General features: G+C 38.4%; 2 protein-coding genes and 1 pseudogene across 6 annotated transcripts; 1 reads left to right on the top strand and 2 right to left on the bottom strand.

Annotated features, from left to right (window-relative positions):
- Window positions 1-36,548: 36,548 nt before the first annotated feature.
- On the bottom strand, window positions 36,549-43,720 carry C9H9orf40 (chromosome 9 C9orf40 homolog). Of its 2 annotated transcripts, none has more exons than XM_003407362.4 (2): window positions 42,991-43,720; window positions 36,549-39,276 (listed from the first exon to the last, which is right to left on the bottom strand). In XM_003407362.4, exons 1-2 carry the CDS (start codon window positions 43,405-43,407, stop codon window positions 39,118-39,120), a joined length of 576 nt encoding a protein of 191 aa, XP_003407410.1. In that variant the 5' UTR covers window positions 43,408-43,720; the 3' UTR covers window positions 36,549-39,117. The 2 variants fall into 2 exon arrangements, 1 of the variants encoding a protein (XP_003407410.1); XR_010322967.1 differs by lacking the exon at window positions 42,991-43,720 and adding an exon at window positions 42,623-42,977 and having other exon boundaries at window positions 39,163-39,276.
- A 26,072-nt stretch (window positions 43,721-69,792) lies between these two features.
- Window positions 69,793-116,866, bottom strand: CARNMT1 (carnosine N-methyltransferase 1). Of its 4 annotated transcripts, none has more exons than XM_010587506.3 (8): window positions 116,766-116,866; window positions 106,891-107,086; window positions 105,901-106,064; window positions 81,880-82,020; window positions 80,932-81,110; window positions 78,564-78,677; window positions 73,169-73,272; window positions 69,793-72,425 (listed from the first exon to the last, which is right to left on the bottom strand). In XM_010587506.3, exons 2-8 carry the CDS (start codon window positions 107,077-107,079, stop codon window positions 72,324-72,326), a joined length of 993 nt encoding a protein of 330 aa, XP_010585808.1. In that variant the 5' UTR covers window positions 107,080-107,086; window positions 116,766-116,866; the 3' UTR covers window positions 69,793-72,323. The 4 variants fall into 4 exon arrangements, with proteins under 4 accessions (XP_010585808.1, XP_064147290.1, XP_003407407.2 ...); XM_064291220.1 differs by lacking the exon at window positions 116,766-116,866 and adding an exon at window positions 115,067-115,173; XM_003407359.4 differs by lacking the exon at window positions 116,766-116,866 and adding an exon at window positions 114,731-115,022.
- Window positions 101,738-104,915, top strand: LOC111749815 (BET1 homolog; annotated as a pseudogene).
- Window positions 116,867-120,867: the final 4,001 nt, after the last annotated feature.

Genomic DNA, 120,867 nt, shown 5'->3' with positions numbered 1-120,867 from the left:
GGCAGCTGTTTGAACAGAACAAGGGGATACTGCATGATTTAAAGTCAGGAAATGTGTGCGTCAGGGTTGTATCCTTTCACCATACCTATTCAGTCTGTATGCTGAGCCAATAATCCAAGAAGCCAGACTATATGAAGAAGAATGGGGTGTCAGGATTGGATGAACACCCATTAACAATCTAGATATGCAAGTGACACAACCTTGCTTGCTGAAAGTGAAGAGGACTTGAAGCACTTACTGATGAAGATCAACGACCACAGCCTTCAGTATGGGTTACACCTCAACATAAAGAAAACAAAAAGCCTCACAAATGGACCAATAAGCAACATCACGATAAATGGAGAAAAGATCGAGGTTGTCAAGAATTTCATTTTATTTGGATCCACAATCAACACTCATGGAAGCAGCAGTCAAGAAATCAAAAGACACATTGCATTGGGCAAATCGGCAGCAAGAGATCTCTTTAAACCGTTAAAAAGCAAAGAAGTCACCCTGAGGACTAAGGTGCGCCTGACCCAAGCCCTGGTGTTTTCCATCACCTCATGTGTGTGTGAAAGCTGGACAATGAAGAAGGAAGACCGAAAAAGAATTGAGGCCTTTGAATTGTGGTGTTGGTGAAGGATATTGAATATACCATGGACTGTCAAAAAAACGAACAAATCTGTCTTGGAAGTACAACCAGAATGCTCCTTGGAAGCAATGATGGCGAGACTTTGTCTCACATACTTTGGACGTGTTGTCAGGTGGGATGAGTCCCTGGAGAAGGACATCATGCCTGATAAAATAGAGGGTCAGCGAAAAAGATGAAGACCCTCAATGAGATGAACTGACACAGTGGCTACAACAATGAGCTCAAGCATAGCAACAACTGTGAGGATGGTGCAGGACTGGGCAGTGTTTCATTCATATGGTCGCTATGAGTCGGAACCAACTCAACAGCACCTAACAACAACAACAACACGATCAGCATCTCATAAAAGCTTCTAGAAAAAATAGCTACCGGAAGAGCTGACTCATTAGGGGGAGAGTAAGTGGGAGCAAGGAGTAAGGTGTATATAAGCTTATATGTGACAGACAGACTTGATTTGTAAACGTTCACTTAGAGCTCAATAAAAATTATTAAAAAAAAGAAAAGAAAAGAAAAAATAGCTAAATCTTACCCAGACATGAAATAGAAATTACAGCGATTTATTTAAAGTTTTGTGCAGTATCTTTCACGAACAGGAGCCTGAGACAATATTGCAAACACATGGTTTCTCTCAGGTCATACTACGGAGCTCCACTCCACCAACAGGGTGAAATGAGATTGTGCATTTTGTGTCAAGTAGCCCACGAGAGTCAAAACTAGGTCTCAAATACAGTTCTGTATGAAGAGCTTAAGAGCTAGTCGTCAGCTGTGTTTATTGTGCTATAAACTTCACTTTCCCGATATCATTTAAATTGCTTGATTTAGAAATAGATTGATGAGTTAGAGTTCTTGTCGTCCTTCTGGAAGTTTTTTTTCTAGAATTGCCAAGTTATTTTTAGGAACACAACTGGGGAAATTTGAAAATGGAATGGATATTAGATGATATGGAATTATTTTTTTCTTAGGTATGTAGGCCAATTCAAAGGGATGAAGCTTCATGAATTATTTTTTTCTTAGGTGTGTAGGTCAATTCAAAGGGATGAAGCTTCATAATAAAAAAAAAATTTTTTTTTTTTCATGATAGCTACTTTTAAATGGCTCAGCAAGGTAAGTAACGCAGGGGGAAAAAAAGACAGCAAAATAATGTTAACATTTATTGAATTTACGTGAAGTCTATATACATTATCCACTGTACTATCCAACTTTTCTCTGAAAACTTTTATAATAAAAGTGAATAAGTGTGTTTTGTGACTATGTGACTTTCCAAAGTTTTGTATCTGAGCATACACTATGGTTGAAATCAGAAAAACAATAAAAAAAAAAAAAGACTATTAAAAGGCATCCTTCACTTCTCCACAAGAAAGCAAGTTTGATCTGTTTCATTGCTATCAAACTATTTTAAAGACATTCAACTAATTTCTCTCTCTGCTCCAATATAATGCTTTTGTAGCTAACGTACACCAAGTGCTCTGAGTGAGTTTCAAATGTTCTAGGTCTTGGAGGAAGTACAGCCAGAATGCTTTTTAGAAGTGAGGTTGGTAAGATTTCATCTCGCTTATTTTGGACACGTCATCAGGAAGGACCAATGACTGGAGAAGGACATCATGGTTGGTAAAGCAGAAGGTCAGCAAAAAAGAGGAAAACACTCAGTGGGATGGACTGACACAGTGGCTACAGCAATGGGTTCAAAAATAGCAATGATTATGAGGATGGCACAGGACTGGGCAATGTTTTGTTCTGTTACACATAAGGTAGCTATGAGTTGGGGCCTACTCCATGGCACCTAACAACAACAAATGCATTGCGTAAAGGACAGGGCACTTTGCATTCTTAACTTTCACCTCCTCTTTTGCTTTTGTTGGGCCACAACAAATAGCTAGGTAGTGGGGGGTAAATACCACACACACTCACATGCATGTATGCTTACACGCACACGCACACTTTAAATCACCCTCTTTTTATTTTTATAACAGCATACTAAAAAAGCAAAAAAAATAAAATCTTCCAGAACTAGGGTTCTTAACCTAGATTTTAAGGGGACCAGGTTTTTTTGTGAACACCCTAAAATTAAAGATTGTGTGCACTTTTCTGGGGAAAACACGGTTAGCATTCACCAGATTCTTTACTGAATGGGTCATGGACAGACAAAAATGCCAAGAACCACTGCTCCAGAGAAATATTAAGAATATATACACTCCTGTGGTAGGCTTGGAAGATAGACACTAGTGTTGGACTAAAACTTCAGTGAAAAGTTATATTATCTGCGTAATATGGCAAAGTTCAATGTTAACATTTTGAGCGGTACTCAACGTTACTATCTCTATTTTTTTCATTACAAATACTATGAGGTCATGTTACATGAACAGACAATCACGGAGCATGTTCACCTTAATCAGGGCCAATTAGTGATAGTCATATTCATGGTGTTCCAAGGTAATTAGACATAAATGATAAGAAAATATAAATGCCTGATGTAAGGGTCACTTTACATGGACAAATCAAATATCTCCCTTTATGCTTTAATTTTCTAATAACTGCAATAGCTGTAACACCAACAGCCTTACCGAAGACGATTTCATCCTCACCCAAACAAGGGATTTGGTGCAGGGGAGCAGAGAAGCCTCAAAGAAATGAACTCTGGGCTTGGGGAGAGAAAAGGAATTCCATCTGGGTTCAAACTGAGGCAGGGAGGACTGAAGACCAAGATGGGAGTGAAGGCGTCGAGCTGGCAGATTGAAATCAAGTAGGGAATGTCTCAGACTGGAAGAACATTACTGCTTCTTCTATTCCCATAGCATCTGGGTAACCCACACATGATTGTGGTAACTGGCTGTCTGGAGGAGCATGAGAAAGGTTCTCCTAAATCCTCTCTCCTTTCCTAGAAAGACTCCCTTTGGTTTATCTTCAGAACCTCGGGGGAAGTCCAAGCAGCCCACAGAACAACTCCCACCTTACCTGCAAATACCCAGAATTCCTTCAACAGTTGAGAACAAATGTATGTTCCCAAGCATACACTTTAAAGGGATGGCATGTGTGGGGAGCCTTATCACCATCATTTACTGAGAACCTATTAAGTACTGAGCACTTGTTTTACATTTAGTGTCCTACTCAATCCTCACAACAACATAAGGTAGGAATTATAATTATTCCCGTTTAACAGACCAAGTCTTCTCAGGCTCAAAGTAGCAGAGCTTGTAAGAAGTAAGCAGAACCACTGCTCCAGGGAAATATTAAGAAAATACAACCTTCTGTGGTAGGCTTTGCAAACCCTGGTGGCATAGTGGCTAGGTTCTACAGCTGCTAACCAAGAGGTTGGCAGTTCGAATCCACCAGGCTCTCCTTGGAAACTCTATGAAGCAGTTCTACTCTGTCCTGTAGGGTCACTATAAGTCAGAATTGACTCGGCAGCAATGGATTTGGTTTGGTTTTTGTAGTAGGCCTGGAAGATAGACACTAGTGTTGGACTAAAACTTCAGTGAAAGGTTATATTAGCTCCATAATTTGATTGCCAAGTCTTATCTATACTTTCCCTTTATTCTCACTCAGTGTAAGTATTTCTTGATTTCTGAACCACTTGGCTTGCTGCCTGCCTGACTTCCCATTCTCCCAAGTCTACTTCCAATTCAATCTTCACAATGCCATGTTTAAAAGGCACACAGACACACTAAAAGGGGCTGGAAAAAACTACAATAAACGCTTTCCTGGCTTAATAGGAAAAAGTGTAATTGTCGAGTCATTTCCAACTCATAGTGACCCCTATGTAAAACAGAATGAAACACTGCAAGGTCCTGCACCATCCTGACAACTGTTATACTTGAGCCCTCTGCTGCAGCCAGAGTCAATCCATTTCTTTAAGGGTCTTCCTTTGTTTCACTGACCCCCTACGTTACCAAGGACAATGTCCTTCTACAGAGACTGATCCCTTCTGATAACATGTCCAAAGTATGTGAGACGAAGTCTCACCATCTTGTCTTGTAAGGACCATTCTGACTATATTTCTTCCAAGACAGGTTTGTTCATCCTTCTGACAGTCCATGGTATATTCAATATTTTTCACCAACACCATAATTCAAAGGCATCAATTCTTTCATCTTTCTTATTCATCAACATCCAGCTTTCACATGTACATGAGACGACTGAAAATGCCATGGCTTGGGTCAGGCTCACCTTAGCTCTCAAAGTGACATTTTTGTTTTTTAACACTAGAAAGATTTTTTGCATCAGATTTGCCCAGCGCAATGCATTGCTGGATTTCTTGACTGCTGCTTCCATGGGCATTGATTGTGGACCCAAGTAAACGAAATCTTTTATAATTTCAATACTTTCTGTTTATCATGAGCTTGCTTATTGGTCCAGTTGTGAGGATTTTTGTTTTCTTTATGTTGAGGTATAATCCATACTGAAGGTTGTAGTCTCTGATCTTCATTAGTAAGCGCTTCAAGTCCTCTTCACTTTCAGCAAGGAAGGTTGTGTCACCTGCATATCATAGGTTGTTAATGTGTCTTCCTCCAATCCCGATGTCCCGTTCCTCTTCAAATAATCCAGCTTCTTCGGTTATTTGCTCAGCATGCAGATTGAATACGTATGGTGAAAGGCACAACCCTGGTGCATTTTAAACCACGTAGTATCCCCTTGTTCTGTTCAAACAATTGCCTCTTGATCTGTGTACAGGCTTAACATGAGCACGATTATGTGCTCTGGAATTCCCATTCTTTACAACGTTATCCATAATTTGCTATGATCCACACAGTCAAATGCCTTTGCATAGTCAATAAAACACAAGTACAATCAATAAGAATAAGTTCAGACTACTCAGCAGAAACCATGCAAGCAAGAAGGGAGTGGGACGACGTATACAGAGCACTGAAGGAGAAAAACTGCCAACCAAGGATCATATATCCAGCAAAACTCTCTCTGAAATATGAAGGAGAAATTAAGATATTTACAGATAAACACAAGTTTAGAGAATTTGCAAAAACTAAACCAAGACTGCAAGAAATGCTAAAGGAGATTGTTTGGCCTGATGACCAATAATATCAGGTACCAGCACAATACAAGGTCACAAAACAGAACGTCCTGATATCAACGCAACTCAAATAGGGAAAGCACAAAAACAAACAAATTAAGATTAACTCTAAAAAATTAATAAATAAACAAAATAATACACATAACAGGGAATCATGGAAATCAATAGATAAAAGATCACAATAATCAAAAAGAGGGACTAAATATAGGAGGCATTGAACTGCCAGATGGAGAGTGATACAAGGCGATATAGAACGATACAAGTTAGGTTTTTACTTAGAAAAATAGGGGTAAATAAAAAGGTAACCACAAAAAGGAATATCAATTCCATAACTCAAGAAAAAAGCCAAGAAAAACGTAATGACTCAACTAACATAAAGTTAAACATTATGAAAATGAGGATCTCACAATCTACTAAGAAAAACGTCTCAGCACAAAAAAGTATGTGGAAAAATGAAATTGCCAACAACTCACATGAAAAGGCATTAAAATGACAGCACTAAAAACTTATTTATCTATAATTACGCTGAATGTAAATGGACTAAATGCACCAATAAAGAGACAGAGAGTCACGGACTGGATAAAGAAACACGATCCATCTATATGCTGCCTACAAGAGACACACCTTAGACTTAGAGACACAAACAAACTAAAACTCAAAGGATGGAAAAAAATATATCAAGCAAATAATAAGCAAAAAAGAAGAGGAGTAGCAATATTAATTTCTGACAAAATAGACTTTAGACTTAAATTCGCCACAAAGGATAAAGAAGGACACTATATAATGATAAAAGGGACAATTGATCAGGAAGACATAACCATATTAAATATTTATGCACCCAATGACAGGGCTGCCAGATACATAAATCAAATTTTAACAGAATTGAAAAGTGAGATAGACACCTCCACATTTATAGTAGGAGACTTCAACACACCACTTTCGGAGAAGGACAGGACATCCAGTAAGAAGCTCAATAGAGACGCGAAGACCTACTTACAACAATCAACCAACTTAACCTCATTGACTTATACAGAACTCTCCACCCAACTGCTACAAAGTATACTTTTTTTTCTAGCACGCATGGAACATTCTCTAGAATAGACCACATATTAGGTCATAAAACAAATCTTTGCAGAATCCAAAACATCCAAATATTACAAAGCATCTTCTCAGACCACAAGGCAATGAAGCTAGAAATCAATAACAGAAAAACCAGGGAAAAGAAATCAAATACTTGGAAAATGAACAATACCCTCCTGAAAAAAGACTGGGTTATAGAAGACATCAAGGAGGGAATAAGGAAATTCTTAGAAAGCAACGAGAATGAAAATACTTCCTATCAAAACCTCTGGGACACAGCAAAAGCAGTGCTCAGAGGCCAATTTATATCAATAAATGCACACATACAAAAAGAAGAAAGAGCCAAAATCAGAGAACTGTCCCTACAACTTGAACAAATAGAAAGTGAGCAACAAAAGAATCCATCAGGCACCAGAAGAAAACAAATAATAAAAATCAGAGCTGAACTAAATGAATTAGAGAACAGAAAAACAATTGAAAGAATTAACAAAGCCAAAAGCTGGTTCTTTGAAAAAATTAACAAAATTGATAAACCATTGGCTAGACTGACTAAAGAAAAACAGGAAAGGAAACAAATAACCCGAATAAGAAACGAGAAGGACCACATCACAACAGAGCCAAATGAAATTAAAAGAATCATTTCAGATTACTATGAAAAATAGTACTCTAACAAATTTGAAAACCTAGAAGAAATGGATAAATTCTTGGAAAAATACTACCTACCTAAACTAACACATTCAGAAGTAGAACAACTAAATAGACCCATAACAAAAAAAGAGATTGAAATGGTAATCAAAAAACTTCCAACAAAAAAAAGTCCTGGCCAGACGGCTTCACTGCAGAGTTCTACCAAACCTTCCGAGAAGACTTAACACCACTACTACTGAAGGTATTTCAAAGCATAGAAAAAGACGGAATACTACCCAACTCATTCTATGAAGCTACCATCTCCCTGATACCAAAACCAGGTAGACATTACAAAAAAAGAAAATTTTAGACCAATATCCCTCATGAACATAGATGCAAAAATCCTCAACAAAATTCTAGCCGATAGAATCCAGCAACACATCAAAAAAATAATTCACCCTGATCAAGTGGGATTTATACCAGGTATGCAAGGCTGGTTTCATATCAGAAAAACCATTAATGTAATCCATCACATAAATAAAACAAAAGATAAAAACCACATGATCTTATCAATAGATGCAGAAAAGGCATTTGACAAAGTTCAACACAAATTTATGATAAAAACTCTTACCAAAATAGGAATTGAAGGAAAATTCCTCAACATAATAAAGGGCATCTATGCAAAGCCAACAGCCAATATCACTCTAAATGGAGAGAACCTGAAAACATTTCCCTTGAGAACGGGAACCAGACAAGGATGCCCTTTATCACCGCTCTTATTCAACATCGTACTTGAAGTCCTGGCCAGGGCAATTAGGCTAGACAAAGAAATAAAGGGTATCCAGATTGGCAAGGAGGAAGTAAAGCTATCACTATTTGCAGATGACATGATCGTATACATGGAAAACCCTAAGGAATCCTCCAGAAAACTACTGAAACTAATAGAAGAGTTTGGAAGAGTCTCTGGTTATAAAATAAACATACAAAAATCACTTGGATTCCTCTACATCAACAAAAAGAACACCGAAGAGGAAATAACCAAATCAATACCATTCACAGTAGCCCCCAAGAAGATAAAATACTTAGGAATAAATCTTACCAAGGATGTAAAAGACCTATACAAAGAAAACTATAAAACTCTGCTACAAGAAATTCAAAAGGACATACTTAAGTGGAAAAACATACCCTGCTCATGGATAGGAAGACTTAACATAGTAAAAATGTCTATTCTACCAAAAGCCATCTATACATATAACGCACTTCCAATCCAAATACCAATGTCATATTTTAAGGGGATAGAGAAACAAATCATTAATTTCATATGGAAGGGAAAGAACCCCCGGATAAGTAAAGCATTTCTGAAAAAGAAGAAGAAAGTGGGAGGCCTCAGTCTACCTGATTTCAGAACCTATTATACAGCTACAGTAGTCAAAACAGCCTGGTACTGGTACAACAACAGGCACATAGACCAATGGAACAGAATTGAGAACCCAGATATAAATCCATCCATGTATGAGCAGCTGATATTTGACAAAGGACCAGTGTCAGTCAATTGGGGAAATGATAGCCTTTTTAACAAATGATGCTGGCATAACTGGATATCCATTTGCAAAAGAATGAAACAGGACCCATACCTCACACCATGCACAAAAACTAACTCCAAGTGGATCAAAGACCTAAACATAAAGACTAAAACGATAAAGATCATGGAAGAAAAAATAGGGACAACCCTAGGAGCCCTAATACAGGGCATAAACAGAATACAAAACATTACCAAAAATGATGAAGAGAAACCCGATAACTGGGAGCTCCTAAAAATCAAACACCTATGCTCATCTAAAGACTTCACCAAAAGAGTAAAAAGACCACCTACAGACTGGGAAAGAATATTCAGCTATGACATCTCAGACCAGCGCCTGATCTCTAAAATCTACATGATTCTGTCAAAACTCAACCACAAAAAGACAAACAACCCAATCAAGAAGTAGGCAAAGGATATGAACACACATTTCACTAAAGAAGATATTCAGGCAGTCAATAGACACATGAGAAAATGCTCCCGATCGTTAGCCATTAGAGAAACGCAAATTAAAACTACGATGAGATTCCATCTCACACCAACTAGACTGGCATTAATCCAAAAAACACAAAATAATAAATGTTGGAGAGGCTGAGGAGAGATTGGAACTCTCATACACTACTGGTGGGATTGTAAAATGGTACAACCACTTTGGAAATCCATCTGGCGTTATCTTAAACAGTTAGAAATAGAATTACCATACAACCCAGAAATCCCACTCCTCGGAATATACCCTAGAGAAATAAGAGCCTTCACACAAACAGATATATGCACACCCATGTTTACTGCAGCTCTGTTTACAATAGCAAAAAGCTGGAAGCAACCAAGGTGTCCATCAACGGATGAATGGGTAAATAAATTATGGTATATTCACACAATGGAATACTACGCATCGATAAAGAACAGTGACGAATCTCTGAAACATTTCATCACATGGAGGAATCTGGAAGGCATTATGCTGAGCGAAATGAGTCAGTTGCAAAAGGACAAATATTGTATAAGATCTCTATTATAAGATCTTGAGAAATAGAAAAAACGGAGAACACATACTTTTGTGGTTACAAAGGGGGGAGGGAGGGAGGGAGGGAGGGAGAGGGTTTTTAATTGATTAATCAGTAGATAAGAACTGCTTTGGGTGAAGGGAAAGACAACACTCAATACAAGGAAGGTCAGTCTAATTGGACTGGACTAAAAGCAAAGAGGTTTCCGGGATAAAATGAAAGCTTCAAAGGTCAGCGGAGCAGGGGCTGGGGTCAGGGGAACATGGTTTGAGGGGACTTCTAAGTCAATGGGCAAAACAATTCTATTATGAAAACATTCTGCATCCCACTTTGAAATGTGGCGTCTGGGGTCCTAAATGCCAACAAGCGGCCATCTAAGATGCATCAATTGGTCTCAACCCACCTGGAGCAAAGGCAAAGGAAGAACACCAAGGCCACACGACAACTAAGAACCCAAGAGATAGAAAGGGCCACATGAACCAGAGACCTACATTATCCTGAGACCAGAAGAACTAGTTGGTGCCCGGCTACAATCGATGTCTGTCCTGTCAGGGAGCACAACAGACAACTCCTGAGGGAGCAGGAGACCAATGGGATACAGACCCCAAATTCTCATTAAAAGACCACACCTAATGGTATGATTGCGACTAGAGGAATCCCAGAGACAATGCTCCCCAGAACTTCTGATGGCACAGGACAGGAACCATCCCCGAAGACAAGTCATCAGGCATGAAAAGGACTGGTCAGTGGGGGCGAGAGAGATGCTGATGAAGAGTGAGCTAATTAAATCAGGTGGACACTGGAGAGTGTGTTGGCAACTCTTGACTGGAGAGGGGATGGGAAGATAGAGAAAGAGGGAAGACGGCAAAATTGGCACGAAACGAGAGACTGAAAGGGCTGACTCAATAGGGGGAGAGCAAGTGGGAGAAGGGAGTAAGATGTATGTAAACTTACATGTGACAGACTGATTGGAATGATAAATGTTCACTTGAAGCTTAATAAAAATTAATTAAAAAAAAAAAAAACACAAGTACATGTCTTTCTGCTATTCTCTGCTTTCAGCCAAGATCCATCTGACATCAACAATGATATCCCTCGCTCCATGTTCTCTTCTGAATCCAGCCTGAATTTCTGGCAGTTCCCTGTTGTACTGCTTCAACCGCTTTTGAATGATCTTCAGCAAAATTGTACTTGTGTGTGATATTAATGATATTGTTTGATAATTTTTTCATTCTGTTGGATCTCCTTTCTTTGGTATGGGTACAAATACAGATCTGTTCCAGTCAGTTGGCCAGGTAGCTGTCTTCCAAATTTCTTGGCATAGATGAGTGAGCGCTTGCAGCATTGCATCCATTTGTTGAAACATCTCAATAGATATTCCATCAATTCCTGGAGCCTTTGTTTTTGCCAATGCCTTCAGCGAAACTTGGACTTTTTCCTTCAGTACCATCAATTCTTGATCATATGCTACCTCCTGAAATTGTTGAAGGTTGGCCAATTCTTTCTGGTACAGCGACTCTGTATAAAAAAAAAATTTTTTTTTTTTTTAGACTCTGTATATTCCATCTTTTTTTGATGCTTCCTTCATCATTCAATGTTTTGCACATAGAATCCTTCAATACTGCAACTCGAGGCTTCAATTTTTTTCTTCAGTTTTCTTCAGCTTGAGAAATTCCAAGCGTGTCCTTTGCAAATTTCATTTAATAGTTTCACTTAATAAATTAATAAAAACATTTGATAAATATGGTTTAAAGTTTGTAGTAAAAAAGATGATTGTGGTAGATATCTGACTACCCCATTACCTATCTATATTGTAGATTTTTTTTACCACCCACTCTCTCTATAAGCCTCTAGTTTCCTCCCTGAAAAATCAGTGTTGAAACACACCAATAGCTTGATCTGCCTTGTGCTAAGGACCATCTTCTTTGACTTCTTCTAACCTTTATGTTGCTGTGATTGTGTGTCATCAAGTCAAATTCAACTCACAGTGACCCTATAGGATACAGTAGAACCGCCTCCTAGGGCTTCCAAGGCTACAATATTTTATGGAACCCGAGAGCCACATCTTTCGCCCTCTGAGCACCTGGTGGGTTCAAACTGCTGACCTTTTGTTAGTACCCATTGCACCATCAGGGCTCCTAATCTCTATGATACTTGGCTAATTAGAAATTCTCTCCCTTTTTGGTTAGAGATGTTTCATTCTCTTTCTTCCTCTCTGATTGCCCTCTCCTGGTTCTTACCCTTTCTATAGCTTTATTAAGAGCAGAGTCTTAGGCATGTGGGCATAGTCTTCTTCTTGTCTTCTCCCTCATTTCTTAACCACTTCCATTGCTTCTGTGGGTAACTCCAGGCAAATGACTCTAAAACCGCAGGTGACTTTTTCAGCCTCAGGGCTTTTCCAGCCTGAGATTCCTGACTGCTTGCTGAACATTTCCAACCACCTCCAAGAACAATCCAACAATTCTAAACTTGCCTTATTTATCCTCATTCTCACCAAATTACCTTTCCATTGGACATCTTTATTTCTAGCAATGGTCCAAATTATTCTCTCTGTAAATAAAGTTTGAAACTTTAACATCATATTTTATTCAACTCTCTCTATGTCTCATGGTCTCTTCTTACTGTTAAATATTAAATAAAAATTAATGGCCGTTTGTGCCAGGAGCAAAGCCTTTCCAAGAATAAATAAATCAAACTAGCCAATTGTGCCAGATACGAATCTTGACAGAACAATAGGGAATTTCAAAATGTCCTAACCAAAGAGGCTTTTTTGAAAAGAACAACTTGACAGTTAAAAAATGTTTCTGACTCACCATGCCAGGCTCCACAATTTCCCAACAAATATATCTAGAAAGTCAATGACAGGAAGATCCATGCTCTGTAAACCCTCCCTTCGATTAAAGATATAACTAAAATCCAATCACTGTAACTTCCCTGTTGGAAATCCCCTAACTGCTTTTAAAAACTCATACTCACATTGCTTGAATGAGCCCTTTGGCTCTTTTGGTTTGGACACTTCCTGTTTGCAAACAGCTTCTCGCTCAATAAAGCATGCTAAGGTTAAATGATTTGTTTATCAAAGTCTTCCTTTCCAACACCACTCACTACTGTATTTAATGACTGCCTTTTTTTCTGTGGATTTTTTTGTTGTTGTTGTTCATTTAAAAAAAAAAAAAAAAAACCCCTGCTCACCATTCCTTCTTTTGGTAAAATTATTTTTTTTATTCTTAATATCATTCCTTCATTGAATGTCAGTTCAGCCTTTCTGGCACAAATTCCTAGGTTACTATAATTTCCTCCCAATTGGTTCTCCTTTGTTTTGTTTGCTACTAAATAAAAACTGCCTTAGAACGTCACTTTGATGGTATCCTTCCCTGATTAATAAGCATCAACAACAATATATCATCGTTTTTAGTCCAAGGCTTCTCAAATTTTAATGTGCACAGGGATCACCTGGGGCTTGTCCTAAAATGCAGCTTCTGATTCAGCTGGTCTCTGGGGAAGCTTTGGATTCTGCATTTCTAGCTCCCTGTAATGTCGCTGCTGGTGGTGTGGGACCCCCTGTTGTGGGTTTGTGGTATTGGTAATGGCCAAGTCTCATTTATTTCCTCTATCAAGAAGGGCTGATAATTACTAATGACAGGTCTCCTTGCCTTGGTCCTTGCCCTCATCAGTCTATTCTCAACACAGCAGACAGAGGGATTTTCTTAATATATAAGTCAGATCATGTCCCTCCTCTGATCAGACTTGCAATGGCTTCCTTCTCATTCAGAGTAAAAATGAAGTCCTACAGTATCCTGCAGGGCCTACACGGTCTGCGCCCTTTTTATCTCCCTGGCTGCATCTCCTAGCACCCTCTTCTTGCTTACTCCAGCCATGCTGTTTTCCTCATTCTTTTTAGAACACCAGCAAGCTTCTTCCTCTAGGTTGTTGCACTTGCCTTTTCTTCCACCTGGATTGCTCTTTCTCCAGATAACAGCAAGGCTTTCTCCCTCATTCCTTTAAGCTTTGATTCAAAGGTCATTTTCTCACTAAGGTCTTCCTTAGCTATGCTATGTAAAATTGCAAAACTCCCCCTCCTTCATCACCAACTCCTCATATCCCTTTTTTGCTTTATTTTTCTCTGTAACATTTATCCAAAAGAAAAAAAAAAAGACCCCAAACCAAATCCATTGCCTTAGAGTTGATTTGGACTCAAAGCGACCCTATAGGACAGAGTAGAACTCCCCTCATAGGGTTTCCAAGGCTGTAATCTTTAGAGAGAGGAGCCCTCGTGGTGCAGTGGTTAAGCAACTGACTGCTAACTGAAAGGTTGGCAATTCGAACCCTCCAGTGGATCTGCAGGAGAAAGATGTAGCGGCCTGCTTCCGTAAAGATTTCAGCCTTGGAAATCTTATGGGACAGTTCTACTCTGTCCTATAGGGCCACTATGAGTCAGTGACAGCAATGGGTTTGGGTTTTATTTTGTTTTTTTTTAATTTTTACCAAAGCAGACTGCCACATCTTTTTCCAGCATAGCTGCTGGTGGATTGAACTGCTGATCTTTTGGTTAGCAGCTAAGCACTTAACCACTGCGCCACCAGGTCTCCTTTATCCATTTGTAATACACCAAATATTTTCCTTATAGAATGTAAGCTCCATGAGGGCTATGGGGTAAAGAAGTTAAAGGTATCCAAAGAATTTGGCCTTTGTTCTTGGTTCCCGAGAGATAACCTCTAAAACCTCAGAATATCCCCAGTGATTGAAGTGTCTTTGATGAGGCTTCCAGGCCACATCTGTGGATTTATGCTAATCAGGTGCCTCTTGGGTGGGGACTGCTAGGCCAAAAAGACCACTGCATGATATCAGCTGGGGTGGAGTTGTGGGGGACATGATTCAATCATTCATGCCTTTGTAATGAGGCCCCAAAAAAGGCTCTGAGCCTCGAAGCTCTGGGTTTCCTAGTTAGTGAAAGACATCAATGCAAGTGATAAGGTAGCACATCACATCTCTTTTGGGATATGGAAGCTCCATGTTGGGAATCGTTCCAGACCTTGTCCTGTGTGTCTCTTCATTGGTATCTTTTTTGCTATAATAAAACTGGTAATTGTAACAACAGCGCTTTCCAGGAGTCCTGTGAGCCATTCTAGCTAATTTTCAAAACCAAGGGAGTTGTGGGAGCCGGCATGTCAGAAGTAGAGGTGTCCTGGGGACCCCTGAGCTTATGGCTAGTATCCCGATGTAGTAGAGGGAATCCCAGAATTTGTAGCCAGAAGGTCAAATGTAGAAAAGACCTAAAAGTACTGACGCTAGGAGTTCTCCAACACAAGACCTAGCCAGGTCACTCAACAATGAAGGCTCCAGTTGACAAGCCTCACACATGCATAGAACGTCCTACAAGCTTTACTATGCAAGTCTAAAATATGAACAAATAGCCAAGGACTACCAGATATTTCCGAGTACTGATAGTGCAGTGGTTAAGGGCTACGGCTGCTAACCAAAAGGTCACCAATTCGAATCCACTGGCTGCTCCTTGGAAACCCTATGGGCCATTTCTACTCTGTCCCATAGGATTGCTATGAGTCATAATTGTCTCAACAGCAATGAGTTTGGGGCCTTTTTTTTTTTTTTTTTGGTTTACCAGGTATTTCAGAAAACATTTCGTATGCAATAAACAAAGACAAAGCAAGGAGAGAAAATTTGCCAAAAAAAAAACAAATTATTCTTATTCTTAGGGAGATAAGAAGACATCATTGCATCCATGGAACAAAAATAGAATTGTTATTTTAAATGGAATATTCTGAGAACAAAACTCTTGAAAATTAAAAGTGTGATAGCACGAATTTAAAAACTCAATAGATAGATTAGAAGATAAAGTTAAAAAATTATTCTAGAAAGTAAAATAAAAAGACAATTATATGAAAAGATAAGACCAGCACAAGACTTCTGAGGTAGAAGAGAAAAAAAGAGTGGAGGATATTATCAAAGAACCATTTCAAGAAAATTTCCCAGAATACAAGAGCTTAAATTCCCAGACTGAACGTGTGTACTGAGTGCCCAACACAACAGATAAAAATAGATTCAAAATATTGTGAAATTTTAGAACATTCCCAACAAATAAAAGATTCTACCAGCTTCTAAAAGAAGAATGTAACACAAAAACTGAAGAATCAGAACAATGTTGGATTTCTCAACAGCAATATTGGAAGCTAAAAGACCATGGTTCAATGGTTTGAATTTTTTTTTTTTTTTTGAGGGAAAGTTACTTCCAACCTAAAATAATAAATCCAGTTAGACTATATATTGTGAGGTGAAATAAAAATATTTTCATGTGTTTATCATCTTAAAAAATTTTTCACGTTTCCTTCCTTAAGGAGGGGCTATAAAATTGGTTCCACAAAAATGAAGGAATAAACCAAGGATAGAAAAGTATAGTATTCAGGAAACAGAGAATTCAGTACAAGGAAGAGTGAAGAGAACCCACAGGTAATGGTAAAGAGAGGGTGCAAGATGAGCATTGGACTGAAGGCCTCAGGAACAACTAGATGAGATTATGCGAACCCAAAGAATGTGGGGGAAATTTCTTCAGTAAATTATAAATAATAAAATACTTAGAATATCCTGAGAAAAATTTACAAGGCAGAGGAGAGTTTTGGCTTGAAACAAACATTAGTGAATATGCAAAAAACTAAGCAGGCGATAAAAAAAAATTATTTATTCCGGGAAAGGAATAATCATGATATACTACATGGCTCACCTGTAAATATTATTTATATAGTCATAAAAAATGTAAATCCTGAATATGGAACTAACCAAAGCTATAATCTATCTATATCTGGAAATGGGGGTGTGTGTACATGTGTGATGGGGGTGGGAAAGAGATAAATTCTCAGCTCCTGTTAAAGCTAACTGAGAAACAATATTAAAAACATGTTATTTAGGGATGTTGTTGTTGTTGATTGTTGCGTGATTCTGACTCATATTGACCCCACAAAACAGAGTAGAACTTCTCCATAGGGTTTCCTAGGCTGTAATCTTTATGAAATTAGATAGTCAAGACTCCTCCCCCACCAGGAGCAGTACTTAAACTACTGCACCACCAGGGATAAAAACTCGTTGCCATTGAGTAGATTTTGACTCATAGTGGCACTGCAGTGCAGAGTAGAACTGCCCTATAGCGTTTCCAAGGTTTTAATCTTCACCGAAGCAGACTGCCACATCTTTCTCCTGCCCACCAGGGATACGGAGGTATAAAACAATGAGCTAAAAGAGTTGAACATGGCTGCCTCTGGGGACAGCCAAATGGCTGAGGCGTGTTGTAACGAGTCTTGTAAAAGTATTTCACTTTTGAAAAACATGGATATTTTGCTAAAAATCAAAATTTACTTAAAAAAATTTTTGTGTTAACTCAAATTCTAGTAAAAAAGACCAGACTTAATGGCCTGACTGAGATTGGAGGGACCCCAGAAGACATAGCCCCGGGACTCTCTGTTAGCTCAAAACTAAAACCATTCCCAAAGACAATTCTACAGACAAAGATTAGACAGGACTATAAGACATAAAATGATACTAGTGAGGAGTGTGCTTCTTAGCTCAAGTAGATACATGAGACTAAACGGGCAGCTCCTGTCCGGGGTGCTAGATGAGGAGGCAGAACAGGACAGGAGTTGGTTGAATGGGCACGGGAAATCCAGGGTGGGTGGAGGAGTGTGCTGTCACATTATAGGGAGAGCAACTAGGGTCACATAACAATGTGTGTATAAATTTTTGTATGAGAAACTAACTTGAACTGTAAACTTTCACTTAAAGCACAATAAAAAAAGGAAAAAAATTATGTTAACTATATATGTAGAAAATATTTGCCATTTCAACATTCTTCACATTTATGGTTCAGTGACATTAATGTATGTTCAACACATAAAATTAACTTCTAAAATGCATTCAGCAGGTGAAATGGGGGGAGTCTGGTAGCTATTGAGAATCAAATTTGTAGAATATGAAAGATTAATTTTAAAGAATATCTCACAACATAAAGAAAAAGTAATGGAAATTACAGAGGAAACAATCAGTGATTTTTGAAAGACAGATCTGAGGCCCCACATGCAATTAAGTTTTTCTGGGAGATGAAAAAGGAACAGACGAAGATATAAAAATTAAACAAATATATATTTTTTAAAATACACACATTTCCTTGAGCTGATGAAAACCTTGAGCCTGAGATTGAAAAGTTTCATTGCACCCCAGGCAAGGTGAATGCAAAAAAAAATCCATTCATTTATTTAGAGTATACTTGTCAACTGCTTATTATATGTCAGGTTTTAGAGATCAGGTTAACAGAATAGAAAAAGGTCTGTATCTAATGGGATTGCTTTTAACTATAAATAATGAAAGATTCAACAACACATAAGTAAGGAGTTTATTTGATCCATGTAAGAAGTGTGGCAGTTGGGCTCTAGGGCTTTGCAATTGTTCAAGGATGTCGTCAAAGAACCATGCCATCTTTAGCGTGTGATTTTTGTCTTCATGTGATGGCCGCTGCACAAGCACACAAGACGCACAGGATTATATTCATAGATTCTCAAAGGATAAAAATTTTTTTTTCAGTGATTCCATTGCCTTTTTTTTTCCCCAATTTTAAAGCTTTATTGAGATATAATTCACATACAATACAATTCATACATTTAAAGTGCACAGCTCAATGGTTTTTAGTAGATTCACAGGTATGTGTAACCACCACCAAAGTCATTTTTGCAACACTTTCGTCACCTCAGAAAGGAACGCTGCTGGTGGAATAATTTGGAAAAGGAAAGCGGTAATAGTTGTACGACATGATAAGCATAAGCAAGGTCACTGAATTGTCCATTTAAAAATTGTTTAATTGGCAAATGTTTTCTAATATATATTTTTACCACAATAGAAAATGAAAGAAAAGGAAAGAAGCCCTGTACCCTTTAGGATTAAACTCCTATACCTCTGTTTCGTCCCCCATTCCTCAGCCCTAAGCAATCACTAAACTACTTTGTCTCTATTTTTTTCCCTATTCTGGACTTTTATATGAATGGAATCATGAATTATATGGACTTCTGTGACTAGCTTCTTTCATTTGGCATAACATATTCAAGGTTTATCGATGTTGTGGCATGTATCAATACTTCATTCCTTTTCATTGCTGAATAATTCAGCATTGTACGTATACGCCACATTTATTTATATATTCATCTGTTGATGGACATTGAGTTGTTTCCACCTTTTGGCTATTATGAATAATGCTGCTATAAATGCCCATGGTAGCAGCAGTCAAGAAATCAAAAGGCATTTTGCATTGGCCAGATCTGCTCCAAAACACCTCTTCAAACTGTTAAAAAACAAAAATGTCACTTTGAGAACTAAGGTGCGCTTGACCCAAGCCATGGTATTTTCAATTGCCTCATATGCGTGCAAAAGCTGGACACTGAATAAGGAAGACTGATGAAGAACTGATGCCTTTGAATTATGGTGTTGATGAATAATATCGAATATACCATGGACTACCAGAAGAATGAATAAAGCCAGAATGCTCCTTAGAGGCAAGGATGTTGAGACTTCGTCTTACTTACTTTAGACATGTTGTCAGGAGGAACCAGTTCCTGGAAAAGCACCTCTTGCTTTGTAAAGCAGAGGGTCAGCAAAAAACAGGAAGACCTTCAATGAGATGGATTGACACAGTGGCCGCAAAGATGGAATCAAACACAGCAACAATTGTGAGGATGGCACAGGATTAGGCAGTGTTTCATTGTGTTGTACATAGTGTCGCTAAGAGTTGGAACCAATACGACAGCACTAATAACAACGACAACAAGAAAGATTCATGTATAAGTTTCCATGTGAACATATGTTTTCGTTTCTCTTGGGTATAAGCCTAAGAGTGGAATTGCTGGGTTATGATGGTAACTCTATGTTCAAACTTTTGAGCAACGGCAGGATGTTTTCCAAAGTGATTGCACCTTTTACATTCCCACCAGCAACATATAAGGGTTTGGATTTCTTCATCCAGCTCCAATACTAGTTATCTGACTTTTTGATTCTGGCCATCCTAGAGGGTGTGCCAAAGGATAAAATTTAAGAAAAATTCCTAGTAAGATATCTATTTGAATTTTCTGAGTATTAAATTTTAAAAATATGCACAGAGAAATAATTTTGTTTTTTTCTTTGTAGTACTTAACTGGTTATTTAAGTTTCTTAACAATTAGCTGGAATCCCAGACATTTTTTTTTAAATAAAATAGTGATAACGCGCATCTCTGTCTTGTTCTTAAGTTTGCTAGAAATTGATTCAGTAATTTACTATTCATTATTTTATTTTCTTACTGTATTTGTAGAAATGCTAAAATAATGGTGAATAGTAATGATGATACTCTACCTTTTTTGTGTTGTTCTTGATTTTTACTGGACAGTGCTTCAGCATTTTAGTATTTGGTTAGATATTTATCATTTTAAAACAATTTTCTTTGATCTATGTTTTACTTAGAATAATGCCTAAAAGGTTTTGAGAAGAAAAAAGCGAGGCCTAAGAATATTACACCCACCCAAACTTTGTTCAAATGTAAAGGCAATATGCAAATAGTATCTACCACACGAGAACTGAAGAACTTAGGTATTCTCAGAAAAAAAACTATCCAACGATGAATTCTAGCTAATCAAAAATGAAAGAAGTTGCTGGTAAAGCCCCAGGGCAACAATAAATGTCATAGTAGAGCAATATCTACAAAGTTCTGAGGGAAAGATAATATAACTCAGGAATTTTATACCAGCTAAGATATCATACAAGTATAAAGTGAGAACACAGACTTTTTCAAGCAAGTAAAGCAACACATATAAAAATGAACTTTCGAAAAGTGCTTGGAAAAGAAATCACTAACCAAGAGATGAATTAAAAACAAAATAAAACTCTAGAATGGACTGAATGTGATAAAAAAATATATATATGTTGAAAAAAAATTTTTTTTTTTTGGTGACAGGCATTCAATTCATTTAAATATAGAATTAAGACTAAGTCAATATAGTAACTATGGTAACAAAGAGAATTTAAGTATTTTAAATGCTGACAAAGTAAAAATAGTATAAAACCAAAAAAAAAAAAAAAACAAAAAAACACCATTGCCTTCGAGTTGATTCTGACTCATAGCAGCCGTATAGGACACAGTAGAACTGCCCCATACGGTTTCCAAGGAGTGGCTGGTGGATTCGAACTGCCGACCTTTTGGTTAGCAACCATAGCTCCCTGTAGCTCTTAACCACTGAGGCATCAGGGCTCCAAAAACAGTATTAGTAACAAAAAACATTAGAAGGAGGAAGTGGGGAAAAAAAAAAAAAAAGAGAGAGAGAGAGAATGTTAATTTCCTTGCCTTTTACTAAAGGAAATCAATCAATGTGGTCTAATATTGAAATGTCTAGGTCATATAGTGTTCCACCTGAAATTTTTTTCTGAACCTTCAAATAATCATTTCCTAACTAAAATATCTAGTGGTGAGGAAACATTTATCTTAATTTAGCAATTTCTTTCCATATTACTTCAATTTCTTTTCTTCTATTGAATTTATGCAAATATACATGTAATGCCTTTTTTTTTAAATAAATGGCAAAATAGCACATAGAATGATTCCATTTTATAAAATTGCTTCTATCTACCTTTTCTCTATCCATCTATATATTTCTATCCATTCATTCAGCTATCCATTAAGAGGTGCTTGATATGATGTTCACCTAATGTTAGCAAACAGTGCTTCTAAGGGATCCAAAAATAGCAGTGTCATTTTTTTTTTATTATTTTACATTCTTCTTTGTAATTATTTGTATTGCTTAAATTTTTATGATAAGTATGCTTCTTTTTAACAAAGTCAAAATCATTGTGCTTTAAACTATTTGAGAATTTCAAACTCACAAAAAGCTCACAAGAGTGTGTTTAAAAAATTCAAGAGTTGTGAATTTGGAAAAAAAATTATACATTTAAAAAAAAAAACATTTAGCCAAGATTAAATAAAGAAATAATGATGATTTCAAATATATAGCTATAGTTAAGAAAAACCAAGCCAAAATATTAACTGTGGTTGTCTCTGGGAAATGGGCTTTTAACTTTTTCTATATATTTTTGGGTCCTCATAAAAAGGGCACATAACACTTCCATAATCAGAAAGAGTACACATCATTTTTTAAATGAACAGATAGATGTAGAGGTGTGTACAAATAGAGAGTTATATACTAGGTTATTGACTTTGCCTACTAGACTTTCCAGCTGCTTATTTAACAATGGAACACAGTCATCAGGTGATGCCTATAAACCTTAGGATTGGATTGCTATTAGGCAGTGTTGAGTACACCCACACTTTGCACCTGCAGTTTTACAAGCTTATTTTAGAAAAGCTATCATATTAATAAAAAATGATAAATATGGCCTATAAATTTTAATAAGCATCAAAGAATTATGTAATAATGGCCTCTGTAATTCTGATGATTACAACCTTTGGTCTGAAAAGAAAGTCAACCTAATTTAAAGAAAAAAAAAAGAGCTGATCCAAAATACTGAGCTATTTATATGAAGAACAATGGTATTTAAAAAATGGGTATTCAAAAGACTCATAGCCTTAGAAGTATTCAAATAAAATATTTAGGGGTGTCATGGATTGAACTGTGTCCCCCCAGAATATGTGTCAACGTGGTTAGGCCATGATTCCCAGTATTGGGTGGCTGTCCTCCATTTTGTGATCATCCTATGTGTTATAAATCATAATCTCTGCCTGTGGTTAAAAAGGATTAGGGTGGGATATAACACTGTTGCTCAGGTCACATCCCTGATCCAATTAAATGGAGTTTCTCTGGGGTGTGGCTGCACCACCTTTTATTTTAAACCAAAAAAAAAAAAAAACCACTGCCGTCGAGTTACTTCCGACTCATAGAGACCCTATACGACAGAGTAGAACTGCCCCATAGTTTCCAAGGAGCGCCTGGCAGATTCGAACTGCCGACCTTTTGGTTAGCAGCCATAGCACTTAACCACCCTTTTTTTTTTTTTTAAATAATTTTTATTGTGCTTTAAGTGATAGTTTACAAATCAAGTCAGTCTCTCACATTTAAACTTAAATACACCTTACTACATACTCCTACTTACTCTCCCCCTAATGAGTCAGCCCACTCCCTCCTTCCAGTCTCTCCTTTCATGACCGTTTTTGCCAGTTTCTAACCCCCTCTACCCTCCCATCTCCCCTCCAGACAGGAGATGACAACATAGTCTCAAGTGTCCACCTGATGCAAGAAGCTCACTCCTCATCAGCATCTCTCTCCAACCCATTGACCAGTCCGATCCAAGCCTGCTGAGTTGGTTTCGGAAATGGTTCCTGTTCTGGGCCAACAGGTTTGGGAACCATGACCGCCGGGATTCTTCTAGTCTTAGTCAGACCATTAAGTCTGGTCTTTTTTATGAGAATTTGGGGTCTGCATCCCATTGTTCTTCTGCTCCCTCAGGGGTTCTCTGTCGTGCTCCCTGTCAGGGCAGTCATCAGTTGTAGCCAGGCACCATCTAGTTCTTCGGGTCTCAGGATGTTGTAGTCTCTAGTTCACGTGGCCCTTTCTGTCTCTTGGGCTCGTAATTACCTTGTGACCTTGGTGTTCTTCATTCTCCTTTGAGCCAGGTGGGTTGAGACCAATTGATGCATCTTATATGGCTGCTTGTTAGCGTTTAAGACCCCAGATGCCACACTTCAAAGTGGGATGCAGAATGTTTTCTTAATAGAATTTATTTTGCCAATTGACTTAGATGTCCCCTGAAGCCATAGTCCCCAAACCTCCGCCCTTGCTCTGCTGACCTTTGAAGTATTCAGTTTATTCAGGAAACTTCTTTGTTTTTGGTCCAGCCCAGTTATGCTGACCTCCCTTGTATTGAGTGTTATCCTTCCCTTCACCTAAAGTAGTTCTTATCTACTATCTAATCAGTAAATAGCCCTCTCCCACCCTCCCTCCCTTCCCCCTCTCATAACCACAAAAGAATGTGTTCTTCTCAGTTTAAACTATTTCTCAAGATCTTATAATAGTGGTCTTATACAATATTTGTCCTTTTGCCTCTGACTAATTTCACTCAGCATAATGCCTTCTAGGTTCCTCCATGTTATGAAATGTTTCACAGATTCATCACTGTTCTTTTTCAATGAGTAGTATTCCATTGTGTGAATATACCATAATTTATTTATCCATTCATCCATTGATGGACACCTGGTTGCTTCCAGCTTTTTGCTATTGTAAACAGAGCTGCAATAAACATGGGTGTGCATATATCTGTTCGTGTAAAGGCTCTTATTTCTCTAGGATATATTCCAAGGAGTGGGATTTCTGAGTTGTATGGTAGTTCTATTTCTAGCTTTTTAAGGAAATGCCAGATCTATTTCCAAAGTGGTTGTACCTTTTACATTCCTACCAGCAGTGTATAAGTGTTCCAATCTCTCCACAGCCTCTCCAACATTTATTATTTTGTGTTTTTTGGATTAATGCCAGCCTTGTTGGAGTATGGAATCTCATCGTAGTTTAATTTGCATTTCTCTAATGGCTAATGATCGAGAGCATTTCCTCATGTATCTGTTAGCCACCTGAATATCTTCTTTAGTGAAGTGTATGTTCATATCCTTTGCCCAATTTTTAATTAGGTTGTTTGTCTTTTTGTGATTGAGTTTTAACAGAATCATATAGATTTTAGAGATGAGGTGCTGGTCAGAGATGACATAGCTGAAAATTTTTTCCCAGTCTGTAGGTGGTCTTTTTACTCTTTAGATGAGAATAGGTATTTGATTTTTAGGAGCTCCCAGTTATCTGGTTTCTCTTCTGCATTTTTAGTAATGTTTTGTGTTCTGTTTATGCCTTGTATTAGGGCTCCTAACATTGTCCCTATTTTTTCTTCCATGATCTTTATCGTTTTAGTCTTTATGTTTAGGTCTTTGATCCATTTGGAATTAGTTTTTGTGCATGGTGTGAGGTATGGGTCCTGTTTCATTTTTTTGCAGATGGAAATCCAGTTATGCCAGAACCATTTGTTAAAAAGACTATCTTTTTCCCAATTAACTGACACTGGGCCTTTGTCAAATATCAGTTGCTCATATGTGGATGGATTTATATCTGGGTTCTCAATTCTGTTCCATTGGTCTATGTGCCTGTTGTTGTACCAGTACCAGGCTGTTTTGACTACTGTGGCTGTATAATATGTTCTAAAATCAGGTAGGGTGAGGCTTCCCACTTTGTTCTTCTTTTTCAGTAATGCTTTACTTATCCGGGGCTTCTTTCCCTTCCATATGAGGTTGGTGATTTGTTTCTCCATCTCATTAAAAAATGTCATTGGAATTTGGATTGGAAGTGCATTGTATGTATAGATGGCTTTTGGTAGAATAGACATTTTTACTATGTTAAGTCTTCCTATCCATGAACAAGGTACGTTTTACCACTTATGTAGGTCCCTTTTAGTTTCTTGCAGAGTACTTTGTAGTTTTCTTTGTATAGGTCTTTTACATCTTTGGTAAGATTTATTCCTAAGTATTTTATCTTCTTGGGGGCTACTGTGAATGGTATTGATTTGCTTAACCCACCCTTTTATCTTACAAGAGATAAAAGGGAAGGGAAGCAAGCAGAGAGTTGGGTACTTCATACCACCAAGAAAGAAGCACCAGGAGTAGAGTGCATCCTTTGGAACCAGGGTTGCTGCTTGGAGAAGCTCCTAGCCCAGGGGAAGATTGACAAGAAGGACTTTCCTCCAGAGCCAACAGAGAGAGGAAGACTTCCCTGGAGCTGATGTCCTGAAATTGGACTTCTAGTCTACTAGACTGTGAGAAAATAAATTTCTTTTTGTTAAAGACATTCACTTATGGTATTTCTGTTACAACAGCACTAGATGACTAAGAACAAGGGTTGTCTTAGTTATAGTGCTGTTGTAACAGAAACACTACAAATAGAAGGCTTTAACAAACAGAAATTTATTCTCTCACAATTTAGGAGGCTGTCTGAATTCAGGGTGCAAGTTCCAGGGGAACTTTTTCTCTTTCTGTCGGTTCTGGGGGAAGTCCTTGTCATCAGCCTTCCCCTTGTCTAGGAGCTTCTCAGCACAGGGACCTCGGGTTCAAAGAACACGCTCCCCTCCTGGTTCTTCATTCTTGGTGTCATGAGGTCCCACTGTCTCTCTGCTCACTTCTCTCTCTTATATCTCAAATGAGATTAATTTAAAACAAAAACCTAACCTTGTAGACTGAATCCTACCTCATTAATGTTACTGCCGATAATCCCACATCATTAACATCATAGAGGTAGGATATACAACACATAGGAAAATCACATCAGATGACAAAATGGTGGACAATCACACAATACTGGGAATCATGGACTAGTCCAGTTGACACACAGTTTTGGGAGACACAATTCAATCCATAATAAGGGGTAACAATGGCTATAGCAAAAAAAAAAAAAAAAAAACCATCGCTGTCAAGTTGACTCCTATAGTATTACTCTATCTTGGACTAAAGAAAAGGGAAAACAAATAAAAATAACCATAGCTTGTTATATGAACAAGTAAATAACATATCTACTCAACTTATTCTAATAGGTCAGAACAAAATATATATTGTTATACTTTTTACATGCTGTTATATTTTATCTGTCAATATTTTATAAAGGATTTTTGTACCTATTTTCAGGAGAAGTATTGATCTGTAGTTTTATTTATTTACTTTTTATAATACATTTATCTAGTTTTGGTATGAGAGCAATACTGGCTTCATAAAATGAATTGGAAAGTTTTTTCTCTTGTGTTTCTAAAAGAGATTGTATTATTTCTTACTAAATGTTTGGTAGTATTCTCCAGTGAAACCATCTAAGTCAGGAGTTTCATTGTTGTCAGTTTTTAAGCTATGAATTTAATTTATCTAATAGATGTAGGATTATTCAGGTTATTTATTTCTTCTTGAATCAGCTTTGGTAGTTTATTCCTTTAAAGCAATTTGACCTTTTCATCTAAATTGTCAAATGTAGGAGAATAAAGTTGTTCAAATATTTGAAATTCCAGTAACACAAATATTACACATTTTGATATTGTTCCACAGATCGCTGAGGCTCTGTTAATTCTTCAAATCTTTCTTCCAACCTCTTTTTCAGATTGGATAATTTCTATTGACCTATCTTCAAGTTCATTAATGCTTTATTCTGTCATCTCTATTCTGCTACTTAGCACATCTACTCTTTCATTTTAGATAATGTATTTTTCTTTGTATAATTTTAATTTGTTTCTTTTTTATACTTTCTTTTTCTCTTCTGAGAAATCCATTTTAAAATCTTTGATAATTCTAACATTTGCGTCATCTTGGGGTTGGCATCTACTGACTGTCTTTTCCTTTGAAAACTTGTCACATTTTCTTGGTTCTTTGTAAGTCAGGTATTTTTTTATTGTCCTGGACACAATTGTGACCCATCTAGTTGCTTTGTGATGACCTACTTGAAGTGCATTGAAGAGAAGAATTACATTCTTAGTTCAGGGGTCTGAATCATAAATTTCTTCTACATTACTGCTAATAACTGGCTTCCTGTGATAGGCTATTTCAGCTAGCCCTGCCATATAGTAGAATTCTGTTATGGATTGAATTGTGTCCCATAAAAATGTGTGTCAATTTGGCTAAGCCATGATTCTCAGTACTGTGTGGTTCTCCAACATTTTGTGATCTGATGTGATTATCCTATTTGTCTTAAATCCTAACCTTTAACCTCTATGACCCCCATGTGTCTGTCAGATTGTCATACTGTGGGGGCTTGCATGCTGCTGTGATGCTACAAGATATGCCACCAGTATACAAGACCCAGCAGGGTCACCTGTGGCCGACAGGTTTCAGTTGAGCTTCCAGACTAAGACAGACTGGGAAGAAGGACCCAGCAGTTTACTTCTGAAAAGCACTAGCCAGTGAAAACCTTATGAACAGCAGCAAAACATTGTTTGATATAGTGCCAGAAGACGAGCCCCTCAGGTTAGAAGGCACTCAGAAGATGACTGGGAAAGAGCTACCTCTTCAAAGTAGAGTGAACCTTAATGATGTGGATGGAGTCAAGTTTTCAGGACCTTCATTTGCTGATGTGGCACGACTCATAAATGGGAAGAAACAGCTGCAAACATCCGTTAATAATCCAAACATGCAATGTACAAAGTATGAATCTAGGAAAATTGGAAGTCATCAAAAATGAAATGGAACGCATAAACATTGATATTCTAATGCTTAGGAAAGGTATTGGCCATTTTGAACGGAACAATCATATGGTCTACTATGCCCAGAACGACAACTTGAAGAGGAATGGCGCTGCATTCGTGGTCAAAAAGAACATTTCAAGATCTCTCCCGAAGTACAACGCTGTCAGTGAAGGATAAAACCTATAAGCCTACGGAAGATCAGTTAACACGGCTATTATTCAAATTTATGCACCAACCACTAAGGCCAAAGATGAAGAAATTGAAGATTTTTACTAACTTCTGCAGTCTTAAATTTATCGAACGTGCAATCAGAAAGCATTGATAATTACTGGAGATTGGAATTCAAAAGTTGGAAACAAATAAGAAGGATCGGTAGTTGAAAAACACGGCCTTGGTGACAGAAATGATGCCGGAGATCTCATGATAAAATTTTGCAAGACCAATGACTTCTTCATTGCCAATACCTTTTTTCACCAACATAAACAACAACTATACATGTGGACCTCTCCAGATGGAATACAGAGGAATCAAGTCGACTATATCTGTGGGGAGAGACGATGGAAAAGCTCAATACCATCAGTCAGAACAAGGCCAGGGGCCAGCTGAGGAATAGATTCTCCGTTGCTCATATGCAAGTTCAAGTTGAAACTGAATAAAATTAGAACAAGTCCATGAAAGCCAAAGTAGGACTTCGATATCTGAATTGAGAGACCATCTCAAGAACAGATTTGACACGTTTAACATTAACAACTGAAGACCAGGTGAGTTTTGGAATAACATCAAGGACATCATACATGAAGAAAGAAAGAGGTCAGTAAAAAGACAGGAAAGAAAGAAAAGACCAAAATGGATGTCAGAAGAGACTCTGAAACTTGCTCTTGAACATCGAGTAGTTAATTCAGAAAGAAGAAATGATGAAGTAAAAGAATTGAACAGATTTCAAAGGGTGGCTTGAGAAGACAAAGTAAAGTATTATAATGACATGTGCAAGGACCTGGAGTTAGGAAACCAAAAGGGAAGAACATGCTCAGAATTTCTCAAGCTGAAAGAACTGAAGAAAAAATTCAAGCCTTGGGTTTTAATACTGAAGGATTCTATGGGGAAAATATTAAACAATGCAGGAAGCATCAAAAGAAGATGGAAGGAATACACAGAATCACTATACCAAAAAGAATTAGGCAACATTCAACCATTTCAGGAGATACCATGTGAGCAGGAACCAATGGTACTGAAGGAAGAAGTCCAAGCTGCACTGAAGGCATTGGCAAAAAACAAGGCTCCAGGAATTGACGAAATATCAACTGAGATGTTTCAACAAACGGATGCAGCACTGGATATATGCACTTGTCTATGCCAAGATGTTTGGAAGACAGCTACCTGACCAACTGACAGAAACAGATTTATATTTATTCCTATCCCCAAAAAATGTGATCCCACCAAACGTGGAAATTACCAAGCAATATCATTAATATCACATGCAAGTAGAATTTTGCTGAAGATCATTCAAAAGTGGCTGCAGCAGTATATCAACAGGAAACTGCCAGAAATTCAGGCTGGATTCAGAAGAGGACATAGAACCAGGGATATCATTGCTGATGTCATATGGATCTTGGCTGAAAGCAGAGAATACCAGAAGAATGTTTACCTGTGTTTTATTGACTATGCAAAGGTATTCAACCGTGTGGATCATAACCAACCATGGATAACTCTGAGAAGAATGGGAATTCCAGAATAGTTAACTGTGCTCATGAGGAACCTGTACATAGAGGCGCCATTGGAGCAGAACAAGGGGATACTACATGGTTTAAAGTCAGGAAAGGTATGCATTAAGGCTGTATGGGGTCCCATACCTACTCAATCTGTATGCTGGGCAAATAATCCAAGAAGCTGGAGTATATGAAGAGCAGGGCATCAGGACTGGAGGAAGACTCATTAACAACCTGTGTTATACAGATGACACAACTTTGCTTGCTGAAAGTGAAGAGGACTTGAAACACTGATGAATATTGAAGACCACAGCCTTCAGTAAGGGTTACACCTCAACATAAAGAAAACAAAAATCCTCACAACTGGACCAACAAGCAACATCATGATAAACGGGGAAAAGTTTGAAGTTGTCAAGGATTTCATTTTACTTGGATCCAGAATTAACACCCATGGAAGCAGCAGCCAGGAAATCAAAAGATATGTTGCATTGGGCAAATCTGCTGCAAAAGACCTCTTTAAGGTGTTGAAAAGCAAAGATGTCACCTTGAAGACTAAGGTGAGCCTGACCCTAGCCATGATATTTTCAATCGCCTCCTATGCATGTGAAAGTTGGAAGAATTGACGCCTTTGAATTGTGGTGTTGGCAAAGAATATTGAATATACCGTGGGCTGCCAAAAGAACAAACATATCTGTCTTGGAAGAAGTACAACCGGAATGCTCCTTAAAAGCAAGGATGGTGAGACTATGTCTCACAGACTTTGGACATGTTGTCAGGAGGGATTAGTCCCTAGAGATGGACATCAGGCTCAGTGAAAAAGAGGAAGACCCTCAATGAGATGGACTGACACAGTGGCTTAACAATGGGCTTAGGTATAACAACGATTGTGAAGATGGTGCAGGATTGGGCAGTGTTCCGTTCTGTTGTACATAAGGTTGCTATGAGTCAGAACCGACTGGATGGCACCTAACAACAACCTCCATGATGTTAATGAGGCAAGAAAGGCAGTTATGTTAATAAGGCAGGACTCAATCTACAGGATTAGGCCATATCTTGAGTAAATTTCTTTTGAGATATGAAAGAGAGGATTGGGAAGACAGAAGGGACCTCATACTGCCAAGAAAGAAGAGCCAGGAGCAGAGCATATTCTTTGGACCCAGGGTGCCTTCACTGAGAAGTTACTAGACCAGGGGAAGATTGATGACAAGGACCTTCCCGAACAACCAACAGGGAGAGCAAGTCTTCCCCTGGGGCTGGCACCCTGAATTCAGACTCCTAGACTCCTAAACAGGGAGAGATTAAGTTTCTGTTAAAGCCATCCACTTGTGGTATTTCTGTTATAGCAGCTGTAAAAATGACATGGGGACACTGTCTGACCTCCTCTAACTTCACGAGGGGGAAAGGATCAAGATCAACAGCCCAAGGCAGATTCTTATGAAGCAGAGGTCAGACATGCCACTTCTCTTCATAATCTTTGCCAATTTTGACAACAATCATCCCTCCCACTGTATTCTCTACTTCTCTGCTGGGTTGGACTCTGATTTGGAATCGACTTGACAGCAACCAGTTTTTTTTTTTTTTGGTTGGGTGATAATTGGACAAATCTCTAAATGCAATTCTGCATGTGTTGAAAGCTTTTAAGAAATGTATTTTAGATGATAAAAGCAATTTTAGAGTAATAGCTTGAATTTGTTAAGTAAAACTAACTTATGTATACTTGTACACAAATATATAAATGCATAACTGAAGGACCAAAAGAAGCATGAAGCTATCAATAGTGGTTACCTCTGGAAAAAGAAGTTGACAATTCTTTCACATATTTCTCTCATTCATGTGAGCCATCTTTTTACAATATGAATGTGAAATTAAACATATAAAGGTGCTTGTGCAAAGTTTCGTGCAAAGTTTTTTTAAGGCATAATACTATTTATTGTACAGTTAATAGACTGCAGTATAGTGCAAACATAACTTGTATATGCACCGGGAAATCAAAATATTTGTGACTCGCTTTTTTGCAGTGGTCTGGAACGAAAGCAGCAATATTTCCGTGGTATGCCTGTATTCCTTCTTTTGATGCTTCGTCTGTCATTCAGTGTTTTCTCCATAGAATCCTCAATATTCCAACTCAAGGCCTGGATTTTTTCAGTTTTCAGCTTGAGAAATACCAAGTGTGTTCCTTCCATTTTCCAGCTCCAGGTTTTTACACATTTCATTATAATACTTTGTCTTCTCGAGCTGCCTTTACAGTTAACAGCATGGCTCAAATTGAACTAGCCATTTGTCAAGTGGTCAATACCACATGTGTTTACTGGCTACTGTATTGGACTGACAGTTTCTTTTTCCCACTTAATTTTATGTGCTGAGTAGATTATCTTTATTGTCCTTTTCTCATACTCATTGTTGTTGGTTTCGCTTCTGCTGAGTCTCTATTTTTTTCTTGTATTTTATTTTGATGAGTAGGATAGTTTGTCCCCTTTGTGGTTACCTTATTATTTACCCCCATTTTTCTAAACTTAAACCTAACTTTTATTTCTTTGTATCGCTGTATCTTCCTCTCCATATGGAAGATCTATGATTACATTTCTTAGTCCTTCTTTATTGTTTTAATGTTGTCTCCTTTTATATAATAACATCGCTGTTACCCTGTTTTGAGCTTTTTTTTTTTTTTAATCTTGCTTTGTTTTTTTGATTTCGCTGTCTGGGTTGACTTCTGATTCCTCCGCCCAATGTTCTAGTCTTGGGCTGATACCTGATATTATTGATTTTCTAACCAAAGAACTCCCTTTAGTATTTCTTGGAGTTTTGGTTTGGTTTATATGAATTCCCTAAACTTCTGCTTATAGGGAAATGTCCTAATTTCACCTTCATATTGAAGAGACAATTTTGCTGGATATATGATTCTTGGCAGCCAATTTTTTTCCTTTGATTGTTTATATAAGTCATTCCAATGCCTTCTTGCCAGCATGGTTTCTGCCAAGTAGTCTGAGCTTATTCTTATTGGCTCTCCTTTGTAAGGGACTTTTCGTTTATCCCTTGCTGCTCTTAAAATTCTCTATCTTTGGTTTTGGCAAGTTTGATTATAATATATCTTGGTGACTTTCTTTTGACATCTACCTTATGTGGAGTTCGATGAGCATCTTGGATAGATATCTTCTCATCTTTCACAATATCAGGGAAGCTTTCTGCCAACAAATCTTCAACAATTCTCTCTCTATTTTCTGTTATCCCTCCCTGTTTTGGTATTCCAGTCACTCGTAGGTTATTTCTTTTGATAGAGTCCCACATGATTCTTAAGGTTTCTTCATTTTTTTAAATTCTTTTATCTGATTTTTCTTCAAATATATTAGTGCCAAGTGATTTGTCTTCAAGTTCAGAAATTCTGGCTTCTACTTGCTCCATTCTGCTCCTCCGACTTTCTATTGCGTTGACTACTTCCATAATTTTAGTTAATCTTCTGAATATCTGATTGCTGTCTATGGATTTTTCCAGCTTATTAAATTTTTCATTATGTTCCTGAATAATCTAATTTCTTCATTTGCTTTATCTGTGTGTTCCTTGGCTTGTTCTGGATATTGCCTCATTTCCTTCCTGATGTCTGGAAGGGTTCTGTATATTAATTTTTTGTATGCTGCATCTGGTAATTCCAGGAATGCCCTTTCATCTAGAAGATCCCTGGATTCTTTGTTTTGAGAGCTTGTTGAGGTGATCATGGTCTGTTTCTTTATGTGACTTGATATTGACTACTGTCTCCGAGCCATCTATAAGTTATTGTATTAGTTTACGCACGCTTACTGTGTCATAGCTTCTTGTTTTGTTTTGATATGCCCAAATGGGTTGCTTGAGTGAGCTAGCTTGATTATTTTTGCCTTTAGAGCTCTTACGTCCTGTCCCCAGATGGCTAGAGCTGTTATCAGGTATATCAGTCTAGGAGTCCATTCACTTTTTGTTATGAATTCAGCTCAGGTGTTCAAATAGCTGATTATCAACTGTGTGGTACAGGCTGTCCTAGTCTTAGAGGGGCAGGGGTGATTGGTGTATGTACTGGTATCTGATTGCAGCAGGGGGTCACGCTCTGAACAAGGCAGGGGGCTAAGAACCGACTCCCAGGTGTCTCTGAGAAAAGCACGTCCCTGTTCCCTAGAACGTGCTGGTGGGTGGGTTCCGCAGACAGACCATGGCACCCAATGTTTTTGATTGTAAAGACTGGGAGGTACCAGTTATCCTTGGACCCATCGCAGGTGGCTGGGTGACCTGAGTGGAGCCTCCAGTCCTCAGGCCCCTGATGTGGGTAGGTGAGGACCCTGTTTAACAGGCAAAGCAATGTCAAATATCAAACACCCACCTCTCCACCACATAGCTGAAAAGGTTGGAGTCTACCAACAAGGGCCTATTCTCCTGAAATAGGCCCACACAGGTCCATGCAGAAGGGAAAGGTGCTCAAAATCCAAAGACCATTTATGCCTGGACAGGAGCTGCTTCTGTCCTGAGCTCCCCTGGTTAGTGGAGCTGGCAAATTATGTTTTCCCTCAAATGCAAATTTTACCTTCTCCAAGGCCGGGAGGATGGCTCTAGGCACTCAACAGTGCCTGTCTCAGGCCCGGGGAATTCAGCCACTGAAGCCAGCTTGAGGATGGGGACACGGTAAAATATACGCAAGTACTTATCTTTTGCCAAGAGCACCGTTCTTCTCTGGTTCTGGAGGTGTCAGTAGGCTGTGTGGCTGGCTGCTTCTCCCTGATGAAACTGTGGCCGAATGCTAGTACCAGCCCACCGCCACCACTCCAGGAATGGTGTCTGAGGGTTCCCCACACTTCAGGTCTGGTAACTCCTCTTCGCTTCTATACCATCTCTTTCTCCCCCATCCCTCTGTTCGTTTTCTAAGCTTGCCTTTGATGCTCAGGGGTCCTAGCCTGTCATACTCGTTTCACTTTTTTTTTTCAGGTCTTTGTTGTAAAGGTGGCAGGCCGAAGTGCCTGTCTATTCTGGCATCTTGGCTCCACCTCTGTATTGAACTGCTCTGTATTCTACTTCTTGCGTGTCTCAATTTTTGTTCTTGTCTCTCCATCCACATTCCTAGATTAAACAACTTCCTAATTCAACTCTTATTCTTTCTCTGCCCTGAATCCATTCTCCATTCTGCAGCCTAGTATAGGAATGTAAATCTAATCGCGTTCACTTCTCTGCTTAGATATCTTATGCTGGCTTCCCAACTGCCTCCAGATGAAGACTAAACTCTTTATTATGTATAATCTATACATATCCTTCATGATCTGGTCCTGTTTGTAGATCCAGCCACATTCCTTCACATTCTATGTTCCAGCCATACCTTCAGTTCCTCAAATAAGTCTTATTCAGGGCTTTTTCACATACTGTTTCTTCTGCCTGGAACAGCCCTCCTACTATTCTTCAAACACATTTACTGATGTCTTATCATGTACCAGGCACAGGATAAAGGAAGCAAAACAACAAAAAAACAGGTCTGATGTCTACTTTCAGAAAGCTCAAAGTCTGGCTAGGATTTCCTTGTATTTCAGGTCTCACCACCTCCTTGACAATATATTTTTTTAATTACCTGTTTACTTATATAATCTTCACAGTACATTTTAAGTATCTGTTTAGTTCTTTCTCAAATGTATGTCCACATGTTCTTTAAAAATTGTACCTTTAACAGAAAACATAAATCTTTAATAGTAGGTATCTCTATGGGAAGGAGCCCTGGTAGGGTAGTGGTTAAGCTCCTGGCTACTAACTGAAAGTTGGCGTTTCTAACTCACAAGGTGCTCTGCAGGAAAGATGTGGCAGTCTGCTTCTGTAAAAATTACTGCCTAGGAAACCCTATGGGGCAGTTCTACCTAGTCCAACAGGGCCGTGATGAGTCAGAGCCAACTCTGGTTTTTATCTCTAAAGGCTGAATTTACAAACAGTCTTCACTTACCACCATATATATTTCTGTAATATCTGAACTTTGCACAAGCGCCTTTATATGTTTAATTTCACGTATTGTAAAAAGAATTAGAAAAATTGTAAAATGAATTAGAAAAATACGTGAAAGAACTGTCAACTTCTTTTTCTGGAGGTAACCACTATCAATAGCTTCATCTTTTAGTCCTTCAATTATGCATTTATATATTTGTGTATACATAAATTAGTTTTAGTTAGCAAATTCACACTATTACTCGTTTCTTTTATCATCTAAAAATATTTCTTAAAAGCTTTCAATACATGCAGATGCTGCACAGAATTCCATTGTAGAAATTTGTCCAATTATCACACAACCAAAAAAAAAACCAATTGCCGTCAATTCCAACTCATAGCAACCCTGTACGACAGAGTAGAACTGCTCCACAGAGACTCCCAGGAGTGCCTAGTGGATTTGAACTGCTCACCTCTTTGTTGGCAGCCATAGGTTTTAACCACTACGCCACCAGGGTTTCTGACATCTAGGTTATTTCTAATGTTCCGCTATTTGATTGGCACTGCAACAAGCCTTTTGTTTATGCGTCTTTGGGTAAATGGCCTAGCTTTTAAAGATATGTTCCTAGAAGTAAAATTGCTAATATTAACTTCCCATCAACAGATTTAAGAATGTCCATTTTTTTGTTCATTGTTTACTGACTCCCTAATATGCACCAGGCACTAGGAACAGAATAGTGAACAAAAACACATACTTCTGAGGCAGAAAAGGAGGAAAGCAGGTTTACCATTTTATTTTTTCCACAGTCCTTTAACTGCTTTCCCATTTGCTTGGTATCCTTGTTATTTCAATTCCAATTCTTATCCTGAAACTCCTAACTGCAGCCCAATATAAAGTGAAATGAAGTACAACCATAGGCAGCACTTCTATTCTGATTTTCCTGAATCTACCTTGCAGATGCTGTTGTGAGAATTACACGAGATGATCCATGTAAAGTGCTTAGTACATTGCCTGACACTTATTAACAGTCTCTATGGGTGTTGTTAGGTGCTGTCAAGTTGCTTCCAACTAATACCGGCTCAATGTATGACAGAACGGAATGTTGCCTCATCTTGTGCCATCCTCACAATTGATGTTTGAGTCCACTGATGTTGCAGCCACTGTGTCAGTTCAACTTGTTGAGGGTCTTCCTCTTTTTTGTTGACCCTCTACCAAGCATGATGTCCTTCACTAGGGCCTGGTCCCTCCTGATCACATGTCCAAAGTTAGAGAGAAATGCAGCCTCACCGTTCTCACTTCTATGCAGCATTCTGGCTGTACTTCTTCCAAGACAGACTTATTCTTTTGGAAGTCCACAGTATATTCAATATTCCTCACCAACACCATAATTCAAAGGCATCAATTCTTCATTCTTCCTTATTCATTGTTCAACTTTCACATGCATGAGGTGACTGAAAACACCCTGGCTTGAGTCTGGCTCAAAGTGAAATTTTAGCTTTTTAACACTTCAAAGAGTTCTTTTGCAGATTTGCCCAATGCAGTACGTCATCTGATTTCTTGACTGACGCTTCCTGGGCATTGATTAAGTGGATCCAAGCAAAATAAAATCCTTGATAACTTCAGTATTTTCTCCATTTATCCTGATGTTGCTTATTGGTCCAGATGCTATTATTATTCTCATTTTACAGATTAGGAATCTGAGGTTGGGAGACAAACACTAACTTGTTTAATGCTAGATAGACAGGAAACGGCTGCGCAAAACTTCGAAGCATGTCTGACTCCAAAGCCTGAACTCTTAACCAGGGTACTACACAGTTTATCATTTATTAATGTCAATCCATACTGAAATCCTGCAAAACACAGAAAACATCAAGTTGTTTCCTCTCTCTCACTATAATTTACCATTCTTGTTGAATTTTGGATCTAATGTCATCAAAAACAACAAATGTACAAGTAGGGATGAGTTAACTCAATTACAAAGCCAAGTCAGGATGCAGCATTAAAGTTAATTAACATAATCACTGATGTTCACATAACTCAAATACATATTGCTTACTTTATTTCTTTAACAATGAAACAGTAATAACAACACAATAATTCAGTTGTAAAAAAGCCATCACCAGGGCAAAATAAAAACAAACCTAGTTAAGATGCATTGCTTCAGCTCAAAATTAGTTATCTCCTTTAAACAGGAAAAATTACCATTAGCCTAGTGGTTCTCAACCCTGTCTGCATGTTAAAGGAATAGGGGGTAGGAAATGATTGACACTTTAAAAAATAGCTATACTCAACACCCACTCAGAACTAAATCAGAATCTCTCAAGAGTGGTACCCAGGCAAAGATTTTTGAAGAGCTGTCAGTGCTGAGAACTACAAGTCTAAAGTAATAAGCAATAAAAGCTATGCTCTCAAAGCAATTCAAAACCAAGAGTGACCATCTAATAAATTTCTTTATCCTGGGAAAAGAGAGCAAAATGGAACCAGTCATTTCTCCTTAGGGAGTCCCCGGGTGGTGCAAATGGTTAAGTTCTCGACAACTAGCTGAAAGGCTGGTGGTTCAAACCCAACCACAGGCACCTCAGAAGATGGGCTTGATGATCTACTTATGAAAGGTCACAGCCTTTAAAACTCTATACAGCAGTTCTACTCTGACACACCTAAGGTCATCATGAGTCAGAATCAACTCAACTGCAACTAATATTTCCATTTGTTCTTTATGCATTTCTGATTGCCCATTAACAGTTCAACAAATATCAAATATTAGAAGCTATGCAAACATGCTACCCAAATTGAAATTCATACCTCTTTACATTTAGGAAGCTCTTTATAAACAATATCAACTTTCAGAAAGAATTCCCCACATTTTAAGTTTGCATAGTTGTTAAGTCAACTATTTAAGAAGAGTTCAACTAAGAGTCAATAAAACGTATTAAGAAAGTATTTTATTAATAACACTTATTATAAAACAATCTTCACTTCATGTCCACAAATAAACCTTTTGGTGCAGATAGGAGGGAATATTATTTGAGTGTTTCCCATCTATTTCTAAAACTGTCAGAATTCCTTTTTATAGGATTCATTTCTTCAAATTTACAATCTAAACAAAAAAATTTAAGAATCCATACCTAAAACACTTCCCCTATAACTGTACTACATCTTTGACAAATCTGAATTAGGCAGTTTAGTAGTGACTGCAGGCATTTATCTTTAAAGCCACCTTTCCTTGTTTTTCAGGTTCAGGGATAACACATCAAGTATGGAAAACTACTTTTTTCCCTAAAAGTGTATGAATTCACTTAGAGAGTCTCCTCAAATTCAGCAGGGACTATTTCTCCAAGTCCTCATGTCAGGACTCCATCTCAATCTCAGCCACTTCATTACTGCTCTGAAGTGTTGCTGCTGTCAGCTTATCTTCATTAACATCTTCAATGTCTGCCAGATCAACAGGCGGTAAAGGATTCCTCCAGTACTGAAAGGTATTATACTGCCAAAAGTCTTCATTATGCTTGATGGGGAAAAAAGGAGAGATGAACATACATTAATGATTCAGGAAAAGTAAATTTCCTCCGGAAACAATTCCCACAATTTTCTCCCATTTTACAGCTGAAGAAAATGTCTGAAAACAGTCTTAAAAGGTTTCACCTTTCAAAGAAGAAATAATAATCTATTAAAAAAAAATACCATTTGGTATAAGACATGACTAACTTTTAAATTAATAAACTAAAATTTATAAATCCAAGTGTGTGCTGGCCCCTTAAAACTTCAGCAGCAATGATACCAACCTAAGACTGTTGTAACAATTAAGGTTTAGCATAGTTAAGAATTCAATATTTCTAAGTATTACATCCCAATAAGCCTAGGAATCATAATTTTCTCTCTAGTAGAAGAAAACATTTCTGTTTACTATTAAAAAAAAAAAAATCTAACAGTAAGGGTCAGCGCGAGCAATAAAATCTGCATAAAGTAACACTACAGTAAAAAAGGCAAATACTTGAAGAAGGGAAGGGTGGGGCGGGAAAACCACTAGATAGTTGGTAAGTGGTGAAGGGTAAGGCAGTACATAATACTGGAGAAGTCTGCACAGCTTGACAAGGGCAAAGTTACAGAAGCTTCACAGACACATCCAAAAGCCCTGAGAGATCGAGCTACTCGTCTGAGGGCTGGGGACCATGGTCTCGGGGGACATCTAGCTCAGTTGGCATAACGCAGTTTATAATGTTCTACATCCAACTGTTATGAGTAGCGTCTGGGGTCTTAAAAAGCCTGCAAGCAGCCATCTAAGATACATCTACTGGTCCCATCCTGGCTGGAACAAAGGAGAATGAAGAAGATCAAAGACACAAGGGAAAGAGCAGTCCAAAGGGCTAATGGGCCACAACTACCACAACCTCCACCATACTGAGCCCAGGACAACCACATGGTGCCTGGTTACCACCAACTGCTCTGGAAGAGATCACAATAGAGGACCCCGGACAGAGCAGGAGAAAAAGGTTGAACAAAATTCAAATTAAAAAAAAAGAAAAATAGTCCAGGCTTGCTGTTCTGACAGACTGGAGAAACCCTGAGACTATGGCCCCCGGAAACCCTTTTAACTCAGTACTGAAGTCACTCCTGAGGTTCACCCTTCAGCCAAAGATTAGACAGGTCTGTAGCACTAACGATAACTAACACATGAGGGATGTGCTTCGTAGTTCAATCATGTATAGGAGTTAATAGGCACACCAGCCTAAAAGCAAAGATGAGAAGGCAGGAAGGGACAGGAAAACTGGACAAATGGAAACAGGGAACCTGAGGTGAAGAGAGTGTTGACATATCAAGGGGTTGGCAACCAATGTCACAAACAATCTGTGTATTAGCCATTTAATGAGAAACTTATTTGCTATGTACATTTTCACCTACATCACAATTTTAAAAAATGACAAATATTTAATGAAACAGTATCTGGTTTTAGTTTAGTTGTCTGGTAAAAAACAGAAAACATCTGAAACTCAGGAAATATTCCAAGGCTCTAGGACTAAGGAGGTTTCCTTTATTCTGCCTAGATTGCATCCTCAATGTAGAAAGAAGTGACACATTTAAGGAAATTTTTTCTAAATGAGACTCCAAGGGTGATGACATAAGGAACCAGACATTTACTGCATGAACTGAAAAAGCTTTTTAACTTTTCCATGTTTTGTTTAGTTATATCCCGTTTGCCCTTGGCAATTAGCTATAAAACCCTTAGAACAAAACTGTCTGTCTTTGGGGGCAGGAAGAAAAGAGGAAAGCTGGAGAGAGCATGTTCCTCTTTCCAGGTTTGCAGAAGAGTAGCAGCACAAGGAACCTAACAAAAATTGGGAACATGATAGATTCTTGGGCTTTTGCCAAAAGAAAATCAGAACAGAGGACAAGTCTTGGTGAAGAAGAAAGAAAATCCTAGAGACAAGCTTGTTCCCTGGCATTCATTTTGTAGACTGTAGGAAGAGGTCCAGTCACTGCTATAGGTGAGGTAACACGTGTGTCTAGAACCTAAGGAGACATCTTTATGTTAGTCTACAAAGTAATTATTTTTCTTTGCCTAGCTCCCATTTCTATACTACTTATCAGTTTTGTGGCATACTGCAGTGAGTATATTCTGGAAGGAGAGACAGGCCTTTGTATGATTGGAGTACCTGATTCGTGATAGTCAAAACATGGTCTGAAGAGGAAGTTTTCAAGCTACACAACTTATCTCCATATCCAATAGACTATCATTCTAACTTTTTTAAGCTGATTTTGAACACATAAGAACAGTCTGAGGAAAAAACTCTACGTAAGGCTCATGCTTTCTATACTGAAGGGAGAAATATTTACACTTTGTAAATTTCATCCAGAGATGCCCATCATATAGACTAAGTTTAAAAGATCATTTTTCATGACCATGGATAAAACATCTTTCCTAATTATAAAACTGTCATTATTGTACTGGGGTTCCCCCAAGAACAAGTCATGCCAAATGAACCTCGATTCCTTTTGTTTTAGAAGGTATCTGACAAACTCTTCTATAAGATACTTAAGAACACAATGGAGAAATGTGGGGTAGATGCTATGATGTAGTGGCTTAAGAGTGTTTGGCAAATCTGGAACCCTGTACTTGGTCCCTGCATTCCCAAAGGCCCCTGGTGGGTCAGCCCACAGATGCCAAAAATCAGCTTGAATTCCTAAGTCTAGATCAATGATGTCCAATAAAAATATGCTAGCCACAAATACAATCTCAAATTTTCTAGTAACCATATTGAAAACATAAAAAGGAACATCTAAACTTAATTTTAATATACACCCAAAATGTTATTTCAACATGTAATCAACACATTGACGTTTAAAATTTTTCCTTTTTTCATACTGAATCTTTGAAATCTGGTGTGCATTTTACACTTACGACGCATCTCAGTTTGGACTAGCCACATTTCAAGTGTTCAATAGTGTCATACGGTTAGTGGCTGCCATTTTGAACAGGGCAAATCTAGACAGACCAGATCTTTTTAGGTGCAGTGGTGATGCAGGTTCAATTCCCGAGGAGGGAGAATCCCCAAATCATCCTCAGGTACACTTTATCTTTGGGCCTCAAATTATTTTTCAAGCACGACTCCTTTTCATACGAGCAGTTTTAACACTGTGAGTTAAAAGGGCTTCTACCAAGGCAAGTTCTTCCTGTCAAATGAGTTCTGTCCTGCCTAAAATATGTCCCACTGGGGGCTACAGCATTGGTCGCCCTCTTTAGAAGGGAATCACGAATTCTAGAATAATTATTGTTAAACCAAGGAAGGCGCCACACCTTCTCTGACGTTTGCTGCTGAGCTAGACCTATCTGTGGACTCGGTCAATGCCTTTACCATACTCTACCGTCTGTTGTAACTCACGCTCCCGCTTTCTTCTTACACGTTACAGGCGCTGAAGCTGCAAGGCCCCTTCTACGTCACGTCACTCGACGTTGTCTTTGCCACTAGTTTAGCAAAGTGCTTTCGCTCAGTCAGACTCTCCCCCAAAACGCTGCCAGGTGCCCTCGTGTGTGGCCTGAGGATCGGCATCCACGTTCGGGCCAGTGGCCCCAACTTTTTCGCCTCTTGCGGCGTCTTGACGAACGAGTCTAAAGCGGTACAATCTGTTCCTTCCCGGGGCGCGTAGTGTGTCTGGGGAAGGAGCGGCCCCTTCCTCCCTCACCCTACCCGCCCTCAGAAGCACCCAGCCCACTCGACCCTACCTGGCACGGCGCTGCCCCCCAGTCTCCCCTCGGGGGCCCTGCGCGCCCCGCCCCTTCGTCGCCACCGCCCCTCTGGGGCCGGGCGCCCGGGAGCTCCTCCCCCGGCCCGCGGGGCCGCTGGGGCGGCTCGCTGGTCGCTAGGCTGTGGCCTTCACACTCCTCGTCGCCCGGGCCGCCGGGAGCGCTGCCGTCCCCGCCGTCGCGGCGCTTGCTGGGCGAAGCCGAGGGCTCGGCCATGGCCCCCGCGCCGATTTTGCGCTTTCGGGGCAGTTCAGGGACACCGAGGGGCTGCCCTGGGTGCGAGGCCCCCTGCGGCGGGATCCAGAGCGGCGGCGGCTCTTCAGTGAAGTCGCAGAGCAGGAGCCGCTTCCAAGGCACGTGGAACGTCAGCGGCTCGGCCGCACGCCGCTTGGCCATGGGCCCCAGAGGCTCCGGCGGAGCCGGCCGGGCGCGGGCAGCCGAGCGCCGATAGCTGCGGGGGCGGAGGTCGAGGGCGGAGCGCGCGACGGAGGGCGAGAACGAAGTCAGGGCGAGATGGCGGCAGTAAAGTGGAAAGGATGGAGGGGGAGGGGCGGCCGGCTCGCGCTGGTCCCGTCGCCGCAGAGTTGCGACCCGGACGTTGGGGCGCACAGCGAAGCGGAGGAGATTCGAACCTGCGCACAAATGTGCGCGCGCGCACTCGCGCCAGCCCGGCGGAGCAGCTGGTTGGTGGAGGTTCGCGAGGCGCGCTCCCTAGCGTCCCCGCGGCCGGAAGTGCGCGCCCCAGAGGGAGGCGGGAAGACCGCGGCGGGTTTCTTAAAGGCGGGGTGATGGCCGCTGAGGGGTGTAACCGTGTTTCCGTAGAGGCGGGTAACGAGTTGTGCTTTAAGATGCGAGAATCCTGGGCGTCGTTAAGCGCAAAACGTTCTAGACACTTGTGTAGGAAATTTAAGACCTTTAAAATGTCTATGGCAGTCTTCGCAGCCTCGAGTCAGCGGCCACCGAGACGTCTGCACCATGTTAAGACGCAAGATTCTGCACACTGTTCTAATTAAGCTAGTGTTTAGAAGCTCTAGGACTACATTGATAGAGATTATTCAAAACACACAGCTGGAGGAGGATATGTGCTGGGGGAACTGACAAGAAACAGCAAAAACATGCAAAACATGAAGTTTGCTGTAGAAAGTGAAGTAGCCACCCCACACTCTTCGAAAATCTCTTGATTTAAAATTCGCTAGAAGTTTTTTAGAAGTTGCAGATGTGTGGAGCTCATTGAAAATAGCTGGGTCGATGGCAGGAGCAAAGACTGAAGCACAGCTCTTGTCTTTTCCAGCCGAAACCTAAACTTGTTTGCCTCTTAAATTATGTGGGAAGCGCACCGAATTCCTAGTTTACTGTGGTCATAACTAAGATTCCAAGACCTCCATTATATATTAAGAGCAAAAATGTGTGTATTATATGGCAAAGTGAGGTGGAGACAACAGTATATTTACTGTTTTATTTTGTAGCTTATATTTTGGACAAAAACAATAACCAAGTGAACAAAAATGTAAGGAAGAAAAGACTTACAAGTACGTTAGAGAGAGAAAGCACAATAATTGTCTAGATTGAACGTGTGCAAGGAAGTTGATTCTACTCCAGCTGGTCACCAAAAACCAAGCCCATTGCCATTGAGTGGATTCCTATGCACCTGCTTTATGGGGTTTCCAAAGCTGTAATCTTTACAGAAGCAGATTGCCACATCTTTCTCCTTAGGAGTGGTTCTAGCTGATAGGTACTACCTAAATATTAATTACCCAGGGCCTTACATTTCGAGGTTGTTGTGAGACAATAGGGCAATTATTTACTTTTGTATATTAGTAGTACGGAAACAAGTCAGTGTAGTAACCGAAGCTTTTTTGTTTCATTTTTCTGTTCCCTCTTGTTTGAAATTGATAACACAGCTGTCTCAAACGGATGACTCATTTTTAAGGGTCTTTTATAGATTCTGGAAAGTAATCCTCTCATGGTAATATGTGTTGTAAATACTGTACATATCTTCTCCCAGTTTGCGATGTCTTTTCGTTTTCCATGGCGATGTAATTTTTAATGTTATATTTTCATCATCTTTCAGTTTGAAATATTTGCTAACCTCCTCAGTGATTTTTTTTTTTTGTTACCTGGTTTTTTTTTTTCGTACGTTAGAAGAAGGTTTACAGAACAAACTAGTTTCTCATTAAACAGTGCACATATTGTTTTATAAGACTGGTTAACAACCCATGACATGTCTACACTCTCCCTTCTCAACCTTGGGTTCCGTATTACCAACTTTCCTGTTCCCTCCTGCTTTCTAGTCCTTGCTCCTGGGCTGGTGTGTGCCCCTTTAGTCTCGTTTTGTTTTATGGGCCTGTCCAGTCTTTGGCTGCAGGGTGAACCTCAGGAGTGACTTCATTACTGAGCTGAAAGGGTGCCTGGGGGCCATACTCTCAGGGTTTTTCCAGTCTCTGTCAGGCCGGCAAGTCTGGTCTTTCTTTTTGAGTTAGAATTTTGTTCTACATTTTTCTCCAGCTCTGCCTGGGACCCTCTATTGTGATCCCTGTCAGAGCAGTCAGTGGTGGTAGCCAGGCACCATCTGGTTGTACTGGACTCAGTCTGGTGGAGGCCGTGGTAGATGTGGTCATTAGTGCTTTGGACTAACCTTTCCCTTGTTTCTTTAGTTTTCTTCATTCTTCCTTGCTCCCGAAGGGGTGAGACCAGTGGAGTATCCTATATGGCCGCTCACAGGCTTTTAAGACCCCAGATGCTACTCACCAAAGTAGAATGTAGAACATTTTCTTTATAAGATATGTTATGCCAATTGAGCTAGATGTTCCCCGAGACCATGGTCCCCACAGCCTTAGCCTTGCAATTCAGTCCCTCAGGAATTTGGATGTGTCCATGGAGTTTCTATGACCTTGCCTTGTGCAAGTTGTGCTGGCTTCCCCAGTATTGTGTATTGTCTTACCCTTCACCAAAGTTACCACTTAACTATTGCCTATTTAATGTGTTTCATCCCCATCCCTCCCCTCGCTCATAACCATCAAAGATTGTTTTTGTGTGTGTGATTTCTTTTTTGACCTATGAATTATTTAAAAGTGTTAAATTAGCAAACATCTGAGGTTTCCGATGTATATTTTTCTGTTATTGATTTTTAATTTAATTTCATCCTGATTTAATTTGTATTTTCTATAATTTTAATCCTTTTTTAAAATTTATTGAGGCTTATTTTATGACCTAGCACATGAATTACTGTGGTGCATATACCATGCGCAGTTGAAAAGGATATCTATTCTGCGATTGTGGGCACATGAATTACTGTGGTGCATATACCATGCGCAGTTGAAAAGGATATCTATTCTGCGATTGTGGGCATAGTGCTCTATAAATGTCAATTACATCGAGGTGACTGATAGTATTGTTCAGATCTTGTATGTCTTTGCTGATTTTCTTGTCTAATTATTCTATTAATCATTGAGAAAGAGGTGTTAAAATCTCCAACTATGATAGTGGATTTGTCTGTTTCTCCCTTTAAATCTGCCAACTTTTTTCTTCTAAAATTTATTTTGTTGTTCAGAATATATGCAGCAGAACATACACCAACAGTTTCTACATGTACAATTTAGTGACATTGATTATATTCTTTGATTTGTGCAGCCATCCTCACCATCCTTTTATGGGTTGTTCCTCTCTTATTAAATAAACTTACTGTCCTCTAAGGTTCCTGTCTGATCTTTCAAGTTGCTTTTGTCAATTTGATCCTATATAAGTAGTTCTTAAAATAACATAATGCTCAAGGCAGACCTTTTTTACTAATTAAGCTAAACTATTGTTCTGTTTTAAGATGATGTCAGGGGATATTTTTGGTTTAAGGCTTAAAGATTATCTCAGGGCAGTGGTTTCAGGGGTTCATCCATCTTCCATGGCTCCAGAAAGCCTAGAGTCCATGGAGAATTTGAAATTCTGTTCTGCATTTTCCTCCTTTTGATCAGGATTCATCTATAGAATCTTTGATCAAAATGTTCTGTAATGGTAGCCAGGCACCATCCAGTTCTTCTGGTATCATGGTAAAGGAGGCAGTTATTTATGGGGGTAATGAGGCATGTATTCCATAGCCTCCTCCTATTCCTGACTCTCCTTCCTTTGTTGTGCCTTTGATATTTTTTAAGTGTGCTATACTAATTTTTTTACAGAAATATGTAAAGAGTAATTGGCATAAATTGGCATAGTGGCACTTATGAAAACACCTCATGGGTAGAGGGCATGGATGGCAAACAAACAGAAGGTCCACGTTATTTGGTTAAAATAAAGTAGTTGGGTCTTGTTTTTTCTAACATTCTGATCATCTCTGTTTTAACTGAAATGCTTAGTATTTTTTTAATTGAAATGTTATAGTAACATTAACATAATTATTGATATGGCTAGATTTAGGTCTACTATTTTATTATTTATATTCTGTTTGTTCTCTTCGTTTTTCTCTTACTCTGATCCCCTTTCCTGACTTCTGGATTAACTGAATACTGTTTTGAATTTCATTCTAATTTAGCCTGTTGGCATTTTAGCTATGCTTCTTGGCATTAATTTCTCAGTGTTTGCTCTAAAGTTTACAATATACAACTTTAACTTTTTACAGTCTACTTAAGGTTAAGGTTAACATTGTACCACTTCATGTAAAACATGTTGACCTTGCAACCATTCCTCTATCCCCACTTTTGTATTGACCCTGGATATTCTACCTGTTCTACCTATCCCATAATTTATCCCAAGAAGCACTCTGATCACTTCTTTTCCCAACACTTCTTATAGATAATGGCCCAGAAGTCGTCATTAGTAACAATAAAGCAACAAAGAGGGGAAACTGTTTTGTGCTCAGTGTTTTCTGGTAAAGAACAGATTACATTTGAAAAGGGATGAATTTATTTTGCTCATCTTTAACCTTGCCTGTTTCAGATTGATTGAAATCTCACAGAAGTTTGGGGTGGGAAAGTGGTTTAAAACTTTTTAACAACTACTTATCTTCCAGGCCTTTTACATTTCTCATTTAATCCTAAAAAACTCTGAGACAGATATTAATGCCTGCTTAACACATAAACCTTTCCTGTGAGCAGCAGACCCAGGTCAACTTCTCCATGAGCTCAAGGCTCACTGCCATATTTAAAATTGAAACTCACTCCACATTCCCCAGCACTCCTGATTCCCCTCACCCAGTATTAAATTTTTTCCATAGCACTTATCACCTTCCAGTCTATTATATAATCCACTTACTCATTGTAATGCTTATTGTCTTCCCCTCTGGAGGATACTTTCCAGGTAGGTGTCTTTATCTGTTTTGTTCACTAATACACCCAAACACTTAGAACGGTTCCTGGCATGTATTATGTGCTGAGTAAATATATGTTGAACGAATGACTATTACTTATTTCCAGTTGGGTGTTTCACCCACAGGCATCTTGTACTCTGCCCTAGAGTGTCTCCTATGTACCACCATCCAGGTACTCATACCAGAAGAATAATTGCACCTCTTATTACCTTATGTCATTCATCAAATAAATAAAAGGTAAGAACCTTTTATTTCTGGAGGAAAAGGAGAAAGAAAAATATCTACATTTTGGAAAGAGGAACAGAAAATAATTTGGCACCTAGAATCCTCCACTGCAGCTATTACTAAGGGAGGGATAGGAAACTTCTGGTTGATACCAACCACAAATACATGTGTAGAGGGATGAGAATGCTGAGAATGACCCACTTATGTGCTCAGGCACAAGAGCCTGCCTAACACAATCTGGACTAGGACAAATAGAACCCTCACTGTCCCTTCTATGAGCCTAGCACAGAGTAACACGAAATAGCTGTCTACTCCTGAGGAAGAAGAGAATAGAGAATCCTGTGGCACAGGCATGGGGAGACAGCTGATAGGTAAAGAAGGTGCAGGAATACTGAGAAAAAAAACCTTGTGGCACACTAACCTCTAAATGGTAACAACAGCCCACTGTTAGAGGAATTTGAAGCATCTGTGATGCACTGAAGATAAAAACAAAATGCAAACCCAGTTCAATTTCTTGCAAGATTGACTCCACTTCCCCTCCCAGTCTAACAGAAGAGACATGCCTATTTCCAGGTATAAATACTGTTTATTTCAGTATTTATGGTACATAGGAGACACACTAGGGCAGAGTACAAAAAGTGGAATGCAAATAAAATACAAGACACAGAAGACAGCAAAAAAACAAAAACAACCCCTTGTCAAGAGATAAGGTAATCAATAGAACTAGGCTCAGAGGTGATCTGGATATTGGAGCTATCAGACGGGGACTTAAAAATAACTGTGATTAATATATTAAAGGATCTGTTGGAAAAGGTGATGGACTACACTGACACACAGGGAATTTCAGCAGAGAGATGAAACCTATAAGAAGAGAAATGGAAATGCTAGAAATAAAAAGCATGATATTAGAGATGAAAATTTTCTTCTGTAGGTTTATTAGTAGAATGGACACAGCTGAAGAATTCAGGGAATTTGAATATAGGCCAAAAGAACAGCCAGTCTAATACACAAAGCTAAAAAATAATAGAATATCCAAGAGCTGTGAGACAACAACAAAAGATCTAGCACACATGAAATTGAAGTCTCAAAAGAAGAAAGAGAACTGGGCAGAAGAGATACTTGAAGAGATAATAGCCAAGAATCTTTCAAAAATAATAAAACATCCAACCACAGATCAAGCAAGCTCAGTGAACCCAAACAGGATAAGTTAAAACACACACACACACACACACACGTACACATAGATACATCACACACACACACACACGTACACATAGATACATCACACACACACACACACACGTACACATAGATACATCATAGTCAAACTACTGAAAATTAAAGATAAAAAATACTGAAGGCAGACAGAGAAAAATGAAACATTACATTCAAAGGGACAAAGATAGGAATTACAGCAGGCTATACTTATCACTTTTTTTTTTTTTTTTTATACTTATCACTTTAGAGCTTTTAAACGGTTGGCAAGTCCAGTCCACCAGCTGCTCCTTGGAAACCATCCGGAGCAGTTTTACTCTGTCCTACAAGGTCACTATGAGTCAGAATCAACTTGATGACAACAGGTTTTGGTTTGATATACTCACCAGAAACAATGGCATGACATTAAAAAAAAAACTCAACCCAGAATTTTATACTTATTGAATAAGTCTTTCAAAAGTTAAGGGGAAATAAAGACTTTTACAGGCAAACGAAAGCTGAGAGAATTGTCAGCAGACCTATAAGAACATTAAAGGAAATTCTTTAAGCAGGAATGATACCAGATGAAAACTTGGACCTACACAAACAAATGAAGGGTTTTGTGTTTCATCTATTACTGTGTAACAACTTACCCCAAAATTTAGTAGCTTAAAACAACAAGCATTTTCTCAGAGTAAGTGGGCCAGGTATTCAAGTGAACTGGGTGGTTCTGGGTCAGGGTTGTTGATTGTGTTTGCCATCACATCTGGTTGAGGAGACAGTCGTCTGAAGGCTTGACTAGGGCTGGAGGATCCACTTCCAAGTGCATGTATGTGGCTGTTTGCTGGGGGCTTCACATCTTCACCATGTGGGCTATTTGGGTGACCTCCCCCCAGTGCAAGTGATCTGAGAGAAAGATAGAAGCAGCAATGTCTTTTATGACTTATCCTTGGAAACCACACATTTCCACCACATTCAGTTCACTAGAAGTGAGTTGCTAAATACGGCCCACACTCAAGGAGAGAATTAGTCTGCATAGCTCAAAGGGAGGAGTATCAAAGAATTTGTAGACATACTTTAAAAGCACCACAGCAGAAATTATTTAAAAAAAAAAAAAAGATAAATATAGGAAAATTTTTATTTTGATTGCTTTAAAATAATTCACTGTTTAAGAACTATTTTGGGTGAAGGGAAAGACAGACAATACAGGAGAGGTCAGCATAACTAGACTAAACCAGAAGCAAAGAAGTTTCCCAAATAAATTGAGTGCTTTGAAGGCCAGAGTAGCAGGGGTGGGGTTCTGGGGACCATGGTTTCAGGGGACATCTAGGTCAATTGGCATAATAAGATCTTTTAAGAAAACATTCTGCATCCCACTTTGGTGAGTGGCATCTGGGGTCTTAAATGCTAGCAGGAGGCTGTCTAAGATGCATCAATGGGTCTCAACCCACCTGGAGCAAAGGAGAATGAAGAACAAAGACATGAGGTAATTATGAGCCCAAGAGAGAAAAAGGAAAGGGCCACATAAATCAGAGACTACATCAGCCTAAGACCAGAAGAACTAGACAGTGCCTGGCTACAACTGATGACTGCCCTGGCAGGGAACACAACAGAGAATCCCTGATGGAGCGGGGGAGCAGTGGGGTGCAGACCTCAAATTCTCATAGAAAGACCAGACTTAATGGTCTTACTGAGACTAGAAGGACTCTGGAGGTCATGGTCCCCAGACCTATCAGCCCAAGGCTGGAACCATTCCCAAAGCCAACTCTTTGGACAGGGATTGGACTGGACTATAGGATAGAAAATGATTCTGGTGAGGAATGAGCTTCTTGACTCAAGGAGACATATGAGTCTATGTGGGCAGCTCCTGTCTGGAGGGGAAATGAGAGGGCAGAGGGGGACAAAGGCAGACTGAATGGACATGGGGAATTATGGGGTGGAGAGAAGGAGTGTGCTCTCTCATTGCAGGGAGAGTGACTAGGAGTACATAGCAAGGTGTGTATACATTTCTATATGAGAGACTGACTTGATTTGTAAACTTAAAGCACAATAAAAAAATTCACTGTCTAAAGAAATGTTAGTAACGATGTATGCTGGGGTTTATTACATAAAATAAAATGTATGACAACAATGTAGTGGGAGGAATTGGAAGTATAAAGTTCTCACAACTATACATGAAGCGGTGTAATACTATTTAAGGTAGACTGTAATAAAGATGTATATTTAAACACTAGGGAAACCAAAAAATTTTTTAAGAGCTATAACTAAGCCAGTGGGGGGTGGGGGGCGGGGAGGGGGGGACTGTTGCCGTCAAGTCAGTTCCAACACATAGCGACCCTATAGGACAAAGTAGAACTTGCCCCCATAGAGTTTTGAACAGCCAACCTTTTGGTTAGCAGCTGTAGCACTTAACTACTATGCCACCAGGGTTTCCAACTAAGCCAGTGGTGCTGATAAAATCAAGCAAATACACAATCCAAAAGAAAGTAAGAGGAATAAAGAAGAAATGGGGCAAGTTAAAAACTAGCAGAATGGTTTGTTTAAACTCAACCCTATCGATAATAGTGTTACATATAAATGGTTTAAACACCCAATTGAAATGCAGACATTAGATTGAATAAAAAAGAAGACATAACTAAATACTGTCAAAGAAACACATTTTAAATACAAATAGAGTTTAAAGTGAAAGGATGAAGAAAAAAAAAAAAAGCAATGCCTATAGTTTAGTTAATAGTATGGCACCAGGGTCAATTTCCTGGTTTGATGATTGTATTACGGTTATATAAAATGTGATCCTCGGTTGGAGGTGGGTGAAGGTACACAGAACTGATTGTACTATTTGTACAACTTCTTATGTCTTCTGCCAGCATCCAGGAAACAGTAACAAGCTAACTTACTAGCTTGTAAATAGGGTAAAGGTAAATCCTAGACGCCACAGTTTTGTTGGCAAGGATGGTATGCTGACTGACACGGCTTTATGGATTAGGAAGGATAAGGCCCTGCAGGCCACTTCAGGAATATTGCAAGACTCCTTAGAATCCAGTAGCAAGTGCTCTTGCCCAAACTGTGAGTGACGTAGGGAAGTTTAAGGGTCCCCTACTTCCTGTTGCTGAGCATTGAGAGTAGGATTAAAACAACTCACCCTAATGGTGCCTTGATTACAGCTAGCTCCTCCAGGCAGGAGAAGGGATGTTACCATGACAAACACAGCAGCAAACCCCACAGCCCCAGGCCCTAGCCAAAAGGCAACGGCTGTGGCTGCTGAGGCAAGGAGCCCCCAAAGCTGAAATTAATCTCAGCAATGAAGACCCTGCTATTCAATAGAGAGTCTTGGTATCCTGAAAACAGGTTCGTTTGGTTGAGCTGAGAGCAGGTGGCCGCTCAAAAGCAAAAGTGAATGAAAAGCCTTGTCTAAGAGTGCAATGCCAACTATGCTTCCTGTACCTAACCCCTGCCACAGTTCAACTTGGATGGTAATGAGGACAGGGCTCTGGTTGCCAGGTTAGTCAAAGCCGGAGGACTGCAGAGAAGAGCACAGTGGTGTGCACAGGCAGAAAGTAGAGTCCTGGAGGCTGGTTGCTCCTCAGATGCTGGAAGTCAATAGGGTGGAGGAGGGAGCGGAGAGGAAAGAAGTAAACCCATGGCTCAAGCATTGACCCTGGAGCAGGATGTGACAGGGAGGAAAAGGCCAACAATTAAATATCTTCCTCAGCACCATCGCTCCTTCTCTTTCCCGTGACTAGCCTCCTCCACCCCCCTGCACTCCCAGATGGGGAATAACTTGGTCTCTGGTGGCTGTGCTGTTGCTCTGATGCACGTGTTAGGCTTATTGGTCTGTGTTTCTGTAGGGGAGAAAAGTACCCAAATTCCACTGATGGGGTTTGGGTAGGGCTTGCAGTGGGGAGTGGAAGTAAAATAACCTTGTTGCTTGACCCCTTTGAACTAATTCAATACATTATTGTGGCTAGCACATTTGAATGGATAATGGATTTGATGTATTCTATGCCTGCACTGCCACTTCCTATTAGTGTCACTTTTAATTACTGCTCTGTGGATTGTCCCCTCTTGAGTGGCCCAGCAGAAATATAGAACCCCAGAAGGAGAAAGAGAAATCATAGCTTCAAAGACTAATAGCTGACAGAGTATTCAGAGAGGCCATGGCCTGGTGCAACAACACCAACTGCCTGATGCAGCCACAAAGTACACTCTTTGTTTTTAAAAAAGATGGTGGCTAGTAACCTGCTACTAAGCTTATGTTTAACCATTTTAGGAGACAGCATATGATGAAGAACTGATGGTACTGAGGGAAGAAGTAAGTCTAAGCTGTACTGAAAAAAAAAAAAAAAAGAAGGCACTGGTAAAAAACAAGGATCCAGAAATTGACAGAACACCTATTGAGATGTTTCAACGAACTGATGCAACGCTAGAACCACTCACTCATCTATACCAAGAAATTTGGAAGACTGCTACCTGGCCAACCACATGGAAGAGATCCACATATGTGCCCATTACAAAGAAAGGTGATCCAAAAGAATATGGAAATTAATCATGCAAGCAAAATTTTGCTGAAGAGAACTGAAAAGCAGTTGCAGCAGTACATCAACAGGAACCTGCCAGAAATTGAGGCGAGATTCAGAAGAGGGCGTAGAACAAGAGATATCATTGCTGATATCAGATGGACCTTGACTGAAAGCAGAGAATGCCAGAAAGATGTTTACCTGTCTTTTATTGACTACACAAAGGCATTTGACAGTGTGGCTCATAACAAATTATGGATAACACTACGAAGAACAGGAATTCCAGAACATTTAATGTGCTCATGCGGGACGTGTACATAGACCAAGAGGCAGTTATTTGAACAGAACAAGGAGATACTGCATGGTTTAAAATTAGAAATGGTGTATATCAGGGTTGTATCATTTCACCATACTTATTCAGTCTGTATCCTGAGCAAATAATCCAAGAAGCTGGAGTATATGAAGAACACTGCATCAGGATTAGAGGAAGACTCATTAACAAACTGAAATATGCAGATGACACAACCTTGCTTGCTGAAAGTGAAGAGGACTTGCAGCAGTTATTGACAAAGATCAAAGACTACAGCCATCAGTATGGATTACACCTCAACATAAAACAAAAATCCTCGAAACTGGACCAATAAGCAGCATTATGATAAACAGATGTCAAGGATTTCATTTTTCTTGGATCCACAATCAATGCCCATGGAAGCAGCAGTCAAAAATCAAATTTGCATTGGGCAAATTTGCTGTAAAAGACCTCTTTCAGGTGTTAAAAAGCAAAGATTTCACTTTCAGGACTAAGATGCGCCTCACCCAAGCCATGGTATTTTCAGTCGTCTCATATACATGTGATAGCTGGACAATGAATAAGGAAGACCGAAGAAGAATGGATGCATTTAAATTATGGTGTTGGTGGAGAATATTGAATATACCATGGACTGCCAGAAGAACAAACAAATATCTTGGAAGAAGTACAGCCAGGATGCTTCTTAGAAGCGAGGATGGCAAAACTTCATCTCATGCACTTTGGACATGTTACAGGGTCGCTATGAGTCGGAATCGACTCGACAGCACTGCATTTGGTTTGGTTGGTTTTTATCAGGAGGGACCAGTCCCTGGAGAAGGACATCATGCCTGGTAGAGGGTCAGTGAAAAAAAAGGAAGATCCTTAACGAGATGGATTGACACAGTAGCTGCAACTATGGGCTCAAGCTTAACAACGATTGTGAGGATGGGGCAGGACCGGGCAGTGTTCCCTTCTGTTGTACAAAGGATTGCTATGAGTGGGAATTGACTTAACGGCACCTGACAACAACGTCCTGTTACAATCTTCGTCTTTTTCTACCACTACACCGTAGTCAACACATTGAATATACCATGTGCTTTCACATATATTTTAGCTCATATGACCTCATGAAAACCCTTTGAAATAAGTGGTATTAATCCTATCCTACAGATGAGGACAAATGTTTATTTGTTACAGATGAGGACACAAACTCAGAGAGGTTTGCCTGAGATCACAAACAATAGTTCAGGAAAATAAACCCAGAGTGTTTGCGTGTCAAGTGTAGGGTTCTTTCTACTAATGACTGGTCCTAAACCTCTCTTCTATTAGTTTTTATTGTGGTTCTTAAAAAAATTTTTTTTTACTGAGGTGAAATTCACATAACATACAATTAACCATCATATATTCACAATGTTGTACAAACACCACCTCTCTAGTTTCAAAATGTTTTCATCGCTCCAGAAAAACAATCTGTGCCGCTTAAGTAATCACTACCCATTCCCCACTCCCTGATAACTGTTAAACTGTTTTCTCTATGGATTTGCCTCTTCTAGACATATCATATGAAAGAAATCATACAATAAGTGACCTTTGGTGACTGACTTCCTTCTCTTAAATAATGCTTCAAGGTTTATCCAAGTTGTAGCACATATCAATACTTTGTTCTTTTATGGTTCAATAATATTCCATTGTATTTACCATAATTTAGTCTTTCATCCATTGATGGCCATTGGGTTGTTTCCACCTTTTGACTATTATAATGTTGCTATATATGTTCGTGTACAGGTTTCGGTGTGGATATACGTTTTCAATTCTCTAAGTATGTACCTAGGAGTGGAATTGCTGGGTTATAACAGCAACTCTGTGTTTAAACTTTTCATGAGCTGCCATACTCTTTGCACTATTTCTCACTTGCTCTATTTTACATTCCCACCAGACATATACAAGTGTTATTTCTCTACATCCTTGTCAACACTTGTGATTTTCCTTTTTTTTTTTTTTTAATTAAAGCCATCCTAGTGGGTGTGACTTCTCATTGTAGTTTTTATTTGCATTTCCTTAATGACTAATAATGTTGAACATCTTTTCATGTGCTTGTAGGCTGTTGATATAGCTTATCACTTGCCCAATTTTTTGTCTTTTTGTTGTTGAGTTGTAAGAGTTCTTTATTCTAGATATTAAACCCTCGTAAGATACAAGATGGGCAAATGCAAACATTTTCTTCCATTCTATAGGTCGTCTTTCCACATTCTTGATAACGCCCTTTGATGTGTAAGTTTTTATTGCTGATGAAGTCCAGTTTACTTTTTTTGTTGTTGCTCATGCTATTGCTGTTGAACCTAAGAATCAATTGCCAAATCTGAAGTCATGATTTACCCATTTCTTCTAATAGTTTTAGCTCTTATAGATTGTTGATTCATATTGAGTTAACTTTTGTATGTGGTGTTAGGTAGAGTCCAACTTCATTTTTTTTGCACGGAGAAATCAAGGTATCCCAGTACCATATGTTGAAGAGACTGTTCTTTCCTTGTTGAATGGTCTTTATATCTTTGTTGGAAATCAGTTGTGCATAAATGTATGGGTTTATTCCTAGACTATCAGTTCTATTCCATTGGTCTGTATGTCTGTTCTTATTCCAGTACCACACTGTTTTGATTATTGTTACTTTGTAGTAAGTTTTGGAATCAGGAAGCATGAATCCTACACTTTTGTTTTTCTTTTTTCAGCGTTGTTTTGGCTAGTTGGGGCTCCTTGCAGTTCCACATGAATTTGAAGATTGCCATTTCCATTTATGCAATGCTACTGGAATTTTGATAGGTATTACATTAAATCTTTAGAGTGCTTTGGAGAGTAATATCATCTTAACAATATTAAATCTTCCAGTCCATGAAATGGTTATGGCTTTTATTTTAGGTCTTTCTTTCAGCAATGTTTCGCAGTTTTCAATGAACTCCTATGCTAAATTTATCCCTACACATTTTATTCTTATGAGTTGTACTGTAAATGGAATTGTTTTCTTAATTTCCTTTTTTCATTATTCATTGCTGGTGTATAGAAACCCAACTAAATTTTTGTGTTGACCTGGTACTCTACAGCTTTACTAAATTAGCTTATTAACTCATAGTTTTTTAATGGTGTCTATGTGATTTTGTGTATACAGTCATATCTGCAAGTAGAGATAGTTTACTTTTTCCTTGTCAATTTGCATGCCTTTTCGTTCTTTTTTTTCCTTGCCTAATTGGTCTGGCAATTATAAAGAAAATACTTTTCTTTGAATACCAGTGGTCAAAGTGGACATCCTTGTATTGGTCCTGATCTTAGGGGAAAAGCTTTCTATTTTTTTTGTTTTTTAGTAATTTATTTTTGTTCTTGTTGATATTATACACAGCAGAACATACATCAGTTCAACAATTTTTATGTGCACAATTCAGTGACACTGGTTACGTTCTTTGAGCTGTGCAACCATTCTCACCCTCCTTTTATGAATTGTTCCTCCCCCATTAAAATAAACTTGCTGCACCATAAGGTTCCTATCTAATCTTTTGAGTTGCTGTTGTCAATTTGATTCCATATTGATAGGTCTTAAAAAACACAATACTCAAGGCAGACATTCTTTACTACTTAAGCTAAACTATTGTTTGGTTTTAAGAAAACTTCAGGACCTATTTTTGGTATAAAGTATAAAGACTATGTCAGGGCAGTAGTTTCAGAGCTCATCCAGCCACCCTGGGAATTTAAAGTTTTGTTCTCCATTTTTCCCATTTTGATCAGGATTCTTCTATAGAATGATCAAAATCTTCAGTAAAGAGGAGGCGGGGCAAGGTGGCAGAATAGCCAGATGCTTCCTGTGATTCCCTCTTACAACAAGGACCCGAAAAAACAAGTGAAACGATTGTATTTATGACAATCTAGGAGCCCTGAACATCAAAGGCAAAGTTAGAAAACAGACTGAGCAGCAGCAGGAGGAAGAGATGGTTCAGAACCAGAGAGAAGTTACCAGACCTGAATGGCTGGGATCCCTCAGGCATCATTCCCAGGAGTGGCTGCGACGGGCTGGTAGTAGCATTTGGCTGCAGTGTCCTCAAGGAAAAGCAGCCAGCTGCACAGCCTACTCACACCTTTGGAACCAGAGAAGAACGGCGCTCTTGGCAAAAGCTAAGTACTTGCATATATTTTACTGCACCCGCTGCCTCCAAGCCAGATTCAGTGGCTGTTGATTTCTCTGGGTCCGTGTTAGGCCCTGCTGAGCACCTGGAGCCATCCTCCCAGCCTTGAAGAAGGAATAAATTTACAACTGGGGGAAAAGATAATTTGCCAGCTCCACTAACCTGGGGACCTCAGGGCAGAGGCGGCTCCTGTCCAGGCATAAATGGTCCATGGACTTTGAATAACTTTCCCCACTGCATGGACCTGTGTGGGCCTATTTCAGGAGAGTAGGCCCTTATTGGCAGATTACAACTGTTTCAGATGTGCTGCGGAGAGGTGGGTGTTTGATGTTTGACACCGCTATCCCTATTAAACAGGGCCCTCACCTACTTACATCAGGGGCCTAAGGACTGGTGGCTCCACTCAAGTCACCCAGCCACCGATGACAGGGGTCCAAGGATAACTGGTACCTGCCAGTCATTACAACCCAAAACATTGGGTGTCCACAGTCCGTCTGCAGAACCCACCCACCTGTACACTCTAGGGAAGAGGAACGTGATTTCCTCAGAGACACGTGGGTGACAATTCCCAGCCCCCGCCTTGTTCAGAGTGTGACCCCCTGCTTCAACCAGATACTGGTCCCTACACCAATCACCCTTGCCCCTCTTAAGATTGTAGGACAGAGCCTCTACCACAAACTTGATGATCACCTACCTGGACACTGAGCTAAATTCATACAAGAAAAGTAAATGGACTCCTAGACTAATACACCTGATAACAACTCTAACCATCAGGTGACAGGATGTCAGAGCTCCAAAGGCAAAATTAATCAAGCTAGCTCACTCAAGCAAACTATTCGGGCATATCAAAATGAAACAAAGCAAGAAGCTAGGATACAGTAAGCAAACATAAAATAAACTAATACATTAACTTATAGATGGCTTGGAGACAACAGTCAATACAAAGTCACATAAAGAAACAGACCATGATCACCTCAACAAGCTCTCAAAACAAAGAATCAATGAATCATCTGGATGAAGGTGCCTTCCTGGAATTACTGGATTCAGAATTCAAAAGATTACTATACAGAACTCTCCAAGACATCAGGAATGAAATTAGGAAGATCAGACAATACGCAGAACAAGACAAGGAACACACAGATAAAGTAGCTGAAGAAATTAAAGAGGTTATTCAGAACATAATGAAAAAAAATTTTTTAAATAATTTTTAATTGTGCTTTAAGTGAAAGTTTACAAATCAAGTCAGTCTCTCACATATAAACTTATAAACACCTTACTACATACTCCCATTTACTCTCCCCCAATCAGTCAGCCTGCACCCTCCTTCCAGTCTCTCATTTCGTGACTGTTTTGCCAGTTTCTAACCCTCTCTACCTTCCCATCTCCCCTCCAGACAGGAGATGCCAACACAGTCTCAAGTGTCCATCTGATACGAGTAGCTCACTTCTCATCAGCATCTCTCTCCAACCCATTGTCCAGTCCCTTCCATGTCTGATGAGTTGTCTTCGGGAATGGTTCCTGTCCTGGGCCAACAAAAGGCTTGGGGACCATGACCACCGGGATTCTTCTAGTCTCAGTCAGACCATTAAGTCTGGTTTTTTTATCAGAATTTGGGGGAAAATTTTAATAAGCTGAAAGAATTCATAGAGACAGCAATCAGAAATTCAGATTAACAATAAAATTACAGAATTAGACAACAGAAAGTCAGAGGAGCAGAACTGAGCAACTGGAAAGCAGAACTGGTGAACGTGAAGATAAAGCACTTGGCACCAACATATTTGAAGAAAAATCAGATAAAAGAATTTTTAAAAAATGAAGAAAACTTAAGAATCATATGGGACTCTATCAAGAGAAATAACCTAAGAGTGACTGGAATACCAGAACAGGGAGGGATAACAGAAAACAGAGAATTGTTGAAGATCTGTTGGCAGAAAACTTCCCTGATATCGTGAAAGATGAGAAGGTATCTGTCCAAGATGCTCATCGAACCCCACAAAAGGTAGATGTTAAAAGAAAGTCACCAAGATATTTTATAATCAAACTTGCCAAAACCAAAGACAGAGAATTTTAAGAGCAGCTAGGAATAAATGAAAAGCCACCTACAAAGGAGAGTCAATAAGAATAAACTCAGACTACTTGGCAGAAATCATGCAGGCAAGAAGGCAATGGGATGACTTATATAAAAAACTGAAGGAAAAAAATTGCCTGGCAAGAATCACATATCCAGCAAAACTGTCTCTCAAATATGGAGATGAAATTAGGACATTTCCAGATAAACAGAAGATTAGGGAATTTGTAAAAACTAAACAAAAACTACAATACTAAAGGGAGTTCTTTGGTTAGAAGATCAATAATATCAGGTATCAACCCAAGACTAGAGAACACTGGACAGAGCAATCAGATGTCAACCCAGACAGGAAAATCACAAAAATAAATCAAGATAAAATGCTCAAAACAGGGAAACAGCGATGTTATTATGTAAAAGATGACAACATTAAAACAATAAAGAGGGACTAAGAAATGTAGTCATAAATCTTTCATATGGAGAGGAAGACAAGGCGATACAAAGGAATAAAAGTTAGTTTTAAATTTAGAAAAATAGGGGAGAATACAAAGGTAGCCACAAAGGAGACAAACTATCCTACACATCAAAATAAAATACAAGAAAAAAATAGAGAATCAGCAGAAACAAAATCAACAACAGTGAATATGAGAAAAAGACAATATATAAACTACTCAGTACAAAAATTTAAGTGGGAAAAAAACTGTCAACAACATAAAAAAAGACATCAAAATGACAGCACTAAATTCATACCTATGCATATTTACGCTGAATATAAATGGACTAAATGCACCAATAAAGCAACAGAGAGTTGCAGAATGGATTAAAAAACACGATCCATCTACAGGCTGCCTACAACAGACACACCTAACACAGACACAAACTAAAACTCAAAGGATGGGAAAAAATATATCACGCAAACAACAATCAAAAAAGAGCAGGAGTGGCAATATTAATTTCTGACAAAATAGACTTTAAAGTTAAATCTACCACAAAGGATAAGGAAGGACACTATATGATGATTAAAGGGACAATATACCAGGAGGATATAACCATATTTAATATTTACGCACCCAGTGACAGGGCTGCAAGATACATAAAACAAACTCTAACAGCATTGAAAAGTGAGATAAACAGCTCCACAATAATAGTAGGAGACTTCAACACACCACTTTCGATGAAAGACAGGACATCCACAAAGAAGCTCAATAAAGACAAAGAAGGTCTAAATGCCACAATCAACCAACTTGATCTTATAGACATATACGGAATACTCTACCCAACAGCAGTCAAGTATACTTTCTTTTCTAGGGCACATGGAACATTCTCTAGAATAGACCACATATTAGATCATAAAACAAGCCTTAGCAGAATCCAAAACACTGAAACATCACAAAGCATCTTCTCTGACCATAAGGCCATAAAAGTAGAAATCAATAACAGAAAAAGCAGGGAAAAGAAATCAAACACTTGGAAACTGAACAATACCCTGCTCAAAAAAGACTGGGTTATAGAAGACATTAAGGATAGAATAAAGAAATTCATAGAATCCAACGAGAATGAAAACACTTCCTATCAGAACCTTTGGGACACAGTGAAAGCAGTGCTCAGAGGTCAATTTATATCTATAAATGCACACATACAAAAAGAAGAAAGGGCCAAAATCAAAGAATTATCCCTATGACTTGAACAAATAGAGAGCAACAAAAGAACCCCTCAGGCACCAGAAGAAACCAAAAAAAAAAAAAAAAAAAAACCCAGTGCCATCAAGTCGATTCCAACTCCATATGAGAACTATTATAAGAAAGCAAATAATAAAAATTAGAGCAGATATAAGAAATATTATAATAAGAAAGCAAATAATAAAAATTAGAGCAGAATTAAATGAAACAGAACACAGAAAAACTATTGAAAGGATTAACAAGACCAAAAGCTGGTTCTTTGAAAAAATTAACAAAATTGATAAACCATTGGCCAAACTGACAAAAGAAAAACAGGAAAGGAAGCAAATAACTCAAATAAGAAATGAGATGGGCGATAATACAACAGACCCAATTGAAATGAAAAGAATCATCAGATTACTATGAGAAATTATGCTCTTAACAAATTTGAAACCTAGAAGAAAGGGATGAATTCCTAGAAACACACTACCTACCTAAAATAACACAAACAGAGGTAGAACAACTAAATAGACCCATAACAAAAGAGGAGACTGAAAAGGTAATTAAAAACTCCCAACAACAAAAAAAAAGCCCTGGCCCAAATAGCTTCACTGCAGAGTTCTAGCAAACTTTCAGAGAAGAGTTAACACCACTACTAAAGGTATTTCAGAGCATAGGATGGAATACTCCCAAACTCATTCTATGAAGCCAGAATATCCCTGATACCAAAACCAGGTAAAGACACCACAAAAAAAGAAAATTACAGACCTATCTATATCCCTCATGAACTTAGATGCAAAAATCCTCAACAAAATTCTAGCCAATAGAATTCAACAACATATCAAAAAAAATAATTCACCATGACCAAGTGGGATTCATACCAGGTATGCACGGACGGCTCAACATCAGAAAAACAATTAATGTAATCCACCACATAAACAGAACAAAAGACGAGAATCACATGATCTTATCAATTGATGCAGAAAAGGCATTTGACAAAGTTCAACACCCATTCATGATAAAAGCTCTCAGCAAAATAGGAATAGAAGGAAAATTCCTCAACATAATAAAGGGCATTTATACAAAGCCAATAGCCAACATCATCCTAAATGGAGACAGTCTGAAAGCATTCCCCTTGAGATCGGGAACCAGACAAGGATGCCCTTTATCACCACTCTTATTCAACATTGTACTCGAGGTCCTAGCCAGAGCAGTTAGGCTAGATAAGAAATAAAGGGCATCCAGATTGGCAAGGGAGAAGTAAAAGTATCTCTATTTGCAGATGACATGATTTCATACACAGAAAACCCTAAGGAATGCTCAAGAAAACTACTGAAACTAATAGTAGAGTTCAGCAGAGTATCAGGATACAAGATAAACACATAAAAAATCAGCTGGATTCCTCTACTCCAACAAAAAGAACATCAAAGAGGAAATCACCAAATCAATACCATTTACATTAGCCCCCAAGAAGATAAAATACTTAGGAATAAATCTTACCAGAGATGTAAAAGGCTTGTACAAAGAAAACTACAAAACACTACTGCAAGAAACCAAAAGAGACCTACATTAAGTAGAAAAACATACCTTGCTCATGGATAGGAAGAGTTAACATTGTAAAAAATGTCTATTCTACCAAAAGCGATCTGTAAATACAATGCAATTCCGATCCAAATTCCAATGACATTTTTTATTGAGATGGAGAAACAAATCACCAACTTCATATGGAAGGGAAAGAGGCCCCAGATAAGTAAAAAACAAAAGAGAAGTAAAGCATTACTGAAAAAGAAGAAAAAAGTGGGAGACCTCACTCTACCTGATTTTAGGACCTATTATATGCCACAGTAGTCAAAACAGCCTGGTACTGGTACGACACCAGATACATAGACCAATGGAACAGAATTGAGAATCCAGACATAAATCCATCCACATATGAGCAGTTGATATTTGACAAAGGGCCAAAGTCAGTTACATGGGGGAAAAGACAGCCTTTTTAACAAATGCTGCTGGCATAACTGGATATCCATCTGCAAAAAAATGAAACAAGACCCATACCTCACACAATGCACAAAAGCTAACTCAAAATTAATCAAAGACCTAAATATAAAATCTAAAACGATAAAGGTCATGGAAGAAAAAAATAGAGATGTTAGGAGCCCTGATACATACCATAAACAGTATACAAAACATTACTAACAATGCAGAAGAGAAACTAGGTAACTGGGAGCTCCTAAAAATCAAACACCTATGCTCATCCAAAACCAAAAAACAAAACCAAACCCACTGCCATCAAGTCGATTCCGACTCATAACAGCCCTACAGAACAGAGTAGAACTGCCCGGTAGAGTTTCCAAGGAGCGCCTGGTGGATTTGAACTGCCGACCTCTTGGTTAGCAGCTGTAGCACTTAACCACTACGCCACCAGGGTTTCCAAAGACTTCACCAAAAGAGTAAAAAGATTACCTACAGACTGGGAAAAAGATTTTAGCTATGACATTTCTGATCAGCACCTGATCTCTAAAATGTACATGATACTGCAAAATCTCAACTACAAAAAGACAAATAACTCAATTAAAAAATGGGCAAAAGGTATGAACAGACACTTCACTAAAGAAGACATTCAGGTAGCTAACAGATACATTACGAAACGCTCATGATCATTAGCCATTAAGAAATGCAAATCAAAACTACAGTGAGATTCCATCTCACTCCAACAAGGTTGGCATTAATCCAAAAAACACAAAACAATAAATGTTGGAGAGTCTGTGGAGAGATTGGAACACTTATACACTGCTGATGGGAATGTAAAATGGTACAACCACTTTGGAAATCAATTTGGCACTTCCTTAAAAAGCTAGAAATAGAACTACCATACGATCTAGCAATCCCACTCCTTGGAATATATCCTAGAGAAATAAGAGCCTTTACACGAACAGATATATGCACACCCATGTTTATTGCAGCACTGTTTACAATAGCAAAGATGGAAGCAACCAAGGTGCCCATCAACAGATGAATGGATAAATTATGGTATATTCACACAATGGAATACTACTCATCGATAAAGAACAGTGATGAATCTGTGAAACATGTCATAACACGGAGGTATCTGGAAGGCATTATGCTGAGTGAAATTAGTTGCAAAAGGACAAATATTGTATAAGACCACTATTATAAGAACTTGAGAAATAGTTTAAACGGGGAAGAAAATATTCTTTTAAAGGTTACAAGAGCAGGGAGGGAGGGAGGAAGGGAGAGGGTACTCACTAATTAGATAGTAGATAAGAACTATTTTAGGTGATGGGAAAGACAACACACAATGCAGGAGAGGTCAGTACAACTGGATTAAACCAAAAGCAGTTTCCTGAATAAACTGAATGCTTCGAAGGCCAGCATAGCAGGGGCGAGGGCTTGGGGACCATGGTTTCAGGGGTCAGCTAAGTCAATTGGCATGTAAAATCTATTAAGAAAACATTCTGCATTCCACTTTGGAGTGTGGCGTCTGGGGTCTTAGACACCAGGGAGTGGCCATCTAAGATGCATCAATTGGTCTCAACCCACCTGGAGCAAAGAATGGAGAACACCAAAGACACAAGGTCAATATAAGCCAAAGAGACAGAAAGGGCCACAAAAACCACGGACTACATCAGTCTGAGACCAGAAGAACTAGATGTTGCACAGCTACAACCGATGACTGCCCTGACAGGAAACACAACAGAGAACCCCCTAAGGGAGCAGGAGAGCAGTGGGATGTAGACCCCAAATTCTCATAAAAAGACCAGACTTGATGGTCTGACTGAGACTAGAAGGACCCCGGTGGTCATGGTCCCCAGACCTTCTGTTAGCCCAAGACAGGAACCATTCCCAAAGAAAAATCTTCAGATAGGGACTGGAAAAACTATGGGATAGAAAATGATAATGGTGAAGAATGAGCTTCTTGGATTAAGTTGACACATGAGACTATGTTGGCATCTTCTATCTGGAGGGAAGATGAGAGGCCAAAGGGGGTCGGAAGCTGGCGGAATGGACACCAAACCTGAGAGTGGAAGGAAGCAGTGTACTGTCTCATTAGGGGGAGAGCAATTAGGAGCACATAGTAAGGTGTATATAAATTTTTGTATGAGAGACTGACTTGATTTGTAAACTTTCACTTAAACCACATACACACAGCAAAACAAAACAAAAAATTGTTCAGTAAAGGTAGTTGGGCACCATCCAGTTCTTCTGGTCTCATGGCAAAGGAAGCAGTTGTTCATGAAGGCAATTAGCCATACATTCCATTTCCTCCTCCAATTCCTGACTCTCTTATTCTGTTACTCCAGGCCAAAAGACCAACTGTTCTTTGGATGGCTGCTTGCAACCTTTTAAGACCCCAGGCACTACACAACAAATTAGGAAGTAAAACAGAAGCACTAAACACATTAGTCACCAATTAACTGGGATGTCCCATGAAACCATGACCCTAAATCTCCAAACCAAGAAACCAAATCCCATGAGTTATTTGGTTGTACATAAACAGCTTCAGCAGCTACTCCATCAGTGTAAATAACACCACACAACTTTGGGCAATTCACCTTTTTATTGACACCAATTACATTAATCGGCTGTGCAACACGACCCTGAATCAGTGGAATTTTTCCATCACCATAAACTGAAAGTCAGTACTGCATAAGTAATGATCCCCTCCCCCTCCCCCCCGCCCGGCAACCACTAATAAACTGGTTTCATTTGCCTTTTCTTGTTTTTTTTTTTATATGTGAGGTCATACAGTGTCTGTCCTTTCATGATTGACCTATTTCACTCGGCATGATGTCTTCCAGCTCTGTTCATACGGTAGCATGCATCAAGACTTCACGTTTTCCTGGCTGAGTAGTATTCCATTGTATGTATACACATTTTTGTTTATCCATTCATCTGTTGTTGAACATTTGTTTCCACCTCTTGGCTACCGTGAATACAGCTGCAATGAACACTGGTGTATGAAAGTATCTGTCTCTCTGCTTTCAGGTCTTTTGGGTATATACCCAGGAGTGGAATTGCTGGATCAGATAATAATTCTATCTTTAGTTTTTTGAGGAACCGCAACACTGTTTTCTGCAAGGCCGTACCATTTTGCCTTCCCACCAGCAATGGATGTTTCAAACTCTCCACATCCTTGCCAACATTCGTTATTTTTTTATCTTAGCCATCCTGCTGGGAATGAAATATCTCATTGTGTTTTTGATTTGCATCTCTCTAATGGCTAATGATGTTGAGCATCTTTTCATGTGTTTGGTAGCCACTTGAATGTCCTCTTTTGTGAAATGTCTATTCCAGAACTTTGCCCCTTTTTTGACTGGGTTGTTTGCCTTTTTGTTAAGCTTTATATGTATTTTGGTTATTAGATTATCAGATAGATGGTTTCTGACAATATTCTCCCAGCTGGTAGCTTGTGTTTGAAAAGCTTTCGTTTTCCATGATTGACTATGTTAGCTGTGGGTTTTTAATAAATGCCATTTTTCACGTTAAGGAAGTTCCCTTCTATTCCTAGTTTGCTGAGTGTCTGTATCACCAAGTGTGTTGAATTTGTCAAATGTGTTTTCTGCATTTATTGAGATGATTATGTATTGTTTTTTCCTCATTCTATTAATATATCACATTGAACAACCTGATGCGGAACCTCCCTCGCATTCCTAGGATAAGTGCCTCTGGGTCATAGTGCGTAATCCTTTTAATGTTCTGTTGGATTTAGTTTGCTAGTACTTTGTGGATTCATAAATCACATTCTGTAATTTTCTTGTGCTATCTTTGGCTTTGGTACCAGGTTTATACTGGTCTCATAGGATATGTTAGGAAGTGTTTCTTTCCATTTATGGAAGAGCTGGAGTAGGATTGGTATTAATTCATCTTTAAATGTTGTCTGGAATTCACCAATCTATTTGGCCCTGCACTTTTGTTTAGAGGTTTTTGATTACTGATTTAATCTCTTGTTACCAGTCTGTTTAGATTTTCTATTTCCTCTTGGATCAGTTTCGGTAATTTGTGTTTCTAGGGATTTGTCCATTTCATCTGGATTATCTAATTTGTTAGCACACAATTAATTGGTCAGAGTATTGTCTTATAAGCCCTTTGAATTTTGGTATGGTCAGGAGTAACGTCTCTGCTTTCCTTCCTAATTTTAGTTGCATCGTCTCTTTTTTTCTTAGTCTGCCCAAGGCTTGTCAATTAGGTTGGTCTTTTCAAATAATTCACTTTTGGCTTTTTTGATTCTTTTGGTTTTCTCTTCTCTATTTCATTTCTCTCTGTTCTAATCTTTACTATTGCTGACCTCTGCTGGCTTTGGGTTTAGTTTCCTCATCTTTTCTAGGTATTTAATACATAAAGTTAGGTAACTGATTTGAGATCGTTCTTTTAATGTAGGCATTTACAATGATAAATTTTACTTTAAGCTCTGCTTTTGCTGCAGCCCCTAAATTTTGGTATGTTGTGCTTTCATTTTGTCTCAAGTATTTTCTAGTTTCCCTAGTGATTTTTTCTTTTAGTCACTGGTTGGTTAAGCATGTGTTGTTTAATTCCCACATATTTGCAAATTTTCTAGTTTTCCTTCTGTTATTGATTTCTAGTTTCATTCCGCTGTGGTAGAAGATACTGTGTATAATTTCCATCTTTTTAAATTTATTGAGAATTGTATTGTGACCTAACATATTGTCTATCCTAGACAATGTTCCATGTGCGCTTGAGAAAAAATGTTATTTCTGTCATAGTTGGATACTGTGTCCTGTATATGTCCATAATGCCTAGTTGATTTATGTTGTTGGGTGCCATCGAGTCGATTCTGACTCATAGCGATCCCATGTGACAGAGGAGAACTGCCCCATAGGATTTTATTGGCTGTAATCTTTACTAAAGCAGCTCACCAAGTCTTTCTCCTGCAGCACCCCTGGGTGGGTTCAAACCACCAACCTTTTGGTTACTAGCCAAGTGTTTAACTGTTGTGCCACCAGAGCTCCTTCAGTTGATTTATAGTGTGTTGTTCAGTGATAATGATCAGCTATTTCCTTACTGATCTTCTGTCTAGATGCTCTATTTATTATTGAAAGTGGGAAAGAGTAGAATTGTTTCTCTCACATAATTTTCTATTATTAAACAAAACTAAAGATCGAGATTAATCTTTTTTCTTGGGAGATTCCAACTTTATTACAGTTAACTTGAAGAAAAAGTGAAAAGAGTATAAGGCCTGGTACGCTCAAATGCCAGCTAATCATATTATTGACTTGCTAGAAGCAGACACGAGTAGGCTAATTCCACAGTTCAAAAGTAGATGTGGTCACTTAGTTAAAATTCCCATGTCTATGGTTATCACTAACTTAGATGGAAACAACCAAGCAAATATGATTTCGTAGCAATTGGCAGACTTTAATATTCAAGAAAAATTAAGTCCATCATACACATTAAAAATATAGGAAATTTCATGCAGACATGAAGCTTCCAATTCAGCCTTTGTGGCAACTTCTAGAATAACATATACAGTACATTTTACAGTTCCCAAACTTCATAATTTTATACTGTGATTTATACAGCTTCTCTTCATGTTTCATATTCCACCTTGCTCACCTGATTAACATATCCTAACCTACACTGCTTCAGCTTATGGTAATTAAAAAAAAAAGGTAAAAAGCAAGCACAATGACTTATTTTCTCCACCTTATGAAAATAAATGAAAACATCTGTGATAGAGCAAATTTGGGGAAAAATTTTTTTTTTTTTTTAAGACTTACATACTTAAGAAGCTAGGATTAAACGTAAGAAATGCAAAATTAAATAAACCCTCCAATGACACTTCTATTATTGATTGATACCACATTCAAGTTTAGAATATATTAACTGCAAAAGTTATAAGAAAAAAGTGATGCAAATTTGTGTAGAACATATTTAAAATTTATGATATAAAGGAGAAATTAAAAACAAATTAAATAACTGATTTCAGATTTAACAAAAATATAAGCTATAATTTAGAAATATAAGTAACGTTATTAAAGAATAAATCCTGATAGCAAAAAGAATTTTAAGAAATAAAGCCTAACCACTGGTCTTGATCTGTTTTTGTCTTGATTAGAAAAACAAGGATCATTTGCTTTGATAGAAGTTGTAAAAAAGTAAATACTAGTCAGTGAATAAAACATTTTAAATTACTCAAAAACAGCATCCGTTCTTTCTTTTCAATGGATTTCTCTGAATACTTATTATTGGGGCTCCTTTACGTTTCTTTTCTCTCTAAAAACCAAGTATTATTTTGTTTTCTTTTCCCTTGCAATTAATTTCAAGTTCATTCATGTAGGTAATGAGAATTCCTACCAAATGAACACCTGCCAAATACTGAAAGAACACACAAAAAAGAAATTATTTAAAAAAAACCCCGCAGGTTACAGACTTCCATAATTTGACAAGTCAAATTAACTCCAGAGAATTGTTTACTGCAAAATGGGAGTAAAGCCCACAAGATCTCCCTGCCTATATGCAGAAAAGGTCCTACTAGTAAGATACCAAATCATGTAGTGACTCCCTCAACCCAAATGACAGCAAAGGTCTACAGATTTACAAGTGTTTCTATTTTTAAAATGTCATTTATCCTACCAGCACATTATTGTGATTAAGTCCATCTGGATTACACCAAATCTCCACAGAGGTCATTTAATTCAATCACAATCATCTGCGAAAATATTCAACATGAATACTTCCTTTTCTCCAAGAAAAAATTAAAATGTTAAATTAGTCATCTCTACTTTCCAAGCTATCGGAAACAGAGTAATAAACATATAAAAATACAAAGGGCAACTCTCCAATACAGATCTTCTAGAGGTAGAAATTTAAAGCAGCATGCACTGTTCAAGCTCCAGCTCTCAGGGAATAAAACTGGTGTTACTCTGAAATTACATGAATGGCTGCTGCTTATACAATATTAAAGACAGACCACGGGCAGTAATTTATCCCTGAATTTCATATTCAAAATTTCCTCACATTGATACCATTATGACAGTTTTTACTAGTATATTAATTGTTTTAATGAAAAAAAGTGCTTGCTTTTATAATCCAGATAATCTAAGAAAAGACATCATTGTAAACATCACACTGACAAACTGTATTCATTTATAATTTGAGTCATACATTTTGAGTGGGCAAATTTTATTCTTATTTTCCCAGTTTATTAGCACTACCTTTACCAAAGGCTTGTGCCTCACTTAGGATGTTGAGATCTCAAATATTTCAAAGTGACTCAATAATAAGAATGTTTTCAAAAAATGTTTAATTGAGTGTGGCCAAGAGACATTAATTTCTCAGGTTACTGGCCTGTGATGCTATTAAATTCAGCATTTTATAAGAATGAAATGTTTGATGCTTCTCTTAAGTTCAGCTGAGCTAGAAAAAAATAATTTGAATGATAAAAGAATAGACACACACGTATAGACTGCTTAGGTCCAGACTGAACAAAAGTCCCAATTCTAGATGCTGACTGTGAAAGAGGATCTGCAGACACTTCTAAAACATAACATGTTCAAAAAAGGAGATTATTATGGGCTTCAATACTATTAGTCATTAATATGACAGGCTTACAACAGCACAGCTTAATGAGGACACTGGAAATAAGGTTTTTTCCAACTGATACAACTCTGCACTTCAAAGAAAAAGCGTACTTAAAGACATTTCCTCCATTTCACTTGTTTAACACAAATTTGCATGGCATAGCATATTTCTGAAAAAGCAATGGACACATACTAAGAAAATAGATGCTATTTCTAAATTGTTTTAGGAATAAGAAGGCACCACTGATTTGAGGTCTTGTCCTGTCATTACTGAGAGTTGATTTTGAGTTGTTTATTTCAGCATTTACTCTTATTAAATTTCTTGCCTGGTGATATCACTTGAGACTATTGTGGTTTACGAACCACAAACAAGACACATTCGTAGTAGTATTTCATCATGGAGAGATCATTCACAGTATATGTTGACAAGACAGATTCTTTTTCCACCTACAATACAAATAATAGTTAAGATGATGATAACACCACTGTTATAATACTGTGCACATGTAAGTGGCAGTCACTATTTTCAGCATTTTCTGTCTATTCATTTATTACCCCTGTAAGGCTGGTACTACTAATAATCTCATTTTACAAAGAAGAATTTGAAGCACAGACAGGTTATAAACCCAAGGTCACACTGCTAATAGAAAGTGGCAGAACTGGGATTCAAACTCAGACAGTCTAATTCCACAGCTTGAATTCTAAAACATTGTAATATATTGCTTCTCTTTATTTTAAAGAAATCTGATGTTTTTTTTACAAAGGAATAGAATGCTTCTAAATAAATGTACAACTAGAACACAATACTCAAAGTACCATAAAACCCTATAATAATGCACATGATAAAAGAAAAGATCAAACACTACAAAAGGACGTATAGTGGAAAGTACTCCTGGCTCCCTGTCTGCTTCCCCAGAGTCTAATCTACTTGGTATCCTTGAGTCGAAGTCTACAGAGGCAAATATAAAAGTGATCAGCTATCATTTACTGATGTACTGTAACACCAAGGATTGTAGTTTGCCCTTTACATACATGTTATCCCAAACCCTTATAATTCTGAAGGCTAAGTATTATCTTCACCTTACATATGACAAAAGAGAGAAGAGATAAAGCCAAAAGTACGGTAACATCACCATCTTGTTTAAGTACTTTGAAAATTAAACTTTGCCTATACTTCATTTTATCCTTACCTCTACCTGGAATCCATACTGCAGAACAACATTTTTTATATCCTCGTAGCTCAATTCTATAGAAAGTTCATTTGCCAAATTTTCAAAATGGTACAGCAGAGGACCTATGGTTTAAAGAGACTATAAATTAATTACTTGAATTTACATTCAGTTTACACTAGTAACTATGTCAGCCTGAATTCCAAGTTGGTCTCTATACTGAAGGAAGTCTCAGAGTGGTACAAACGCTTATCGGGCTCAGCTACTACCAGAAAGGTTGCAATTTCGAGCTCTCCTCAAAGTCTTGGCAATCTACTTCTGAAAAATCAGCCACTGAAAACCCTGTGGAGCACAGTTCTCCTCTGACACACGTGGAGTCACCTTAGTTAGAGCTGACTCGATGGGAATTGTTTTTTTCATATACTAAAGAAGTTGAGACTAGTGAATGAGACAGACATAAAAAACAGATGTAAAGAACCTTTACATTCCTCAGGGATACTTATCAGGACCTTTCAAACTCTGGTCCAGTAACTGACATTCCCGTGCTGCACTTACCCTCATGAGGAGCGAGTCCCTCTGATATACCAGCCTTGCATGTGATTCTTCACATGTCACTTATACCTGTAGCTCCTGAGCTTCTGAAGAGATAGCTGAATCAGAAATGCTAAGTCCCCAAATTCCTAAGGCATACTATAATTAAAACTCCATTAAATGAATGCAAAACTGCAGATATAAACTAGATATCATGGGAAAACAGAGACGGGTCCTCTGCGTAGAAAAGTGTGTGAAGGAGGGGTAAGTTATAGAGAAGGCTTCCTGGAAGGAGGAGGTGATGGTAGAGATGTCTTTTTAAGTACACAGTTCATAGCCCAGCTCTAACACCTACTAACCATGTGCCATGGGAAATCACTGACTCTGCCGTAGCACTTTATACCCCACTGGCAGGTATGAACATACCTAGCTCACTGTACCTTATCAAAGTTTTAAGTAACATTTTAAAACATGTAGCCAATATGATCAGTAAAAGTTGGGTCTCATTAATATTTATTTGACAAGCAGGAAGGGTGAACATTTTTTTCATGTACATTGGTCATTTATGTTTGTTCTTTTATAACTTGTAAATTTATGTTTTCTGCGTAGTTCACTTCTGGCTTAAGTTTTCTCTTATGGACTTTGGCTTTTCTTCTCTGTTACATATATATATATTCCTACAGAATTAAAAAATAAAACTCATTGTAAAAGAGATCAAAATACAGAAATACATAAAGGAATTTTGTTTCCTATAAAGGCAGGTTAGATCATTCAGACCAACTCTCCTATTGAAAACAACTGAAACTGGCTTATGAAAAAATTTTTTTTTAAATCTTAAAAGAACAGGATGTTGCCAAGCTAGTTAGAAACTACTAAAAACTCATAGAATTAACCACAGGTAAATCTAGATGGCTACTGTTACCCCGAGGGTATCTGATTACCTAGATGAAAGCTACTGGCAATCTGACAAACTCTTCCAGTCAGGCGACAGAAGACAAAGCCCTGAGCCCACCAAAGGTGTGAGGAGTCTGGCAGATCATCCAACAGTATGGTAGGAATCTTAAGGGCTATCTTTAAGGTAAGAGTAAATAAAAGCAAACTTTACGGCCATCCTTCAGGATGCCAGGAAAAGCTGACCTAGTGCTTACGAAGACAGGGGCTCAAAAGAGGGAAAAAAAAATCCACACACGCTGTAAATCATGGTTTAGCCATATGGTAGATTTGCAGCCTGATTTTATTGAGATACCTGGAGAAATCTGAACACAGTCTGTTAAATTTCCTGATTTTGATATTTATACTATGACTATGTAACTGAATGTCATATACACGTAACTACTCTGTAATAAAAGGTCATGGTGTCTATATACGTATATGAGAAAAAGAGAGAATGATTAAGCAAACGTAGCAAAATGCCAAAAATTGGTAAAGCTGGGTGAAGGGTATATGGGAGTTCTTTATACTATTCTTTCAACTTTTCTGTAAGTTTGAATTATTTCACAATGAAGTTTTTTAAATATATATATTTATATAAAAAATAAGAACAACATAATTTCAAACAAAAACCAAGCAACTTAGTCACCAGAAAAACTTTCACTGAAGGATATTCTAAAGGAAGTGCTTCTAGAAGAAGGAAAATGATCTTAGATATGAGGTCAGAAATACAAGAAGGAATAAAAGTAAAAAAAAAAAAGTAGTCAATAAATATGTAGGCAAATCTAAATAAATACTAAATAAAACATTAATTTAAAATGTAAATGTAATACTTTAAGAGGGATAAAAGAAGACTCTTGTATATCTGAATGGAAGGTAAGGAACTGACTAACCTTACGCTTGTTATATATGTACGTTATCATTTCTAAGATAACCGCTAAAAGACTAGAAACTAAGTGTATAACTTTCAGAATAGCGGAGGGGAGACAGGATGAGCAATTTAAAAGAAAATCTAATCTAAAAGTAGAAAATAAAGAGAAAAGGGAATGCAAGACAATATCTCAAGTCTTTGTATAGAATCTGGAAGGGTTTAGGTTATCATAAAAACCAGAAATTTATGCCGGGAGTTTGAAAAGGACAGATTTGCATGTTGGGAAGATTACTCTGGTGGCAACTTGGGAGCTGACTGGGGGGTAGAGGTTGAAGACAACTTGTAGCAGGGATATCCTTAAGGGAACTACTGCAGTAATCCAGGCAAGCAATGATGAGGGCTTAAACTAAGATAGTGACATGAGGTTAGAGCAAAGGTTCACAGCTGGAGGCAATTTTGCCCCCCCAGGGGACCTTTGCCAAAGTCTAAAGACATTCTTGATTGTTATAACTGGGGAGGTAGGTAGAAGCCAGGGCTATTTCTAAATATCCTAAAATGCATAGAACAGGACCCCCTCCCCGCCCCACCCAAGAATTATCCAGTCAAAATGTCTATAGAGCTGAGGCTGAGAAACCCTGGGGTAGAAAGATTCAAGAGCAATTAAGGAGCTTTAAGAGATCCAGCCTCTAGACTAGCTAGATGCAGATGGTGAGGAAGAAGAGGGGTAAAAGACTCCAGGTTTCTGGTTGGGGAAATCCAAGTAGATAATGGAAAAGAAGAGGTATTGGAGGCATGGGCAAGATTTTCTTGAGAGAGACAGACCTGAAGTATCTGTGGTGCATCCAAGTTGGATATACTGGCTTAGAACATAGAAGAAATATTTGCACCAGAAATAACGGACTGAGAATTGAATAAATAGGAGAAACCATGGAATTGAGTAGGAGTAACATGGAGTAAAGAATAAGTACATGGCATAAAAAGTAAAAAGCACTAAAAAGATAAACAGATACTTGAAGCACACCATTATTTAAGGGAACACTAATATGAGATAATTATTTTTTTTACATTCTTGAACTTACATATGCAAAGGAGTATTAACTTTCCAAACAACTATTTTAAGGGCTGTGTCACTCCATTATTCCAACTCTCAAGATTGTTTTGAAACTCTATGGTGAGAAAAGTGGAAGCACTCCTAACTGACCTCCTATTAACCAACGTGCACCACTGCCTGTGATGCCCATGATTGATCACAGGCCGTGCTCAAGGACGTCTGCTATTATCCGTGTGCTTACCAAGAGCCAAGTTTATTTCTTCCAGGCAGTTAAAATTATCATTACATAACCTAATAGAACATTAGTAAGCCAATGAAATAAAATTTCAAAAAGAAAGTTGTTTCTATGAAAGTTAAGTTGAATGATTTGGAAATACACAAAACCTTACCATAACTCAGTAAAACTGAAGCTAAAATTTTTAAACACATAAATATGGGGTCACATTAATGTGTAGTTATAAACTGATACAGGGTGAACCTGTAGAGCTAACTGGTTAGGCATTCAGAGAGTTAAATCTGGTTTGGGAGCCTATCTCTGCCACACAAAAAGTATGGAAACTTTCTGCAAGTTATTTAATTCCAAGCCTCAGTTTCTTCAACTATAAAAGAGCAATAATACCAGTTCAACATAGGGTTGTTTGGAGATTAAATGAGTTATTTATAAAACTCACTGCCGTCGAGTCGATTTCAACTCATAATGACCCTACAGGACAAAGTAGAACTGCCCTACAGAGTTTCCAAAGAGCGCCTGGTGGGGGCTAACATAGTGCCAAACTCACAGTGAACAAATACGTGGCAGATAGTATCTTTCAGTCATTACTTAGGAAGAGTTCCCCTAGGTGACTTTTAAATCAAACCATTACAAAGACAGCGACAGAACCCAGCAACTACACCAGTGGTGAAGGCATGAACTCAAAACAATGTATAGCTGTCCCTTTATGCACAGTAACACAAAACTTTTATCTTGAAAAGCTTTATATTCTAGCCTTGATGTCTTTTATGACATAAACTACGTATCTCACTAAAAAAGACAAGTATATTGATGATATTAGCATTATTCTCCCTTTAAAGAGGAAAAACTGGCAATTTCCCTTAGCCTCTGGATGGGAGGGACCATGTCATATACGTCTTGCGCCTAGCAGTAGGATGCAGTAAAGAACTTTTTTACATAAATAACATCTCTATTCTTTCATAAACTAAAAGCAAATCAAACCAAACCCGTTGCTGTCAAGTTGATTCTGCCTCATAGCGACCCTACGGAACAGAGCAGAACTGCCCCACAGGGTTTCCAAGGAGCGGCCAATGGGTTCGAACTGCTGACCTTTTGGGTTAGCAGCCAAGCTCTTAACCACTGCACCATTGAAGGTAATCACAAATTATGGCACTTATGTTTTCCACAGTATGTGGATGTACTAGGGAGATGGGGTCCATGGGATAGGTAAGATCTTTACCCTAAATGTTTCATTACACAAAAAAACAAAACACCCTCTTCTTAAACAGCAGCGACTACTACTTTCAGTGGTGTGGAGGAGGGAAAGATATAGGAATGATTACCTACAGATTAATTATTAGTACACCTTGAAATTAAGACTTCTATGAGACTAATCTAATAATACAACTAATATAATACAAGGGTCTCTGGGTGGCACTACTAACACAAAAGCTGGTGTTTCAAACCCACCCAGAGGTGCCTTGCAAGAAAGGCCTGGCGATCTGCTTCCAAAAAGTCACAGCCATGAAAACCTTACGGAGCACAGTTCTACTAGAAGACACATGGGGTTGCCATGCGTCACAACTGCCCCAACAGCAACTGGTTGGAGGTTTTTTTTTTTTTTTTACCATAATACAGCATTTTGGGTTTACAATGCTTTTGGGTGTATCACCACTGGGATGCACAGTTTTTAAAAGATGCGCAGCATAATTACACCTTTCATGAACATTTGGTACAATGAAGTTACCAAATGTGGAAGAGCTATACACTCAGATTAATGTATAATATTCTTTAAAACATCTATGAGTATTGAAGAACTTACCTAGATTTATCCAAATTCCACCTGGCTTGAGTATTTTCCATATTGTATCAATATAATCAATTACATTGTGAGCTGTATCTATGAAGAAACAGGTAGCAATACAGTCCCAGGTATCTATTCAAGAAAAATTAAATAACTGGTGTTATTTTTCTTTTTCTTTAGTTAATTCTACAATTTTACCAATTACCTCTTGCAGAGCATTAATATTTCATTCAACTGCAGGGATACAGAAACTAAAACCTTCCTATCAACACTATAATCAAGATAACAAAATAACCATATATGGGAGATACTTTAATTCATAAGGGTTTCAATAATAATCCAATAAAGTAATCAATCTGGAAATCATTTTGATAGCATATATTACTAGATTTCTTACCAAATGATACACTTAAGACTTTTGTTTCTAACCTACTCAGCTTCTAGTCTTCATTTAAAATCAGTTAAGATGAAACAGTCACTTGAATTTTCAGATTATGATTTAAAACACAGCAACCAACTCTGGTAGATTTCTGAAAGAACTCACGCACGTGTTGCTCACTGAGAAATGAGTGCGCTATTTCGGATGATCACAGGTGAAAAAGGAGGATGGGGCAGCTGGAAACAGTGGGTTGGCACCCTGCAGCAAATGCTATATTTACCTCTTGGAGGCTGTGGCCTGGCAGTTACAGGAAACTGAATTTAAAGTATGGTATCTGTACAGGCTAGTACAATAAAGGCATGTAATCTAATTGAGGATCACCTTCAATGCCTAGAAATGGCAATACCTCTCAAACCGTGCTCCAGAAGAAAATCATTTATACTTGCTTTTTTAAATGACGTTTTCCATTATTTCTCTATTTTTGAGACCTTGTTTCCTAACAATCCCCACTACCTCACATTTTTCATCTTTCCCATTCTACCTGAAGAGTACAAGTTTTCCCAATCTGAGTTTAGAGAAAAAATAAACAAAAACTTCACGATCTTGTTCCTTCCCTGTTCCAATCCTTCCAATGGCTTCCCACCTCTCAGAATAAAATTCCAAGTCCTTGCTGTGGCCTGAAAGTCTGCCTCACCAGACCTTCAACCTGATCTCCCACCACTACTCTGGTCACTTACTACACTCCAGCCAAAGTGACCCTCTTGCCCTTCCTAGAGCAGAAAAAGCACATTCTCCACAACAAAGCCTCTTCCCTTGCCATTTTCTCTGTCTGGAATGTTTTGTCCAAAATATCTGAATGATCTCTTTACTGTCTTGAGGTCATCTGGTTAACTTTTTTTTTTTTTTTTTTTAATTTCTGCTCTTAGGAAGGACTTCCCTGACAACTCTATGACAGCAGTCCCTCCTCAGTCACTCTATATCCTCTTTAACCTGCTTTATTTTTCTTTGTCACAATATGATATTTGTTACTGCTCTTCTCCCTCTACTAGAACGTAAGTTCCCTATAGACAGGGTATGTGTTTTTGCTTGCTACTCTCTTTCCAATGTCTAGGACACACCTGGTACTGTGGAGGTACTCAACTAATATTTACTGAATAAATGATCTTGCTAACCCTGCAGCATGCTACTTTTTCTTTTATTGCCAATCCCTCTCTTCCCTTTCCGCATTACCACCTGTCTTTCCCTACTGCCTAACAAAAATTTCAACAATTTGCTACCTTAAAGTTCAAACTTCATAGCCTGATTGTAAATGTCCTCCATAACCTGGCATCAACTTACTTTTCCAGCCACAACCTATTGCTGTCGAGTTGATTTCAACTCATGATGACCCTCTGTGTGTCAGAGTAGAGCTACACTCCATAGGGTTTTCAATGCTTGCAATCGTATCGAAGGAGATCACTAGGGCTTTCTTCCATGGTGCTGCTCAATGGATTTGAACTACCGACCTTTCAGTTAGTAGCCCAGCGCAAACCATTTGTGCCACCCAGGGGTTCCTTTTCCAGCTGTATCTCCCATTAAATTCCCAAACAAAGGTCACTTTTCCTTCTAGGCAGGCTGTTCTGCCTCCCCAGTTACCTTTGTAGCTTTGCCTGGTTGGAACGCCATTTCTCCCTTCCCTTCGCCTCATGGTCTGTCTGCAAAGGGCTCCCTTCTCACACTAACCTACTTTCAACTTTGTAACATTCCTTACTCACCTGAACTTTGTTTTGCTGTCTTATAGTAACAGATCCAACAGATTAAATTTCTTGATTGCAGGTATCCTGTACTTCTTTTTATTACCTATCCATGCCTTGTATAGGGCCTTGAAGATATTCTAAAGTGTCACTAAAATATACACCTTATATTCTGATATCAAAATGAGTGAACAACACGTTGGTTTAACTTAAAATTAGCTCATTAAGTTCAGAATAAAGGAAAAGATCTTTAAAATGCTTGCTTACGACTTACTGCATTCTGAGTATATCTCCTGAAAATCTCCTGCTGTCATAGAAAAGTTAGAACCAGGAGGAAGACTGTGCGGGTCAACATCAGGAAAAAAGACTGGTCGAATCTGATCAGCTGATCTCCGGTTATTGCTAAACTGATGGATCCAGGGATAAAGCTTGTATTTATTAATTTCAGAACATCTGTAAAATATAAACATGGAATTTGGTGTTAACAATTTTCCAAGAGAAAATCTACTTTAAACACTAAAATCTTATCTCTTTGACTGAAGGTTTACTTTATATAATTCATTACTACTTAAAGTGTTATCCCTGCCCCTAGCCAATTATTTCAAAATGTGCCTACACATGTAGATGAGCAACCAATCATGGATTAAAAGACAAAAAAATATGTACTGTTTAACTTTTTAAAAGGCAGCCATTGATTTTTTTCTCTAACACACCTCTTCTGGCTTTAAAAATGACACCTTTCCCGCTACCTTCCCAAAAAGGCCTTAAAAATTATTAGGGATCGTTCCACCTCAAGTCATTGAGCAAACGTGGCCATTTAATAAGAACGTGATTAAGGGAAAAAAGTTATGATTGCTACACTGAACTCTTCTTCCACTAAAGAAACAATTAAAGGGGTGAGGAAATGTAAGGAACAACGAGAAAGTTCTCCTTCCTGCATCATCATCAGTCCTGATAATTCTGCACAGAATCGTGTCGGTTTCATAGAATGCCCAATCGCTTTCTAAAACATCACTTACCCATCCCGTTTTAGGTTTCTGTTAACTAGGCAATTGATGAAAGTGGCCATTTTTATAAGCAATTTGATTTTAACAAAAGAAATACGATATACATCATAATCAAGCACTATGTTCTCATCTTCAAATTCAGAACTGCTCAAAAAATAGGTATGTCAATCTGATTCTGAGAAATTACTATTTCCAGCAAAAAGTAAATTAAATACCTGTTGAGTACAAAGTTGGAAGAAAAGAGCATAAAAAAACTCCATTCATTTCCTTGACAAGCATAACCTAGCATAGCTATTTCCCAGGCCAGTCTTCCTAGTCCAGCACCAGGTACCAGAATATTTACTTTAGAAGGATCCCTGAAATGAAATAAGGCAATTATGTCCAACCCCTCAAAGGAAAAGAAAAAAACAAAAAAACACAAAATCCACATTAATAACTAAGAACTTAGATAATATCTGAGAATAAGCTCTCTCAAGACTCTGATCTCTTAAAATTGTGAAATACTTCTAAATATCGGTAAGAAATAAGAGATATAAGGAACTGTCATATGTCCAGATATCAGGTAAAGATTTTATTCCCCCAAAATTACTTTTCAGAAAAAAAGGAGCTGCCTTACATTTGAAGACTTACAAAGTCACTCATATTCCTAATAGCTGTCACTTGAACAACTGTCTTGGGAACACATTAACCCAAAAAACAAAAACCCAAAGGGATTCTAATTACATATGATGAGTTTCAACAGATTATTTCATCATATGAAAAAATAAAACATATAACTTTATTTCTAAATTCTATATTTAATGCAACTGTTTATGTAACAAAATTAAATGTATGTAGATTTTAATGTGTCAAGGATCTCTAGAAGCTTATATATTCCAGTTGGCCAAAGAATTTTACGGGGGGTTGGTGTTTTCATGGGAAAAATACAGAACTGCCTTCTAACTGCGCACATATGACGGCAATTACACCAAACCAAAGGTTTCCAACCAAATTCATGGCCGCCATTTATTAAGAGTCCCACTGCCATCACACATTTCCTCTGCAGTAAAATCTGCCTTCTACCTGCCAAAAGCCTCAGCAAAGCTACATCCTTCCTCAAGAATTCTGGCAAATCAGTACAGCCCTGAAGAAACTAAGATGGTATTCTTAATAAGCAACCAGTGAAAAATGTGCATAATCACCTGGCATCATGTCAATTAAAAAGGAATTTCACTATTGTCTGTAGTCTCTAATTTGGTTCATAAATCAAACCCATTTTCCAAATCTACTGCCAGGTATAACTCTTATTTACCTTTAAACTATGTGGTCTTTAAGACTGAATGCTCCAAAGAGCAACAAAGCATTTTATTAGCAGCCCATTTGATAGCCTTTGAAATTCCCACTTTGCAGTGAAAAAGAATAAAGAGAACTGTGGGACTTTGAAAAACCCCATTTACAAACATAATAACACGGGAATTTGCCCAGTCTGTTTCATTCACCTTATATACCTATATCTTATAAATCTATATATATAACCTGTGTTTGTATGAAAACCTTAAGAAAATCTAGTTTCACTGTTGAATTTTACATATACCAAAAAAAAACATAAAACTAAATTTGTTAAAAATTTAAAAACTAATCTAAATTTGACAAAAAGACCTGTTATGATTAGTAACACACCTGTTAATATTTGGTATGGGCAAACTGATGCCAAGGTGCTGAACAGCAGCTTTCACTAAAATAGAATATTTTCTCCCCATTCCATATTATACACAATATATATGCGTGTGTGTACTTTAACTTTTTAGTGAAAAGAACAGCTACATTCTCTCACTTTGTTCAGGCATTAGGATTTGAAATTTTCTTCCTAGCTCTAGGACTCCACTGATACTCCCTTCTATAAAGGAGTCACGGAGTGGCTATGAGTTGGAATCAACTTGACGGCAATGGGTTTGGTTTTGTGTAAAGGACCTGCCACTGTGTCAACTCATCCAGGTCTCACTCTTTCTCTTATTTTCTAACCCCTACCAGACCCACCACAAGCCCCACTCTCAGGATTACCTCTTCCTTTCCTCAATAGTCAGCAGTTCAAATCCACCAGCTGTTCCTACGAAACCCCGTGGGGCAGTTCTACTCTGTCCTATTTGGTCGTTAGGAATCAGAATCAACTTGACGGCAATGGGTTTCGTTATTATTATTATTTTTTTTAATCAGACATACCAAAAGCCCCACTCTCAGGGTTACCTCTTCCTTTCCTCAACTTTCATTTGCCCAATCAAAACATGGATTCCCCCACCCCGCCATGGCTGTTCTCAGTTTAGAATTAAAAATTAAAAAAATATGATTATCTGATCAAAAGAATTCAATACAGAAAAAGGGATTTGGAGGTAAATGCATAACCCAGAACTCAGTATTTAAATCTTAAATTAAAAAAAATCACTAATAATTTCTAAATGGCTGATGACCCCTCACAGCAGAGTTAACTATGTGGAAATCGGAAATCGTGCAAATCTTAAGGGAAAGTTGTTTTAAAAATGGTGCCAACATTTACTTTGGCAACTTACGGAAAGTTAATTTTATGGCTATTAGCAAATTCTCCCTAACTAATGAGAATTTTAAGAAGCACTGCTGGCATGGTGCTAACGTGCCTTGGAAACTCTATGGGGGAAGTTCTACTCTGTCCCATAGGGTTGCTATGCATCAGAATCAACTAGACAGCAACTGGTTTGGGAATCAGAATCTCTACCCCCACGTCATGGCAGAAAAATTACAAGGCTTAAAGCCCTTGATTTTAAAACACCACTTCACAATGCTCCTGTAAAGGTAGTTTACTCCTAGCTTCTGATTTTAATAAAACTACACTTCTGTATGTATATAACTATCACACAGAAAAAAATAAAGCGCCAAAACATCACTCCTAAAAACCACACAAAAACAATCCTGGCTTTTTTTGGTTACAGAAAATAATTTATCAGGCGAAGCTTTTTACTTTGGTTAATTCAGTTATTAGAAATATATTTCAGTTTAAAATAAAGTCTATAAAGATTTCAGTAAATAAACAAGCTTAAACAATGAGTTTGCATAATATAACCCAGTGATTCCACTCCTAGGGATATATCCAAAAGAAATGAAAACATATGTCCACCCGAAAACCTGTACACAAACGTTCAGAGCAGCATTACTCATAACAGCTTAAGTAGAAACAACCCAAATGTCCATCAATTAAGAAATAAAATATAGTATATCCACACAATGCAATATTATTTAACCATAAAAAGAAATAAAGTTCTGATACATGCTACAATATGAATGAACCTGGAAAACATTATGCTAAGTAAAATAAACTATACACAAAAGGTCACATATTATAGGATTCCATATATATGAAATGCCCAGAACAGGCAAATCTATACAGACAGAAAGTAATCAGTGATTGCCAAGGCCTGGGGGTGGGAAGACATTGGGGGAAAATACGGAGTGACTACTAAACAATACTTTTCTTAGTAGTCACTCCGTATTTTCCCCCAATGTCTTCCCACCCCCAGGCCTTGGCATTCTTCTGGTAATGATCAAAATATTCTAAACTGAACAGTGGTGATACTTGTACAGCTCTTTGGATATATTAAAAACCACTGAATTGCACAGTTTAGGTGAGTTGTATGGTATGTGAATTATAGCTCAGTAAAGCTGTTATAGGAAAAAAAAATAAACAAGTCTTAATTTTTAGATACATATTTAAATACTGAAGATATCTTTATGATCTATTAAAGCTTATCCTTGAGCTATAATGAGTATCAGGGTGATTTAGAAGCCCTTTTCTAAAATAAGTATTCAAAATATATTAACAGTACCTTGTATAAAACTGCTATTAAAAGGCTATCAACAAGCCATGGAATGCAGAATATATCAAGGGCATATACTGAGTTAGCACAGACTACTACACCAAAACCAAACCCACTGCCATTGAGTTCATTCTAACTCATGGCGACCCTACAGGACAGAGTAGAACTGCCCCGTAAGGTTTCCAAAAAGCGGCTGGTGGATTTAAACTGCCAACCTTATGGTTAGCACCCGAACACTTAACCACTATGCAACCAGGGCTCCAAATCTACAAATTATTTGTATTATGACAAAAAGGATTTCAACTGGCATATAAGAGGACAGGAGCCCCGCTGGTGAAGTGGTTAAGTGCTTGGCTGCTAAGTGAAAGGTCGGCAGTTTGAATTCACCAGCCACTCTGTAGGAAAAAGATGTGGCAGCCTTGGAAACCCTATGGGGCAGTTCTAGTCTGTCCTACAGGGTCACAATGATTCAGAATCAACTTGACACCAATGGGTTTAGTTTTTTTGGTTTGGCAAGAGAGGTACAAACCTCTTAGAATTAGAAAAATGATCAAGAATCATGCAACAAATGTACGAGATGGAGAGAACTTTTTCCTAAACTTTTATTCTCAGCGAGATTTTTTCCAATGGGTCTTTATAGAAGAGATCTTAAAAAACAAGCCTCTAATGTGTATGAAACACTCTAAATGGCAATTTCTATTATGAATTCTTATAAAGTCAGGGCATTCCTATGGAAAATAACAGAAATATAAACTTAAGTATAGACCTTTACGATGATCTGATTTTAAATCAGACTGAAAATTAGAAAACCAGGAATAGAGGCACATGATATATGTGGCTCAGTAAACAAATGCTGCCCACTTGAGATTTTTAACAAAAATAAGCAAACAAAATTTACCTAGTTAATAAAGTCTAAATACTGAGAAGCAGAGTGTATTTACTACAAATGAGATATCTTGGGTAACTGGGGGAGAAGTTTCAATAGTTACTCAAGACAAGCAAAAATGAAGAAGGTACATCTATAAGGACAGAGCTGAGGGGTGCTGCGTGTCTGAAGAGGCCATGGATGACATCTGCATTCACCTTTTCTGCTTCAACTACTTTAAGAGCAGTTAAGTGTTTTCTTGATAAAGGTTTACTGTATTGTACACAGATTTTTGCATTGCAGTTGATAGTTCAGCAAACTCCAACACACAAAATGCTTTCTCTTGTGTCAACTTGGTGACACCGGGCTGACCCCTGGTGTTGAGAGTATGCACAACTTTCAAGCACCCAAAGTGCTGGGTTTTCTTTGAATCACAGAATTCAATGTGTTTCTCTACTAATGCTGTCCAGTACAACATGTAACTAACCATACGTGGCTCTGGAACACTTAAAATGTGGCCAGTCCTAATTGAAATGTGTTGCAAATATAAAACAAAAACCAGGTTTCAAAGACTTAGTATGAAAAATGAATGTAAAATACCTCTAATGATTTTATTGATATTACAAATTGAAATAATTTGGATTTACCGGGTTAATTAAAACATTATTAAAATTAATTTGTTTCTTTTTTACCTTTTTAAGTGGCTACTAGAAGACTGAAAAGTATATACATAGTTAGCATTATATTTCCATTGGACAGCACTAGTCTATACAGATAAATAAAAAAAAAACACATACTACTGTGCAAAAATAATTATGAAGTGACATTACAAATCATATATAAACTTTAGAAACACATACAACGTGTTATTTGAAACCCACTGCCGTAGAGTTGATTCTGACTCATAGCAACCCTACAGGACAGAGTAGAACTGCCTCATAGGGTTCCCAAAGAGTGCCTGGTGGATTCGAACTGCTGACCTGTTGATTAGCAGCTGTAGCTCTTAACCACTGCGCCACCAGGATTTCCATGTGTTATTCCCCCAAAAAAACCAAACAAACCAACCCACTGCCATCAAGTCAATTTCGACTCATTGCGACACTATAGGACAGAGTACAACTGCCCCATAGAGTTTCCAAGGAGTACCTGGTCGATCTGAACAGCTGACCTGTTAGCAGGTTAGCAGACATAGCTCTTAACTACTACACCACCAGGGTTTCCATGCATTATTTAAACCAAAAAAACCAAACCCACTGCCGTCGAGTCGATTCCGGCTCATAGCGACTCTATAGGACAGAGTAGAGCTGCCCCACAGTTTCCAAGAACACCTAGCGGATTCAAACTGCTGGCCTTTTGGTTAGCAGCCATAGGTAGCACTTAATCACTGTGCCACCAGGGTAGGTAAATATGCAGTTAATACAGGAATACAAGAATAAAATAACAAAACAAATTCATGTTACTGGTTATGTCTAAAAAGGAATGTGATCTGGGTGGTCTGAAGGGCAGTTAACTTTACCTGTAATGTTTCATTTTTTTAAAAAAATGCAAAAAAACAAAGATTTGAAACATGTGGAAAAATGTCAAGGTTTAATAAAGCTGGGTATTGAAATAGTTTTTTTTATTCAAAGGAGAAAACGATGGATTAGAAATTAGGATTCAAGTGTCTAGCCACTTCAAAATGTGGTTCCAATATACCTACCTCTTTATCCATCCCCAGCAGAGAACTCTGTATTTCAACCAGACTTCTCACCAAACCCAGAAAAGGCTCTCTCATCTTCCATATCCATAGAAATTCAGTTTAAGTACCATCTTATCTATGAAGTCTTTCCCAACTCTTCCCAACGTCTTTCCCAAATATCCCCAAATTTGAACCCACTGCTCTAAGCTTTCGGTATTTCATTCATACTTAATATATATATTTTTTTCTGTTACAGTTTATACACCTAGTTTTTCATTTTGCTTCCTTCATTTAATATAGGGGTCAGCGACTGTGGCCCACAGACTAGCCACATGTTTTTGTAAATAAAATTTTACTGGAGCATAGGTATGCCCACTCGTTTATGTATTGTCTGGCTGAATGTCCACAACATGAGTTGAGTACAGGTAGTTGCCAACTTACAACGCATTTCAGTTACAGCAAACCATACTTACGACCATACTTTTTTTTTGGGGGGGGGGGTGCATCCTATCATTAGTAACATGTACTACATACAATGTTGCAGCATAAAATTTCCTGATGTTATCATTCTCAGATGTTCACTTGTAACGTTTCCAACCCCCAAAGATTGGATTTATAAAGATGCTGATAATAAAAGGCAATAATAATGAAAACTAAAAACAAAAAAAAGAAGTATTCGACTTACGCCAGAACCAACTTTGATGGAATGAAACCCTGGAAGTTGGAGACTACTTGTAGTTGTGACAGATGTAATTGCTGCAAAACCTAAAATATTTACCATCTGGCCCTTTAAGAAAGTTTGCTGACCTACTCTTGTTCTTGAAGAGCATCTTGAAGCTCTTTCCCCATCAGCACAGAGCTTGCTTATTCTATTTAATGAATAAACAATTCCACTGTAAGACTATACCATAAATTATCAAAATCCTCTAACTAAGGACATCTAAGTTGTTTCTAAAAGAAGCGCTGGTGGTGCAGTGGTTAAGCACATGGCTGCTAACTGAAAGGTCAGTGGTTCAAACCTACCAGCCGCCCTTCAGGAAAAAAGATGTGACAGTTTGCTTCCATAAAGATTACAGCCTTGGAAACCCTATCGGGCAGTTCTGCTCTGTCCTACAGGGTCGATTAAATTGGAATCAACTTGACAGCAACGGGTTTGCTTTGGGCTAGAAGTTGTTTCCAATTTTCTGTTATTACAATGTTACAATTAAGACTTTAGGCATAAATAATTTTCCACATGAAGAAGTCGATCTATAGAAGAGCTGCCCAGAAGTCAAACTGCAGTCAAAAGATATGCATTTGAATTTTGGAATACAGTAGTCCCTCTTATCTGTGGGGATATATTCCAAGACTCGCAGTGGATGCCTGAAACTGGAGATAACTACTGAATGCTACGTACACTATGTTTTTTTCCTATAGGTACACACCTATGATAAAGTTTAATTTATGAATTAGGCACTGTAAGAGATTAACAATAACTAATAATAAAATAGAACAATTCTAATAATATACTGTAAATAGAAGTTACGTGAATGTGGTCTCTTTCTTTTCCCAAAATATTTTATTGTATTTTTGGTTCGTGGTTGACCATGGGTAACTGAAACCTAAGAAAGCAAAACCGCAGATAAGGGGATACTACTGTATATTGCCAAACTGTCGTCCATAAGATTTTACAAATTTATTCTTCCAATGTGTATGTTTCCTCATACCCTCACAGTTATGTAACTTTTAAATCTTTACAATGTTATAGATGGAAAATGACATCTTGTGGTTTCTACATTTGCATTTTCCTTATGAGGTTAATCATTTTGTATTTCCTTTTCTGTGAACTGTCTATTTACATTTTTTCTATTGGGTTATTAGTCCTGAATTGTTTTTCCACTGGGTTATTACTCTAGATTTGTAGGAGCTTGAAATATTGATTTGAAAGACATCTGACATATACACTTATCTTCGGTCTAGGAAGATTTTCAGAATGAAAGAAATCTACTTTCAGTCTCTAAAGTACTAAACTTAATACTGTGTTATTTGGCAGTCTACACTTCCTCTGTTGTCTCTTTTAAAATGGTTTCTTTTAGCACAAAGGATCCTTTAATAAAGTATAATTTATATTTATACACTTTATTTTAATCTAAGTGGATGTTTCTTTAAAGCTCAGTATATTTTTTCCTAATGCCCAACTACATAAAAGAAAACATACATTTATTTGACTAGTCAGCAGTACATCAGTCTTCTTTGAGGCTTAGACATATACTGAAATACAAAGACATAACAGATCTTCTCTCCTACAAACAAAATATCATTTCAAATTCTTCTAAAATAAAATAGATTGATGAAATTAAGATCTAAAACATACAGTCCAAAAGCTTTTGGGATTTGTAAGAGAGTGTGATTCTACATGGTGGTGATCTCTCCTTTCAGATACAACTAAAACTTAAGAACCTGTCTTTCCTTAGCAACTCTTCATAACACTGAATTTTTAAATGGTCAGTGATTAAATCAGTCAACAGTCACTTGGAAAAATAACAAAAATCTCAATACATACTCTTTAGGTCATCAATTAGGAAGAATTAAAATAGACCTGTGTTCATATTTGAGAAAACCCCAGGACCATAGTGTAATTTAAAATATACACATATATTAATTTTAATTTCAGTGAGCAACGGCTCACCACAGCAGACTGCAAAATTTAAAAACAACCCAAAAGGTAATAACTACTGAGGTATCTGATGTTCAGAACAATTAAAATGGCATATTCTTAATTAACAAATACACCCTGTTATAGAATTAAATCAATCTGTGGATTCAAAGCTGTTTGTGCTTCCCCAAAAAACCCAGTGCCATCGAGTTGATTCCGACTCATAGCGACCCTATATGACAGGGTAGAGCTGCCCCATGAGTCTCCAAGGAGCACCTGGTGGATTCGAACTGCCAACCCTTTGGTTAGCAGCTATAGCACTTATCCACTACGCCACCAGGGTTTCCAGCTCTTGCTTCCAAGATCAGGCATATCAGGGTTCTAAGTCAGGACAAATTGGACAAACTGATAAGACAAATGTGTTTTCACATGAAAATTATTTCAGTGATTACAAATATAGTTAATTCTTCACATTTCAGTAAGTATATCATTTACAGACAGTTCAGTTAGAAAAGGCCTTTACTGAAATTTTGAAAAGAAAAGAACACAGACCGTCAAAAGACTAGCGGACATAAGTTTGAGTCAAAACCAGCCTCAAGGTAAAGACGTAAAATCCCCATGTGCTTATTTATTATGGCACAACCAAAACACTGGAAATTCACATAAGACCCAAAGCTGACCTGAACTTACTGAGAACCAACTTGGATTATGAAGGGCAACAATTAACATCCCTTTTCCCAAGGGAACTTCAAGGTCCTGGGTTTTCTTTATTTTTAAAAGGCAAAGCTGTAACTTTTAATACAGATATGGCCTTTGCTATATTTTACTAGCTTTTATTTTTTTGATAGTCCATCTTATCTACTATAAGGAAACCAATCTAAATTAAACAAGTAAAACAACTGATATACGAAGAAATACATAATTTTTCCAGAGTCTAAAAATGGCAAAAAGAATTAGATAAGTGTTACAGTGCACTTCAGTTAGGGTTTATATATATCTTGCCCACCATTATACCTATATTTAAAACTAATGAATACTAAAACTGAATGGAAAAAGTTAACTAGATAATCATATCTGAGCAAGGCATTCCCCAAAGAAGACTGAAAAGTAAACTATGAAATCTCAGAAGTAGTCCAAGCAGGATAACTATTCCAATAATAAAAATCTCCAAAGAACAATAATCCATAAACATATCAAGTCAAGTCTCTGTGTCACTGTACAGACAGGGCCGAGTTCCTAAACTGACAGCGTACATCCAGCACTGCAAAAAACATCCCCCCAGAAAACGTTCCCTATGAGTATTCCAGTCTATCAGAACAATGTAGTTATAAAAAAAGTATGAAGCTTTTTTTGTCCTGATATAAAACAATTTGCCAAATATGTTATAAAGTATGTGAGTATAATATGTTCTCATTTGTATAAAAAATACACACATACACTTTACTTATATCTGCATAAAATATCCTTGGAAGGATATACAAGAAACAACATTCACTGCTTTGAGTAAGAGAATAGGGTGACTGGGAAAAAGAAATGGGAAAAAGACAATATAATCCTTGAAACCTTTTAAATTTGAACCCTGTAAGATGTTTTACCTATTCCAAAAGTTTTTTAAATTATCCTTTTATTTTTAAAACAACCTTATAAAAACCATTAAGAGTTAATTCATCCTTTTTTCATAAGCCTACATTCTACTATTACTATTCTAAGTAAAAGTAATAGTAATAGCAGCAGTTAAATAACAGGTTTGTTTAGGAAACCCTGCTGGCGTAGTGGTTAAGAGGTACAGCTGCTCACTAAAAGGTCGGCAATTCGAATCCACCGGGTCCTCCTTGGAAACTCTATGGGGCAGTTCTACTCTGTCCTATAGGGTTGCTATGAGTTGGAATCGACTCCTATAGCAGTGGGTCTTGGGAGTCATTAAATACCCGTAACAGTGATGTGCACTTTTAGGATTACGGATATTATTATGTTAATTAGATACATGGTGAACAGCATGATTCTATCATTATTGAGTATGAACAAAAACATGTTTAAGGTGCTAGAAATGATGCTAACATAAGCATCTGGCAACTGGTCTTCCGAATTCACCTGAGCTTTGGTATGTTCCTGTTATTAAGAATCTTACCTCACAGCCTATTTTTTTCAGAAACACAGATACACTGAATTTTGAGGGCTACCTGAACTTTTTGTTTATTGAAGCAATTAACTAAGCTAACTATTCACTGCTGTATAGAGTAGAGCAATGAATATACGCACTGAGAGAAAGCACCACTTAGAAACTTCAAAAGGATATCAGAAACCGTGATGGTGCAGTGGTTAAGAGCTATGGTGAGCTACAGCTGCTAACAACAAAAAGTCAGCAGTTCAAATCCACCAGCTGCTCCAATGAGGCAGTTCTGCTCTGTCCTGTAGAGTCACTATGAGTTGAAATTGACTCATTGGCCATGGGTTTGAGTTTTTACTGGTTTTCTGAAGAAAGTGTTTATAAAAATTCATTTAAAACTTAAAATACTTATAAAAACTATGAAAAAATAAAAGACTAAATTATATCATAAATCTAATATTTGTAGGATATTTGGTGTACTGCCATTCATAGAAATTATCAAAATAACCCGTACTAGCATTTATAGAAGTAAATAAAACAGTATTTAAGAACTACGTAATTTTTAGTTATTCTAAATTAAGTCACAAGTCTTCAAAAAAAAAAAAAAGACTGAGAAATTATTCATATAAAGAAAAACTAAGAGCATACTGTCAGTGTTGCCACTTCAATATTTCGTAGTAAAAAGAAAAGTTCACACATCTCATCTGTGACAATCTTCAATCCAGACATGGTAAAGAATATAAAGAGCATGAGGAACAGAGTGTTATATAAAAAATTAGCAACTCCAAACATAAACTGTGTTCTCATTAATAAAACTGAATAAAAATGAATTAATAAGTTTATACATGCTAAAAATGTAAGAAGAAGATTGGTAAAATGAGTACAATAAATGGGCAAGCATTTTCAGTACCCGAAGTTTGCCTAGCTATGAAACCTATGAATAAACTTCTCTCTAGAAGATGTTACTAAAAAACTTCTTCCTAAATTATATCTGCAGAGCAGAAGAACAAAAGATAGAATTATTAACTATGCTACTTCTGAAAATTGTACATCAGATATTTGAACACGCAGAAATAAGCAGAAGCCTGATAACATGTTTGGAATAATAGTATGTTCAACAATGCTTCCAATTTTACGTGTGAGTTCAAGTATTTCTAATGTTGCAAAGATCTTCCCCAAAGAGCTCAGCAAAAAAGCAGCACCTGGAAGCTGAAAGACTAAAGCAGGTTTTCAGTCTGTGGCCCATCACCAGGGAGACAGTTTGGATTCTGAGTCAGGCCAAGTGAACCACCGATTAGAATAAAACTTACTCCTCTGAGTAACACAACAGAGTCCACTCTATACGTAATGTCCAGTATCCAAGTAAAAAAAAAAAATCACTGGCCACGAAAAAAAGCAAGAAAATGTGACCCATGTGCTAGGAAAAAAAAGTAATCAATAGAAACCTACCACAGGATGATGTAGATATTACAACTAGCAAACAAAGATTTTAGGGAGCTATTTTATAAATAAGTCCAAAGAATTTAAGAACTGTATATGTATAATGAATGAATGGATCATGAACTGGTACAGAGAAATAGAAACTATAAAAAATAACAAGTGAAAATTCTACAGTTGAAAAGTACATGAATCAATAATTTAATGAATAATAGAAAACTGAAGGTAGCAGAGGAAAGACTCAGAGAAACTGAAGACAGATCAACAGAGTTTCTACTTTCTAGAACTCAGTCTTAAGATGAGAAAAAAAACTGGAAAAAAAAATGAACAGGGACTCAGAAACCTGTGGGGTATTATCAGGGGTCTAACATATACGTAACTTGAGACCCAAGAAGAAAGAAAAGGAGAGAAAAAAAGAGAATGAAGTATACAGAAATATTCCGAAGCAATAATGCCTGAAAACTTCCCAAATTCGGTGAAAAGCATCAAATCACAAATATAAAAAGCTCCCCAACCAAAAGCAGGATAAATACTGAGAAAAGCACACCTAGGCACTTCATAGTCAAATTGCTGAAATCCAAAGATAAAGAATCTCGAAAGCAGGCAGAGAAAAAAAGAAAAAAGACATAGAGTGAACAATAATATTTAATGACTATTGACTTCTCATCAGAACAACTGAGGTCAGAAGATAATGGAATAGCATTTTAGCTGAAAGGAAAAAAAAATTCTGAAAGCAAAACTGTGTACCTAATAAAATTATCTTCTTAAAAGTGAAGAACACTAAAGACATTTTCATATAAATAATAACTGAGGAAATACAACAACACTAGACCTACACTAAAACAAATGCTAAAGAAGTTTTTCAGGTTGAAAGTAGGTGATGCCAAAAAGTAACCTGGATCTACAGCAATGAATGAAGATGACTGGAAATAGTAAATAGGTGGATAAATGTAAAAGACTTTATACCTCCTCACTTATCAACTATCTCATTATCCGACATTTTGCATTAATGGCAATAGTAAGAACAAAATCTGCTTTCCGACTATTTTGCAAAGTAACATCGTATGTCTGGAAGTAACAAACACCAAGGTACTGGTTTTGATGGTTACAGGTATATGTCAACTTGGCTGGGCCATGATTCTCAGTAGTTTGGCAGTTATGTAAAGATGTGATTTGGCAGTTACATAATGATCCAATTTGGCAGTCATGATGTAATTTGGCAGTTATGTAATGATATAATATGGCAGTTATGTAATGATGCCGTCATCCCTCTATTTTGTGATCTGATGTGGTCATTCTCCATTTCCCCATTACAGGGATTTGGCATAATGACTTGGTCTTTGGAACCCAGCCATGTTGACAAATGAGGAGAGCGTGTATATTTATTTCTTCACGAAACAGAGGCGTTCAAAGCAAAAAACTGGAACACCATATAGTGAGATTTATAACAAATACAGGTGTAATATATTAGAAACAACAGCATAAATGACTAAGGAGGGTAAGTGGTACTATACTATACTGCTGCCACGTTCCTATATTTTACATGAAGTAATACAATATTGACTCTAAGTAAACTGATTTGTTGAAGATGCATAAACTCCACTGCAACCACTAAAAAATGATATAAAGAGGTATAGTTAAAAAGCCAATGTCGTTGTGTGCTGACAAGTTGATTCCAACTCCTAGCAAGCCTATAGGACAGAGTAGAAGTGCCCCATAGGGTTTCCTAAGCTGTAATATTTACAGGAGCAGATCACCAGGTCTTTTATCTTATGGAAGCTGCTGGTGGGATCAAACTGCCAACCTTTCAGTTGGAAGCCAAGTGCTTCGCCATATTAAAATCATTGGTAAATCTGAATAAAAGATAGGAAAAGAAGAACAGGAAAAAAGAAAAACAGATGACATAAACAGTAAATAAAAAACGACAGACCCAAATCCAACCATATCAATAATTATGTTAAACATACACTGTTTCCACACTCTAATTAAAAATGAAAAAACATCAAAATGGTTAACACATCAAGATCTGTATATAAGAGACACACTTAAAAAAGAAAAACACAAACAGGCTGAAAGGCAAAGGATGAAAAAGGATATACCACAGAAACAGAAATCAAGAAAACTAAAGTAGCTACATTATTATCAGACAAAATAAGACATCAAGACAAGAAGTATAATCAAAGACAAGGACAGACATTTTATAATCATAAAAGTGTCAATATATCATATATATAAGTGTGTGTGTATGTACACCAAACCAAAAAGACCAAACCTGTTGCTGTCAAGTTGATTCCAACCCATAGTGACCCTATAGGGCAGAGTAAAACTGCCCCACAGAGCTTCCAAGGAGCAGCTGGCTGATTCAACCGCCAACCTTTTAGTTAGCAGCTGTAGCTCTTAACCACTACACTACCAGGGCCCCCTGTGTGTGTACAGTATGCGCGTAATTAAGTTAAAGCTAAAAAAAACTATAGGAAAAATAACTTCACTTAGAGTCAAAATACATTTAAGAATAAATTTAACAAAAGACCAACAAAATCTCTACACTGAAAACAGCAAAACGTGAGAGAAATTTTAAAATGACTTAATGAATGGAGATCTATACCATATTCATGGATGAGAAAATTTAATATTAAAATGTCGATTTTCACCCAAATTAATCTAGAGAGTAAATGTAATCCCAGTAAAAATTCTAGCAGGCTTTGCAGAAACTGACAAGATGATACTAACATTTATACTGAAATAGCCCCAGCAGTTTTGAAAAAGAAGAGCAAACCTCTACCTGACTTTTATATTTACTATACAGCTACAATAATAAACTAAGTGTGGTATTGGCATAAAGATAGGTAAACAAACATAAAACAGAACAGAGCTGCACTGTCCAAAAATGTTAGCCACTAGCCACATGTGGCTATTTAAACTTAAAATAACTAAAATAAAAAATTCAGTTACTTTGAGTCTGGGGTCTTAAAAGCTTGTGAGAGGCCATCCAAGATACTCCACTCATCTCACTCCATCAAGAGCAAGGGAGAATGAAGAGAACCAAAGACACAAAGAAAAGATCAGTGCACAGGACTAATGGACCACAATTATCACAGCCTCCACCAGACTGAGTCCAGCACAACTAGATGGTGCCTGGCTACCATCACCCACTGTTCTGACAGGGATCATAATAGAGGGTCCTGGACAGAGATGGACAAAAACGTAGAACAAAAATCTGACTCAAAAAAAAAAAAAAAAAGAGACCAGAATTACTGGTCTGACAAAGACTGGAGAAACTCCAAGAGTATGGCCCCGGATACCTTTTTAGCTCAGTAATGAAGTCACTCCTGAGGCTCACCCTTCAGCCAAAGATTTAACAGGGCCATAAAATAAAACGAGACTAAATGGGCACACCAGCCCGGGGCAAAGGATGATAAGGCAGGAGGGGACAGGAAAGCCGGTAACAGGGAACCCAAGGTCGAGAAGTGGAGGGTACTGACATGTTGTGGGGGTGGTATCCAGTGTCACAAAACAATTTGTATTGTTTAATGAAAAACTAGTTTGCTCTGTAAACCTTCATCTGAAGTACAACAAAAGAAAATTCAGTTACTTGGTTTGCACTAGCCACATTTCAAATGTTCAACAGCAACATGTGAGTAGTGACTTCCACACTGAAGTGCACAGATACACACTTCCATCACTGCCTGAAGTTCTAATGAACAGCAAAGGAATTCAGACCACAAACATACCCAACACATATATGGCTCACTGATTTTCAACAAAGGTACCAAAGCACTTCAATGGAGGAAAGTAAAATCTTTTTATCAAAAAATTTAATATCCATATGGGAAAAAATGAGCCTGATCCCTACTCAATACCATATGACAGAATTAATCAGAGCTGGATGATACAAGTGTAACAGCCAAAGCAATACAGCTTTTAGAAGAAAAGATAAGGCAAAGATTTCTTAGCTAACAAAGAATAATGATAAAAGAACATACTGGGGTGGAAAGGAGGAATATGTGGTCTCGTTAAAGGGATAGCAAATAGGGTCACACAACAACGTGTGTATAAATTTTTGTATAAGAAACTAACCTGAGCTGTAAAGTTTCACCTAAAGCACAATTAAAAAAACAAAAAAGAATGTATTGATAAATTATATTTATCAAGATTAAAGAACTTGTATCCAGAATGTATAAACATCTACAACTCAACAATAAAAGACTAAGGAGAAGAAAAAAATGGCCAAAAGATGTGAACGTTTTATAAAGGAAGACGAGTGATGTCCAATAAGCACATAAAAGAGAGTATACTCAACACCACAAGTCATCAGCGAAATATGAATTAATCACCTACCAATACAAACCTACAAGAATGGCTAATATAAAAAAGACTGATGCCACTAAATATTGGTGAGGATGGGGAAAAACTAAAATTTTTGGTAGGAGTATAAAGTGGTATCATGTCTGTCAGTTTGTTGTATTGTCGTGGCTTGCATGTTACTGTGATGTTGGAAGCTATGCCAGCAGGGTCACCCTTGGTGGTCAGGTTTCAGCAGAGCTTCTAGACTAACACAGACTAGGAAGAAGAACCTGGCAGTCTACTTCTGAAAAAACAGGCCAGTGAAAACCTTATGAGTTTCTGTCACATGGGGCTATGAGTCGGATCTGACTTGATAGCACCCAACAGCAACATTATAAAGTAGTATAACCACTTTAGAAAAACCTGGCAGTTTCTTGTAAAACTAAACATATACCTACTATTTAGGCCAACAATTTTACTTCTAACAATTTATCCAAAAGAAATGAAAATACATGTCCACAAAAACGTGTGTATGTGGATGTTCACAGCAGCTTTATCCAGAATAGTTAAAAACTAGAAGCCTCCTGACCATCAACAAGAAAACAGAGCAAGTGTGTTACATTGTTACATTTGTACTAAGAATACTACTCACCAATAAAAAGGAACAAACCACTGACACTTGCCACAATATGGATAAATCACACACACCGAAATGGACATACTGAATAACTACATTTACATGAAGTCCTAGAACAGGAAAAATATCTATGATGACAGAAATGAGAAAACTGGTTGTTTCATGGAAGACAGCATTGAGTGAGAAGAGGTATAAGGGAACATTCTGAACGTGAGCCTAAGTAGTATAGTTACTTACTGACCTCAAAAGAAAACAAGGAGCAAACAGTGCTGAAAAACTGTTATGGCGTAATGCCAAACTTAAAAATTGACTACTAAAACTTTACATCATAGGACAATAATAAAAGTCCGACAAATTTCAGATTTATTTTTATATTCAACAAACTCATTCTACAATGGAAATATTTACCATTGTCCTAAATCCAACACTGACTAACATTCTACCAAAACATTTCACATGGTCTCCTACTTTATAAGCAACACGTAATCAACTACAGGCTTATACCAGTAGGCAAAGATGAGCTTATCAATTTTCAAATTTACTTTCACTGTAGATCTCCTGACTTGCAAAGAAAAAAAAAAAGAGAGGAGAACCAATGGAGAAATCCATTTCCTTTAGACAAAATGCCAATCATTTTCCCACAGAACAATGCTGCATTAGTGATTTGGTTCCAAGACCAGCCCAAATAAGCAAATGTAACCCATAACTATTACTATAGTGCTACGCAACTTCTGGAGCCCTGGTGGCTCAGAGATTAGGAGCTCGTCTGCTAGCCAAATAGCCAACAGTTTGAATTCACCAGCCATTCCTTGGAAACCCTATGGGACAGCTCTACCCTCTCCTATAGGGTCACTATGAGACAGAATCGACTCAACGCCAATAGGTTTGGTTTTTTTTCATTCAACTTCTACCTACTACTATACTAGTATTATATACTAATATTATTGGTGTATTGGAAGGAAGGCCTGGTGATCTACTTCCAAAAAGAAGCCAGTGAAAACCCGATGGTCTGACCTCACTGTGCATGGGTCGCCATGTGTCTGGGCCAACTCAACGTCAGCTCACAACAATAAATGGATTACATATCAAGTTGGCTTCTGCAACCCTAACCACATTATTTCTTTTTATCATTTTATCTTCAAAGCAATTCACAACTGAACTTACTGAAAGTAATCCATTTAAAAAGTGAGAATGTTGACTTACAAGGTACAGTAATATAAAGCCTTTGGGATCTGAACTTTACATGCTCTGTGATGCTGGACAAAAGATTATTTAATTTCTTGAGCAAAGGCTCCTCATTCATAAAAATAGTTAGAACACGTATTTCACAGAATTTTTCTGAGCACTAAGTAACAATTCACATATACAAAAGCTCCTAGCATGTTAAGCATTATTTCCAAAAATAAACTGCAGAGCTTCCCATTTCATTTTGGAATCTACAAACTTTATGGACCAAGAACAAATGGGAATATCAAATTTAAATGTCCCCAAGGAAACAAAAAATTTCACACACTGTACAAAAGTCATTTAACTCCTAAAATCCAGAGAGGGTAACTTGGTAATACTGAAATTTATAAGGCACATGCTCTTGCCAGATACAGTTACTCAAATACATACTGTTTCTTTAAACAAAATCTTAGATATGGTTAGGTATGATCGTCCATCAATAGCGAACAGACTGAGTTAATTATGGCATATTTGTACAATGGAATACCATAAAAGCATATTAAAGTACCAACTAGATTTGAGTCTTCTGACAGAAATCTAAAAGTAAAAAAGAGAAACATGGCATATCCATCTATAATGCGACTGTAAAGACTTTCTAACTACGACTCAAGATCAGATGCAAACGATGCTAAATTTTGCTACCAAAAAAACGAAAAATAATTAAATAAATAAGTAACACTCCACCCCAGTTGAAAGACATATGACAAGACGGGACCCCTGCTGACCAATTCTGAGGCAATTTGAATATATGAGAAAATTTAAAAAATGGCATTAATGCAAAAGAATGAAACAGGACCCATACCTCACACCATGCACAAAAACTAACTCCAAGTGGATCAAAGACCTAAACATAAAGACTAAAACGATAAAGATCACGGAAGAAAAAACAGGGACAACCCTAGGAGCCCTAATACAAGGCATAAACAGAATACAAAACATTACCAAAAATGATGAAGAGAAACCCGATAATTGGGAGCTCCTAAAAATCAAACACCTATGCTCATCTGAAGACTTCACCAAAAGAGTAAAAAGACCACCTACAGACTGGGAAAGAATATTCAGCTATGACATCTCAGACCAGCGCCTGATCTCTAAAATCTACAAGATTCTGTCAAAACTCAACCACAAAAAGACAAACAACCCAATCAGGAAGCGGGCAAAGGATATGAACACACATTTCACTAAAGAAGATATTCAGGCAGTCAACAGATACATGAGAAAATGCTCTCGTTCATTAGCCATTAGAGAAATGCAAATTAAAACTACGATGAGATTCCATCTCACACCAACAAGGCTGGCATTAATCCAAAAAACACAAAATAATAAATGTTGGAGAGGCTGCGGACAGATTGGAACTCTCATACACTGCTGGTGGGAATGTAAAATGGTACAACCACTTTGGAAATCTATCTGGCATTATCTTAAACAGTTAGAAATAGAACTACCATACAACCCAGAAATCCTACTCCTCGGAATATACCCTAGAGATACAAGAGCCTTCACACAAACAGATATATGCACACCCATGTTTATTGAAGCTCTGTTTACAATAGCAAAAAGCTGGAAGCAACCAAGGTGTCCATCAACGGATGAATGGGTAAATAAATTGTGGTATATTCACACAATGGAATACTACGCATCGATAAAGAACAGTGACGAATCTCTGAAACATTTCATAACACGGAGGAACCTGGAAGGCATTATGCTGAGCGAAATGAGTCAGAGGCAAAAGGACAAATATTGTATAAGACCACTATTATAGGATCTTGAGAAAGAGTAAAAACTGAGAAGAACCACATACTTTTGTGGTTACGAAGGGGGGAGGGAGGGAGAGGGTTTTTTATTGATTAATCAGTAGATAAGAACTGCTTTGGGTGAAGGGAAAGACAACACTCAATACATGGAAGGTCAGCTCAATTGGACTGGACCAAAAGCAAAGAAGTTTCCGGGATAAAATGAATGCTTCAAAGGTCAGCGGAGCAGGGGCGGGAGTCTGGGGAACATGGTTTAAGGGGACTTCTAAGTCAATTGGCAAAATAATTCTATTATGAAAACATTCTGCATCCCACTTTGAAATGTGGCGTCTGGGGTCTTAAATGCTAACAAGCGGCCATCTAAGATGCATCAATTGGTCTCAACCCACCGGGAGCAAAGGAAAATGAAGAACACCAAGGTCACACGACAACTAAGAGCCCAAGAGACAGAAAGGGCCACATGAACCAGAGACCTACATCATCCTGAGACCAGAAAAACTAGTTGGTGCACGGCCACAATCGATGTCTGCCCTGACAGGGAGCACAACAGAGAACTCCTGAGGGAACAGGAGATCAGTGGGATATAGACCCCAAATTCTCATAAAAAGACCAGACTTAATGGTCTGACTGAGACTAGAGGAATCCCGGTGGCCATGCTCCCCAGACCTTCTGTTGGCACAGGACGGGAACCATCCCCAAAGACAACTCATCAGACATGAAAGGGACTGGTCAGCGGGTGGGAGAGAGATGCTGATGAAGAGTGAGCTAATTATATCAGGTGGTCACTTGAGACTGTGTTGGCAACTCTTGTCTGGAGGGGGGATGGGAGGATAGAGAGAGAGGGAAGCCGGCAAAATTGTCACGAAAGGAGAGACTGAAAGGGCTGACTCAATAGGGGGAGAGCAAGTGGGAGTACGGAGTAAAATGTATGTAAACTTATATGTGACAGACTGATTGGATTTGTAAATGTTCACTTGAAGCTTAATAAAAGTTAATAAAAAAAAAAAATGGCATTAATGTATTATAAAGGTCCCTGAGGGGCACAGTTCGAGCATGACTGCAGTTCGAACCCACCCAGTGGCACCACTGAAGAAAAGGCCTGGCTATCTGCTTCTGTTAAGATTACTGCCAAGAAAGCCCTACGGAACAGTTCTACTGTTTAACACACGGGGTTGCCATGAGTCAGAATCAACTCTACAGCAACTAACAACGGATTATAACTCATTGAATAAAACAGAAACAGTGAGTCCACCCTAATAGTTAGACATATAGACAGGGGAGAAGGGCAGGCTCTTCCATGTTATAGCATGCCACTGGATAACTGTGGAAACAGTAAAGGTTTGAAAATCACCAGTCCACAACTATCATAAAAAAGATTGGTTCGTGCAAGAATTATCAATGCGTGATGATAATTCTAAAGGAGAAAGTCTCATAAGGTACAGGATATTACTTACATGGCCTAAAAATAATTGAGGCTTCAGAAATTGCTTATTAATTGCAAGAAGAGAAACAGTGACTACATAATGGAGAAACTAAATACCATCTTGAATGAGTGATCAAAATTAGCATCATCAATGAAGCGCATGTCAATGACAGGCTTAAAGACTCTGTATGTCTCTGGATGTGATACTCAGAGAAGAACACAAGATCAATTATGGCTAGGGATATAGAATCTGGATCTCATCATGAAGAAACATCAGATAATGTCAAGCTGAGGAATGAGGAATATTCTATAAAATAACTTCCTTCAATTCTTAAAAAATGCCAATGTCATGAAAGACAAAGAAAGTCCATGGAACTATTCTAAATTAAAAGACTAAAACACATGACAATTAAATGAAATACAATATTCTAAGCTGGATTCTAGACTGGAAGGAAAAAATATTACGAAAGACATTACTGAGATAACTTTTGATACTTTACTACTGACTGTAGAGGACAGAATTACATCAAGATTAAATTCCCTCAATTTGATCAGCCAGTGTGGTGTTTGGACTCCACTGTTGTCATGGCACTTTGGGAGGAGTCGTTCTGCCAGACCCTGGTGCTGAAGATGTGGTCCGGGTGATTCCCTGGCCCCTTCCTTCCTACCGCCCCCTTCCAGCCTTTTCCCTCCCTCTTCTGGAAAGATGAGGAGTGCAGGCCTGGGTAAAGGAGTACCTCCTGGAAATTTATGGCTATGCTCATAGTAAATACAGTGCCTGTGAAGAACATGACTCACTGAAAGTCTGAGCGCAAAGCAACTGCTATAAAATTTCTCTCCATTGAAATAGGCCGTGAAGTTAGAAATCAAAATAAATTATTAGCCGAAATGGATTTACAATCTGATTCTACAACTGGATTTTGGGGTGAAACTACAGGGAACCTGAAGATTTTATCTAGAGGGAGTCAAATCAAGCTGCTGTGCTATATGATGCTGTTTTCATTGTCTTTTTTGTCATTTATTGGATTATTAAACTCAGGTGATAGTAAAAAAAAAATTCCTCAATTTGATAACTGCACAGTTTATAAGAAAACATCGTTGTTCTCAGGAAATAAACTCTGAATTATTAAGCAGTAAAAAAGACATGATGTATGAAAACTATCCCTCAAATAGTTTAAAAAATAACTGTGTGTATATGTAGTTTGATTATACACACATGGGGTACGAAGAAAATAATAAAGTGAATGTGGCAAAATATCAAAAATCAGTGAATTTAAGTAATGAGTATATGAGATATCTCTGTGTGATTCTTAAGACTTTTTTGTAATTTTGAAATTGTTTTAAATTAATAAGTGAAAAATTAAAAAAAAAAAAACACAGACATTGAAATTTCTAGAAAGATATACCCAAACAAAGATACAATCAATGAGGAAGGGGGAGGAGGAAAAGCAGACTCTCTACAAAGATCCTTTAAAACATAACAGCGACCTAGGAATAACTGTCCACCCAGCTGTTCTCTTTAACTACGTAGCCTCTGAGCCAGAATTTCGTAACCTGGGATCCATGTGCTCAAGGGGTCTGTGGACAGATTTCACTCGGTCCATGAATGGGATTGGGAAAAAAATTACATTTTAATTTTCATTAACCTTTAACTGATGTTTCTTTTTCAATTATGAATGCAGGCAACAAACAGTAGTTTTAGCAGGACCAGTAACTTTATCACCAATAAAAATCACGTATATTTTCACATTACAGTTACTGAGTTTCTCAAAATAAAGGATACACTATTTAGTATTTTCATATTATAATTATTTGTTAAATTTTATTTAATGCACTATATGAAAGAACCAACATATATCACTAACTTGCTTTTCAAGTATTTTGATAACTATATTTCAAAATAATTGGTTTCTTTGTAATCCTATGCATTTCATTTCATTCACTTAAAAATGTCATTCTGAAAAGGGATCCTTGAACAGGCTGCCCAAGGGTCCATGGCACAAAAAAGTTATGAACCTCTGTACTAAGCCATAGATCCTTCATTTTCTTATCTCACAATGAGGAAAATTAAAAAGTTTACAGCTTTCTGCTCTGCCATAAAACAAGGTATTAAGAAGATAGACATCACTGATAATGAACATTTAATCTAACCTCATTATTTAGTTTCTAATTTCCAGTAAGTAGCACAGCAAAAATTACTCAAAATATTAACTTGCAACTTTACGTGGACAAAGCACCCAATACGAAATACAATTCCCACACAGAGGCAGACAGGAATAAAAATGAATCAAGACCGTGAAATGTCTTACAGAGAATCTCAAAATGTTTATATCTTATGGAAACTGGTTAAAAACAAGGTACTATTTACCATCTCTCTTTTGGAAAATTTTTTAAAATTTCTTTAATGATTGGCTGGTAGCAGGCATCCCTCTCTGCTTTCCCAGTTTCACTCCAGTCTCTCACAAACTGTTTCAATGTTGATTTTAACTTATCCATGTCAAATGTAGATGCTGGCATAATCTTTCCATTCCCCTGTTTAAAAAAACAGAAATCAATTAGCTTCAGAGAAAGCAACCCATCTTGAATATGGTTAGACGTGCCACTAAGAGGCTATATAGGTGGATTAGTGTGTATATCACTAGCCTCTCACCTCAACCAGGGTTCAGTGCAGCTTGAGATCCTAAATGAAAAGAGTGTGGTGGTCTCACCTCAATCCTCAATAGATTAAGGTCCATTAATCATAAAACCACCATGTAATTGGGCAGTCTTTTACTCAAGAGAGGACCAGAACTGAGCTGCTATGGGAACCAAACATCTTCTCTAGGAGAGGGAAGAAAGCCTCTCCAGGTCATTTAAGCGGCAGTTATGGAAAGGCTCAAACTGGAGTGGCCCAACTGTGTCTATCCTTTGGATACAAAAAGAGGACTTCAGTTCCCATTATTGCCAGTCCCTTGAGACTTCTAAGTGGAATTAATTTCTTAAAGTAAAAGATAAATATCAGTAGATGTAAGATACTGAAAAAATGTTTAGCAAGGGAAATTAATCTTACAGAGCTAGTAAAGTTGTTTACAAACATTTTACCCACTAACCCTATTGCCAGAATAGTCAGAACACTATGTGAAGTGTATCAAAATGCAAATAATTTGTAGCATTAAAAAAAAAAAACGGTGTACAAATCTAGTTTCTGGCATTTTGTTCTATTATTAAACCTAATCATGTGACCGAGCATCTCAGTGAAAATGCTCTGTGAGTAAATGATCTTTGCAAAATTATAAAAACTGAATCCAGAAGGAAAACTCAAGACCTCAAAATACAGACGTTAAACCCCAAAATGAAAGCAAACAGAACTTTCACGTACATCTTCTCCATATTCTTTATTTTCAAACATATGTATGCAATCATTCACAATGGTCAGGAGTATTCCTTGATTATGGTCAATGCATTTCCGGATCTTGTCCAAGTGAAGAAGAAAGTGAGGAAGTAGTCTCTGTTGATTGGCTGGAAGCGATCGAAACTGCCTTTCTGTTCGGTGCACTCGCTCATGCATACTGGTGCTAGAACATAAAAGGTGTTTTTTTCAATTGGCAAAAGTTCTCATCACAGGCCAATCTTATTTTAAGGTTGTCTTTCTGTACAATTATTCCCTGATCATGTTGGCTACTGTCCTGTCATTAACAACCTTCCACCTAAATGGATTTCAACTTAGAAATGGTTTATGACTAATAAAAATGAACTTCTGCACCGATTAAAAGGGGGAAAAAAAGAAAACATAAAGGATTAATGTGCAATTCATTTATTTCTATTTCAGTTTTCAAACAAAATTTTCAGAAAACTAGTTGAATATTTTAGATTTCTCCACCAGTAAGCTGCAGAATGCTGCTTTGAAACTAAAGAATATACACAAAACATGTTCTAGTTAACTACTAAAAGCCAACCAAGTTGAGTTTTAAAAAAATATCATAAAAGCTCTAATGTACTGCAAAAGTAGTAAGCAATTTAAAAAAAAAAAAGCAATTAAAGGATTGAAATTCTATGGGGTGTTACATGTAAGACTCACAATTAGCATTCTGAAAGTTTATAGATACTTTTAAAGGCAACTTTGGGAACTATTTATTTATAAGACCAGAAAAGAGAACACCATTTAAAAAAGTTAAATACACACTCACAATGAAATGCAGTTTTACATAAATCGGATGGGTAAAACTTAAAAGCCTGACAATATAAAACACTGGCAAATGTGGAATAATTAGAACATTTATACACACTGACAGTTGGATGCATAAATTAGTATACCACTTTAGAAAATAACTGAACATTATCACATGCCCTATGACCTAGCAATTATACTTCTACGCAGGATATGCTCTTAAGAAACTCTTGCACATGGGCACCAAGAAACATAAACAAAATTTAGCTCAACAAGAAATAAGAAACAAAAAATCTGGAGAAAACCTGGAAGTTAATCACAAGTAGACTGAAGGAAGAAATTGTTTAGTTATACAATAGAATACACTGAAATTATTTAGTTACACACAATAACGTGGCTAAAACTCAGGAACGTAAGATATTTGTTGAAAAGAGCAAGTTGCATAAGAATACACAATGTACAATCCCATTTTATATAAAACTAAACGAGATATTATTTTAGGCACTGAACATATGTAGAAAAACTAAAAGGAATGCAAGGAATGAAAATTCAAGTCTTTCTTAAGGAAAAGAGAAAGGATAATGTGCTTTTTTAAAGCTGAGGGGTAGGTCCATGGGTGTTCGCCACATCACTTTCATATTATACATACACATATGCAAATATATGCCTATTTCTTTTAAACATTCTTTTGCAGTTACTCAATGTTTAAGGAAAATAAAAAGTATTGTTTTCATTTAGGTGCCAGAATCTCTCCATTCATCCAAATAATTTTTTTTTAACCTTCTTCTGCCAAATTACTTTCTAATTTCTGAACAGTAATGTTTAAAGAAGTTCAGAAGAAGCCCTTAACAAAACTTAAGCAAAAACCTGGAGTGTTTTTAGAAGCTTCTGTGTGTGCTGTTTTTTTTTTTTTTTTGGAAGGTAGGGTGCTGTGCGGATAATGTGAAGGGATCAAGTCGGCAGTGGCTGTGTTGATTTTTGCTTTTTTTCCTGGGACGCCGTGTAGAAGTGAGCTCTGAAGTCAGACAGATATGGGTTGAAATCCAGGTTATGCCAGCCATTTGCTGTATGACCCTGGGTAAATTACTTCCTTTCTCTGGGCCCCAAGTATCTCATCTACGAAAACAAGACAATATATAACAACAAAAATTCTGATGAGGATCATAGCAGCTACCATTTATTGAAGTTTAATAAATGCTAAACACTAAACCACGTCATTTAACACGGATTACTCTGCAAAATTCTCCTCAATACCTCGTGAGGTGGGTAACAATATGCTCCTCTGCCTACTTAATAGGGTTTCATTGAAAACTGAACAAAACACTACAACACTTGGCCCAGTGCCTGAACACACAGTATGCTCAAAAAATAGTAGGTACATTAATTTACATAATATGTTCACAATAAAAACATGAAAATTACAGCAATGTAAAGCACTCAGGGAAAAAAGGCTACTAATAATAATCCCTCTTACAGAGGCAGCCACTTCTAACCTTTCTAGCATATTTATCTGTTTTGTTGTCGCTGTTGTTGAAGATAGAGTCATCTACTCAAAATGTGGTACAAAGAACAACAGATCACTTGGAAGTGGTTAGAAATGCAGAATGTCAGGTCTCACCCAAGACCCACTGAATTAGAATTCGCCTTTTAATAAGATCCTCAGGTGATTTGTAAGCACATTAAAGTTTGAAAGGCACTTGTAATTCTTCATTCTTATCATAAGCATTTTCCTAGGTCAGGAATAAAAAAGTTCTCAAACATAACGTAATGTCTACAATAGCCGTTCACCATTCCATTTTATGCAGCCAAAATTTACTTAGCTATTTCCCAGCTACTGGACATTTAGAGGAAACCCTGGTGGCGTAGTGGTTAAGTGCTACAGCTGTCAACCACGAGGTTGGCAGTTCAAATCCACCAGGCGCTCCTTGGAAACTCTATGGGGCAGTTCTACTCTGTCCTACAGGGTTGCTGTGAGTCGGAATCGACTCGATGGCAGTGGGTTTGGTTTTTGGAAACCCTGGTGGCGTAGTGGTTAAGTGCTACGGCTGCTAATCAAAGGGTCATCAGTTCAAATCCACCAGGCACTCCTTGGAAACTCTATGCGGCAGTTCTATCCTGTCCTCTAGGGTCACTATCAGTCAGAATTGACTCGACGGCACTGGGTTTTGGACACTTAGAGGAAACCCTGGTGGCACAGTGGTTAAGAGCTACAGCTGCTTAACCAGAAGGTTAGCAGTTCGAATCTACCAGGCGCTCCTTGGACACCGTATGGGGCAGTTCTACTGTCCTACAGGTCGCTATGAGTTGGAATCGACTCTACAGCAAGGGGGTTGGCATTTTGGTTTGGGACATTTAGATACCTTTTGTGTTCAAAATCTGCCTATATTTTAGGGAAAAAAATACGACAAATTCCCAGAAGTAGAATTATCAGTTCAGAACAGACAAGCATTTTTAAGGCTCTTGATACAAACTGATTTTCCGAACGACTGTAACAATTTACATTCCTCTCAGCAGAGTACACAAAAGGGAACTATTTAAAGTGGCCGTGGTTAGGCAAATGGGGGCATTGCTGCTTCAGGGGTAGACTTCTTGCCTTCCATGCAGGAGACCTGGGTTCAATCACCTGTTGTGCAGCCACCACCCCCTCTCAGTAGAGGCTTGCATGTTGCTGAACAGGTTCTGACGAGCTTGCAGGCTAAGAAAGACTAGGAAGAATGTCCTCGCAATCCACTGGTGAAAAATCAGCCAATGAAAACTCTACAGGTCCCAATGATCTGATCTGCAACCAATCATGGGGACAGCACAGGACCAGGCAGCATTTCAGTCCATTGTGCATGGGGTCACCAGGAGTCTGGCAGCTCTGTGGCAGCTAATACCTAGAAGTTAGACAGACAGCAAGACTGCAGCAGTTTACAATTCATTGCCAACAGGTTAAACAGACTCACAGTACTTCGTTCCTGGTATTCTCGAGTACTGAGTGCCCTACAACAGCCTGCCCACACCTCAAAACTCAACACATCTAAACTTAACACATACCTCACTCAAAAACTTGCCCCTTCTCCTATATCACTCTTAATGATGAATCGAGCACCATACATCTACCCAAGTCAGAAACCAGAGTCATCCTAAAAGCCTCTTCTCTCAGTGCCATTCTTGATTATGATCAAGAAATCCAGGTCCTCTGATGCTACTTCATAAAGCTATCTGCAAATAACCTCACCCCCGCTACAAACTATGGCCCATTGGCTACCTGGCCTGTTTCTGTAAATAGAATTTTATCAGTACACAGCCACATCCATTTGTTTACGTATAGTCTACGGCTGTTTTCTCACTGCAATGGCAGAGTTGAACAGTTATAACAGAAACTCTCAGACCCTCGCTCAGAGCCTTAAATATTTATTATCTGGCCCTTTAAAGAAAAACCTTATTGAACGTTGCTTAAATGAACGTTTTACAAACATTCCGATTCGGAAGTAACTCAGCATCAGGCGGCCACCTCCTCAGGGGACTGCAGGAAGAAAGCAGAATCACTAGACATATTTCCCCAAAGGTACCTTTACCTCCAGCTCCCCAAAATCCTAAAAAGTTGATCTTGGTCCCGACTCTGACTCGGTCACCTCTCAGACTGAGACTGTGTGTGAGTCTAACCATGGCCCATTCCTCTACACTAGTTAAACTAGTCCAGGAATTCCAAAAAGGAAACCATACTTTATCAGAAATAAAGTCTGTCTCAACACAATTTAAATATTTATTAAATATATTAGTACCAGCTGCTGCCAAGTCAATTCCAACTCATAGCAACCCCATGTGTGTTAAGAGTAGAAGTGTGATACATACGATTCTTTAGGAAAGAGATCGCCAGGCCTTTCTCTCTTTTGAGGCACCTCTCAGGGGACTTGAACCTCAGCCTTTCAGTTGGCAGCCAAACGTGCTGTTTGCACCACTCAGGGACTCCTACCTCTTAAATACTCATGGTTAAATTTGTTTTACTAGTATCACTGCTTATTACTACAGGGTAAAATTTATGTGTACAATTTTGAACTTCAGGCCAGACTCTCACCACAATTTGACTGTGCAACCCTAGGCACACTGCTCACCTTTTCATTTGCCTATCTGCTCACCTGTGAAAATCAGCTCTAAGTTTCAACTTTTAAAATCTCACCTAACCATTATTTCTAAAGGTGGGATGTTTCGGCTTACATATTTGCTTCTTCAACTGTAGTATTTTCTGCATGCCTAGATAACTTTTCATAACGTAAGTGGTCTTTTAAGGCTAACAACATTTTTGCTATTCAGTATAATGCTATAACCATTTTCATCTTCATTAGGATATGTACAAAATACAAAATTAAGCAAAAGAAAACAGTGAGAAGACATTTCTTGCCCTTTGATTTTTTAATCTAAAATCTCCTACATATTGACCAAAAAGACATTTTGCAGTAAATCCAAATCCTCCGAAATTTGAAAGTACTTGGTAAGGGTCTAGAACAGACTGGCCGTCAGATGATGAAGAAAAGGCTGTATCTATATCTGCACTGTCCAATACAACAGACTCTAGCCACATACGCCTACTGAGCACCTGAAATGCAGCCAGTGAGACTGAGGAACTGAATTTTAAATTGTATTTAATTTTAATTAATTTAAACTTAAATTTAGCCAGATGCGACTAGTGGCTATAGAACGGGACAGTGCATATTCCATAAAATGCTGGAATATAACAATCCAGTGTGCTTCTTGCTACGCAATGCTTTCCATTTGCCTAGTTCTTTAAGTGAGATTTTAAAAACCTATTCTTAACGATATGCTATTTTTTTTTTATTCTTAACGATATGCTATTTTCACTCCAAAGGAGCTCGACGGCACAGCAGTTAAGCACGTGGCTTCTAACCGAAAGGTCAGCGGTTCGAACCCACTAGCTGCTCCACAGGAGAAAGATGTGGCATTCTGCTTCCATGAAGATTTCAGCCTTGGAAGCCCTAGGGGCCAGTTCTACTCTGGCCTATAGGTTCGCTGTGAGTCAGAATCAACTCAATGGCAATGGGTTTATTTTTAGCTCATGGATTTGAAATGTTTCATCCAGAGAATACATGCAAATAAACAGGATTTTTTTTTTTTAAAGAAATTTTCTTTGATCCCACATTAAACCTGGAAAGGAAAGGGATAAGGGTAAGTATAGGAAACAGTATCACAACCACTAGAACATGCACACAGATGCCCTTGCCTATACAGCCGAGCCAAAGGCCTGAGAAAGGCTCCTCAGATAACCTAATCACAGGTTTACTAAATCTAAATTGGACCTAATATATTAAAACCAGGTACAAAAATTATATTCAACCAAACAAGTCTACTATATTTCTAATGCATTTCCCAACATCCTCAAACTTCAATAGTAAAATGTACCAGGTTTTTCTGCACCTTCCACTTTTAGCTACTTGACGTCCAGCTGCTTCACCTCATTGTATGGTTCTTCCAGGCATAATTCTTGAGTCAAATTCAATTCTCTGAATGTCTGCCTTCTTTCCTCAGATTTTAAATCTAGAGAAATAAAATCCTCAAACTACCATCTACCTTTTGGGCCCCTTAAGTGACAGTCCCACTGCCTGGGCTTAATTAGTAAATTATTTTGTAAAGATCTACAGACTACAAACATTTATGTCACAAGTGTGTTACAGAATAGAAATGCTCCACAGGGTTTTTGTGGCTATAATCTTTACAGGAGCAGATCGCCAGGCCTTTCTTCTGAGGCTCAAACAGCCAACCTTTAGGTTAATAGTGCAAACTGCTTGTTTCACCCAGGGACCTTCAATGAAATTCTAAATAACTTTAAGCTTTTATGAAGCACGTTTCTAATTCAGAATAACACACTAGTTTACCCAGCAGTTAAAAACTGACAGATTATTTAGTGCCATAAAAATGAGGCTCAGGCTGTGCCCTTGAGGAGGTCACAAACAAGCAAGAGATTTATATACATAAACTACAATACAAAGTTGAACAAAGTTTGCATACGGTACAGCAAAGGCCCATCTAAGAAAACAGTTTTGCCTGCAAAGGAGGTCCTGTTGGTCTGACTCCAATTGTAAACGCAGAACATAGCTATCTTTGGATTTACGTATCTCTTACACGAATAAAAGTGTTATCTTTATCTGAAAACCCAGCTCATTTAAGCCCTGTTCGGATCTTGGAATTATGAATTTGTCTTTAAGCTATTCTAACATCTACAAGAAACCCACTATTCACTATCCAAAAGTGAAAGAAAGTTGTATTATCAATGAGGAACAAAGAGCATGCATAAAGGTCGTATCACCGTGCCCAGCCCATGCTCAGCATTCAATACCTATTTGCAGAATAAAAGGACATAAATTAGGCTGTTCATATGTGTCTCCTCTCCGGCATTTCCCTCACGGATAATCAGTAAACTTTAGAACTTCTAGACCACCTCTCCCCTTAATTTCAAGCAACAGTTAAAACTATTGAGCAGCAGCAATCAATCGCTCACCGCAAACGTGCACGAGCCAAGGAGGTAGGGTGGAAATCTTACGCTGCTCACACGAACTGGTAAGAGTTCAGGGAAATGCGTCCCATGGCATCCCACGTGTAGGTGAACTTGAGCTCTCCGTATGTTCAGTTTGGAGGGCATCGACAATACAGACAAATCACGCCCAACGCTGGACGACTTTACCACCATCGCCTTCTATCAGAAATTGTTACAGAACTTATTTGATTTTCTGATTTTCCGGTCACCCCCACCGGCCTCAAAGCCAAACCTTTAACGCAGATGGAAGACAAGAGAGCTAACGCGCTCCTGATGTCAGAAGACACACGGCTGAGCAGCAGGCAGCAGGGCAGGAACGCGGGTGTGCAGGGCCGGGAGGGGCTGGGGTGGTGCGAGGTGACTCCGGGGCCCGGAGGTCAGCTCCGGCGGCCAGGTCGGGCGCCCCCGGGGGCGTGGCGGCCGGAGGGCGAGCGCGCCGAGCGCGACCGATTCGGCGGGTCCGCCGCAGGCAGCGGGCACCCCGATGGCCTGGGCTGGGGTTCACCACGAGCTCCTTACCCGTAGTAGCGGAAGGCATTAATGATCTTCCAGAAGTGCTCGCGCTCGAGCCGCTCCTCCTCCTCCTCGGTGCTGCGCGCGGCCGCCGCCGAAACCGCCGCGGCCGAGCCCAAACGCCCGGCAGAGAACTGCACTTCCACTTCCTCACTCCCACCGTCGCCACCGCGGCCGCCTCCCCCGGAGCCCTCCGGCAGCTGCGAGGCGGGCGGCGGAGGGCGCCGCCGTCGTTGCATCGCCGCCCCGGCCCGGAGCCTGGCTCGCTTGTGCCTCGTCGCCAGGGAAAGCGTGGTGGCGGCTGCTCGGCCTTCCTCTAGACGGCGCCCGCCGCGGACATACCCCCAGCTCGCGGCGCGCTCCGCCCCCGCCGCCCTCAGGCCTCCATCCACGCCGGGCTCCGCCAGGTCTTCAGCGCTCCGGTAACACGCGCGCGTGCGCGGGTACTACGAAGGGCCGCGGCCGCCTGCGCTCTTTTGCCGGCGGGCTGCGGCGGCGGCGGCGGCGGCGGCGGCGGCGGCGCGTGACGTCACGACGGTGCGTCCTGGGGAGGGGGCTGGGGCCAGGTAGGAGGAGCGAGGGAGGCGATCCCTGGCCGGGTGGGGCGGCCACAGCTGGCAGCTGGTGAGCTGCCGTGTGCGCGGTGATTAAGCGCCTGCAAAGCTCGACTGTGGAACAGGCAAGTAAACCCAGGTTCAAGGCATTAGCAAAGGAGGGGAAAGCGAAAAGAAAAAGTTCAACTTTGACGAACTAATTCTGAATTTTGATTACGGGAAATCTAGAAGGAAGGCTTTAGAGTCACATAAATTTAAGTTTTAATTAATTTCCTAAATGAATTTTTACTTTTAATCACCTATGGGCGAGGCACCACAACCTTCCGTGTTTAAGGGCGTGACTGGAGATGGTAGAAGATGAGGAAGACAGAGGGACCTAACTCTGTTCGCTACCTGTGCTGGAGCGGTATGCCCTGAGCTTTGGCCAAGGGACACCTCTTTGCATCTAATGGTGGCCTTTAGCAATGCTGGACTTAACCTCTTCCTTTTCTTCACCTACATTCTCACTCACTTTTTGCCTCATTTTTCTCTGGCGTGAGGACTAAGACGGCTGCCGTGCCTGCATTTAATGTTACTCTTAGAAAATAATTTATTCAATTCAATTTAATCCGCCAGTCAGGGAGTTGTTAGGCCCTGGAAGAATCCCATCACCCAGCAAATCAACCGTACAAAATAATGGTAAAAATAAGGGAAAGATTGTTTTGTTTAGAAGAATTAGACATGCTCAAACAAACAAAAAACCCAAACCCATTGCCATCCAGTGGATTCCGACTCATAGCGACCCTATAGGACAGGGTAAAACTGCCTCGTAGAGTTTCCAAGGAGCGCGTGGTGGATTCTAACTGCCGACCTTTTGGTTAGCAGCCATAGCACTTAACCACTCCACCAGGGTTTCCAGATACGCCCAGGCACTATAAATTCTGTTAGAAGGATATAATCATATAGTAAATGAAGTGGCTATACATTTTCATGATTTCAATCAATAATTGAAATAAAGAAAACAGTAAACAGTTGCTGTCTGAGTTAATTCTGACTCCTCCCAACCCATGTGTGTCAAGACAGAACTGTGCTCCATAGGGTTTTCAATGGCTGATTTTTCAGAAGTAGATTGCCAGGCCTCTCTTCTGAAGCGCCTCTGGATGGACTCCAACTCTGGTTAGCAGCAGAGCATGTTATCTGGTTATCTGTTTGCATCACCCAGTTGCCAAATGAAATAAAAGCAATGCTAAAATAAATACTGTGGTTATTAATGCTTATTTTGATAAAAGATTTTTCTAAAACTTCAAAGTCAATTTTTTTAACAGGATACTAATACAAGGTTCAGAATTCAAAAGGAAAATGCAGAAAGTAGCAAATGTGAAAAAATTCTTTACCCCTCCCCATAGACACTCATTGCCCTAGGCTGGGCTCTAGAGAAACAAAACCAGTAAAGCATATAAATCTATGTATAAAAATATAGAGAGATTTATATCAAGTAAATGGCTCACGCAGTTGTAGAGGCTGGAACATCCCAAGTCCGTGGGTCAGGCAGGAAGTTCCTCCTGATTCATGTAGCCGCAGGGGCCGTGAACCAAGATCAGCAGGTAAGGAATCAAGGTCAGCAGGTAAGGTGCTAGCTTAAGTCCCACAAACAGGAGGTCAGATGAACAGGAGCCAGCTGCAGGACCGGGAGCGAGCAAAGGTCCATGAGCCTTGCGAGAAAGTCTACTATATATTGGATGAAGGCCATGTCCCCAAGAAAACTCCCTTTCAACTGATTGGCTCCTCACAGCGGATCCAATCATGGGGGCAATCACATTATATCAGTTCTCATCATGTAAGTGATTACATCGTTATATGACTACCAAACTATATCGTAACTGCCAAACCACTGAGAATCATGACCCAGCCAAGCTGACACACAACCTTAACCATCATACTTATATCCCCTCCCCAGACACAATATACCAATTCCTTCCTTATTCAATAATTTTTCTTAGAGACTGTTGTTTGAAAATTGTGCATAAATTCTCATAATACTAATTGTTAATACTGTTTTCATATACACACACAAATTATAATAATTTGTGACATGTACTGAAATAGGTCAGATTGACCTAACTGGTATAGGTCAGAATGCCATGGATGATAATCAGCTATGTACTTTTCAGTTGCTCAGTCCTGGGCAGTATGACAAATATTTTGAAAGTAGTTTTATATGTAGAGGCTTTCTTGTTTTTGTCTCATAACCTAGTGAGAGTCTTAGGGCCTGTTTCATTAAGGGGCTCAACTTTAAACTCACTTATGATTTCACAGACGAGGAAACTGGGGAATAGAACTATTAAGTGACCTACATTGGGTCAGTGGCACTCTACCTGGCCCCCACCCTCAACCCCAGTCTTAAGCCTTTTATTGTATCAGTATTTGGTTATGACTTTGGGTATACTCTAAAAATACTATGCTATCTAACATTTGTTTATCATTTTACACTTTTTCAAAATTTTTACCATTTTATCACCTTATTTGTTCCTCATAAAAGCTCTGTGAAGGTGCTATTATTATTCATCTTTAACGAATGAAGAAACAGACTCTGAGACATTGATTTTCTTGCTTAGGGACACGTAAATAGCAAGAGTTGAACTTCATTCATTCTCCCCTCCCTCCCTCCAACAAAGGTGCTGACTATCTCCTATGTTTCTTGCAGTGAGCTGAAGGCAGCTAGAAGCTAGTAGAAGCTATAGGCTTCTAATTTTAACTCTGCAGCTTAGTAACTCCAACCTGTTGAAAAACTTACAGCCTTGATTGTATCGTAACAGTACCCTTCTTACAGGGTCAATGGGAAGAATAAATGAGGTAGAGTGGGAAATGCCTGGTAAATGTAATTTTCTCCCACTCTTTTAGATGTATTTAGAATAAATGTTTGAGTTTGTTTTAAAACACTTTTCTTCAGACTTCTTTGATCTAACTTCTTTGCGAAGAGTTTCCCTAGAAATCTTTGTAAACCATGGAGCCTTTTGAACTGAAAGTTTTGGGAATGTTTTCACCACAGATAGGTCTGTTAATCTCCAGGGATTAGTAACGGAAAAGCCGTCACGCTTTGTCTCGATACTCTGAATAACTAACTGTTAGTTAAGTTAAAGCTCGTCCACGCACACACGCATACATCGTTGATGGGAATGGTACAGCCATGCTAGAAACGAGGATGGCAGTTTTCGTTTTTTACAAAACTAAACATCCATTTGCCATACAACCCAACAATTGAACTCTTGGACATTTATCCCAAGAAATGAAAACTTATGTTCACACAAAAACCTATACATGAATAGTCATAGCAGCTTTATTTGCAAAAACCCAAAACTGGAAACAACCCAAATGTCCTTCAGCAGATGTATGGTTAAACTGTGGCACATCCATACTATGGAACACTATTCAGCAATAACAAGGACTTGATTATTGATACATGCAATAACTTAGATGATCCTCAAGGGAATTATGCTATGAAAAAAATCTTAAAAGATTATCATAAAAAATGGCATGGGGAGGTGTCTGACCTTCTCCAGCTCCACAAGGGAGAAGGAGAACCAAGATCAACAGCACAAGGCTGACTCCCATGAGGTGGAGGCCAAAAAAACCTCTCTCTGCCATCTCTACCAATTCTGATACCAACTGTCCCTCTCACGGCACTCTACTTCTCTACTGGGTTCAATAATTCATTGCAATGGCCACACAGAACATACTCACAATTAGGGGGTTTATTAGGGAAGTTAACAGTTACAATTCAGGCTCAAGAACATTCAGGATACAGTTCTTCCATCAGGATAGCCTCCACCCATCTCGGCTCACAGGTACACCTCTCCCTGGCCCTCAGGCTCTGCCCAAAAACACTCAGCTTTCTCTCTCCATGGTCTGGGAAGCCCACCGTGCTGTCTCCTGCTGCCAGGTCTCTCCTGCTGGTCACTCCTTCCTCGGTGGCGGTGGGCTTCTCTCTGCTCTGGAATTGGCTCTCTTTTAAGGCAAAACTGACCAATCCCCTTGGTTGACCACAATTACCCTATCACACTGTCATGGATTGAATTGTGTCCCCCCAAAATATCTGTCAACTTCGCTAGGTCATGATTCCCAGTACTGTATGATTGTGTACCATTTTACCATCTATGTGATTTCCCTGTGTGTTGTAAATCCTATCACTATGATGTAATAAGATGGTGTATTAGTTATCTAGTGCTGCAATAACAGAAATACCACAAGTGGATGGCTTTAACAAAGAGAAATTTATTTTCTCACAGTCTAGTAGGTTACAAGTCCATATTCAAGGTGTTGGCTTCAGGGGAAGGCTTTCTCTCTCTGTCAGCTCTGGAGGAAGATCCTTGTCCTCAATCTTCCCCTGGTGAAGGAGCTTCTCAGGTGCAGGGACCCTGTGTTCAAAGTATGCGCTCTGTTCTCTGTGCTGCTTTCTCCGTGGTACGAGGTGCCCAAGTCTCCGCTTGCTTCCTTTTCCTTTTATCTCTTAAAAGATAAATGGTGGTGCAGGCCACACCCCAGGGAAACTCCCTTTACCTTGGATCAGGGAGGTGACCTCAGTAAGGGTGGTGTTACAATCCCACCCTAATCCTCTCAACATAAAATTACAATCACAAGATGGAGGACTACCACACAATACTGGGAATCATGGCCTACCCAAGTTGATACACACATTTTTTGGGGGACACAATTTAATCCATGACAGATGGATTAGTGGTATATATATTGATGACATCTATAAGATTAGATAGGGTTTTTAAGCCAATCTCTTTTGATTTACAAAAGAGAGAAGTGGGGACCTTATACCACCAAGAAAGCAGAGCCGAGAGCAGTGTGTGTCCTTCAGACCTGAGGTTCCTGCACGGAGATGTTCCCAGACCAAAGGAAGACTGATGTATCACAAGGACCTTCCTGCATAACTGACAGAGACAGAAAGCCTTCCCCTGGAGCCGGCGCCCTGAATTTGGGCTTCTAGCTTACTGGACTGTGAGAAAATGAACTTCTCTTTGTTAATGCCATCCACTTGTGATATTCCTGTTACAGTAGCACTAGATAACTAAGACACATACAGTTACCTGGGTGGGAGTTACAAGATCATGGCTAGAAAGGCCACACACAATAGGAATTAATCACACCACAGTTATATATTTTATGATCCCATATATAACCCACTGCCATCAAGTCGATTCCAACTCATAGTGACCCTATAGGACAGAGTAGAACTGTCCCATAGTTTCCAAAGAGCACCTGGCGGATTTGAACTGCCAACCTCTTGGTTAGCAACCATAGCACTTAACCACTATGCCACCAGGGTTTCCAATCATATATACCTATATAATATATAGGTATATATATATATATATCCCATATATAGCATTCTTGAAATTACAGAATTAAAGAAACAGAGAACAGATAAGTGGTTGCCAGGTTTTGAGGCTACTGGTGAGGAAGGGAAGTAGCTATGGCTATAAAGGGGTAGCACGAGGGATCCGTGAGATGGAACTATTTTGTGTCTTTACTATGTGTGGTGGTCACATAAATATACAAATGATAAAATTGCATAAATACAGGTATATGTCCCCCCCCCCC

The sequence above is a fragment of the Loxodonta africana genome, chromosome 9 (genome assembly GCF_030014295.1).
Source record: "Loxodonta africana isolate mLoxAfr1 chromosome 9, mLoxAfr1.hap2, whole genome shotgun sequence".
In the NCBI taxonomy this organism is placed as follows: Eukaryota; Metazoa; Chordata; class Mammalia; order Proboscidea; family Elephantidae; genus Loxodonta; species Loxodonta africana.
The sequence above is the reverse complement of the archived record's forward strand: the minus strand, read 5'-3'. Positions and strand labels throughout refer to the sequence as shown.

Coding starts and splice junctions, on each gene's coding strand:
- C9H9orf40 (XM_003407362.4), bottom strand. CDS start 43,407: ATGGCCAAGCGGCGTGCGGCCGAGCCGCTGACGTTCCACGTGCCTTGG. Junction 39,277..42,990: donor GGGGGGCAGCGCCGTGCCAG/GTAGGGTCGAGT, acceptor TTCCCCATCAAG/CATAATGAAGACTTTTGGCA.
- CARNMT1 (XM_003407359.4), bottom strand. CDS start 114,963: ATGCAACGACGGCGGCGCCCTCCGCCGCCCGCCTCGCAGCTGCCGGAG. Junction 106,065..106,890: donor ATAAAGAATATGGAGAAGAT/GTACGTGAAAGT, acceptor TTTTTTAAACAG/GGGAATGGAAAGATTATGCC. Junction 82,021..105,900: donor AATTTTCCAAAAGAGAGATG/GTAAATAGTACC, acceptor ATTTCATTTCAG/GGATCCTTCTAAAGTAAATA.